At 35.2% G+C, this 121,752-nt stretch overlaps 3 protein-coding genes and 1 long non-coding RNA gene across 9 annotated transcripts; 1 reads left to right on the top strand and 3 right to left on the bottom strand.

Annotated features, from left to right (window-relative positions):
* Positions 1-6,005: 6,005 nt before the first annotated feature.
* Positions 6,006-14,779, bottom strand: LOC128244591 (uncharacterized). Its single transcript, XM_052962584.1, has 5 exons — positions 14,580-14,779; positions 9,098-9,500; positions 7,840-7,908; positions 7,488-7,599; positions 6,006-7,263 (listed from the first exon to the last, which is right to left on the bottom strand). Exons 2-5 carry the CDS (start codon positions 9,497-9,499, stop codon positions 6,269-6,271), a joined length of 1,578 nt encoding a protein of 525 aa, XP_052818544.1. The 5' UTR covers position 9,500; positions 14,580-14,779; the 3' UTR covers positions 6,006-6,268.
* A 12,545-nt stretch (positions 14,780-27,324) lies between these two features.
* LOC128242563 (uncharacterized) lies at positions 27,325-62,431 on the top strand. 2 transcript variants are annotated; one of them, XR_008262638.1, is made up of 7 exons: positions 27,325-27,439; positions 38,515-38,616; positions 42,403-42,993; positions 43,637-43,795; positions 48,444-48,594; positions 50,129-50,232; positions 62,315-62,431. It is a non-coding gene; the product is annotated as an uncharacterized LOC128242563 (long non-coding RNA). The 2 variants fall into 2 exon arrangements; XR_008262637.1 differs by lacking the exon at positions 62,315-62,431 and having other exon boundaries at positions 50,129-50,260.
* LOC128242562 (uncharacterized) lies at positions 48,074-56,999 on the bottom strand. The gene is made up of 4 exons (XM_052959755.1): positions 56,552-56,999; positions 55,574-55,637; positions 50,118-50,402; positions 48,074-48,687 (listed from the first exon to the last, which is right to left on the bottom strand). The coding sequence occupies exons 1-4, from the start codon at positions 56,870-56,872 to the stop codon at positions 48,419-48,421; spliced, it is 939 nt and encodes a 312-aa protein (XP_052815715.1). The 5' UTR covers positions 56,873-56,999; the 3' UTR covers positions 48,074-48,418.
* A 5,501-nt stretch (positions 62,432-67,932) lies between the features above and the next one.
* Positions 67,933-117,572, bottom strand: LOC128244786 (deleted in malignant brain tumors 1 protein-like). Of its 5 annotated transcripts, XM_052962861.1 has the most exons (37): positions 117,537-117,572; positions 113,317-113,431; positions 107,534-107,699; positions 106,369-106,535; positions 104,996-105,149; positions 103,424-103,611; positions 100,968-101,115; positions 100,499-100,665; positions 99,037-99,184; positions 98,507-98,670; positions 96,487-96,634; positions 95,942-96,105; positions 94,558-94,708; positions 94,106-94,275; positions 91,355-91,531; positions 90,428-90,604; positions 88,506-88,610; positions 88,051-88,142; positions 86,679-86,840; positions 86,281-86,355; positions 85,483-85,597; positions 84,430-84,573; positions 83,924-84,002; positions 83,598-83,712; positions 81,322-81,371; positions 81,062-81,173; positions 80,104-80,207; positions 79,359-79,461; positions 78,726-78,879; positions 76,233-76,300; positions 76,031-76,099; positions 75,783-75,868; positions 73,601-73,727; positions 72,724-72,765; positions 72,099-72,167; positions 70,950-71,087; positions 67,933-70,794 (listed from the first exon to the last, which is right to left on the bottom strand). In XM_052962861.1, the coding sequence occupies exons 2-37, from the start codon at positions 113,384-113,386 to the stop codon at positions 70,702-70,704; spliced, it is 4,461 nt and encodes a 1,486-aa protein (XP_052818821.1). In that variant the 5' UTR covers positions 113,387-113,431; positions 117,537-117,572; the 3' UTR covers positions 67,933-70,701. The 5 variants fall into 5 exon arrangements, 4 of the variants coding, with proteins under 4 accessions (XP_052818821.1, XP_052818824.1, XP_052818823.1 ...); XM_052962864.1 differs by lacking the exon at positions 117,537-117,572 and having other exon boundaries at positions 73,628-73,727; positions 113,317-113,529; XM_052962863.1 differs by lacking the exon at positions 117,537-117,572 and having other exon boundaries at positions 83,604-83,712; positions 113,317-113,529.
* Between the last annotated feature and the right edge of the window lie 4,180 nt (positions 117,573-121,752).

The raw sequence follows: 121,752 nt of genomic DNA, 5'->3' as shown, positions 1-121,752 counted from the left end.
TTTATATATGTCGTTCTCGGATGACCCTGACTGGGGCCTTTTTGACCTAATTATTTTTTAGAGCTATAGCATTTTAGACAGTTTTGAAAACAATATTTAATGTTGTCTTTTGATGACCTAGATTGTGACCTTTTGACACACATTTAAATTTGAAGCTTCAGCCATGAAATTAAGACCATTTATTCGAAATCAAAAATCAAAATTGTGCTTGGATAACGTTGTCCTTTCGACATACTTTCCTATTTTTAAGCTACTTCAATAAAAGTTTTTAGGACAGTTTTCAAAACAAAAAGCAATGTTGTGCTTTGATGACATAGAATATGATTTTTTGACATACATTCTATTTTTGAAGCAACAGCAAAGAAATTTAGACCATAACTTTTAAAACAAATATCAATATTGTACTTGGATAACCTTGATAATTACCGTTTGACCATCTTTTCTATTCTAAGGTACTGCAACGAAAGTTCAGTAAGTTTTTCAAAACAATTATCAATGTTGTCCTCAGATCTCCTTTACTGTGACCTTTTGACCCTCTTTCATATGTTTACAGATTGAACAAAATATACTGCTTTAAGAATAATTATAAATGTTGTGTTTTGCTAACCATGATTGTGACATTTTCACTTACTTTTTTATTTTTGTGGCCTCTGCAATAAAATGTTGCTATGTTTGGAAAACAATTCATCATTGTTGTTCTCGGGTTACTTTAAAGGGACTGTACACCCGATTGGCACCAATTATGTTTTTCCTGTAACGCAACTCAGGACAATTATTTAATAGAATGTATTAAGCTTTGAATCATAATTATAGAGAAAGGACCAAAAAAAAAAATAACAGTCCAGTGTTGTATCCACTGTGCTACGAAGGCTTACTCCAAACGGGTGGTATATTGAAGCTATATACCTTGGAAGACATACCCAGTAATATTTTTAATGGAAAAATACGAAATCACTGCTTAGCTAAAATAAATTGTAAACTATGTGGTACTTCAGTTAGTAAGATTCAATGCATTGTACATTTTAATACCAAGTTTATGTCAGTTTTCGAAAATTGTTTTTCTTGCAAATTGATCATCTTGTGCACAGCTTCAACTAAGGCCTACGTTTTTAATTTTGAGTACAACATTGAACTTTGGACCATGTGTACTGTTTTTTTTAAAAAAAACATCTGTTAATGTTATGCTTCATTCATCTTGATTGTGTCCTTTTGGCGTATTTGTTATGCAACTGGAATGAAATTTTGACCATGATGTAGTTCTGCAAACAAACATTAACGATGGTATTGCCAGGTGACCTTTTCATCAACTTTTCAAAGCTACAGCATTAAGATGAATAATTATGTTTGGAAAATAAATATCCAGATAGATATTTGGTTTGAAGCATTGTCTAACTGTCCTCACCTAAGAGTGTTCAAATTATGCTCCTATATTAAAGGTTAGGTTCCGATGATTTCTGTGTTTATAAGAGAAAGGACTTAGTTCTATACTTGCAGCAGACCGAACAATGTCACCGTGCATCAGCACTTTCAGTGCTTTGATTATCTTTGTCGTGAAAGTCGCTCATCCGTACATTATGCGCGACTAAGAAACAACTGTAGTGATTTAAATTCCGATTTGTTTTACAACCACGTTGGAGACTCGCCGCTATGTACACTTTGTAAAGTAAACGAAGATGTTGAACATTTCTCTTTCCGTTTTACACTTTTCACAGAACAACGATTACATATTTTTAGAAACACAAGACAATTCCACCCATTAAGCAGAGCTAAATTGGTTGACAGCGTTTCCGGAAATCAGAATGTCTTTTTCTTCAGAAAAGTTCAATGTTTCATCAAAATACTCATCGTTTTCAGTAACAAAATCAGTAGTAGTTAGGAGCTGACTTCTATATATCCCTCTTCTTTCAATAATTCTTTACTATTTTGCTGTAAAAACATCTTTGCTTGGTAACTTATTTGAGTGGCTGATCCGTGGTTTAGTAGGAAAACACTTGACTGTCGATCAGGGGTCGCAGGTTAGATTCCCCGCCGCACTACTAAATAAATACTTATCGTCTTCAAGGAGGGACGTTAAATAAGCGTATCGTGTGACAGTGCTATACACGTGTGCACGTTAAAGAATCAGGGTAGCTCTAACAAGGGTCACACTCTTCATGTGCACTATGCTTCAAAACCCTAATATGACAATCTTATCGGAGCTCCCACGAATTGGCCTTGCCCTAGTGCGAGTATAAATAAACACACACCACTTAATTTAATTATAAGAGAGCGCGGTAACTGATGTTGGCATAATTCGTGGCCTAATCCCTTTGCACGTTTGATAAAACATTGAATATTTCAAAAGATAAATAAACCTGTTTACGTTGTATTGATTATTACATTGTATATTCATGCAATAAAATATAATTAAATTAAGTGCAGCGCGTCATCGGCGGAAATCGATCGACGATATAGTGGATGGTGTTGAATAAGACATGGAAATGGATGTAACATATTGACAAAGAACGTGTGAATGAAAAAAAAACATTGCGTAAGCTGGTTGCCCCGTATTGTGTCGGAAGAAAATGTGAAAACACGGATAGAAGCATCTGAGAAATTTCTACAGTGATGAAGAAAGGAAGGTGGTCAATTCTAAATGTCGTATCATTACCACGGATGAAAACTAGGTGAAGTTTTTGGCGCCGCACTGAAGTGCGCGCTTATTATGGAATGGGAATTTATTTTAGTTACTGGTGGGAACGGTTTTTAATTTGATTGACAGTTGGGTTTTATTGTTATTTTATTATGATTAAAAATGCAAATAGATGGCGATTGCATGGGTGTTAAAAATGCTTTTTATGGTTGAATAGATTGTCTTCAATTAATCTTCAAAACATTATTATTTTGGAAGAACGACAAATAAGTTTAATAATTGTTCCCGATTCGTTTACGTTTTCCGATTGGTAACCTGTAATCATGTGCCGGAAATGTAAAATGTGAGGACCGGTAATTGTTTGAATGGGAATAATTATGTTTTATTTTGTTTTGTTTGTTTACTGCATTGATAAAGCATAAGGTAAGCTATTTTCTTTAATTTAATCGATATCGGAATAAAATGTTCACCTAACTTTTTTTGTTAATGTGTTGAAAGTGACATTAGTAAAATTGCATTACGATTGTCCCCAAGTTGTTTTATTCTTAGAACACTACACAGTGCGCACAAAACGATTGGTCGAGTAAGCCAAGTGATAGATGTTTTCGCGGGAACTTCCTAAATCTTACGCTTTCATTTATTCAGTTTAAATAATAACGGCTTTTAAGGATTATTGTTTTCATATAGATTTCCTGTTATATATTTGTCACTATTTATGTTTGCAACTTTCAGACGAAATGATAATGTTTATTAAAATACTTCAAAATTTGTTAAATTGTTATTCCATATCACCCCTTCATGATGAATCCCCAATATTAAAAGAGGAAACTTATTCTTCCCTTCAAGTTGAAATTCCAGCATGCTGACGTGCCCCCCCCCCCCTCCCCATGATAAGAGCTGCAGTGTACAAGAACAAAATCTCAAAACTCTATTAAAGCGAACTGCAGAGTTATTCCCTTTGTATTTTTTCCTGTCCGGAGCATAACTAGAAAACTACTTTTTGGAATTTCATTAAACATCATTCAATGGTAAAGCACAACAACTGGGAAGTGCAGTGCACAATGACTATATCTGTATTTCAGCTAATAACAGAATAATTGCCATTTGCCACTTTTTCTTGACCAGAGCATTTCTTTAAAACTACTTTTGGTATTGCAATAAAACTTGTATATGGATAGGTGGCAATGACAAAAAGTACAGTGCACAAGCACCCTAATTCTGGCATGTTCATTAATGTACCAATCCTAATGAAATTTCAACTTGAAACTCTTTAATGCTTTAGCTTATGTTGTTAAGCAGAATACTACAAATATTTTGAGAATTTCATGGATGCGGTTCGATGCACCATAATATGCGTGTTGGCCTTGACTATTCCTTGTTTTTCAACATTATTATAACAATTGCCTTTACTATTAAACGGCGCCCTTTGATGCTTTGCATCAATGGTCTTTCTTGTATGACCCTGAAACAAATATTGCGTCTATGGTATGGAAAAGACGATCTTCGCTTCCTTCCTACAAAGCAAGTAGATCAAAATCATCAAAAAGCATAATGTACATTTTCTTCATGGACAAGCAGGAGATGCTCCTGCAACATGCAGGACCTAACGGCAATGCATTTAATAATAGTAATAATTTTTAATTGCTTCCAGCATTTCATGTAGCAATATGATTTGGGTTCATATTCAGTTGGAAGTTAACATATGTTCGTGACAGTTTATTCCGTGCAGATACATCTCAAGAGCGCAATAAAAAAGAAACGTTCGGACTGCGATATTGAAAAATTGATCTTCCATCAGGACAATGCTCATGCATATCAGACTGAAGACACATTACTTACAATAGACTTATTGTGGCATATACTGCAACATACGCCTTATAGTCCCGAACTTGCGCCTATGAACTTTTATGTATTTCCGAGATTAAAGGTCGACCTACGAGGTCGCTGAATTGAATCTGAAGCTACGCAGCTACAAAAAAGGGTGATAGGCAGACATTTCCAACAAGCGGGTATATCGACACAGATATTTAATTGAGTTTTGAGGGCATTTTTGACAACATTGACTAGCATACACGCTCGCGTAATTCTGAATGTGAAAATTTACAGTACAATCATTTCCGAAGTAAGTGATCCGTACGATCTGAGTTATGTTTAGTTGCTATGTAAAAGTGAATGTTTTATGTGTAATGGATATTTAAATATGTACAGTCTTAAATAAACAGTACAAAGGCAGTCATGGTACGTTTTGCATTACGTATTTGGTCTTTGTTAATCTTGATTATGCTCATATTTGTAGAACTAAACTAATTGCAAATATGATATCGAAATAAATATTATTTAAACCAAAGGCAGTCATGGTACGTTTTGACTGCACCTCGTTCTATGAACCCTTTATAAAGGTCATTTTGAATAGCACAGTTGATTGTCGGACGAATTTTGTTTGCTTTCTAAAAACCTTAAGAGGAGAAGTAAAATGGTCATGTCAGTACAATATACAGACAGGTATAATTGTGTAAGTCTATTTGCATTACCGATATTTGCGTTTCCATGTGGCATGTAGTATCGCACATTTCGTACACTGTTTTTTAATGTGACAATGACGTACAAATGTATGAATACATGTGCCGAACCAACATATAATCCGTCTTTTGATTCATTGATTCACAGAATGAATACTGTATAATAGTTACATTTCATTATAAACAATAGTTAAAATAAGAGTGTAAATAAATTCAAGTTAATTGGTAAGTGAATTCTAGTTTAGATTTTTAATTCAGCATGAAGGAACCAGAATTATTCCCGTTTTAGCAAAGAAAACACAGCATCTTTTTTGAGGCCGAAAACCAGTTCAGGGGCTTTTAAAATAGTAAACGATCACCTATGCTATCCAATGTCCATTTATCTAGACAATTCATACTATACACGATGATGTTTATCAAAACTCTATCTTTAACGTTCGGGAAGTAATTTAACAAAATATTCTGACATTTCAAGACATTGTCCCAGGAATTAAAAGATTGGTTTTTATTTTTTCTAAAATAATACGTAATACACTTTCGTCACCGCGACAACATAAAGCCACATAATGATTCAAACTCACATCATAACTATTCCAAACGGTTTTTAACGGCTAAAAACTCCGTTTTAAAATGATTTAGTACAGTAATTGCCAAAAGGTCATTTAAAATCTTTATAACCTCCATTGTCCATTGCATTTCCCTACATGGTATGAGTTCTTCATCGTATTTATCTAGTGATTTTTTTAAAACTTTTTGTGTGAATGGGACCAGGGCTATGAAAATAGCGAATTGTGATTTTACCATAATATATTTCAAACAAAGAAACAGATATACAAGCGACAGGTGTATGTTTATTCTTTGCTAAAAACACTTTGGGTACTCGTTTGTATAAACATTTCTTAAGCAAATAATTTAAGAGTAACTAAAAACAAGAGAGTTTCTAATAACAACATAACCCTAAACATTGTGTTACATTGAAAGTCTACTAAATCATTAATACATGTGTCTGGCTTTCATTGCTTTTAAACTGTATTCTGAAGCTTCTTTGTAAACAAGTGTATGAAATCAGACTAAGCTGGTTTCCTAACTATCAGTTTATTGTTCCAGTTGGGTCATTCTACATAGCACACACATAAGCCAGTCCATTATAAACGATGTTACGTATACACCTTCCATTGATAAATGGTCTCAAATCGGTGCAAGGTATACGTGTCCACAGAAAATTTGTTCTAAAATAGAACACGGAAATAAAATTTCTAAAAACGCAAAGTGCCCTGTCCATTTTACGTCCAATGTTTGTGAAATATGTATACGTTTCGTGATTGTAAATTGGATCGAAATTTGGGCCGGCATGGCAGTTTTCAACATAAACCTTATCATCGCAGATCTCGTTGAAGCCAACCGTATCATTATTACCATCACCATCAAATTTGATAGAATGAATTTCGTCTTCATCGGTTAAAACAAAGTAGCATTTCATACTAATCTCATTACAACAGCTGTCGTGAAATCCATATTCATATTCATTACAATCACTCTCCGTCCAAATGTTATAATAATATTCGTCCTCATCGTATTTGTCATAGTAGTTTTCCTCATAATAATCATCAACACAGTTCTCATTGAAGTAATCCATATCTTCAATACAATCAATATCCAACCCATTGTCATAATAATATTCGTCCTCATCGTATTTGTCATAGTAGTTTTCCTCATAATACTCATCAACACAGTTCTCATTGAAGTAATCCATATCTTCAATACAATCAATATCCATCCAATTGTCATCATGATATTCGTCCTCATCGTATTCGTCATTGTAGTTTTCGACATAATATTCATCAACACAGTTCTCATTGACGTAATCCATATCGTCAATACCATCAATATCCATCCAATTGTCATCATGATATTCGTCCTCATCATATTCGTCATTGTAGTTTTCCTCATAATAATCATCAACACAGTTCTCATTGAAGTAATCCATATCGTCAATACAATCAATATCCATCCGCCTATTACAATGATTTCCGTCCTCATCATATTCGTCATTGTAGTTTTCCTCATTAAACTCTTCATCGCAACCCTCATTGAAGAACCAAATAGTTTTCTCTTTAAAAAAGAAAATAGTCGTTTTTTTATCAAAACTTCAATATATATGCTTACATGTAAAATATAAAGATTGTCGAATATTTTTTCTTTGATATTATTCGTCAAGCTGACAAAATCTCCACGCAGTAGATATTGGCGAATAAGGAAATATGTTTAAATAAGTTTTGTTTAATACGTCCTTTTAACTTTTACATCGTGTATTAAGTTGCTTAAAACCATTATACCTCGGAGGCTTTTCATTTCGGGCGGCACCAGGCCGAGATTCTTTTTCACCAGGACGTCGATGTCAGCTTTCACGTTGTTCAGCCCACATGACTGGCCAATTATTACCATTGACTGATATGTACATAATAGCATGAAAATTTGATAGATGCATTATTAACTTCAACAGTATATTACACAATTGAAAGTTACCGTATGATCGCTTCGAATATTAGTAGTGCTATATTAACTTACTAAACGTTAATAGCAACTTAAGAATGGTGATCAAGACCATGTGATTAAAAAAAATGTCCCACAATAAAAAAAGACTGACAAATAATACTGAGCATGACAAGGAGTATTTACAAAACTTACATTTTCAAGCAAACTCCAGTTACCATCGAACTCTTTTTTGTCAAGATAAGCAACATACTTATGCTGCATCTGAAACATTAAATCACGAAAATGCGCATGTTAAAACAATTTTGGCGAACTTTCAGTGGTGCAGATATATACATACAATGCAATTAAACATAATCCAATTCAACTACAATACATAATGTAAGTATAAGCAAAAAATCAAAGTACATCCAACGATTCAATGAACAGTTAGTTATAGCACAGTTAAACACCGCCCACTAGCATTGGCCTAACAATATCCTGATTTCTAGAATCGCTAAGGTAAAAGTATTAGGTAATCCCGATGGACCAGGAAATAAAGTACTCAACTATCATGTTCGTTATAAAAGTTAATTCGGTAACAACTAAAACTATTCATTTTTATAGCATTTTAAATAATATTGTGAAGCATAACATTATAATTTCGGTATAAACACCGTATTATTGCATAAAATGTGTGTTTTTGGTCCGTTATCGTGGTGTGTTAAAACGCAAAAGCCCGGTCGTTATCGCTAGAAAACGTGCATTATTCAGTAAACTCACGTGCCGTTAATGACCGGCTTTTTGTTTTACATAAGCGCTTTCAGGGCTCGCATCATAACAATGGCAGCTGAGCGTACTGGTTTCTGACCGAAAGTGGGTCAATGATGCCAACTTTTGCACAAAAACAAATGTTAGCTTATATAGCTGTATGCAAATATCAACAATTTAAAATAAACCGCATCTAACTTACATATTTTCTTCTGAGTTTTCTTTTCCTAGCAAGCTGATGTGTGTTTACTAGATAGTATTTTTGTTTTTACTATTTGTTTGCTTTAAAAGCACTAAATTTAGTCCAAAACGTTCAACTCCCCCGATCTTTAGTTATTTCTGTCGATTTTATTCAGAACAAACGACTTATATGGATTACATAACGTCGTATGCAATGAACAAAGAAATTTGAAAAAAAGTTCTCTGATGCTAAAGATGCTGTACATTTTATCAAGAACATGATTACAATTTTTTCAGGCTTAAATAAGTTGTCAAAACAAATAAAGGTTAGAGTAGGACTATATCGGTAATTAATCGATTACCCAATCGATTTCCCAATAATGCCCTTTAAATGGTTTACAACCCTCGTGCTACACACTCGGGCTGGTCATCTTGCGGGCCTTTGCAGATGGTAACGACCTAAAAAGGTGTATTAACCCTATATTGGTTTAAACGTATTTAAAGTACTTAGTCCATAGAATACCTTGTTTCGAAGATTCCTTATTCGTACGATGTTTGCAATGTCTGGATGCATATTGTTAAATATTTTGTTGTTATCGCTTTCTTTCCAAATAGGATGTTTTGGATGCAAGTTGCAGATGTGTCTGAGCAGAACAATCAGCAGACTAACGTCAAACTTTTTTGAGTCTGGATTAGAATTAAGCAGACAGTGTTGGTGCTTTGAAATTATACCATCTTTCTGTAATTTATCGATCGCGCGTTTGTAGTTTCTCAGTTCATTGAGCAGATTGTTCGGGTGTACGATAGAGTCGAACTTGGCTCTAAGGACGTCGCCAGCCTTCATAACAAGAAGGTGGAGGCGCAGGTAGTGCTGCTCATTCTGGGTGGTCTCGTCAACCGACTTCGGCGTCACTGCAGTCGCCATCCTGAAACATAGCAATCTGGTCACTGTATCATTTTATTTGTGAAATATAACACAAACAAAACAGATCCCTCGGTAAATTTACATTTACATAATTATCCTTCATACAACTATTTCGAATTTGGCAATGGTTTATGATAGGGCTTTTTTCAACTACATACCAACGCTGCTGGTGATAATAACATAACAGCAAACCTATGCAATATGACCTATGTTAATGACAAACATAGCAAATGCTAAAGCAAACAGATGCACAAGTAAACAAACACAGTTAATATAGTTATTACAATATTGGTTTGAGGTACGTTACCGTGCGACAACCGAACACATCATTTGGCGAGGAGTCGGTTTTAAACCCTGACACTGATCCCGCCATTTATCAATACAAACAAAAAGAACTATCTTCAACGCAGACTACACAAATTCGGAAGTGACTACTCTGTGTTACAGTGTTTTATATTTATTAACACATGCCAGTGAATCAATACATTATAATCATTTGCTTCTTTTCCTTCTTTGTTGGTAACATGCTGGATCTACTTGATCTACATTTTTGTTTACATTTTCACCGCATTGATCATACACCTACGCAATCGGAACTCCTCGGCTAGTATCAAGATATGGCCTCGGATATAATACGGGTCGTAAGAAAATAGTCCATCATGGCCGACCAAGAAGATGTTCAAACAACCAAGAGATATGTTAGTCCAAAGACAGAATGAGGAGCGAACTTTTACCACTTATTTGTGTGTAAGTGCTATTTTTTATACTTATTGTATTTTAATAAAATATAAAAATAGTTTTAAAAGAGCCCTAATGAGAAACTAATTGGAAATGTCATTAATTCTTAGTGGGTGGGGTAAAGTCTTCTTTCATTTGACAGATTCTAATATAGTAAATAACAATTTTGAAGCTCCAGTGATCAGTGGCAAAAAATAAGAAAACTAATACTCTATTTGATTTTTTTTTTAATAACAAATAAGTCTGAATCTGACTTTACTTAGATCGATAATTGGTTCGACTTTCTTTCTCAGTGTATTTATCTCATACATTTCATATCATTAACTTTAATTTTAATTATTATAATTAAAATTTACATTCTTTTAACCAAGGATGTATGGTTTAAATGTCCGTGAGTGTTGGTATCGAACAACTTAATGTAATGGCACAATTGAATGCCTCGGCCTGCTCACTAATATAGTTCTCTAAATAAATTTGATCTTCATTCTATTGGTTTAACAAAATGAGTTTGAATGCATAAACCAGCACACATTTCTTTCAAGACTAAATTCTATGATATCCACCAGTGGTGGTGATGCAGAAACATTGAAAAATGCTGACATTTTTACTGTGCCAATGAAATGCAGACATTTAAATTTTAATCTTATTGTCATTTTCAGAGAAGAGTATGGTACCAGGGGTACAGCTGACTCTGATTCCCGGCTTCTTCTAATGAAAAAAAGGCAGATGAGGTAATGGTTGTGCTATTTTCGAAATTCGGACAATAATTTAACAGTCAAGTATCCTATTGGTTTAAGCCCAAAAGTACCTGCATGTTTGTACAATTAACCAACAAGGATTGACAGTATTAAAATATCAACATTGTTACAATTTATCTACAATTTGTAGATAAATTAAAACATGATAACAATTTCATTTCATATTTTTTTAATTTACCAGTAGTCCAGAGCTAAGAGCTGCTCTCTCACAGATTGACAGTTCTTCTTGGTCATTCTTCAAAAGCCCAAAGGAGTAATTAAATTAAATTTACACATATAATTATATGGCTTAAAGCAATAGCAAAAAAATATTTTCCAAACAATTGAAATCTGTTCTATTATGTGTGACCTTATATGACTAGTTGGAGGAATTTTTACCAAATTTTCAAACTTATATATGAAAGACTGTGATCTGATATTATGTCAGCAGTCTAATATCACTGGTTTCCATACATTTGCACAATAATTGCCAATTGGCTCGTTTAAAGGTAAAAATAAAAAAGGTGTCAGAACAGTAAAACTGTGAGGATGCAGCTTTAAATTGGTGTTGCACTTAATGTTTTGTGAATACTTTTCTGTTGTTGTACCGGCTTTTAAAATAATTGATCTGAAAATAAAATTCCTATTATTGTTGTATTTTCTGTTTTCTATTTCAGCCACTGGAATCCGAATGTAATCAAAAATGCCATTGTATGAGGATTGACCTGCAATGCATGGAAATCATCTAACACAACTGCAACGCCTACCTTGGAAAAATGAGTGCAAGATGGAAACAAAGCATTCAGTGGAACATCTTGTCATCTCGAATATTTGATGACTTACATACTGATGTGAAGTTGAAGATAAAAGTCATCTGTTGGTCCGTGATTATTAAATAAATCCGAACATATATTTTAAAAGGGTAATATGGTAAAGGATATATCTACGCTTTAAGTGGTTTTCCTATATTATGGAGGGAAGATAACTACAAAAACAGAAACAGCTCGCATCGGCAGACCAAATAAAATATTTTGTTCAGTTCAATTTTTAAGACTTCAGAAAATCCGTTAATAGGGCACATCCTTGCAAATGCCATATTGTAAACTGGGCTCTTTAAAAAGTGAAAAGGTGAAAGTGGTCTAGAGGATAAGCCTCAAATTCAAGGTTGTGAGTTCAAGACCTCCAAGATACTTTCTCTTGACCTCAGGAAAAGGATGTCCATACTTGTTTCTACTTAGGCAACAGACTTAAGAGTGATCTTGTAAGCTTCCATAGCAATCTGATAAGGCATAAAATAAGATACTAGCTGACTTGCAAACAGTTTTTCCATTTGTTTTGATTTATTTTTCAGTCTGTTGGAATGTTTATTAGAAGTGATGCGCATTGCTTACTGCAAGCACAATTTATTTTCTTTATTAAGTTAAATTTAACGAACACGTAACATGACTTGTGATTTTACAGATGCATGTTTATTTCGTTGATTGTATGAGTTTATTTTCTCAAATGATGTAATAAAAGTTATTCTGAATGACTGTCCTTTTTTGTTTGAAGAAAATGTGTTGAGGTTTTGGCATAGCATAGTGTCATCATCATCATCATCATCATCATTGTTGTGAACAAATAAAACATTCAAAACAATGTAATTAAAACCAAACTGTCAAGCCAAGTACTCAAAGAGGCACAAGGATATTGCTAAAGAGACCAGTAATACATTTAGACAAATAAAATGCAAAGAAAGATCTATAATTCTGACACATGGTAATGCTTTAAATAGTCCTCTCATTGTGTGTTTATGGTTAAAGTGGAGACATACAGTATTTTTTATAACGAAGACTTAAATTTGTATGGCAACTTAAAGCCATATATGGGGATTAAACGCCAGAAATATTGTGAAGTCTCCCAAAAGACTCAATGCACTTAAAAGGGCTTGGCACAGAAATGAAAGTAAAAATGGGAGCAAAACCTAATTTATCATTAATTTTACATTGGATTGCATACAGATGGCTCTGTTATTACTTGACTAATATTAAATATAAAATTAAGAGACATGTTGATCCAAACTGTAATTATTCTTGTTTGCATTTTATGGAGTTGGACATAAAAAGAGTCATTTGGTGAAGAGTGATCTAAAGGCTAATTATTCAAAATAGATTAAGTATTATTGAAAAAAATCTGGTATACATTGCTGAAAAGCTTAGTAACCTGGCTAAATATTTGTTTAAGGCTTTTATTTACAAAAAAAATAAATCAGTTGAGTATCTTATCAGTTACTCTTTTGGTGTTGTTGTTTTTAATAAAAAATGACAATTTACTCAAAGATATTGAGACTAATAATTATAGATTAAGACAAATATAATGTGTAAGGAAACTTGTAATGAATGGGTTTATCCACAGCTTAGGAGGTAATGTGAAGCATGATCTGCCTTGAACAAATACAATTTTAAGACAAGTTCTGTCAACTTAGTGCACCAGTCAATTGTAACCCCCCCCCCCACCCCAGGTCCGGGCGAATACTGTGGTTAACCCGGGGAAATGGGCCGTGTTTTTACCTATCAGGTGGCCCTGCAGTACTGGGTGAATGCGGTGGTTTTATCTTCGCTTAAAATATAGAGGGGAATGGACCTTACCTAGAGTCCCTGGGTGTGGGGGCATTTGGCAGGGATTTTGCCATTGGATCGTCCGCGCAGGGTGGGGATTTTAGCCGGGGTTGGCTGTATTGAAAGTCAAAGTCCCCACTATTCCCCAGACCGGGGGGGGGCGTGGTTACAATTGTCTGGTGCATATCCACATGAACGTTGTACTGGTACTCTAACAATTGAACTTACTGCGTGGATAGTCACCGCCCCACCCCAACCCCACAGAACTGTTTACACAAAAAAAATCTGCAGCCCAAACCCAACAATGCTGAAGGAAAGGCATGCATAGATTTCAGCTGGTAAAGCTGACTGGGTGCCAAGCTCACACCCATCCTACCACAACCCACAAAACTCTGCACAATGCAATCAATGATTTTACAGAATAGTAATGTTGTTTTAATGGCAAGGCATGGTGTGAAAAATAACTTTCTGTGTGCTCACGATTTTTCTAGAGGAAATAGAGTGCTTCAACTATAAGGAAACATCTAAATATTCATAAAACGAACATTCTTTGAGGTTACAATAAATATTTTCTCTTAAACAAGCACATTTAATTTAACACAATCCATTTCCTTGTTGTTACAATGGGCCTTCTTTACGCGGATTGAAAACGGTGTTAATCGCCGGCAGCCGCATCGCACTTTCGTATATCCTTACTACTATTTACGAGGTCTATCTCGAAGCTTGCCGGAGATGGCCGATTGCCTTGCGTACTTTTATCGAATACATATAGTGGTTACGTTCAATCATTTTCATTTTTCTTGCAATAAAAAAACGTAACTTTTTCTAATATTGTTTAATTTTAGGTACACAAGTTGAAATTTCATCCCATATATGATGTTGTTGGTCGTATTACACTAGAAATGAGTGTTATTTCGCGTGCGAATCGGTGGATTCACTACAGAATATATATAAAAATTCACGGGGAAATAGTTCTACCCTTTTGAGGACATAAGAAAAAGTACAAACCTGAGTTATTTCCGTTGCGGTGTGGTAAACTTTAATGTCTTCCTATTGCATTTAATGAACTTTGTTTAAATATTTCTTATAAAAGGTAGTGCATCCTGTTTAATATAAATATATTTACTATAGTGTAGTGACAAACCGAGAGCGAAACTAAGCTTTAAAATGAATTATGTAATTCATATAAACCACTTCGACTTCCTCAATGTCTAAACGTAATCGATTTGAGATTTTCGGAAATTCCAACTTTCGTTTTACTGATGGAAGGAGACAACTTCAGCATTGAAGTCTAAACTGAACCGTAATGATCTCCCCTCATACTATACCAAAAGGTCCACTTTGTTCTTCTACGTAAATGATTAATAAGCACTGCTTATACTTCCTTTCATTAAAAAGAAATCAAATAAAATAGCCGATTAAAGGTTGATAAACAAACCTAGTGTTTTACATAGTAAATAATATATACTCTGCTGTTTGTGGAGTTTTGTGCTGTTGTTCCATTTTTCTAGTTTGTGAATTTTTGTGTTTGTGTTCTATGTCTTTGGCGTTTACCCAGTGCCATTAAACGATGTTAATGTTTAAACGTTTGGTTACTGAGCTTGTTTCTGTAGTTTTTCACATAATAATTTATTTTTAATATTCCGCCGACCTGTGAATGTTTAACAAAAATACCTCTATTTGTCGCGAACTTATTAATATATATCTATGCATCCGTATTTCCGCCGACGATGTATTTTTCGGTCTTTTCACCATGTTTAAAATGGAACTCCTTAAATCAAATGTTAATACTTATGAATTGTAAAGAAAATGGCGGTCTATAATGAGGGAAAGTCAATTTGCGCCTGCGCAATAGTTAAATGGAAATCTTTCCTGTTTCGAAGGAGCGAACACAAGCGTGATTTCCTCATGTTCATGTTGATGTCACAATTTATATCTATATAACCAATCGTCTTGTTTTATTTGATCACAAAGTCACGTGAAATTTATACGTGACCCGTTCCCGAAAGAAAAGAGAAAATAATCGGCCCGAATATAGTAAATTTTAAACTACATGTATATAAATAAGCACTTATGTCTACGTCTGTGTCTAGACTAGGAGGTCATAAATGAGTGCAATAAATATTGATGCCAGTAATCAAATGCGGTGTTAAATGTATTCAATGATTCAAATTGCATAATATGTAGAAAAGCACTATCATTTGTGAAAAAAATGATCAAATTTCGAAAAGTCACGTTCATCTGTCACAGTCTTTGCCTTAATCTAGATGTACTTTCGTTTTGGTTAAAAGCCGTAAACGCCCTTTGAATGGTTATTATTGAGCATTAGTTTGTATTTAACATGAACTGAAGAGTCATTGAAATGTTAGAAGTTACGACGGGTGTTCAAAATGATTGAATATTGCCCACTTAATTCGGTACAGTTGAAATAGGGTTCATATGAGTGTATATATTCCCTTTAAATAACGAATTATTGTAATAAGAGTACAATAAGTAATAATATCATTGATGCTGTTGTAGTAATTCTTGTCATTTTTTTCAATTATATTAGTTCATGATACTATGAAATATCGCATTGCCTTGACGGGCCTTTGCAGTAATAAAAACGTATATGTATATATTTACAACGAGTTTCACTTGTTCGTTCCTCTTAAAATAATTTAAAATGGTCACTACTCGAACTCACACATGGGTATTGTCACTGGTAACATATTTACTATGCGATATTTCAATACATTGAAATAATTTGAGGTATGTGTGAGGTATGGTGATAGCAACAGTTCTTTCTCAAACAATCAAAGGGCGTAATCCCACAACAAATAAATGCAAAATTACAAAATTAATTTTGTCACAGGAAGCCTGTGAATATCGAACCTGTTTTCGAGTTAGAGCCAATGTTTATGATTTGCAAGACAATGCCAAGGCTATGCCGATACCATGCCGTTTTTGGAAATAAACAACAAAATACTTACTGATTATATATGAATCTACTATAGATATTAAGGTGACATAATGTCAAGTCAATTCAGTTAATTTAATAAAAATATTAAGATGTATAATTTTGATATTTAGTTAGGTTGACACCTTACCTTTTTATAACAAGTATTGGTATTGAAAGTAGTAACAACACATACACAATATCATTTGGACATTGATCCGTGCAAGTGCCCAATTAGGGCTCCTTTCCCGTGAATTTCCATATCTTATTAAGATACCTTTTATACAGAGACCACAGACTAGGAATATCGTACGGTACGATTCAATCTCCTCTGATCACATATCTGACAATTATACTACCAGTTGTAACAATCCTGCTGCCAGCTTTAAGCAGTAGCATCCTTCAGCACTTTCAGTGTTTTGATTAATCACGGATTTTTGTTGTGTAGTAAGTACACCGACCTCAGGATTCAGTACAGACTGTACCCCGGTTTCATAGGCAACATGGTTATTGTGTACGTATAATACCAAAGTGACGTCGGTTGGAGACCATTCATAAGAGCGGGGCATGGAGCCCGTGTGTATCTGAACTGATTGCAATTCTTGCGCGTTACCGATCGACGAAAGTTTGATCAAAATAAAAATCATGATTACCAAAATAAGGAACACTAGATATTCACGCCGTAAGCCTTCCAAACAAGTACATGTAAACACATGTAAGTGTTTCAATATATATATAAGATGCTCTTTAAAAATACAGTCACGCATTTTATTTGGTAACCCAAACAATACTAACATCGACATAGCTTTGCCCTGTAAGCTCTTCTAATATTTCGTTTTCGATCTTTTAGTGGGGTGGGAATGGGACACATTCATTGAAGTCAGACACGTTTGTACTAATAAGTATATAATGCATTAGTAGTACATTTTGTAAAATAATTAAAGTTCAAGTTTAATACATATCATATGCATGTACTATTATTGTCTTATGTAGACATTATAGTAAAAACAGAATACTTCAAACGTCATTACGAAATTATGCATTATTTGAGTTATTTTGTAAGATGTTTTCTAGTATTGTAACGACCTCGCATAGGTTGGGTTAATTAAAATCTAAGTCCCGTATAACGTTTAGCGATTTATCTTTTGTAACAACCTTAAACAATTGGCTGAACGTATTAAATAACAGCTCATGTAATTACAACTTGAAATCATATCACGAAATTATAAGCAGGCGTCCGCACTTATTTGTAAACAACTTATTCGTGCACAGCCAGTGTTAAACTATATTGAAATACACTGCTTTAATATTTACTTCTACTATATAGATAGGCAACAATTCAACAATAGCGAATAAACATTCGCTTCCATACTATAGAACTGGCAGTCTCCCTTTAATAATCTTTACTGCAGTATATAATATACTGTATAAAATAAATCTTCATAAAAAAATCATTCAACTGTTTTATCAAATTGTCTTTAAAAGAATTCTCTTAATTCCATATACAGTTATTTAAATGAGTTGCTGTTTTATTGTTAGAAATAAAGTATTTCGTTATTTACTGTTTTTCCTTTAAAAGTTTTGAATATTTTTTGCAATGACTGCCCAACGTGACCTCTCTCTACGAAAGTTAAAGCAAGAATGCCATTTCCCAGCAAATTCCAGGTACTTGGCCATAAACTGGCCGAAAATGGGCCGAAAATTTGCCGGGTCGTTTTCTGGCCTGTGTCAAAACAGAGCTGCCCATTTTCGGCCAACAAACGGCCAAAAAAACGGCCAACTCTCGACTTGACACTTGGCCGTCGGCCAATAAACGGCCAAAAAACGGCCAACCCCGCTGCAGCAGAAACAGCGGCGGCCATATTGGATTTATATGAAAAACAAATATAAAATTCTATAATTAAAATAAGTACTTCATCACTAACCGAATTAACTAGCTTTCTTGACATCACAGATGCTATTTGAATAAAGGAGAATACACCGGATGTTACGTAAAACCGAGGATAAAAATGGCTAACACATGTTTTGATTTCAACACGGCAAGAAAAATGTCTTTTAACTGCCGAAATCAGTGCAAGTATGTTCTCATAAAATAACAACTTCACTCCTCTAATGATTACGCATCATACTGCGACATAAATAAGTAAGTAGAATTGAATTTAGTAATGAATTTCTATAAACAATGTGATTTCGAGGCATCCCTGTCAGACCAAAATATCTTGCTATTAAAATACGCAGAAAATTGGAAGTATGTGTGAATAATCAAAAATGCACAAGGTTATGCATTAAGTTGCTATGTTCACTGTAGCCAAATGAATGAAATTTTGCAAAGCATATTGATCATAAACAAGGATACCACGGTGCGGACGCCTACATTGGTAAGTGAACTAGTAAACAGAATACATGTACATTCATAATTAAAACTATTGTCATATGGGGTCGTTTCAGTATTAGTTCCGTTGTGCACTATATCCATGCATTGGAATAAATAATGCACCAGTCAATTGTACCCCCACGACCCCCCGGTCCGGGAGTATACCGGGGAAAGTCGGGGGAATGGCCGGTGTTTTAACCTTCTAGGGGGCCCCGCAGTGCCGGATGAATGTGGTGGTTTTGTCTTCACGCCACATAAAGCGGGGAATGGGCCTTACCTAGGGTTTCTGGGGTTTGGGGGCATTTGACGGGGGGTTCACCAGCAGTTCGTCCCCACAGGGCGGGGATTTTGCCCGGGCTGGGCTGGACCGAATGTCAAAATCCCCGCTATTCCCCGGACAGTGGGGGGTGGGGGGTGGGGGTGGCATGGTTACAATTGACTGGTGCATTATTTATTCCAATGCAGTGCACAAGTCAGGGGTCTTTTATGATATGTTTATCAAATTCTATAGATATTGTTGTTAACATTATGATACAAATATACTATTTCATAGTTAAGTTCATTTATTTATTTATGATAAGTACATCAAACTCTAGGTACAGATGCTATTTATGTAATACAATTATACTTGTTTGTAGTTTACTTGTTCGCTATATGTATGTGTACACGTAAGCCATTATATTTGATGAATTTTATCACGGGTCATGTTGGCCTATTTCAAATATATATTGTGTGATATATTTCCTTGAATAAACGTTCTTCTTCTTCTTTATATAAACCTTTGTCTTAATTAATAAATTAATAATGGCGAAAGATTCAGAGTGAGGGGTGAAAGTTCGTGTGTTTTCATAATGGGGACATGATGTCAAAATCAGTTCGTTTCATAAGTGATTCTAGATTCCCGCATTAATTGCGCTCAAGTATATTAATGCATGTGTACGAGTATAACAATTTCCTGCAGAAGCCATTGATACAACCATGGGTGTCAATTCCTTACGTTTTTAATTATCTATGACCGACTTATTGTATCAAAACGTTTTGCCCATGATTGAATTACCCACTCAAAAAAGCAGTTTGCCTTAAAGCTGAACTTACACATATTGAACGTTTTGACAACTTATTTATTTTTTGTCTTGAAATGAGCCATTTTTGCGAAAATCCATGGAAACAAGTTATATAAGACTGCTGACAAAAAAAATAGTCGCAGATTTTTGAATTTAAGTTCAAAAATTGATGTTTTATGCAGTTTTCTTAAACCGTTAGTAACGGTTTAAGCCATAAAACAGTAATTTTAACACTGATACAATAAGCTTGTTAACTTGGTTATCAGTGTAAAACTGGTCATATCACAGGTTTTATGAATTATTGTTGAAACGGCGTGCCATACATTTAAACTGCTTTGTTGTTGCTCATTGTATTAAAATGTCGAGTCTTTTGTCTGTCCCTTTAAGCGGATTTCGTTTGAGTGTAATGTTACAAACTGTTTGACCAAAAGCAATGCGTGATATGAAATAAGAAAACTCCTTGATGTCTCTGCTCCCGGATAAGAATAAAGATAATAAAGCAGGAGCTAAGCGTAACACAAACAAACACCTGAAACGTTAAACTAATTTGAACTAATGTGCATCGATTTTAAAACGATTACCACGAAAATGGTCCGTGAAAAAATATGACGAACACATGTTTTTCAGTATGTTTGGGTGTTATGGGGGAGAGCTATGCGTTTCCATAGCTTTCACATCGCTGAAGATAGGGTTAGTGTTTATTTCAGGTTCTTTAAATTCGAAAAAACACACGATTTTATCTGATACAAAAGGTATATAAGTGGGTTTAACCTTCTATCCCCCTGCATACCAAAAACTCCTTCATTTTCTCTCGTATTCTGCATATAACAATAACTGTATTCTGTAAGTCTAATTTTTTACCAAATCATGCCAAATCTTTAGTTTCGGTGTATCATGTGTCATGTTTACTCCATAAAAATCGTTAAGTGCAACTCTGGATTGTGCCTTTTAAAACCATACGTTGAGATATAATATGTACTTAGATACCGATACCATATCTAGACTATGTGCATGTCTTAACTCGTCTAAAGAATTGATTCAATGTATTATACTATAAGTTTCTAGTTGCATGCCTGTTATTTCTATAAAGAAAAAAAAACGTATTCATATTCGTGTTATCAGATGAAGGAAGTCAGTCCTGTGTATCGTCTTATATAATGATCAGTATTCTTGTTTCACCGTCAACAGCCCTCGTCCTTGTAATATGGGGCATCCTTGTGTCGATTTATTTTGCAAAGTAGGTAAATTTAAAAGAGTTCAAGTATTCTGGAAAAGTTAAAAAACATGATTATGTCGATGATGATCTCCTAATATTTCGGTTAATTCCGGTATATTATCATTTATAAAAAGCTGACTTCAAATCGTGATTGTATAAATGTCAATCTATACAGTAAAATCGGAAAAACATATTTATATAAAACAACTGACAGCATCTTTTCAGACTAAGAATAGCCAAAGTGTTCTTTCGAGTGTATCCTAATAACCATTTACTAATAAATAGTTCGGTGCATGAGGTTGTGGCGCACGTCCCGAAGTTGCGTCCCCTGTTTCACCAAATCCTGGACCTGACCCTGATTTATACATAGTAACTGCGTAAATGCAATGTTTGTACAAAAACAAGGTTATTTATTACTGGTTTCATGGACAGATATCTAATGCAAATTGGTTACTGTAAAAGCGCTAAAGGTTAGTAATTTGGCAAAACTGTTTTGTGTGTGGATTGCATCGAATGCTTTTTATTCCTCGATGGCTGTTCTCATGGCTGGTTAGGGGTCTTTCAATGCATGTAGAGATCAAGACTATACTAAAGTTTGTATTGTCTAAAGCTAGTGGGCAAAGGAGCTATATATTTGGCATGTAATATTATGTCGCTAGTTGAATTTGTTTAAAGAGCCCATGTTTTCAGGGACGGCAAATGGGCTGCAGAAATGATTTGGCAATAGATGGGACGTGCTACTCATGGTAGGCAAAAGGCCTCGTAGCAATATCGTGACCGGGTCAATAGTTGTGACTATCAATACTCATAAGTGATAGTCAACAGTTTCGTTTGGTTTCTGGCTTGGTTCATTATTGGCAGAATCGTGATTTAGCAGACTCGCGCGCTCTTAACTCGGGTATTTTTATTTCTAAGCAAAATATTGCATATGTTACAATATGATGAAGATGTACTAAGACACTTCCCCATTTGTTTCATAACAGGTTTATGAAATCGTCTAGATTCATCCTTATAATAGATTACCCCAGCGCATATGTATACAAATAGTAATTTAAATAACTATTAAGATTAATTACAATTTTACGAGACCCATGTATGGCATACACTAAAAAGCTGGGTATAGACGAAACTTTGTTATTATTACAGATGTTTATCTTTTATTTATATGTTTGTACCTAGTGCCTCATAAGAAAGGAGATATATATTTGTCAAATGTCGAATTTGTTTAGAAGCTGTTTAAATATTAATAAAATGACACTTCACAAAAACATAATTATGCACGAAAAAAAATGGCTTTCAGGGAACGCTATTTTAGGAAACACCGTTTCTGCGTAACCATCCCATCACAGCTTTGACCGATATTTTCAATTCTATGTATCAGCGTACGTGGAATGTTATTTAATATAATATATAATATTTATAGATAATGCGGTTACCTTGTCAACATGTTAATGTATGACACAATGGAATGTTTAACTGCAATACGATATCAAACAGCTTCATACAATTTAAAAAGAATTAAATTGGTTGATTCATGTTTATGATACAGTTTCAAACACTCTGTCTGACAATTATTTTTAATATCAGTTTATTTTGCTTTACTTCTTGTCTTAATTTCTCTTCAATCGTTTATTCCATACCTTGTAAGCTTATATGCGATATGACAGTTAGTACGATGATGAAAACACGACAGCACGATGCTGAAAACGCGATAGTACGATGATGAAAACACGTCAGTACGATGATGAAAACGCGAAAGATTAATTTTATTCAGTGCATTAATATTTATGAACGTTAAGTATTAAAGCATTCTTGATCGAACCAGTCAGCTTTTTTACATACGCCTTCATCAACAAAGGGCTTATCGGTTACAGTGGTAGTTTTTCAAAACACAGGCTCTGCTACAGAATTATTGACATCTGTATATTGTCTTATACACTCATTAACAGCAACACGACTATCAAACGTTAGATAATTTACAATATAGTTGAAAACGGGCAATTTTGCAATATATTTTTGTAATATTGCGTCGAAAAGTGTCAAAACGTGCACCATTTCATTGAATACTAGCTTTGACATATTCGTGATAATTATATAATAGATCATGTCCAATAGGTATGCTAAAATAAATCGGGACATGATCTGGCCATTCGTTAAATAAACCAATGGTAAAATTCTGAGCCAAATTATAATCATTTAAGCAAAATAAACACGAGGACCTATTATGGCAATAGATTCCGACATTTTAATATATTTGTATGCGTACGGAACTATTCATGACTGTAGTTTAACCGTTGTTCATTAAAGTAGCTACAGACAAGTGGAACCGATCTCCCAAATCTCTTTCGTCACATGAAGTACAATATCATTATTCATAAGGAATTATTCAAGCGACCTATTACATTTGGAAATTTTACGTTTATAGTTTACAAAATGATACGGCTTGTTTTTAGGGGATCAATATAAAGTAAGGCTCATAATGCACCAGTCAATTGTAACCACGCCCCCAGGGGGTGCATTATTGGTGCATTATACATCTTCCTTTTTATTCGTTAGTCTAGTCTGAACCTAGGTTGGTCAGTGCGGAATTTACTATTAGTTTGTTTATAAATACTAGTGTTATCATTGTTTCCGTACGGCTGGAGACTACTTCTACAGTGTGTACACCACGTGATAAATTGCGTCATAAATGCTACGATTGAAGGCAATAATTTGCAATGAATGAACCCTTTAAACAAATATTACTTTACTATGTTTTCACCATTTAAAATGAAACAAAGCGCAGTTAATGCCGCTTATGGAGCCCCGTCATTTACTGGTTATTGAAATTATTGTTGCATCCCGATTATAATGTAAATTAACGATTGAGACCAAACTATTTATATCTTGCAGACTGTTTGTATCAATATGAGTAACGAGCCCCATTTTTTTTTATCATTTTCGATGAGATAGGCAGCTAAAATTGACTTGGGTAGCCACAGTTTAATGTTATGCGAAGTAATTTGTGCCCGTCAGAAAAAAGTCTGTCAACAACACAAATTTTCGAAGGTATTTTAAACAAAGTTTTATAGTCTATAACCGAAGCGTCCCGAAATGTGAATTGACCTATGTTTTTTTGTTATCTTCTATTTAAGATGGTGTAAGTCAATATTGTTATGTTCAGGGTTATGTAAAGAGAGAGTACACACAATACGTGTTGAACTATTCTTTATTCTATTACAACTGCCAGGATGTTATGGTTTGGGCGTGGTTATCTGTAAGGATCTGGGCATGCACACACTGTACAATGTGATCATGTGTATACATGTATAACAATTTTTTTTTACAAATATCTTATACGTTTCGGTCTATCAGATTAACGCCTTTGTCTCGTGATACTCTACTGATATTTAAGTTTGCTTGCTCATGGTTAACAGTATTTATCATCATCCAATCCCAAAACACTGGGATCAACAGTAATTCGTTTAAGTTCGAGATGTGGCGAATGCATTCTCCGTCCCCCAATTCAAATGATCATAATTGTTTCGCATCATGCTAATTCTTCAAAAATCAACAGTTCCTCATGGTTAAATAGAGTGACGATTCTGGGGAAATAAAGATAGACCCTTTAACAACATGGTTATTTTTAAACTCTGATTTTATTCACAAAACATATCTGCTTCAGTGGCAATATTTTCGCTAAAAGGTGTGATTTTTTTATTAATAAAAATCCCGATTCTTCCAGATTTACGGAGATATGTTTTTGTTTGCTATGCTGATTATAAAAACGTATAACCTGTGACATCAATCACATTATATTAATCAAGTTTACCTTCTGAGCTTCATAAACTATCAAAGTAAATCGTATCAACAAATAAATAAACATGACGTGGTCTGTCAGTTAAACTAACTGGTCGATATCCGACTGACCAATTAGCGTCCAGATTAGGCGGGGCTTATCAGTCGCCGTTGCTATCCGCCATGACCTCCGACAAACTGCACTTATCAACAGTAATGTTATTACGCTGTTTTCAATATATTTTACACAGTAAATGATTATCATAACTGAGAGATAATAAAGACAGTTAAGGATATCCGAAATACTGACATTTTCCCTTAACGCTGCTCAAATTATGAATTGTTTTGCATTTGTTTGATAACAAGGCCCTGTCAGTAGACTATTTCAACCCTTCAAATGTCTTTATGTAACCGTACATAATATACGTATATTTTCTGTTAGTCTTAAAACAAGAAATATCATACTAATTCTAAGGTATGATAATGACGATATCTTGCGATTTTTCTTTATTTTGAAATTGTCTCCTTCTTGTGCGTAAAGTTTTAAATTCGAAGCATATACACTTGCTTTTAAGCTTGCTTGAACATATAAGTGAAAAAGACAACTTAGTTGATTTGAGTTACATTTTTTATTAAATTCATTGAGAGAAGTAATAAGGTAGTTATATCAATTATAATATTCATTACACTTGTATAAAACAGGAGATTCGTATTAGAGAAAGGAAGAAAAACAGCGAAATCCATTGAGTTTTGACAATGGATCAAAACAAACGTCGTTTTTTGCTGACTTTCGTAAAGGAAATTAAGACATGTTTTGTTTCCCTATTTTGGAGTTTTAAATTAGAGACTGTTATTCTTCTGTAAAAGTCATGCGATGATAATTAGAAATAAATTATTTTAAAGTTTAGAAATTATTTCTACCTAATTCATACATTGCATACACTAAATAACAATATTGAACTTATTTAATGCGGCGTTCACACAGTGCCGATTATGGCTCCCGTTTGAGATCAGACAGCGCTACGACATGAAAAGCGAAAAAGTCGGATTACTATCCTCAATGATCTGGAATGTCCTATCATTGTCTGAACGCAGTCGTATATGTTCGTAACAGAGTCCTACGGATCGGGAATGGTCCGGAGAGGTCGGCCAAGCACTCCCGACAGTTAGGTGCGTCGGGAAACTCAGCCGATTTTGTCTAGTCGGATTACAATCGTGACTATGTCGTGACAGATTCTGCTGTATCGGATCAAAATCGTCTGGTCAGTGTCCTGTGGAACGGGCATGATCTGGAGAAATTTTGCATTGCCGTTTCTATCACGTGAAACGGTTTTCTAACGGATGTCTTCCGTTAGCGTCGGTTCATTGTCTGGTCACTGTCTGATCTCTGTCGTATCGCATTCGGGAGAATCGGGACGCTGTCGGGACAGATTCGGTCGTTTTTTACCATGACAAAGATACAAATCGGATCAGAATCGGATTGAGAACGGGATAATCGGGACGAATTCTGCTGGAAACGGTTGGATCGGGACGCCTCCTGAACAATATCTGATTGTTGTCGTGATTAAATAAATGTTTTTACGAATTTTAATAAAAGTTTGAATTTCCAGCCACGAATCACAGGATCTTGATCAGATTTTTGACACATTTTAATCGGGAATGGTCCTATCAAGGACGGCAGTAAAAATCCTGAATGTGTGACTTAGGCTTAATGTTATACTTGCTTTTATTGCTATGTTTAACCATGCTCCATATATATTTTTTTAAATCTGATTGTCAAGTATAACTTTTGTAAAATTATCGTCTGATTCTGCGTACTTTGTCGGACGCCCTTACAAAGAGGTCAAGTGAAACTGTAAGTCAAGTCAAGAAGACGTAGCCTTATTACTATCGGCGTGGTGTCACTTATTAATAGATTAGGTGTTGTTTTACGACAGAAAACCAATCCATAGTTTACCATTTAACACTAGCCCTTGTTTTTACCTAAGCACGGCTTTCCATAAGAGGTGTAGGCGGCTGTCCAAAGATATAATACTTATGAACATATATATCGACGTTAGTATAGAAAGAAAACAGCTTCAGATAATCCTACCAAAAACCTTTCCTTTCGATTGAGATGTACAAGCGGACAAAGAATATCGTCTACCTTATAAAAACTGTTGAAATGAGTTGATGTCAACGTTTTTTTGTAATTTTGCTGTATAAGAGATTATTTAGAAATTTAAGTCTGCAATGATACTAACACTATAACAGAGCGTGATCTGCATCTGTGTCAAGGACGTGGCCTGTTTGCATATAAGATGACGTAAACATCCTTTATATCGTCTTTCGAAACGAGGTTTTTCAACGAGCCATGCAATCTACCGCTTACTATTTAACTTGCCCGGGTATATTTGTCTCTGATCTGCGGAGGCTACCATGATAGCTGGCTGGTACGTTAGACAATCGGTGCTTTAATGTGTGTACTGCTGGAATAAGCGGAAAATTTCATAATTTAAAGTAAGTTTATAGTTTCTTTTGGGTTCTTTTAATGAAAGCGATAAACTCGAAAACAAAATAATATGCAGACACATACACAAATGGTACTGCTGTTGAGAAAATTTTAGATAACTAACTTTATTTTCACAAAAACTAACCCCGGGTTTTGTAGGTATTTTAGACTATGTTGACCACAGGTGCTCGTCCCATTGCCTCGATACAGTAATATATATATATATATATGTCATTTGAGAAAATATTCTACAATTTTTACATGAAAAAGGTTAGTATAAATATATAAATAAATATTCACTGTCTTGACCAAAATAAAGAAAAAAAAATAAAAATTAAAACAATATATTACTGTATCCAGGCAATGTGACGAGCACCTGTAATGTTGACAGTTTGCTAACACGATTCACGGAATTACAAAATCGCAGTCTTGCTTTTATCTTACGTGATCGTGCGAAAGAAATGAAACAGTCGTTAATTAAGCACAACGTATTAGTTAGATGACATGAAGTAAATTATTAATGAATAAGAATGGGCGGAGTGAGCGCCATCTAACTAAATTAGAAAACAACCACATTGGCTGCTACATTGACAACGCAAAATCGCAAAAGGTTCGCCTGAGTACTTTGGAGTATGCATAGGTATGCCCAGGCGTTCTGGTATGTACATAGGTATGGCCGAGGTTTCTTGAGTATGGATAGGTACACCTGGGTACTTTTGAGTATGTAATCGTACACTCGAGCATTCTAAAGTATTCATTGGTACGCCCGGGTGTTTTGGTGTATACAAAGCTACTCACGGGCGTTCAGGAGTATGCAAAATACGCCCCGGCGTTCTGGAGTATGCATTAGTACGCCCGGGTGTTCTGATGTATGCATAGGTGCACCCATACCTTCTGTAGCATGCATATGTACGCCCAGGAACTCTGTAATATGCATATGTACGCCCATGCACTCTAAAGAATGCATAGGTACACCCGGGCGATCTGTAGTATGCATAGGTAAGCCCGGGCGATCTAGAGTATGCATAGGTACGCCCGGGCGATCTGGAGTATGAATAGGTACGCTCCGGTGATCTGGAGTATGCACAGGTACGCCCGGGAACTCTGGAGTGTGCATAGTTACGCCCGGATACTCTAGTGTATGCAAAGGTACGCCCGGGCTTTCTGGAGTGTGCATAGTTACGCCCGGATACTCTAGTGTATGCAAAGGTACGCCCGGGCTTTGTGGAGTGTGCATAGTTACGCCCGGATACTCTGGTGTATGCATAGGTACGCCCGGGCGTATTGGAGTGTGCATAAGTACGTCCGCGAAATCTGGAGTATGCATAGGAATCCGACTGTTCTGTTGTATTCATAGGTACACCCGACCATTCTGTAGTATGCAAAGGTACGCCCGATCGTTCTGTAGTATGCATAGGTACGCCCGATCGTTCTGTAGTATGCATAGGTACGCCCGATCGTTCTGTAGTATGCATAGGTACGCCCGATCGTTCTGTAGTATGCATAGGTACGCCCGATCGTTCTGTAGTATGCATAGGTACGCCCGATCGTTCTGTAGTATACATAGGTACGCCCGACCGTTCTGTAGTATGCATAGGTACGCCCGATCGTTCTGTAGTATACATAGGTACGCCCGACCGTTCTGTTGTATGCATAGGTACGCCCGATCGTTCTGTAGTATGCATAGGTACGCCCGGGCACTCTGGTGTATGCATAGTAACGCCTGTGCAACCTGGAGTAAGCCTCGGTACGCTCGGATACTCTGGAGTATGCCTAATTTTGCCCGGGCACTCTAGTGTATGCATAGGTACGCCCGGGAACTATGGAGTGTGCATAGTTACGCCCGGATACTCTAGTGTATGCAAAGGTACGCCCGGGCTTTCTGGAGTGTGCATAGTTACGCCCGGATACTCTGGAGCATGCAAAGGTACTCCCGGACACTCTGGAGTAGGCATAGTTATCCCCGGGCAATCTGGAGTATGCATAGTTACGCCTGGTTACTCTGGAGTATGCATAGGTACTCCCGGACACTCTGGAGTATACATGGGTATGCCCGGGCGTCACAGTGTATGCATAAAGACGCCTAGGCGTTCTGCAGTATGCATAAGTACACCCGGGCACTCTGGATTATGCATAGGTACGCCCGGACGTTCTTGAGTATGCATAGGTACGCCCGGGCGTTCTGGTGTATGCATAGGTACGCCCGGGCACTGTGGAGTATGCATTAGTATACCCGGGTACTCTGGAGTATGCATAGCTACACCCGGTCATTCTTGAGTATGCATAGGTACGCCCGGGCACTCTAGAGTGTGCATAGGTATGTCTGGGCACTCAAGAGTATGCATAGGTACGTCCGGGCACTCTAGAGTATGCATAGGTACGTCCGGGCACTCTAGAGTATGCATAGGTATGCCCGGGCACTCTAGAGTATGCATAGGTATGTCCGGGCACTCTAGAGTATGCATAGGTATGCCCGGGCACTCTAGAGTATGCATTGGTACGTCCGGGCACTTTAGAGTATGCATAGGCATGCCCGGGCACTCTGGAGTATGCATAGGTACGCCCGGACGTTCTTGAGTATGCATAGGTACGTCCGGGCACTCTGGATTATGCATAGGTACGCCCGGACGTTCTTGAGTATGCATAGGTACGCCCGGGCGTTCTGGAGTATGCATAGGTACGCCCGGGCACTGTGGAGTATGCATTAGTATACCCGGGTACTCTGGAGTATGCATAGCTACACCCGGTCATTCTTGAGAATGCATAGGTACGCCCGGGCACTCTAGAGTATGCATAGGTACGTCCGGGCACTCTAGAGTATGCATTGGTACGCCCGGGCACTCTAGAGTATGCATAGGTACGTCCGGGCACTCTAGAGTATGCATAGGTACGCCCGGGCACTCTAGAGTATGCATAGGTACGCCCGGGCACTCTAGAGTATGCATAGGTACGCCCGGGCACTCTAGAGTATGCATAGGTACGCCCGGGCACTCTAGAGTATGCATAGGTACGCCCGGGCACTCTAGAGTATGCATAGGTACGCCCGGGCACTCCAGAGTATGCATAGGTACGCCCGGGCACTCTAGAGTATGCATAGGTACGCCCGGGCACTCTAGAGTATGCATAGGTACGCCCGGGCACTCTAGAGTATGCATAGGTACGCCCGGGCACTCTAGAGTATGCATAGGTACGTCCGGGCACTCTAGAGTATGCATAGGTATGTCCGGGCACTCTAGAGTATGCATAGGTACGCCCGGGCACTCTAGAGTATGCATAGGTATGCCCGGGCACTCTAGAGTATGCATAGGTATGTCCGGGCACTCTAGAGTATGCATAGGTACGTCCGGGCACTCTAGAGTATGCATAGGTACGTCCGGGCACTCTAGAGTATGCATAGGTACGCCCGGGCACTCTAGAGTATGCATAGGTATGCCCGGGCACTCTAGAGTATGCATAGGTACGTCCGGGCACTCTAGAGTATGCATAGGTACGTCCGGGCACTCTAGAGTATGCATAGGTACGTCCGGGCACTCTAGAGTATGCATTGGTATGTCCGGGCACTCTAGAGTATGCATAGGTACGTCCGGGCACTCTAGAGTATGCATAGGTATGTCCGGGCACTCTAGAGTATGCATAGGTACGTCCGGGCACTCTAGAGTATGCATAGGTACGCCCGGGCACTCTAGAGTATGCATAGGTACGTCCGGGCACTCTAGAGTATGCATTGGTATGTCCGGGCACTCTAGAGTATGCCTTTGTATGCCCGGGCACTCTAGAGTATGCATAGGTACGTCCGGGCACTCTAGAGTATGCATAGGTATGCCCGGGCACTCTAGAGTATGCATAGGTATGTCCGGGCACTCTAGAGTATGCATTGGTATGTCCGGGCACTCTAGAGTATGCATAGGTATGTCCGGGCACTCTAGAGTATGCATAGGTATGTCCGGGCACTCTAGAGTATGCATAGGTACGTCCGGGCACTCTAGAGTATGCATAGGTATGTCCGGGCACTCTAGAGTATGCATAGGTACGTCCGGGCACTCTAGAGTATGCATAGGTATGCCCGGGCACTCTAGAGTATGCATAGGTATGTCCGGGCACTCTAGAGTATGCATAGGTATGCCCGGGCACTCTAGAGTATGCATTGGTACGTCCGGGCACTTTAGAGTATGCATAGGCATGCCCGGGCACTCTGGAGTATGCATAGGTACGCCCGGACGTTCTTGAGTATGCATAGGTACGTCCGGGCACTCTGGATTATGCATAGGTACGCCCGGACGTTCTTGAGTATGCATAGGTACGCCCGGGCGTTCTGGAGTATGCATAGGTACGCCCGGGCACTGTGGAGTATGCATTAGTATACCCGGGTACTCTGGAGTATGCATAGCTACACCCGGTCATTCTTGAGAATGCATAGGTACGCCCGGGCACTCTAGAGTATGCATAGGTACGTCCGGGCACTCTAGAGTATGCATTGGTACGCCCGGGCACTCTAGAGTATGCATAGGTACGTCCGGGCACTCTAGAGTATGCATAGGTACGCCCGGGCACTCTAGAGTATGCATAGGTACGCCCGGGCACTCTAGAGTATGCATAGGTACGCCCGGGCACTCTAGAGTATGCATAGGTACGCCCGGGCACTCTAGAGTATGCATAGGTACGCCCGGGCACTCTAGAGTATGCATAGGTACGCCCGGGCACTCTAGAGTATGCATAGGTACGCCCGGGCACTCTTGAGTATGCATAGGTACGCCCGGGCACTCTAGAGTATGCATAGGTACGCCCGGGCATTCTAGAGTATGCATAGGTACGCCCGGGCACTCAAGAGTATGCATAGGTACGCCCGGGCACTCTAGAGTATGCATAGGTATGTCCGGGCACTCTAGAGTATGCATAGGTATGTCCGGGCACTCTAGGTATGCATAGGTATGCCCAGGCACTCTAGAGTATGCATAGGTATGTCCGGGCACTCTAGAGTATGCATAGGTATGTCCGGGCACTCTAGAGTATGCATAGGTACGTCCAGGCACTCTAGAGTATGCATAGGTACGTCCGGGCACTCTAGAGTATGCATAGGTACGTCCGGGCACTCTAGAGTATGCATAGGTATGCCCGGGCACTCTAGAGTATGCATAGGTACGTCCGGGCACTCTAGAGTATGCATAGGTACGTCCGGGCACTCTAGAGTATGCATAGGTACGTCCGGGCACTCTAGAGTATGCATTGGTATGTCCGGGCACTCTAGAGTATGCATAGGTACGTCCGGGCACTCTAGAGTATGCATAGGTATGCCCGGGCACTCTAGAGTATGCATAGGTACGTCCGGGCACTCTAGAGTATGCATAGGTATGCCCGGGCACTCTAGAGTATGCATAGGTACGTCCGGGCACTCTAGAGTATGCATTGGTATGTCCGGGCACTCTAGAGTATGCATATGTATGCCCGGGCACTCTAGAGTATGCATAGGTACGTCCGGGCACTCTAGAGTATGCATAGGTATGCCCGGGCACTCTAGAGTATGCATAGGTATATCCGGGCACTCTAGAGTATGCATTGGTATGTCCGGGCACTCTAGAGTATGCATAGGTATGTCCGGGCACTCTAGAGTATGCATAGGTATGTCCGGGCACTCTAGAGTATGCATAGGTACGTCCGGGCACTCTAGAGTATGCATAGGTATGTCCGGGCACTCTAGAGTATGCATAGGTACGCCTGGGCACTCTAGAGTATGCATAGGTACGCCCGGGCACTCTAGAGTATGCATAGGTACGCCCGGGCACTCTAGAGTATGCATAGGTATGTCCGGGCACTCTAGAGTATGCATAGGTACGCCCGGGCACTCTAGAGTATGCATAGGTATGTCTGGGTACTCTAGAGTATGCATAGGTACGCCCGGGCACTCTAGAGTGTGCATAGGTATGTCCGGGCACTCTAGAGTATGCATAGGTATGTCCGGGCACTCTAGAGTATGCATAGGTACGCCCGGGCACTCTAGAGTGTGCATAGCTACGCCCGGGCGTTCTATAGTATACATTGGTAAGCCCGTACTACGCTAACGGTATAACGTTCTAACGTTCGCACGTGAATTCAATTTCCGTTTTAAAATCAAATTTGGCGACTGTGAATTCATTTATTCAACAACAACAATAACATTTTGTTTGCCTTTTTGGTTTACTCTCAAAAGTTTAATTTAATTTGATAGTGAATTAACTCATCGTAGTCAAGCCAGAATGAAATAAAAATGCACAACTAGATTGCAGCACAGGCGTATGACTCATTGTTTGTATCTATAAAATGTTGATTAATAATATCATTTTGGGTTAGTATAATGAAATAAACAATATACCTGAAAATATGTAATGCCAATATTACTTTATGATGTAAAAAAAGAAATAAGGCTTACTATGTACCTCAACTTACCGATATCACGATTGAGTCCAGTTGTTTTTCAAATTTATTAATCAGCATAGAAATAAGCCATTTTTTAGAAGGTGCCATGTAAAATGGAGTCAGTTCCCTTTAAAATGTTATGCGATGTGTTATGGTATAACTATATTATCTTAAGACAAACAAGCCAAAGTCAAAGTCCCATTCTTGTCTTGTTCTGTAGTCGGAAACTATGGAAGGGTATTTAAGTAAAAAATCAATTCATATAAATGAATTATTCTTGTACGTAAATTACATTAATATTATGGTAAATTTATATTCTATCATTACTGCTAACATGCGCATTCATACTATTGTTACGCACATTTAGAGATGTTACTACATCTTAGTTACAAATAGCTGCCATATATGATATTCATATAAATGTATTATTCTTGTATGTAAATTACATTTATATTATGGTAAATCTTTGTTCTATCATTACTGCTTACATGTGCATTCATACAAATGTTACGCACATTTAGAGATTTTACTACTTCTTAATTCCAAATTGCTGCCATATATTAGAAACTTGTTAATTTTAGATTTTATCTACAGACTGACAAATGTCTGCTGACTACTGCCTAATAACTGCTTGCGTGAATCTGAACGAATAGTTTATTTATAATTCAAATTAATAAGTTAAGGTTATGCTAAGCGAAAACATCCAGTACTATAACACAGCCAGCAAGCAGTAGACAACAAGCATTTGTATAAATCCGTGACGAAGCTAAATTCATATAAAGCTGGGGACCATTATCTTCGGTTGTTTCCGTGATTCGCAAGGTGCGCACCGGTGTTACCTGAAAAAATACCACGGCAAATTCCTACCGCGAGGAGCGTGTTCCCTCTGGTCGGCCCAGTTGTCTATCCTAAATTATGATCGGACCTGCTTGAGGCCATCAGAATTATTAATGTCGTTCATCTTTGTCGTGATATTTTTTTTTACTTTTATGTTATAAAAGGAAAGGCAATATTACTATATTATAGTATATTCCATACTTTTTTAGGAGTCTATCATGAACTATTTTAATGCAACGTTTATAAATACGTTGAAACTGTTGTCTATCACAGATTATTTAGCTTGACGAAATAGGCTATTGAGCAAACAGATTTTAGGCTTAAAAGTATCACCTTTATGAAACTGTTGTCCGCATCTCAATAATATGTACCTTTTAATACGAAGTTGTTAGTGTCTATCAAAGAAATATTTTAATTGATATTTATGTATGTCATACAAAAATAACCCTATCATATACCATTTCTTTTATGGACATTTGAAGGTACATATTAACAAAATCAATTGATATATTTTATTTTTTGCATCAAATATGTTCTTTGATAATATAAAGAAAAGTACATTGATCAAACAAGTGTAAGTGAGAAAGAAATAGAATTGGCTTCAATTGCCAATCAATAATTTCTGTTCACAGTCTGCAGTCTATCACAGATCAATGAGCAATTGCAATGACCAACAGTTAACACAAACTCTTCCGTGGGAGGCGGGATGGCACACCCGGCACATGCCCCATCACTAAAGTCTTCAAAGTTTGCATTCTATCTCAAAGGAGTGGAAATTAATAAACTACACCTTTCAAATGCCATCATGTGCAGGCGATGTGAACTCATAAAAACAACAAATTCAAACAGCGCAACCTCCTTTAATTATGTCCTCTTGATGTTTCTTCATCCGTATATAAACAACAGTTTCCACGTCTTCCAACAATTTCCAATACTGGTGAAAATGTATCCATCATCCGTGTGATATTTGTTGAAAACAAGAAAAGCATACATGCCATAAAACTGAGAACAAAGTTATTTTCTCCAGTCTTGTAGCAGAACGCAATCCTTGAACATGTGCAAGATATGCCATGAAGTCAATATCACCACTACTTGAAGGCCACCGGTGTGTTATGTTCACTTGTATGTCTTTCTGATGTCTTCACAAATTGCTTACGTCTAGCAGACCCTTGGGGGGAGGGGTACGCCCCTTAGGTATGTCCTCTCTTGGGGAGCGGAGTACACCCCTTAGGTATGCCCTTGGGGGGAGGGGTACGCCCCTTAGGTATGCCCTTTCTTGGGGAGCGGAGTACGCCCCTTAGGTATGCCCTCTCTAACGTCTATTCCTGAACTCTCCCCTGCTTTTAAGATAAACTTTCATAACCAGTATCACTTATTACCTTATTATTATAATAAAATTCATTAAACTTACCTTGAAGCCATATGATGGCAGATAAACAATGGTTAAAGTTAAATGAACAGTAATGTTCATTTCTATTTTTTTTATTGATAAGATTAATCCCAGTATGAAAGATTCATTTTATATTAGAAAATAAATATAATATATATTTTTAGGAAAGACAATTAAGAAAACCATGTTTTATGATAGACAATATTTTTTTATGTAAATGATAAATCAGAAAAAATATTCTTATTGTCTATCATGAAATATATATTTCTTATTGTCTATCATGAAAAATATTTCTTACTGTCTATCAAGAATTGTTTTTATTATTGCCTATCATGAAATATCTTTCTAACTGTCTATCATAAATATTATCATATTTTATGATAGACAATAAGATTTATTTTTTTAATATTTCTTATTGTCTATCATGAAAAATATTTCTTATGGTCTATCGTGAATTATTTTTATTATTGTCTATCATGAAATATTTTTCTGTCTATCATAAATTTTAATACATATGTTTAAATTAAATATTTCTTATTGTCTATCATGATTTTTTTTCTTACTGTCTATCAGGAATTATTTTCATTATTATCTATCATGAAATATTTTTCTTACTGTCTATCATAAATTTTAATAAATATATTTTATGATAGACAATACGAAAACAAATTATACATAATTACAGTCAAGCAAAAACCATGACTGACTGTAAGAAACTTACTACTTGTGTTTTCATGTAATTATAGGACAAATAAGAAAAATATAAATAATTCTTATTGTCTATCATAAATTTAAAAAACAACAACATATTTTACGAGAGATAATAAGAAAAAATCTGGATAAACAGATAAGGCCTGTAAATATGAAAATTTGTTCATGCTCAAGTCAATCGTATGATCAAACTTCAAAAGATTAAAACAGTAAAATGCTTAATGTTTTACTGATTTTCAATATTCCAACTCATTTTAGCTCAAGTTAGGCTCTTCCCATCTTTAATTTAGACAAGAGACATAGTGGTCCTACATCGCTCAACTTATTAAAGGGTTACAAAAGAACCATTGCAAATAATCTTTGTGAAATAGCCACCTCAGGACCGCTAAGACACACAAGGACATGCAAAGACACCTCAACTTTAAGGGAAAGCTACTTTAAAGCACTGTACTAGGTATTAAGCAGTTAAGAACTAAAAAAAAAATCACATAAAATCATTTTTACCGGTTAAAATCGTTTTTGTTTGTAAAAATTACAAAAATGTAGAAAGGGCTCAAAGTCTCAACCAAATGTTCCCCTTTGTCTTTACTGGTTTAGAATGTCTATTTCTATGTTATTAACCTTGCCGGATCAAGTAGAAATTGATCTTATTAACCCTTATTAACCCTACCCTGGCCCTAAATCCTAGTGGTTATTTAGGTTTGTCGTCAACCAATTAACTGTTAGTGTTTCTTATGAAACAGTACCTCTCATGGCACTCATAATATGCATGGACTATTTAACACTATTAAAACACGTTATTTAGATTTTGACAGACTAAAACATTATAATTGATGTCTTTCAGTACATATTTTAAAGCTTTGAAATAGATTACCCACTACTGTTAGTGTCTTTGTGTCCTAGCTTGTGTGTCTTGGCGGTATTTACCTTTTGTCTACCTTTTGTCGTCTAGGGAACTTCTTTAGCCCTAAAAGGCTAGTAAATCCCTTTAAACTGCTTCGTCTGTAAGTTCTCCGCCTTCGGTATGACTTAATATATTTCAGAAGTATCAAACCGTTTGTTTTTCCAAAGTTTATCAAGACCTGCCTTGAAGGCATTCACAGATGTGGTGTTCACTAATTCATGTGGCAAATTATTCCAAGTTGAAACTATACGATTGCTGAAAGAATTTTGACGTAATGATTTCCTTGCTTTAGGTTTAAATAATTTCAAATTGTGTCCTCTGGTACCACTATTGTCAGCAAAGGTGAAAAATGTTGTCATACTAATGTCATCAATATTGTGTACTATTCTAAACACTTGAATCATGTCGAATCTTTTCCTTCTAAAGTCTAAAGATGGGAGGTTTAATTTTCGTAGGCTATCGTTGTAAGTCAATCCCCTCAAATCCGGAATTAATCTAGTTGCTCTTCTCTGAGCGTTTTCAATCATCTGTTTATACTTCTTTGTTATTGGGAAATATATCAGGTTTCCATAATCCAGATGCGATCTGACCAGTGATTTGTATAAGGTCAGGAATAGAGTATTGTCAATATGAGTAAACTTTCTTCTTATTAATCCAATAATCACCTGTTGGCTTTGTTCAAAGTATTGCTGATATGCTTTTCAAAACTCAAACTTTCAGTAAAAAGTACTCCTAAATCCTTCTCAGAGTCTTCCCTTTTAAGCTGTTGTATAATTTACCAATAATAGTTGAGCTAAATTTTGCCCCCTCCATTTGTGATTTCTTGGTTAGATATTTAATTATTTTTCCAGTAATGCATATATACCTGGTGATGATTGAACCCGTGACACTAGAAATCCTGCTCTCTACCGCTAACTGAGCTAGCTGGGGACCTCAGAGTAAACAGTGGCTCAGTAAGTAACGGCATGAATTTACATAATTTCAAAGTCCCACATTTTCACTATAGAAATTCCTCTGACCCTACACCAGCCACATAAAATATCAAAAATCGTAAAAAGAGCTGGTTTAGGGGCAGAGTAGGCTCAGATTAGGTAAGGGGGGCCAGTCTTGCAAGTTAGACGTGGGTTCAAATCATTGTCCTACACTAGGTATATCTCCATAAAAGTACAATTTACGTCTAAACAGAACTTTATACCGATCGGTTAGTGCAAAACTAAAATTGATTATAAGATTTGCACTGACCAGACAATGTCGATTTCCCTTGAACACTGTAGAACGATTTTGCTTCTTCAGATTTTTAAATTTATATAGAAACTGTGAGATAAATAGTCATTGTTCCAGTTTGCGATGAGTCATTTAACGTGTACAACCCAATTTGTAAAACATTAAAACTTTCGCACAAGTTGCAAGTAAAACATTAAAACTTTCTCACAAGTTGCAAGTCCAATGTATCCGGATTGACGTATCCGAATTGCATGCTTGCGGTCGACAAATATAAACTTCTATTTGGACAAATATATACTCCTGATTAAGACGTAGGAATGTTGCGGCTTGTTTAATGTAATTTTTCAATGTACAATGTATGTTTATTGATATTTACCTCATACGACGTGTATATAATATGTGTTGTTTTGTTATCGTCGTTGTTCATCGTATTATCTGGGGCTGTATGAATCGATAATGTTTATCCATGCACCGTCTCGTCACGGAAAATCCCGAAGTTATGAAGATGCTTGACAGAGTGACCTCCCGTTTATAGCAATTTGCGCTAGAATTTTGTTTTTTTACAATGCACAATGCTTTGTGCGTTATGAGTGCTTATATTGCAAAAATCAGAACATTGAATTTGTGTATTTCTAATTGATATAAGGTAGAAGTGCAATTTTAACATTAGAATCTACATGTTGAAGGAAAGTTTGATTATGCTGCATGCAGAAGTAATGAAGCAACACAATGAACTCGCTCAATTACATGCACGAATAAGACGGTTATTATTTACACGCAATAGCATGCATAAACATCTTGGTAATAATAATAGAATGTCGATTTACCATTTGAGACTATGCAGTTGTCACTAGTATGAATACACATGTCACTAGTATGAATACACATGTTAGCAGTCATGATAGAATATAAATTTACCATAATATTAATGTAATTTACATACAAGAATAATGCATGTACATGAATTGATTTTTTACTTAAATACCCTTCCATAGAAACTGTACAGCAATCCAATCTTCAATGTGTTCCGTGTAAACAGCACTATACACTAAAATAGTTCAGTGATTTATGCTTCTGTGTATAGATCATACAATATCACAAATTGACAAACGCATGATATTAATCAACATTTTAGACACAAACAATGAGTATGACGCCGGTGGATTGCAGGCAACGTAAAAAGAATACTTAAAACTTACAAAATAAGAAAACAACAACATATGTATTAAAGAGGTAAATACACGGCGTTGCCGGCCCGTTGTGTAAAAAAATGGTATAAAGGGCTTGAGGTCAACAGGGGCTGCTCCAGGATTTGTCGTTAGAGGGGAAGTAACACGAAGGGGCGTAATGTTTTGACGTGCGCCCCTCCGTCTGCAATAGGTGCTAACTTGGATGCAAACCCGCTTTTTTTATGAAAACAAAACGTTTTAACACCGATTTATTACTATAATTGTACACTCATTTGCGTCATACCAAGATACACTTTATAAATTCTATGCTGCTGGGGGGGATTAAAAATCCGTGTTATTTCGTGTGAAAATTGGACAATTGATTTTAGAATATATTGGTAATTTATTTAGTGGTCTCTGACCTACAATGTCTACGGATATATAAGCCCAAGTCAATCGGAACATCTCGGCCAGTATCCAAAAGGTATATTTCAAAGCTTGCCGGAGATCGCCGAGTTGCTACGATTGACGCTCATGGTCTTAACGTTTTTATTTTTTTGCAGAATTTAACCTACATACATTTTACACGCTACCACTAGCAGATTCAGGGGGTGGGGGGCGCAACCGCCCCCCTCAACTCCCCCCCCAACACTTTAAACCAAATGCATTTCGTTTCTGGGTGAGGGGCGCAAGTATAAAGGGTGCGCCCCTAAGTTACGCCCCCTCTAACGTCGACTCATGGGTCCGCCTCTGGCGACTTCTTTTTTTCTAACACCATCGCATTAATTATTTTAACATGTCATGTCAAAAAGTATAGAGAGAGATTCTTTATTTCCTCTGATATGAAGGGACTTGACACATGATAATCAGAACATAATACGAAAGAAACATATAGAACAAAACTTTTCGTAAATTTTATACAACAAACACATATATTGTAGGTAAGAAGGATAACTATAAATAATACTGTATGATAGCAATGCATTTATACATATACTGAAAAATAGTGAATGAAACATAGTTCTTTAATTTGATTTACATTATCTGGTGATACATGAAACTATAGACCGTAGGCCTGCATGTCGAGCCTGCGACCCCTGGGTTGACAGTAAAGTGTGTTACCACTAGACCACGGATCAGGACCGATTTAATATACAGGGTGACAGCTGGATGTTTTATCAGCAAAAAAGATCAGAACGTTTTGCATAGTTTTATATTGAGAAACAAATAAGCGTTCGAAATTATATTTTTGCCCAATGGGATGACAGTATGTTTAAAATCTGCAGTACATTTATTTAGGAAAATTATTGACTTTAATCTTTTAAATTGTTGGATTTAAATAGGGGCTGGACAAGTAGACAAAAGTATCTCGAATACTAAGCTGATTTAAGGGTAATGTCAGTATGTATTTACCAAAATAATGAGCTATGCGACTGCATCTCATTAAATTGATTATTTTGGTTAACACCATAATAACACCATCCGAATATCATTTTATTCATTGTTCGACAAAATTGTGGTTACCATGACAACATAAATAGTGAAAATGCTATTTAAACCCGATCTTTACATAACTAAAAAGTGTCTAGAAACTTGATATGTCGAAAGCGCCAGACAATAATGTGGTTGCCATGACAACATAAAGATTCAATTTACTACACTTGATAAGGGTCCTATTATAACAGCAAATGTTATCCAAATATTATAAAAGCTGCTTTGTATAGCATCTATAATTATTTGGCAGTGAATATACCAATCTCTTAACTGGATCTTTGCCCTGTATAATGAAGTATTAAAACTTGGTTCATATAATGTAATATGTGGATAGAGGGCAATAGGGATATTATGCAGGCCAATAATATTTTTAATGTCGTGAAAAATGTGGCTGATATTTCAACATTTTTTTAAAGCTGCACTTTCACAGATTGAACGTTTTGACAACTTTAAAAAACAATTGTCTTGGAACGAGCCAATTTATATGAAAATGAATGGAAACCAGTGATATACGACTGCTGACATCGCAGATTTTAATAGTTTAGTTAAATAAATTGATGTTTTACGCGTTTATTCTTAAACCGTTAGTAACTCTTTAAGCCATAAAACATCAATTTTCGACGGAAATATGAAAATCTGCGATCTGATCTTTTGTCAGCAGTCTTATATCACTAGTTTGCAGATATTTACGACAAAAATTGGCTCATTCCAAGACAATAATAAATAAGTTGCCAAAACAGTAAATTTGTGAGAGTGCAGCTCTAATTTATGTTAGTAATTTTAAATTGTATAAGAATCCGAAGGGGACTTTTGTTATGTAAGTTATACTCAGTGACTTGTTTCTTTTACCAGGTATTGAATACAATCGAATGGCAAAACAATGACCTCTTATCGGGATTTGTTGAGGGAAAAGGAAGCCCAGAACTGGGTCAAGGCCGCCCTCGCCCTCAACATCACCAAGGGGGGGGGGGGGTTACAAAGTTTTGTGGAGGACGTGCTGACATGCGTACATCAGGACATCTATAACAACGTTAGAACATCCAGGGGTCTTCCTACCCGGGCAACATGTGCACATTGTTTCACCGAGAACGTGTTAAAGTGCTCCACTCCTAAGATATGCACAAGTAAAAAAACTGCAAATTTCATAACGGCCCTTCAAAACAGTGTGTTCCTTGTCCAAATGGGATTTGTGAAGGCGTCCGTGATGAAATAGTTCAACATCACAGGTATTCAGGACCATCATGGAAGAACACGAACGCAGACAAATGGTGTACCATTCCCTGGGAGATAGGCAAGTGTTTCCTGCCTCCTGATGGCTACAAGACCTTGTCCTCCATCAAAGACAGTGACTTCAACGGAGTGATCAGCGTCATGATTAATTGCGAGGATTTCCAAACCAAGCTGTCGTTTAAAGTTGCGACACAGCCAAATTTTTTAACAGAGGTAAACATATTAATCATACTATTATCATATTATGCGATTCCGATGACTTTTTAAAGCTGCACTCTCACAGATTAACAGTTTTGAGTTTTATTTCATTTCTATCCCAGAATCAGCTGATTTGGGCATCAATGCATTCAATTCAGTCATATAAGATAACTCACAAAAGAACAGCCGAAAAACTCATTTTTCTAAAAGCGTTACTGTAAATAGCCATAACACATCAATTTTCGAACGAAAAAATATGAAAAAAAACGCGATCAGATCATTTGTCAGCAGTCTTATATCACTGGTTTCCAGACATTAACGCAAATATTGGCAAATTCCCAGATAAAACATAAAAACGTGGCTTAACGGTCAATCTGTGAGAGTTCTGCTTTAAAGTATGTTCATAATAAGTGTAGAATGTTTCAGTATTCACTTGAAGTTCATGTGTGTACTTCTTTAATACAATGACAACCATTGCAAAAACTCTATCTTATTCATTATTTTGTACATTCGTTACTCTTATCCAAACAACCAAGAAGTCTTAAAGTGCATATATAGTTACAACATATTGTATTAAAGTATTCGTTTCAATTTGTGCCATCTTCACCACAACCACAAGCTTTGTTTGTCAATACATATTTGAAACATTACATTTAAGGTTCGGGACATTGGTCGCCGCGTACCCACTTCAATGACCAGAAGTTCAATGACACGGAACTAGTTGACTTGCTGTTCAAGCTCCGCACCCTGCTGGAGGACAAGACTGATCTAGCAAACCGAACCGAGGCACAAGACGCCTGTGGAACAGCTTAAGAAGGTACGAGCTTACATGCTTTAAGACTAAACTGAGGTAGCAAACCGACCCGAGACACAACACGCCGTGGAACAGCTTAAGAAGGTACGAACTTGCATGCTTTATGACTAAACTTCAAGGTAGCAAACCGACCCGAGGCACAAGACGCTGTGGAACAGCTTAAGAAGGTACGAACTTGCATGTTGTATGACTTAACTTAAGTAGCATACCGACCCGAGGCACAAGACGCCCTGGAACAGCTTAAGAAGGTACGAACTTGCATGCTTTATGACTAAACTGAGGTAGCATACCGACCCAAGGCACAACACGCTGTGAAACAGCTTAAGAAGGTACGAACTTAACATGCTTTATGACTAAACTGAAGTAGCATACCGATCCAAGGCACAAAACGCCGTGTAACAGCTAAAGAAGGTACGAACTTGCATGCTTTACGACTAAACTGAGGTAGCATACCGACCCAAGGCACAACACGCCGTGGAACAGCTTAAGAAGGTACGAACTTGCGTACTTAATGACTAAACTGAGGACGGATACCGACCCAAGGCACAACACGCTGTGGAACAGCTTAAGAAGGTACGAACTTGCATGCTTTATGACTAAACTGAGGTAGCATACCGACCTAAGGCACAACACGCTGTGAAACAGCTTAAGAAGGTACGAACTTAACATGCTTTATGACTAAACTGAAGTAGCATACCGATCCAAGGCACAACACGCCGTGTAACAGCTTAAGAAGGTACGAACTTGCATGCTTTATGACTAAACTGAGGTAGCATACAGACCTAAGGCACAAGACGCCGTGGAACAGCTTAAGAAGGTACGAACTTGCATGCTTTATGACTAAACTGAGGTAGCATACCGACCCAAGGCACAACACGCTGTGGAACAGATAAGAAGGTACGAACTTGCATGCTTTATGACTAAACTGAGGTAGCATACCGACCCAAGGCACAACACGCTGTGAAACAGCTTAAAAAGGTACGAACTTGCATGCTTTATGACTAAACTGAGGTAGCATACCGACCTAAGGCACAAGACGCCGTTGAACGGCTTAAGAAGGTACGAACTTGCATGCTTTATAACTAAACTCTGGTAGCATACCGACCCAAGGCACAACACGCTGTGAAACAGCTCAAAAAGGTACGTACATTGTAGTTGATATTAATTATGCCATGAAGCTAACAACCCTCCATGTTTCAGGGCATTCGGAGCTCCTCGGTCATTTTATCGAAAACAACCTCGGATGTATATGGACGGTTAACATACTCAGAAATTGGTATGTTTAAGTCCGCTACAAGTAGATCGCGTAGTAATTTACTTTAGCAGTTAAACTTAATGACTTATAACTCTTGGAGTCTTAATTGTGTTTGCAATAATACAATTCACTGGCAATCAATTTAAACTTAGATCAATAAATAAACGCTTCAACAATACTTTAAATTAACGATATAATTAAAAAAATAACGAACTACTTCTACTGGTGTACCTGCATACATCCGAGGTTGTTTTCGAGAAAAAACACCGAGGAGTTCCGAATTGCTTTAGGGGTGATATTCAGTCAACAAAATTGTTCAAGTGACCGTGTTTACTCCATAAATGTTTATATAGATACAACATTTACAATATGTATGAACCCCTTCACCCGCATATACTCAACAAATATTGGAAATTATTGACTTTCAACAAGAACAAATTGGAAACACCTAATACACTAGGCTTCCATAATATTCATTGTTTAAATGATTCCCCTCTCTCGCCTTTGCGTAAGAAACGGCCCGACCTGAATAAATATATTGCTATAATTGTGATATTTTTGTATTTTGTACGATACAGCTTTGAAAAACCCACTTCCAACAACAATCAGCTTTATAATGTTGTGCTTGCTTAGTTCGGTCAACACTTACATCATTAGCGGTTCCAGGGGAGGGGGTGCGTATCCGACGCCCCTCCCCCTCCCTCTTCCTAAAATTGGCCAAGTTTACATTTTAATTGATATAGAAGATACAAAGTGATAATATAAGCCCAAAATGCACCGATTTGGACTAGACATTGTTATATTTTTCGAAGGGGACTACCCAAAAACGCATTCCAACGCTTAAATAAATATCGGTTATAAGGGAGGAAAAGCGCAAGTTAAAAGACTACGCCTTTAATTTACGACCCTTTTAACGTTAATTCCTTGACCCGACTCTGTTTATAACTATTATTCTGTAGTATATTACAGTTTGTGTTTGGTGTACAGCAATTATCCAGTCTGTTTTAATGTAATCATTATTACAACTTTGCCTGTGGTGATTAAACTTGAATAGGGTTTGGCTGGTCTTGTTCCGGAACGGCGACATCAGCCATACCTGCGTACGGTCAATAAAAGCAATTAGTTAACACCATGAAAAGACGATGGCTTTTGTGTTTAAAACAAACTGTATTTTTACTTCGTCTACTACATGCTTCGGAACTTTCATAATATACTAATGGCCAAAAGTCTTGTCCGGTCTACAAAAACTACAATATCCAAAAGTCTTGTCCGGTCTACAAAAACTACAATATCTGTTTTGTTTCATATCGCACACTCATAAATTTGGTATCGATGGAAAAATGGATATTAATATGCATTCAATGAAAAAAGAATTTTGGATTTTGAGCCAGTACTGCCGGTAGAGTAATGTGTTGAAAATTGGCATTGAGGATTTTCAAGGCACAAATAAAACCCATGCCGGACACGACCTTTGGCCATTAGTATACAATGAAAACTACAGGGACAAGCCCAGTAGTGAAATGAATATCCTAAACGATACTGAAGCCTAGCCGAGACTGTGAATAGACAGTCTAAGCAGGCTTAAGTGTAGTTTCGTCTTTATTCGTCTGAGTAAGTCTTGAAAACTTATAACCACAAAATATTCAAAATACACATATTTTGTCCATACATTTGTACAGGATATATCTCTATTCTGGAAAATAGAACCATTTGAAACTATCAATATACCAATAGACCCGTACAAAATTTGTCTGGGTCTCTGGGAAAATCAATCTGTGGTTAATCGTAAAAAGATGTTTTACATGTCAAAACACGCATCTAAAACCTCTGCCTCTCCTTTCATGGACCCTTAAGAGTGTTTGTGAGTTGTTGCGAGTCATTTACGAAAACCAGCGAGTTATTTACGGATGCTTGCGATTTACTACGAGTTGGCGATCCGTGAGGACTCGAAAGAAAAATCAGTGTAAGTGAAGGGTTGTGATCATTTGTCCGTTTCGAGCACTATGTCTTTGTTCCAATTGGTGTCTTATTAATGTGACACTTTTATTCAAAATCAAAAACAAACATATTTTTTGAGTAATAAACCTTTAACTACTTACTAAATAATGCATTTATAGAAAATATGAATTAATGATAACAAGATTGTAACCGTATATTTAATAGATGAATACGCAAAAATATTAAATGATTGATGAGTGCTAAAAGATTGACTGTGATCTAATATCGTCTCATAAGGTAGAAATACAGCATTTTCTGCACAATTCTTACAAATTAAACTCGGTATCCTCCAAAACAACCATTGTTTTCAATATTTATTCATTACATTTTGGTATAATAAAACAAATGTATTAATTTTTGAAAATCTTATTTTGGAGAAAGAGTGCATCTGTAACACTTTCATGTTTACAATTTTTGATTAAAATGGATTTATCCTCACGATAATCATTTTGATATATTTTTATATTTTAAATCAAGTTTGAATAAGTTATTTGGCGAAATCAAATAAGTTATTTAAGTTTGTTACTTTTATGAATTATTAATGAATCGGGCGCATGAGTGTGTTCGAGTCCGACTGATTGTTCAATACTGCATTCGAATTATATTTGTTCGTTTTACTTTCGCACTTACGAATTAACGGTCACTTCCTTGTACAATGCACGTGCACCACGCCCCTTTACCTGAATACCACACAGTTAGAACAAGTGACCATCTATATTTAGAAATCCTTTAGTTAAAAAGGGACACCGAGATTTATTTGTGTTGGTTTCAGCCAATACTTCAGCCCATACTTAGCAAAGCTCTTCTTAGGAATTTTGTGAAGTATACATTTTTTACGTTAGTATTTCCAATTTTTTTTTCAAGATATGCTGTTTAAGGCATATTGAACGTCAGACAAAGTGTGCAGGAACTATTTCGGAAATGCAAATGAATATTAAATGATCAATTGATCAGCAGACCTAGTTCCCTCGTTCAGAACTCGTGATTCTCTCAAATATAATTTATGAAAAGGCACCCGACCAAGGACACTCAACCGTGAATAGTTTAACATTTATTTAAAATTACTGTGACAAAAAATGAAATAAAACATTTCATGTATTTCATATACATGACCAAGGTCTTTATATCGAATCTCTTCCTACATATGTCATAAAAGGTCGACCGGTTCATCTTTAATCAGCGCAAATTGTATCGTACAGACAATCAAATGCGAGTCTTAATATTTTGTAATAAGGGAAGCATTGCTACTATTTCAACACTTCTGAGCAATGACCAATACTAAATTAATATAAAAAATGCTTATTACATTACATGTTAACTAGGTTTCACACGTGCCGCAGATGTATCAAAAATGATTTGTCTACAATATGACATTAAGCACAATTTCGCTGCCAATAGGTAAAGAATGGATCTGAAGACCAAGACCCCTCGTTGCCTATCTTGGTGACAGCACTCATGTAGCAGTCAAGTATAGAGTCATCATATTCCATCGAAACGCAGTCAACCGTATCAATACACTGCTGTTGACATGATGGCACGTTAAAGGCCGGTAAGTTGTAGTAGTTGTATACGCCAAGGTCTTTTCCAAACACGTAAAATCCAGTTGTCCCAGTAAACGTTGTGCCGTATCCATTCGGACAGCCTGTTCAAGAAATATTTGAGAAATGTCAACAAATTGTTTCTAGTTCTATTAGGTGAGCATTATATTTCGCAATGAAATATTGGTGTAAGTCTTTCAACATGTACGGTGTCATAACTTTGTCTCCATATCGCGTACGTATCCGGTAATGGACGAGCAGTACTAATATTAATATTTAAATTAGGCGGCCGCTATGTGCCACACAACATAACCCTAACCCTTACCCGAGTATAATAAATAATTATCCCTGCCTACGCCCCGCCTACTTCCGCAATTGGATGTCTTTAGACTTTCCGATCGATGAAGCTTTAGGGAGCATTTTGCAGTTCAATTATATTGTTGCAATTTGAAAAAACTGGAAAAACGCTTGCTTTTAGCAATAATTCTAATATTAATCTGTTTCTATGGACGTTAAGTTTGTACAAGTCAGCCATGTACAATTGGCTTCAAGTCGTAAAAGAGATTGAGGTTATCAGAAAACGCTCCTTAATCTATGTTTCTGACATTTTTGAGTTTAAAATGTCGCATTGAATTTAAGCTTGCCGCAGATACTTTCTGAAAGACCTAAAAGTACCACCACGGCTAAAGAAAACGGAAAGGAACATTTAACTCCAAGATCCCATGGCTCTCGAAACATATGGCAGACACCAGTACAGTTCATGGTGATAATGTGTCAAATGTGTCAGAGCAATTTCCCTTTAACTGTGAAAAAAATCGCTGCAGTCAAATACAGCCAGCAGTGTAAAGGGCACACTTCTCTAAGACAAGTAGATCTTGGCTCGCAATGAGAAGACAGGCTCTATATCAAATCATCACTGTGTACCAAGTTTTAGAGTGTTTTATCTCTAAACTTTTCATGAAGTTTGTTTCACAAAGTCCAATACCAAAAAGTGTCATATTCAAGGTCAAATAACTCTTACCAGAATATGCTCATGTTTAGGACAGATTCGCCAGGCATTACTTAACATCATGATTTTAGTATGTACCTTATATCAGAGCAATACCTCGCAAACTGTGGAAGAAGCTCTACAGTCATTTACAGCTCAATGTGCAAAACTCATAGTCAAGGTCATGCAACTCTTAGCCGAAAGCGCCGTGGCGCACGAAAAACACGCCGCGCATTACTTCATAATTATCATTGTGATATCATGGAAAGCATTAGAGTGATACCACTTGAGTTCGTTTCATATGCTTTTGGAACAGACCACCCTACCAACCTTTCGACCTACCGTAATGACTCCAATAACCCACCTTCAAGCTTCTTTTAAGATTATATTAATATTTCAGATAATGCAATGATACTTACTTTACATTTATTTAAGGTTTTACTTGCAACTCATATCTATTTATTAAAATTGTTATTTACAGAATATTGACATTTACGAGCGTACCAGAAAATGCCATTTAATTACTACACACACTTAAAATCTTACTTGTTACGCAGCTCTTGGTGTCAGCATGGTAGCTGTAGCCAGCAACACACTCACACACGACCCCATTCCTGCAGTCGGAGTTGCTAGCTGTACAATCGGCATTCACCAGGCAAATGTATGTAACATCTCCCGGTCCGGGTGGCCCCAGTGCTGTCATACCCGAAGTTGTAGGTGCAGTTGTAGTAGTTGTGGTCGTAGAAGGAGAGAGTGTCGTGCTAGTAGTCGATGTAGTCGCAACAGCCGTGGTTATTTCAGGTATGGTTGTAGTTGTTGTGGTAGGGAAATCTGTATGTGAAAATATTTAAAAAAGAATCATGACAGTATGGACTATTAGATAGGACAAAAAAATTCGGCGGGTTATGCTAGAAGGTGCCAAAATCTTCTACATTTTAATGTCGCGTAGTGAGTTCTGGCGTTATATGCGTTATAATGTTTCAGACGCACAATTCGGATTTCGTAAGGGAAAGTTTTCTGTTGATGCAATATTTATACTTATGTCAATAGTGCAAAAGTACTTAAATGAAAACAAACGTTTGTATGTTATATTTGTTGATATGATGAAATGTTTTCTATTGATAGAAATGCCTTATGGCTAAAAATGTATAAATTTGGTATCCAAGGCAAAGTACTTAGACTTGTTCGTTGATGTACGAGAAAGTAAAATTATGTTTCAGATCATGCTCCAATTATTCTGAATGTCATAATTGTGCTGTTGGCTTACGCCACGAGGAGATAATGTTGCCTCTTTTATTTTCTATCTTTTTTGAAGATCTTGAGTTGCATTTACAAAATGATATTGATTCAGGTTTGAAACTCGATGATATGGTATTTGTTTTCTTACTGTTTGCAGATGGTATGGCCATTGTAAGAAAAACGCGTACCGAAATATTGAATCATTTAGACACTTTGTTTTGTAGTACATGGGGACTTATAGTTAACACTTGAAATAAGTAAAATTATGTTTTTTTCGTAAGGACGGTGGATTATTAACCACATAACATTGGAACTACGATGGGCACCTCATTGACGTTGTCAATAATTACCTTGGAACTAAATTATATTACACAAGGACCTTTTCATTTAACCAAGAACACCTAATTGGTAAAGCTTTAAAGGCCATGAATGTCTTATTATGTAAATGACAAGAGTATGACCTCACTTTAAGAACGCGATGTTCATTGTTTGACGCTTTGTTTTGTCTGTTTTAAATTATGCTTGTGAAATTTTGGGAAATTCTCAATCAAATGAAACAGAGCTGATACACTTATATATGTTTAAGAGATTGTTTAGGGTTAGGCAAATACATGGAATGCTTGTATCTATGGTGAAGTAGGAAGATGTCCTCTTTATATACATATAGGTATATAAAAAATATACAATATTGGTTTAAAGCAGTTTAAGCTGATAATACAATCCTAAAAACTATATATGAGAAAGCTTTGTCGGATTGTTATAGCGGTAAAAGAAAGTGGATGTAAAATATTACATCGTTTCGTTGAATATCACTGTCTATGAATCATAAAACTGGAATGCATAAACGATATATATGTATTTTTGTTCGCACATATTATGAATGGGACTACTATTATGACCCTTAGTACACACAAAAAAAACGCAGTTTATTTTGAACATATTTTTTTGTCATGAAAATGTATCGAAACACATACTATACATATATGAAAACCTGTGAAAGAAAAGAACTGGCTATTATAAACGTTCGAGTTAGCATATATAGCCGAATATTATAAACTTTGTATAAAGTGTCCGCACACAAATACAACATGAAGGCAGATATCAAGAGCTTAGTTTGTACAAAACAAGCAGGGCCTATATTGACTGATGAATCTAAAGGTGGACTTAATACAATACAACTGAGACAAATTTATTCATTTTAAATAGATTTCAAACTAGCGAGTTTATAGATTTCCAAGAAAATATTATATGTACTATGTGTAAGCTGAGCCCAAAATGTTTGATATTTTTAAATTTATAAATTGTTTTACGATGTAGATCAATTTTTATTTACATATTTATGCATTTTTTGTTCCTTATGTATCGAGTATATTCTTAAGATGATTTTTTTAAACATTGACAATTTCACTTTAGATATTTATTTACTGTGCAGCTTTTGGTGTATTTTATACTCTAAAGCATCCACGCTATGATCACTGTTGCCTATCGTATATACTTTTTAGTTATGATTTTCTTAAAAGCGAGAATTTAGATTTTGCCCATATTGTTTGTTTGAACATATATATGTCATTGAAGACGAATTCCACTTGTTCATGATTTTTCCGTTGTATGCAAACTTGAGAAATGAATATTTCAAATCTAACTGGATTTTGTCTTTTCCCACGCAATCAGTTTTCTACAACATTATGTCAAAAGTGTCAAAAAATAGTATTGTACTGATTTCAAAATGTATTCACAACGCTTTTATAACAGGATATGCATCTTATTCTTATACCGGAAAGTTATGAATGCAATATTGATGTGCAAGCATGTTGATTCTTTGCATTTTGAAACATTGTTTAAAACAGTTTTCAAGAATATTATTGATATATCATTGCTTTAAAATATGTCTTGTTCATTATTGTATTATATCTATGTTGTTAAAAATATATGTATGAATAACTGTATTATGGGCCGGAGGCCTTAGATTACAATAAACTGTATGTTATGTTATTGTATATACTTTTCAGTTATGCTTTTCTTAAAATTCGTGTAGATTTTGTGTAAACTGTAGCGTGCTTTTTAGTTATGCTTTTCTTAAAATTCGTGTAGAGTTTGTGTAAACTGTAGCGTGCTTTTTAGTTATGCTTTTCTTAAAATTCGTGTAGATTTGGTGTAAATTGTAGCGTGCTTTTTAGTTATGCTTTTCTTAAAATTCGTGTAGATTTTGTGTAAACTGTAGCGTGCTTTTTAGTTATGCTTTTCTTAAAATTCGTGTAGATTTTGTGTAAACTGTAGCGTGCTTTTTAGTTATGCTTTTCTTAAAATTCGTGTAGATTTTGTGTAAACTGTAGCGTGCTTTTTAGTTTCAAGAGTTTCAAGAGTTTATTGGCGATTCGGCATGTTTGCCTTTGGCCATTTACAAACTGTCTAATTATGGCCAAGACACAAAAGCATATTGATTTATAAAGCAAATATGTGATAACATTACATATATATTCACAAAAGCAATATCCTAATAATATATACGAAAATATAACCAATAGAAGCAGCTAAACTTCTAGCTTTTCTTGTCTTAATTTCATAGCACTATATATAAACTTAGCTAAGTTTTGTAAAAATAAATCCCTCTTTACTGACATCAAATATTTAAATTAAGCCATATTTGGCCAATTAAATTTAATATGATATTTTTTTCTAAGATCTGAATAGGCTGTACAACAAAGTAGAAAATGGTATTCAGACTCCACAGTGTCATGTGAACAGAGTTTACATTTTCTGTTTTCTCTGTTAATATTCGTATATCGACCAGTCTCTATTTCCAGTGAATGAGATGACAGTCTAAATCTTGATAATTCTTTTCGGTGTTTATCATTTTTGACACACGTTAAATATTCTTCAAATAAAAATTCTTTTTTAAGTCTACAATAGTATTCCATTTTTGGTTCGGATGTTAAGTTATCATACCACGTTTGAATATATTGATCCCGTACTCTTTGGGTTAACAAAGGAGAATAATTGTAATCTGTATTAAAATCAACTAACAAATTACCATAACCCATTCTGTTTAACAAATCAGACATAGCTGAGTGCCATATATTTTTACTAGCAGGACGTATGTTATTATAATGATAAATATTGGATTGTTTTGTTAACACAAGGTGCATTAATGAATTCGGATTCATATTAATTTTTATCCAATATTTTAATGCCGTTTCTTTACAAACAACTGACAATGGAAACCGTCCTAGATCGCCTAAAACGGCGGCATTGGATGTCTGTTGTTTAACACCAAGAATATGTTTGCAGAACTTTAAATGGAGTTTATCTAGCTCGCTATGATCATATGCTCCCCAAATCTCCGATCCATATAAAATAATTGGTACAATTAGAGCATCAAACAACGATAGTTTAGTTTTAATATCTAGTGTTAATCTACTAAAGACAGATAGTAGATGGTTGTATGCCTTTAAAGCCTGTTCATTCAGCATTTTTACAGCATTATTCATATTCCCAGTATAAGAAAAGTTAATACCTAAGTAACAAAAGTTATCCACCACTTCAACAATTTCGTCATTAATTGTCCATCTAAAATTACACTGGCTTTTCCTGCTTTCAAACACACATATTTTAGTTTTTTTAATGTTGATTTTTAAACCCCAGTTACATGAATACATGTACAGAGAATTTAGCTGATGCTGTAAACTTACAGGATCAGTGGTAAATAATGCGATATCATCCGCAAACAACAGCATAAAAATAGATAGTGTGTCAATGTCTGACTCAGTTAAATTGTGAATGTCAACAGAGTCTTTAACATCATTGATAAACAAAATAAATAAAAGGGGTGATAATGGCTCCCCTTGTTTAACACCAAATGATATATCAAACATATCAGAGTAGGACATATTACTAGCATCCTTAATACAAGCCTTAACACTTCTATATATAGATTTTATCATATTTATCATCTTGGAGCTAACTCCCGATTCTACTAATTTTACCCACAATGCATCATGGATAACAAATTAGTTATGCTTTTCTTAAAATTCGTGTAGATTTTGTGTAAACTGTAGAGTGCTTTTTAGTTATGCTTTTCTTAAAATTCGTGTAGATTTTGTGTAAACTGTAGCGTGCTTTTTAGTTATGCTTTTCTTCAAATTCGTGTAGATTTTGTGTAAACTGTAGCGTGTTCGCCGAATGTGCATTACCAGATGGCGAGGGAAAATAAGCGACCCCCCCCCCCCCCCTTATTTTCTTTTATTTCTCCCTTTTACAGTGAATAACTGTTGTATTACAAATAAAATGGACATATTTTCCGAAGATCTTTTAGTTAAATTTAACATATATATCAAAAGATATATCAATATTTCTTATGATGAAGTGACTGTTAAATTGTTAAAGATACCCTCTTACTCCCAAATAAGATGTACCACAATAAATACATTTTTTTAACCGAAAAGGATGAATAAATATCGAAAACAATGTTTTTTATGAAGGAAACCGTGTTTACTTTGAAAGAAAGGGGTGAAGAAAACACCATTTTTATACCTTAAGAGACTTAAGTTTATCACTGTAAATATTTTAGGACTCACTAGTCATTTGATAGTGGTGCGTTGTCAGCTATTAAATACACAATTACAACATTGTTATCAGAAATTAATATTTTCACTAAATGCATTATTTAATTAGTAGTTAAAGATTTATCACTCAAAATTTATGTTTGTTATATATGTTTATGTATTAATTTAAAAAAAAAGTATCACTTTATATGGTGTACTCACAACATTTCGGCGAGCAGTGTCCGATGGTGAGACAATTTTCGTGGTTCCTGAACGTATCGGCCATCTGAAAAAAGGGCTTACTTTAACAAGAGCATCACGAAGGAATACCGAAACTAGTTTGTTTTTGTTTTATTTTCTCAGTATACTGATGGGCATATCAATATCAAAGCAAGAACGATCTTTCGTATAAATGATTGTACTTGCTTTTATGGGTCAACAATACAATGTGTTCGACACGAAGGACAACGATCATTTGGACACAAAGGCTATTAAATTTCTCTACTTTGTCAACAAGTAGCTCTAAAGAATTTGCTCCGCTTAAGGACCTCGCTTAAGTTGCCGCAGTTATTTTTTGTGACATTAAATGAAAATAATGTGTGTATTCATCGTCGGCAACCACGGTACTTTCTTTCGTTATACTTCATACATACCGTGAGACAGTTGTCTGACAAAATCTCGTTTTAATGAATATGCATGCGGCACGAGAGACAACTCTTCTTCCAATGCGTATGCATGTTACACTCAAATATTGTTCAATAACGTTAAAGTTTCAGTAGCCTCCGTGTCCGTTTGGCCTTGACTACTGCCAAATATTGTTGTACTGAGAAAGCGGACCCGGTTCAACCACGGCAATCGCCAGAATATTTTTCAACCGTAAAGCATCTGGTACTTTGCGGAACCAATGAAACTGCCTCATTAATTATTAATGATTACGGGATTTTCGTGGCCAAATTTGGCCACGGTACACAATGAAGCTTAGCGTAGTGTATATCGTGGGTATCAGACGATGATGCGTAATATGCACCAAAATACACCAATTTAGCCTTTTCAAGGGTAGAAGCCCCTCACCCCGATATTACATGTAAACGTTATATTGCCGGTATTGGGTGAGAAGGGCGCACATTGAGTTACGCACCAAAGTAACACACCATACAACGCCAAATTTTGGAACTACACCTGCATACGTAGTATCCCTACCGGTATCATGTCCCCAACTTCTACGTCATAATACCGGAACCCAGGTCGGGCCTCCAGCCCTTCACTTCCCTCGCAGACGAACGTCGCGTGAAGTTCGCATCGGTTCTCGCCAAAATTGAATGACGTACAATTATGTCGTCTGCAACCTTCCATGCATTTTAATCGGCTGACACCCGTTGATACAATGAAGGGTGTGCCTGAAATGCCCTTATCCGAAAGGGGAATGCTGCGTGCGACTCCATACTGAGTGGTTTGCGATTTCGTTAGACGTAACAATAAAATTGCACAAACAAGTATACAATTTGCTTTTTCGTTAGTCATATTCAGAGCCTGTTTCAGAATAAATCCTGCGAACTGTCTGAGTTTAGTTTAAAAAAAATAGATTGGAGTATTTTGCTACTCATAATCTTTCCTCGTTATGATGAATTATTCCATGTTGATTCAATTTATTGTCACTTTTAATTACATTCCATAAGGGTCTATAGAAGGAAGATAATCAGTGTTATATACAATGAATGTTCTTCACTCTTGGGAATTATTAAGAGATTACCAAGCTTTCATAACAATATCCTTTCTCACCTCACTGTTTTGGCATTTATTTTGAACATGGTTAGGTAATCGACCCCTTACTGAAATCATAATTTGTTTAAAATACGCATATCCCTAGTAAAGAGGAATATCACATCTGCATCATAAATGATTATACATTTTGCAAATTACGTAAATCATTTAACGAAGTTATCCAAGCCAATAAATTTGAGTAATGCATTTCTCGCCGCTTTTCCTGTTACTGAATTGTACTTTACTTGTTCTGAATAAAAAGTTCCATGCCGCTAGTTTTGCCACAGAACCTATTTATTCAATTTCCGTAACATCATAATATTGTTGTTCAGCTATTGAAATAAGAGTAACGGGTAGTCGCATATCCCAGATAAATGTAACGTGTTTATTGTTGATTAGAAATTAATCAATGTTAGGCAAATTGGCAACTCAACTCAACTCACCTCAAGCCTGTTATAAAAAAATCCTAACAAATTGAAAATAACTCAAGCACCGGACCTACGGGAACATGAATCGTCACAAAAAAGCCTAAACAACGGGCCACACCCACTCACAAGCAGGCATCTCAGCCACATGCGACTGGATATCGAAATACCGATAACTCCAGCATGAACGCGCTGGCGTTGATGTACTTTAGGTTTGGTTTTGGATATAATGACCTGTTATAGTTTTCACATACTGTGCCAACTTATTTAGAATAGCAAACGTAAATCATATATTAAGACGGTGATCAACTGAGAAAAACAAGACGCCTATTTCGTATACGAATCAAAATATGTTTAAGGTATTTGACCTCAAACATTTAATACGAACCATGTCTTCGAAAAGGCATCTACCTTGGTCAGCCGAGAGTGTTTGTAATGTGTTAATCAGAATGGTACGGAACTAATCGATGTCAGGCAAGGTAGCAATGACCTGTTTCAGTTTTCACAAATTGTGCCAATAAGTCCCGACTTATTCTGCGTATCATATCGACGTGTTGTCGTCTTCCTCAGCACTATTAACTTGTTCCCTACAAGTATTAGAAAAAAAACTCCACATAAATGTATAAATAATGTTATATTAAATGCCAAACTGAAAAGATAAATCTGCATGAGACAGGATTCATACATGATATATGCAACACAAATCCAAAGTTTGTACATTCAAAGTCAGAGAAAATTTGACAATAATGAGAACGATGTTTATTTTATCCCGTCTGAGTGTCGAATGATCGATTCAATACAAATGGTCCCCGAGGAAACCTTATTTACGCACGAACAGCCAAACCAGTTCTAATTCTATACCGCAGATGTAAAAATGCACTTATTTTGCATACAATGCGTACATCGTATTTGAGGCGATGCACTTTTGTATTTATTTGATTTTTGAAATCGCCATTTCTTAAATGTTTAAACTCAGGAGAAGGGACTTACATCACATTATCGACTGAGAAAAACAATGCGACTATTTGTAAACGATTCAAAATTGCAAATAATACCAATGAAATTTGGCGTTATGCATTACGAACAAATTGAAACCATTGTCTTCGACAAGGCATGAGCATCTCCCTTGATCAGCCCTTAGACTTGGAATACGTTTGAAAAATGACAGGATTTTCTTAGTTTGTTTATGAACAATTTTTTACTTGTATACATATTTTCCACGTTTTTCTTTACGAATGGGAAAATCTGCCTCGAGGGCACGTGAGAAAGCCGTTATCGAGCATGCCCGAGGGTGAATTTTTCCGATTCAGAAAAACAATATGTTTGATACTTTTTCTTGCACTCCTTGACTTGACTTTCAAATTTAAATTTCACCGAAACATACGCCCATCGATTTTTATCTACACAATGACACCTGTAATGAAAATCACAATTCAAATTGCTCCAAAGACCTTGACATTTTCACAATGTGAATAATTTTGTTCTGTTACTCAAACAATTATCAATTTCATTTTGCTATTTGTAACGTCTTCAATTAAACTGTCTTGACGTAAGAATAAAAATATTTTCAATCGGCGCATTGTTGCGTGTGACTAATCTACCATAGAGCTTGAAGATCGATTTTACCAGAGCTAGTCACATTATCGGAAACTCTTCTCTGAAATGCAAGTAAAAACTATTTAAACCAATACGGTGTCCATCTGTGGATTAGTATCCGTAATTGAATATCAGGGGGGTTTTTAATTGCGCGAATGGAAAAACACTCCAGTGCTTTAATTTAACACCAGCAGTGCATCGGAAAGAAATCCTATTACCGTGATTAATACGTTTTAATGTGACCGTATCGAACAATCGATGTCCCATTCAGTTCGGAAGATCGGAGGTAAGTGCAATGTTCTTTGGTATGTTTACCGGGTATATACATTTGCAAGCGATTGCCCCCCAACGAACGTATAATTATATGGTTCGATTATATTCTTGTTTCAAGGTCTTATTATTATCAACGCCCAATGAGTATATAATTTAAGGATTTATATTGAATTACAAAAGCATACGGACAATCAGGCGGAACAAATCAAACTTTTTTCGAACTGAAAGCAGAAAATGCATTTTTACTAATTACTTTGGAACTGTATTTAAAATTAATTATACACATAATGAAACCACTTACCAAAGATTGGTCTCCCAAATTATTTTACCAGTGAAATAAAAATGATATTTCACTATTTGAAATAGTGAAATAACATTTTGATATTTTTCTCTGTACTGTTTTGATTTTAGAGCGCTCTCAATTCCAAGAAACAACAACATCATACATAGGGCTAGGATACAATTTCAACGACGTCATTTCCGGAATGACGTAACGTTCGCATACGATTTGAAGCGCTTTTCGGAAGAAAACAACTATTTATGTTTAGGCATATAATACAAAGAAAACCTGTGTTTTTTTTCAGTGCAATATCGCAAAATATTTTTTACCTCTTGAACACCGAGGAATAAATATTTCAATCGTTGCCGCTCGCGAAATATTGCTTTTGTTGCTCACAAGGTAAAATATATTACGGTCTTACACTGATACACGTCATTATCCTCTATATATTTTTCTACGGTCTTATGTGCACGTTAATTCGTCAATTCAAATCAGAAAAGCTTTTAAACGTGGAACAGCCACCAACAATTTACTATTCATGTAACAACTATTCCGCAAGTCACGGCCAATGTTCAAAATCAAGATCAAAAGCGTGTTTGCAAGCAATCGCCATATGTTCAATGGATTTAATTCATGTTGATATTAAAGAATAAAGTGTTAGATGTTCAGAACTGCACCGGTGAAAATATTGTTGTAAGTGAGATGTTGTCATTCACCACAGAAATGGAATTAACTGTCGTTGAATGCTGCACTTTTTCAGCATTCGCGTGTGGGGTATGTGGACATGTTGATTTTCTGGCCGATTTTCATTGTAGTTACGCCACCCCCCTGATAATAAAGAGAAAACACTGGACCAGTGGCTATGACTGTGCTTTGAAAGTTTGTTATGTATTATGTATTATTAATTAGTATTAGAAGTAGTAGTAGTAGTATAAGTAGTAGTAGTAGTAGTAGTAGCAGTGGCAGTAGCAGTAGCAGTAGCAGTAGCAGTAGTAGTAGTAGTAGTAGTAGTAGTAGTAGTAGCAGTAGCAGTAGCAGTAGCAGTAGCAGTAGTAATAGTAGTAGTAGTAGTAGTAGTAGTAGTAGCTCTAGTAGTAGTAGTAGTAGTAGTAGTAGTAGTAGTAGTAGTAGTAGTAGTAGTAGTAGTAGTAGTAGTAGTAGTAGTAGTAGTAGTAGTAGTAGTAGTAGTAGTAGTAGTAGTAGTAGTAGTAGTAGTAGTAGTAGTAGTAGTAGTAGTAGTAGTAGTAGTAGTAGTAGTAGTAGTAGTAGTAGTAGTAGTAGTAGTAGTAGTAGTAGTAGTAGTAGTAGTAGTAGTAGTAGTAGTAGTAGTAGTAGTAGTAGTAGTAGTAGTAGTAGTAGTAGTAGTAGTAGTAGTAGTAGTAGTAGTAGTAGTAGTAGTAGTAGTAGTAGTAGTAGTAGTAGTAGTAGTAGTAGTAGTAGTAGTAGTAGTAGTAGTAGTAGTAGTAGTAGTAGTAGTAGTAGTAGTAGTAGTAGTAGTAGTAGTAGTAGTAGTAGTAGTAGTAGTAGTAGTAGTAGTAGTAGTAGTAGTAGTAGTAGTAGTAGTAGTAGTAGTAGTAGTAGTAGTAGTAGTAGTAGTAGTAGTAGTAGTAGTAGTAGTAGTAGTAGTAGTAGTAGTAGTAGTAGTAGTAGTAGTAGTAGTAGTAGTAGTAGTAGTAGTAGTAGTAGTAGTAGTAGTAGTAGTAGTAGTAGTAGTAGTAGTAGTAGTAGTAGTAGTAGTAGTAGTAGTAGTAGTAGTAGTAGTAGTAGTAGTAGTAGTAGTAGTAGTAGTAGTAGTAGTAGTAGTAGTAGTAGTAGTAGTAGTAGTAGTAGTAGTAGTAGTAGTAGTAGTAGTAGTAGTAGTAGTAGTAGTAGTAGTAGTAGTAGTAGTAGTAGTAGTAGTAGTAGTAGTAGTAGTAGTAGTAGTAGTAGTAGTAGTAGTAGTAGTAGTAGTAGTAGTAGTAGTAGTAGTAGTAGTAGTAGTAGTAGTAGTAGTAGTAGTAGTAGTAGTAGTAGTAGTAGTAGTAGTAGTAGTAGTAGTAGTAGTAGTAGTAGTAGTAGTAGTAGTAGTAGTAGTAGTAGTAGTAGTAGTAGTAGTAGTAGTAGTAGTAGTAGTAGTAGTAGTAGTAGTAGTAGTAGTAGTAGTAGTAGTAGTAGTAGTAGTAGTAGTAGTATACCGCACATGAATAATACACTTTTTTAAGATTAAAACCTTCATAATTCGAGCTTAAAGATCCAGTGCCGCTTAGTTTCAAATAACTAGAGATTTCTCAAATAATTTCTGATAAAGTCCCGAGGTCCACACGATACTAGATTAAAAAGGAACGTATGTGGAATAGTAACGAAATCCCTAACTTGACCACTGACTCACTATATGCAAATGAGGTAGATAAGTGGGAGAAGCATAGCGTTTCGCCAACAGTATTTGAGCATTTGCCGGACTTGTTGTAGGTTTTAGACTGAATCAATAATTCCGGTTACTCATGTTGGTTAACCATGGTTATCAACAATTGAAATGTTATTTGTTACCAACCGAAAATCAACGTAGGGTCAACTCGCATGACTTGTATATTGCTCTTCTCAATTTCTATTTTATTTATTTAATTCTAAAATTAACTTCTCTCTATACAGATATTGATCCCTGTGATAAAGCGTTCTTTATCACCATCGATTCAGGTAGTGTTAAAGATTATGAAATTAATTTTATTGTCGGTTAAAAAAACACACCCTACTACCCTGCTTATTTACGGAACATGAGCTGTACGCTAAATACACAAACATTTGCATGAAACGCATTTTATAATTATTGTTTGATGTTAATAGTTGCTCTCTTGTGTTGTGTTGTTCGAGTATTTCAGTTATGTCATTACCATACTGCTACTGAATGACGCAAAACCGGGAAAGAGGGCGCAACATTACAGAAAGTTCAATGTGCCTAACCACCATTAGAAGTCGCCAGACGAATACACCGGAGAATCCTAGTCCTGTGAGGCTCTCATAGACTATATGAACGAATGTGATTTTGTGTCTTCTAAGCAGAATAGGCAATTCTCATTATATCTTACTCTTGTGCAAAGATTTGTGTACGTTGACCAATACGACAATCCCCCGTTGTACTGTATTTGTAAGCGTTCGACAATACCTACTTATCCAAATTTAAAGAACATTTATCAATAACTTTTAAAATGCTTTTAATTAACTCGACTTATCGTCTGCTTCTGTGCACTTGTTGGAGGGCTTTATTTTGGGCCACGTGACTTTGTATGCGTAGTCTTTTCTCTAATGGCGTGGTGTTTATTACCATTTAATTGATTGCAAAACTATATAGGATCACCAGTCATCACAATTTAATTTGCCTTTCAATAGAACTACCAGGGAACTATCTTATGTGGTGATACGACCAAATTTCGATAGGTCAACAATCACGACCATGTGTTACACGCATACGCTTTTGTTTTTCCCTTGTTTATAAATTTTAGGATGATCGGGATAAACAATTGAAACCTCGTGAGCAGGTATTTCTTTGCATCAAGACGGGTCTAGTATTGCTGTCCACGTGCACACCTGGCCACATTGTTTTAATTGTTTCGCGAGATTTATATTGTTTCGGTACAAGAATGGGGTCATTTGGCGATACCATGAGCAGATACCTTACCTTAATTTTATTGTGATACATGTTTTTTATTGCATTTTTTTAATGAAAAAAAATAATTTGAGCATTTGAGTCAGCAAAATGAATACATGTCTTTATTGAAACTCAACAGAAGAAAACAAAACAATTTATGAAATTACGAATTACCTACAAAGCGAAAGAAATTAATTGACCTTGTTAGATTAAACTCGATCAAAATCAGTCAATCGATGAATTTCTTTCCTTACACTTAACAGTTAATCGTTTATAAAAATGTTTAGTAGTTATACTACTCGCTCAGTTATACTACACGCTCAAACAGCGTGAAGTAATGATTTAAGCATCACCAATTTAATTTTGTGTCCATCGGATTATGGCCGAGAAAAATGATAGCGAGTGAGGAAAATACCAAAGATAGAAAAACAAAACCAATTTTTCTATTTTGTTTAAAAAGGGTAGTAGGCGAAGGCGAAACCATTACTTCACATAATTTTTATATCAATATATATAATCATTAACTATTTTAACTTAATACTCCATTGATTGAAGTTTGAAGAAATACACCGCGGAGTGTAATCATATTATCAATATTTAAGTATATTCCGCAAGTTATATGTAATAAGAAAATATAAAATAAAAAGAATATTCCTCTCATAGTTACTATTCTCAAAACTCGCAAGACATATTTAAGAGGTTTCGAAGTACTATTTGTACTTTTATATGTAGCTACCCGTACACGTGGAAGTTGCAGATGACATTTAACGGCGTTCACCTGAAGGAGTAGTATTAAATGCTTTCATCGTGATTTTGTAGCTCTTGCAGGGGCCTACTCATACCAGTAATCCTGTATGACGTGGATTTCACATTTAAAATTGTCCTAGATTCCACCTGCACGCGTTAAACTTCCACAAAGTGCACATTCCTGGATGACGTAGATAACAAATACACTATTGTCCTTGATACCGTTTGCACGTAGTAAACTTCTACAAAGTACACACGCCTGGATGACGTAGAAAACATACTCGCAATTGTCCTTGATACCGTTTGCACGTAGTAAACTTATACAAAGTACACATACCTTGATGACGTAGCACTGAACAAGCAGTCCACACTTACTCGTACCCGTACAAGAAGCGTTTCGCAACCTCTCTAGTATGCAATTATGTTTGCGGTGTTTCAGTCAGATATCGAACTCGTATATCAGCCCTTCTGAAAGATGCAAAGACCTATTCATCTTTCTGTGTAGAAAGACCTTGTAATCAGTCGATATGAAATACACATATTCTTCTAAAGCATAAATCTTAGCGTCTATAGTTTATATATATTTTACTGGTTTCAGTGTACATAACATTTCTCATCGCACCCGGCGACCGGCCCCCCCACCACCCACCCACCCTAAATTCCTCCAAGTTCAATTTTTATTTCAATATCGGAGAAAAAAGTAATAAAATACGCCCTTAATATCATTTTGAACTTGAAAATGTTACAAACCTTTTTGAGGAGCACCCCCCAACCACTGCCAACACTTTAAACCAAATAAATTTCAGTTCTGAGGGAGGGTCGCAAGACAAAAGGTTACGCCCCTAAATTGCGCCCCCTCTAACGTTCAAAACTATATGAATATAAGATAAAAAAGACACTTAGATATAAATACTGAGGGAGGTATTACATAACAAGTGTGTGATAGGATATATTAGTATCCTCGTTGTTAAATAAATCTCAAACTCCGCGCAGTGTTACTTCCCTTGCAGTACAGTAATCACTGCCTTCACAAATATCACGTGATGATAGAAACGGCACGTGATTGCAATTTACAAAATGGACGGAACACCTTTAAAAGAAATTCCAGCAACATGTTTCATTTGTTTAGGAAATAAACGATTTTATTCCATAAAAGGAAAAAATGCAAAACGTTCGATACATGTCTGAATAGCTAACAACACATCCATGTTGATATTGTAATTTGTAAATCCTACTTTCAATTTGAAAAAAGACCGAACATTTCCGAATGTTTTTTTTAATTGTTATTTTTTTATAAAACATATTATGCCTATCAACTGGCGTAAAGTAATTATTTAAGAAAGGATATAAGAATAAATATATATGATTAAAAAAAATGCCATTAAAAGTTTTCATCCAATTTTGGATGAAAATCTTGTGGTGGCAGTGTTACTGTACTGTTTACAAAGGGAAGTAACCCTGCGCGGAGTTTGAATAAATCTAGGTAGCCTAAGTTGGACCCTATGTTGGCACATTGAGAAAAAAAAAACAGAAAGTAAACACATCACCATACTTTATCCAACTCGAACGTATGGTATTTTCAGATGCAATCATCAAACTAAATGTAATAGATAGAGGATATTTGTTTATTTCAGTGTAAGATCGTATTTTATTTCATGAGTGTCATAGAAAAACATCTTTTCTAAATGTAGTTTTTCTATGAGCACGAGTGAAATTAAATCCGTTTCTTTAATGCTTATTTTCGGAGTTTTATTAGTTTTTTTTATTTATTTCTGAATTACCCCCTTTTTTGAAAAGGGTGGTTTATACGCCGCTACCCGTGGGGCGCCCCTCATGCATAATTATAGCTGTCAACTTTTCTATTTTCGGTTTGCTGAGAAATACTTCTCTGCTATTCATTCTTATAGCTTATTATTCGCGCGTTTTTTAGTGCAAAGCTTTCGTGAACAGTAAACAATGAAGTTTTATAAGTGCACATATCTTCCAAAAAATAATGAAAACGCTTTTATTTTAAGTTGAGCATGAATACATAACCAAATTACTACGCCGCTATTTAATAAATGAAAATTTGGAAGGTCAAATGTGTTAGCAAAACAAATGCGGACACTCATTGGATTTTAAATATTCTTCTTAGTTTAAGACTGCATGTGTTTCATAGTAAATTAATATATAGTCATCTTACTGTTAGAGACCAGTCTGTTTCGCTTGAAAACAGGTTTGTTTTCCAGATAAAGAGTGAATGCCACGCTAGTTTGTTGACAAATTTTGAGGTGTGTGTGGGGTAAAAAATATCGGATTATCTGTAAATTGTTGTGTGAATTTTCCAGGAAGCTCATTTTACGTACTACAAACAGTTCAAAATACATTTGAACGATGATATAAAATTATATTTATGTTCGAATAGTTATTTTTGTCTGTAATGTGTTTGATATGAAAGCAAATGTTCGAACATTCCGCTTCAAAGATCAGGAAAATGTTTGAAAAACGGGATAACCGGTAATAAACGGTAAGTTGTTTTTTTCCAAATATATATTTATTTAAATTTATAAAACATTTATTTAATTTTTAAACATTTTTTTTTTTAAATTAATATTTTCACTGTTGTTATTTCACTGTTTAAACCCCATATTTATCGTAAAGCATGAAAGAAAACTCCTTAATTTCTCGAGTTAAGTCGTAAATTGAAATTATCTTTGTGTCATATTTTCGGAATTTTGCTACATATGTGAGTGAAATGTATTGAAATCAGTAATGAAAAAGGTACACAAAGTTGAGGAAATGAAAACAAATCGACTTGTTCCATTAGTGTCGTTCAGTTTAGATTCAAGATTTTTGAAGCTACGACTAAAATTGTATCCTCTCTTATTAAAATAAAGTAATTAATTTGTTTGCTTGTCATATTTCTCATATTTAGCTCAATCATAGCATTGTATGCGACAGTGTGCTCATGATGAGCCATTGTGCTTATCTGTAGTTATGCGTTATTCATCGGCAATATTTATCTGGACAGCATCCACATGTTCCTGCCCAACCTATATTGGTCTTTGTCAGAACGTAAATCGTCCGAAAATAGTTTACGGAGTCAACTATGAGAACAATATTGTAACACACGGTGACATCAGAGATCACACGTTTGAACAAATGTGTATGGAACTTCGTTAGATTTCTTGCTTTAGGTCTAGATCAAAGCCAATCATGGATCAACCTAGTAAATCTTGGCCGCATAGACAAAACATTTGAAAGAAGTTCGCCGAGAACGCTTTATAGAAACCTCCTATACAAAGAAGCGCTACAATAAAGCTCATCATAATTTTCTGTGGTGAGATTTTTTTCTATTGGTCAACATGTTATCTTTGTAGCAGGAAGCACTTTTTAAAAGTTGATCATTGATTTTCTGTGTCCTCCGAATAAGCACTCTATCTACACAACTCACCCGAGGTTAACACTCTTAAGGCTTCATGAAACTTTGTCATACTATTCTCTAGTACGAAATATGAGACTAGGTTAAATTTCATTATTGGTACGATTGGGTCATAAAGTAGGTAACTAGGTGATATAAATTTATTACTTACTCTAAAAGGACATATTTTCTCTTTTGTTCTTGATTAAAGACTACGAGGAATAGTAATTAGGTGCAAAAGGCATATATTTTTACCATTGCGTTTAGCTGTCAACAATAGTTGTCTGTCTCTGTGACACACAAAATACATGATTAATCTTATTTTATCTTCGAACGAAAGAAGATCTGTTTGAAATATCTTTCAAAATCTCATCTCTGTAATAAGAATGCTTCCATGGAAATTTTCACAAATTGTATATATCCACTTAACAGTGTGGATATGTTATTTACATGACAACGCAGAGGATCAACAAACTATGAAAAATATATAATTTTATTCTGATTATTTCATAATTGTTTCTAACATGATGTGCATAATTTACATTTATATCTGCTACATTGTCTATGCAAAGGAGAGCTGTAATGTGTTTCTTAAAATGGAAATAAATGAAGTGTTGTTAAGTTATTAACTGATATGTAAAACTTTAATAGAACATGTAATAATATCAAACATTCATTAAGTATAAAAGACTATAATACTAAAAAAAGACAAAAGTATGGTGATATCACACTATACAAGTTTATCTTATTTATTGCTTGTAAGTTTTTCTAAGAAAAAACATCAGTAACATGTCGGCATGCAAACAACTTACGGAATCCTACCCTGAAATAAGCTGTTCTCCGATAGCTCCATAATGTAACAAGTTTATAGCCTGGTGAGCCTGGTGAGCCTAATACATCGCCAATTATTTGCAATAATTAACTTGTAGCATTTCTATCTCTGAATTTTATTTTATTAGAAAAAAATTAACTAGGCAAAATTTCTTAGTTCTTTACATATCTACTAAGTAACAAGTACATGTTTAAGATATATATGTTTAATGCTTGTTATAGCTCCCAAAAATTGTGATGTACACTCGTTGAGCGCGCACGAGTACAAGTTTTTAAAATGTCAACTTCCTTACTGTAGACCAAATACATTGGATGAAAAGGCAAAGAAATTTTACAAGAACAAATATTACCAATGAGGTTTGAAAGTGCAATTTCACATACTTATAAAAATGTTATCAGTAAATTTTAGTACCAACTATTGTTTTTTAAGTCATACAGGAAAAGCAATTTTAGCGACATTTATGAACGTTCATTTTTTTTTATCATTTTAGACAAATTTCCTTTGCAGCTTTTATACGGGCTCTTTTCTACTCAGATCATAATGTTTCTTGAAAAATAATGATGTGTACAATGCCATATAAATCAGAATCTTAAAGGTAACGGATTCCAAACATTCATCTGCATGTTGCACTTATGATCGAAATAAAGTTTGCAATATGTGTTACAGAAATAATACGGCAAAACTTGGAATGTTCATGGATTTGAGAAAATAATGATAAAATCAATGGATGCGTTAAAACTTTGAGATTTTATATAGATCAGTGGGCATTACCCAGTATACATAGCTCAGTTAGCGTTACCAAATATATATATAGCTCAGTGGGCGTTACCCAGTATATATAGCTCAGTGCGCGTTACCCAATATATATATAGCTCAGTGGGCGTTACCCAGTATATATAGCTCAGTGGGCGTTACCCAATATTCATAGCTCAGTTGGCGTTACCAAATATATATATATATATATATAAATTGGCAGTTGGCATTACCTAATATATATATATATATATATATATATATAACTCAGTGGGCGTTGCCCAATATATATAACTCAGTTGGCGTTGTCCAATATAAATAACTCAGTGGGCGTTACCTAATATACATAGCTCAATGGGTGTTACCAAATATTTATAGCTCAGTGGGCGTTACCAAATATATAATAGCTCAGTGGGCGTTACCCAATATATAATAGCTCAGTGGGCGTTACCCATTATATGTAGCTAAGTGGGCGTTACCTTATACACATAGCTATAATGATATTATAAATTGTCATCTAGAGTACAAGAATCGCTGCAAAATACACATGTTAATCAGTTATGGTTACAAAGGCATCAGGCCCCATATTCTCGAACAACATTTCCATATAACAATATCACGGTAAGACCCTTATATTTGATTTGATATTTTTTTTAATATTTTAAAACCAGTTTTCATACATTTAAATGAAGTTGTATTAAGCTTAAGCCAGAAACATGTTACTTCGAGAAATTGGAGCTAGTTAGTACTTAATAATACTAACAAAATAATGTCATATTCGCAGAAAACCAAGACAATACTATTATCTAAATAAACAGCAATACTTGTGACATAAATCACCACCAATTTTTGTACATTCTGTCAGTTTTGCACCAAATAATAAATGCAATTGGAATTGTATGGCATTAAACAGTTGCTAATATATTTCTAGACACGAAAACAATAATGGTAATTAAGCAATACAAATGAAATAACTTAAAGTGACACTCTTATTCAAAATCAATTCACACACAATGTATAACAAACATACATTTTGAGTGATAAAGCTATAACTACTTACTAAATAATGCTTTTATGGAAAATATTAATATTAATTACTGATAACAAGATTTCAACCGTGTATTTAATAAAATAAAATATTTACTGTTATCTACTATCGTCTCATAAGATAGAAATATCGTATTTTCTGCACATTTATTTCAAATTGAACTCGGTATCCTTCATAAGAACCATTGTTTTCGACATTTATTCATCCCTTTTAGTATATCAACACCATTGTATTATTTGTGGGTAAGAGTGAATCTTTAAGCCGTCCTTGTTACGATCTAACAAACATATAAAAGGTAAAAATATAAGGTAAAACTTGAATTAACTGTATTGATTTTGTTTCTGCAAATTCAGAATCATTCTGTTCTCGACCCTTTTCGCCTGTGTTATTACTATTCAGTATTAGATTTATTTGATGTATCATGTATCACGGATATAATTTTCTTTTTAATCCTTCCAATAGTTCACTGTCCTATGCGAATTCGTTTGAATTATCTCCATTCGTGACATCTTGATCTGCATTTGTGGAAGTTACCTAAATATATTTTCCGATTGTAACCTATGTTGGTATAACGGGATTGCAGTCGTTTGAAAACTCCGTCACTTCCGACTTGCTATGATATTTGAAAGATTGATTTTGTGTGCTGCAATCTTAGTTTTCGGTCGGTATGGGCTCCTTGTTTGTTTCTTTCGCGTTTATGCAGCAACTGAGTAAGAAGAATAATGCATTCCATGTGTAAATTAAATAATGTTAGTATGAATTAAACAAAGCTGTTGTTCAAAAACTGTTTTTGATTATGAAATAATACATGGCTAATTATATTAATATGCCATGTTAAATGAATATACTCTGGGAAATTACCGTCAATTCTACTCTGACTTCTTCCGGTTTAACTGACGTCGTCTTTTCTTTCGCTTCAGATCGTTCGAGCGTTCCCGTTTCCGACATGTACGTTCCTGTTGTATTGTCTCTGGAACGGTCTTGCACGCCCGTTCTTTTCTTTAAATAATGAAAGCGAGCAAGTGTATACGTAAAGTAATGGAGCGAACAAGTGCATATGTAAAGTAATGGAAACGAACAATTAAACAGTTATTAAGACAGTTGAAGCGAACAATTACATATGTTAAATAATGAAAGCGAATAATGTAACATGTAGTAAGACAATAAAAGCGAACAATAACATATGTTAAATAATGAAAGCGAATAATGTAACATGAAGTAAGACGATAAAAGCGAACAATAACATATGTTAAATAATGAAAGCGAATAATGTAACATGTAGTAAGACAATAAAAGCGAACAATTACATATGTCAAATAATGAAAGCGAATAATGTAACATGTAGTAAGACAATAAAAGCGAACAATAACATATGTTAAATAATGAAAGCGAATAATTAAACATGTAGTAAGACAATAAAAGCGAGCAATTACATATGTAAAATAATGGAAGCGAATAATTAAACATGTAGTAAGACAATAAAATTTGTAAAGCATTTGAAGCGAACAATTTATTATGTGAAACAATTGCAGATATAGATACTGTTAAATGTATAAGACCCAAAATTAGGATCCAGAGCAGTAAATATTCTAAATCTAAGGTATACACTATTCAATGGCGTGAATTTTAGGATGATTGTCCCATATTATTTTGGTATTATTTGGATGAGTTTTGTTTGCAGAAAACTAATATTGTTTTCCAAAAGTTATATAACAAAAGATTTTGCTAATAAACAAATTTAATTGGCTTTGAAAAATCAATAAATGATAAGGAAATATGTCATTAACCCACGAATTCAGTTGAAGTAAAAACTGTAATAACATTTTTAGATATACGTTCGGTCATTTATATTACATATTAGTAATCGGCAAATGATACCAGCATTATATGAGGTCATCAGACATCCAAATATGACATTAAGGTTAATGAGGGTGTCAGAGAATTAAATTATTTGTGGGTCGGATTCCTTTAACTTACTTGAAAAAAAGGGACTACAATATACAAACTTACTTTGCGTTCATCGTTGAATTCTTCCAGTGTTCGCCTTCGTTCTCTTGAGCGTTGAATCGCCCGTTTCAGCTATAGATTAAAATGTTGTAAGAAGTATACGTCATATCGAAATATTCAGCATCAAAGGAGACGAAAGTAAAATTGACCTGGCTACATTAAAGAGACTCGTTCAACTTTTGTTCATATTGATTTATTTTGCTTAGATTTGTGAGAAATAAACAACAGCATAACAACCAACAATAAATGGTAAATACTTTTTGAACAGAACTTTGTAAATGCATTCCTAAGTCTTACGATGTTCAAGAGCGTTACAACGGGTTCTTTGCGTAAAAGAGCAATTCCTGTCCCAGTTTAAAGTTATTATTAACAGTAGAAAAAAATAAATAAGCTTTTTGATCGAATTTGTATTTGTTTGCAATTTGTTTCACTCATTGACAATGACATACTTGTCATTGGCACCAAATTGAGTTCTGCTTTAAGCGATGCAGTCTGTAAGTTTTTTCCAAAACCAACACAACTTTCGTAACAGAGTTGTATTTTCCTAATTTCAATTAAAATGCTAGACCGTCAATATCAAATGAAAAAACAACAAACAAAAACATATAAGACCTTAAATTACATATACCTGTTTATTCAGAAGACAGTGGAATATGAAAATGAACACACCCTGAAACAAATGACAAAGATGAATCTGAAAGCATCAGGTCTTAGACAGTACAAACAAGAGCAGACATAGGCAGACATAGGCTGCCATATCCCCGCCAAATTATGAGCAGTATCAACTTCCCCTTACGACCAAGGATAAGATTGAAAATTAACAAAGGGCAATGACTATAAAAATGCACAGAGTTATTGTTTCTGTGCACTGCACTTCTCCTCAATGAGATTTATCTGTCAATGAGTTTGAAGTCAATATCTTAAAGACTTTTCAAGTTTGGCTCCGGACAAAAAAGTATATAAATTAACAAAGGGCAATAACTAAAACATACTGCACCCAGAGTAATGGTTTCTGTGCAATGCCCATCTCCTTGATGAGACCTATCTGTATATAAAGTTTGAAATCGATACCTTAAAGACTTTTTAGTTATGCTCCGGACAAAAGAAAAATATGCAAATTAACAAAGGGCAAAAACTAAAAACATATGGCACCGAGAGTTATGCTTTCTATGCAATGCATTATCCTCAATGAGTTCTATCTGTTCTTGAATTTTGAAGTCAAATCCTTAAAGACTGCCCAAGTTATGATCCGGACAAGATTGCCCGGACACACGCACACGCATACACACACACGCCTACCATTACTATATCCCCATTCGCCTTTCGGAGGCGGATAGCAAACAATATATATAATCCAACGCTATAATATATCATAATTATCTTTAACCGAGTATAATGAAAGAAAATTGGACTGGACTTGTTGGAAATTCAACTGTACTTCTACAATACTTAGTATAAACAGACAAATAAAACAAAAGCAAAACTACAATTACCAACAAACTAACCTGTGACGCGTTAAAAATACAAAACACAATTTGAAACCACTGAGTTTTTTTGTTCACAGCAAAGAAACCAAAGACCCAGCCGATGCCCATCATTGGTAACAGCACTGACAGTGCCGTAATCGTCATTCTGAAAGGAGGGTTCAAACATGGTTCGGTTTAAACATATAACATCTCATGACAAAAGCAAACACTTACATATATTTCAAAACAAATGATTAGGAATTTGATTTTAAGGTAGACATTCATAAATATCGTTTTCTTCTGACATAAATAAATATGAATTTGATTTAAACCTATAAGCTTATAAAGATCATCTTCAAATGTTAATATTGTTTATGGTTTCGTCCCTGTTTAAAAAGCAATGCTATAACACTGAGGCTGCGCTTACCCCAATATCATTAAAAGGGTGTAATGTGTAAGTGTAGCTAAGCATACAAGTCAGAAATCTCATTTTCTCATTGCGTGTATCGGTAGGATAACCTACTCTCGCATTTAGTTTGAACACTGTCTGGTGATTGTGTCATCACTGTTCATCTCGTACGTGTCTACTAATACCTCTATGATGTAGACCACAAATGTGTTCTGGACAAAAGCTTATAGTTTTTAAAACATGTACACACGAAGAAAAGGTGTGCACACGTCGCAACCTCTCTTATAACAAGAGGACCAACTTGGCCATATATCGTTCACCTGATTAGAATTAGCCACACGTCAGTGGTAATTAAGGATGTTTCTGCTCACCAAGGAAGTAAGTAATTGACAAGTAATTTGATAGTTGATTAGTAGGTTGGTCCTTGTAAAGGAAAATCAATATTTTTTTCTAGGCTTGTCAGCTGATTGTTCCCAGGGATAAAGGATGTGATGACAATGGAGGGCGACTGTTGCTATGGCAGTCAATGTTTGCTAAGGAAGTCATTGGAGTATATTAATGTAGGTAGTTGCTTTCAAAGAAAGTGGTTGCTAAGGTAGACAACGGTTGCTTAGGAAGTCATTAGTTGCAAAAGGACGTCATTTGTTATTATGGATGAATGTAGTTGTTAAGGAAGCCATTGGTTGCTAAGGAGGTCATTGTTTGCTAAGGAAGCAAGTGGTTACTGAAGAGGCCATTGCTCGCTAAGAAAGAAAGTGGTTGCTGAAGAAGTCATTGGTTGCTAATGCAGCTATTGCTTACCTATAAAGTAAGGGGGTGCTGAGTTTTTTTTCTGGTTGTGAAGATGGTAATTTGTTCCAAAGGAAATAATTGGTTACTAAAGGAAGTAATCGGTTGCTAAGAATGAAGGGAGTTGTAACGGTTGTCATTTGTAGCGAAGGAAGTCATTTTATGGCTAAGAATGTCATAAATAAAAACCTATTTGTTTGTTAAAGATGTAGGACGTTATATTAAGTAAGTGGTTGTTTGTGTCATACGGTGTTACTTTACATTCAATCAAAATATTTCAAAAGTATTGTATCGTATTTTGTTTAACTACCAGCTTTCTCAAATTCTACTCCGCCCCGTAAATTAACGGTATAATTACCTATATATGTAGCGTAGCAGAGTTGTTAGATATCCAATGGTATTGTTTGTTAACCTTAAACTTGTACGTCAGTGTTTCATATTAACCAATCAACTTTTATCTACTTTCATTTTTCAAGTCAACAATTTAACCCGATAAATCCATTTAATATGCAGATAGTTGTTTATATTACTGCAGGTTATTTATTAAACTCCATTATTATGTGTAGATCGATTGTATTATAGGTTTTTAAATGTCACAAGATGTTTACATGGTTTCAATGTATTTTATTTTAACGACCGCATCATTGTTTACCTTGTCTGACATTGTGTTCAAGTATTTCTACCTGTTCCATATTATAAACGTTATTATTTATACATTTTTGTAGATGCTATATATGCTATATGTCCAGTAAACGTCGTAAGCGATTGAAACGGAATATTCCGTGTTCATTCTGTTTCCAGAATCTACCACCCATTTGACGCCAGAGGAGTACCGTTGACATTTATGCCTGGGAAGTAATTGGTTTCTAAATAAGTGGTTTCTTGGGAAGTCATCAGTTGGTAAGGATGTCATTTATTGCTAAGAAAAAAAGAGGTTGCTACGGAAATCATTGGTTAGTAAAATGTATAGCCGACTGCCATAAGTGATTTAGTACAAGGACAAGGAAACTTCAAATGCATTACTTAATTCTGTCAAGAGTTTCTTTGTTCTTTGCGGCCTGCGTGTTGCATATCTTTACCAATACAACCAATATGATTATACCATTGACCTGCAATAATACAATAAATATATTGCTTGAAATGACAGAAATTGTATTTAGCTACATGCCCACCAGCTCTTATCAATTGTTCCAAATTTGTACATGATGATTGCAAATACAAATTACAATAATAAACGATGGTCTAGAACATTGAATAGAACACGCTATTACCAAGATAACAAAGGCAGCTGGTCCCGCAAATGTCCAAAACATCCAGTGATCAACATCCAGCCAACAACTGCAACATTTTGATGAATATCATACACATGCCACATTTTTTTTTACATCGTATTAAAATAGACAAAAATGTGTCACGAATAGGACGATGGTTCATGACAATGGTTATAGACTACATAAATCATTCTTCGTAAGTTGCTTTCGTGCCATATCCCTCAAGCTTGGAAATGCTGGCAGCAGTAAGCACGACAGCTATTGGTGGCCCTAACAAACATACAAAAGAAACCCACGATGTGTTTACAATATATACTGGATAGATATATAAATCAAACCCCCGTTACACTGAAAGAACATGTTTTTCCGCACATTACCCGGCAACGTACGGTTAAGAACACTCGTGCAGTGTCGTTCAGATATCGATAACAGTCGAAGGAATGTCACCAATTCGCACATTGGGACACTCTAAATGTATTTTACAATAACTTTCAACAAAAAATGTTAAAGAACTATTCGATATCCGTAAATTTATCAATCATATCTTGAATACAAATAGAAACCATTCATTTGTGCCTTATCAACCATCATCCATACAACTTTACTCCTCATAGTGTTTATGTAAATTGGAATTGCTTACTTTGGACGTTGTTTATTTGTTCGTGAATTTATGTACTTGTATTATGGGCTGGTGGCCTTTTCTACTACATGTAATAACAAAAATTGGAATTGAAATTGAGTTTGATCGTATCGTACGTTCACACGTATATTTGTAATTTTAAGCAGTATTTATTTCGAAAACTACTGACGTTATCGGTCTTGAAAAACACATCGTGCTTTCCATAATCGCCGCGAAAAGCCAATAGTTGCCTGTGGATAGTTTGGTCAACCAGTCTGAGAGCACGGTATGAGTACGACTTAGTAAGACGTAGCAGGAGTTAAAGCGAAAAGTTGCGACATGAGTACAGTATGAGCACTGCTTAGAACGATACATGGCCAGTAATGTACAAGTTTATGCGATAAATTACGACTTAAGCACGGAATGAGCACGATTCAGTACAATGCATGACGAGTCATGTACGAGTTAAAGCCATATGTTGCGATATGAGCAAGGTACGAGTACGATTTAGCATGATGCATGACGAGTTATGTACCAGTGTGTTTAATTTTGATTTGCAAACAACGCTTTCAATAATTGCCGTGAAAAGCCACGATTTGCCTGTGGACAGTTTGATTAACCAGTTTGAGAGCACAATATGAGTACGACTTGGAAAGACGCATGGCGAGTAATGTACGAGTTAACGCAATAAGTTGCGACTTGAGTACGGTATGAGCAAGTCTTAGAACGATACATGGCCAGATATGTACAATTTTATCCCATAAATTGCGAATGTAGCAAAGCATGAGTACGATTTAGTACAATGAATGACGAGACATGTACGAGTAAAAGCCATATGATGCGACATGGGCAAGGTATGAGTACGAATTAGTACGATGCATGACGAGTTATATTCCAGCAAAATCGTTGCGACATGAGTACGGTATGGGTTAAATATGTGAATCTGATATTTGTAATACTGCAGTTCAAGTAGTTTTCGTTTGTTTTTGAAGTTCTTGGTTTCTGAAAACAAGTTAAAACAAGCTCGTTGTTGTTGTGTAAAACACCTTCCTTTCTATTATTCTGATAATCATACTGTTTATCTACATTTGACAGGTTCTTACTTAAGTAAAGCTTCCCTGCTTGTCAATGTAGTTTCCGTTGTTTTATTAAAACAATTCAATTCCCTCTAACGGTTATTGCAAAACAATCCAGAATGATCCAGTCTAATAACCGAAGAACACGCGCGCAGTGTTGTGCAGATGTCAAATACACTCGAAGAACACTCCAAATATCCCTGTTTCTATTACCTTTCAAATTCGACATAAACCATATTTTGTTTCTTTTTAATGTGCTGTAACCCTCAAGTTCGAGATAGCTATTGGTAGCACCATTTTTTGAATGTATTTTGTACTGCTATAAGTTTGAGTTTGTACTATATGATGCGATAAGTTGCACTCGTACAATCTCGCAGAGTTGATGAAAACACTTGTAGAACACTAGTTCAGTGTCGCATAGATGTCGAAAACACTCGAAGAACAAACGTGCAGTGCAGTTCAAACGTCAAATACACTCGAGGAACTGTTGTTTCGTGTCACATAAATGTCGAATGCACTCGAATAACACTTGTTCAGTGTCGTACATTTGTCAAATTAGCTCGAAGAAAAGTCAGAGTTGATCGGTAATCAATTCGTACAGTAAGTCTCAATAAGTTACATGTTGTCTGCTTGTTGGAATAATTTGACTAAAATTATGAAATCGCCGCAAATCGTCAAACCTCGTAGCAGTGCAAAAGAGTTCTAACTAACGCAATAAAAACATGTCACAATGTATAGTTAAGTAAATGTTATAGCTAGAAGATCACATATGTTTCAAACAAATTTTAAACATTATTGTTTATTTTCTTCGGTAGGCCTTATCCGCTATAGTTGTCAAGTGTTTAGAAGTTTTGAATACACAAGAAGAAGCAATCTGGATGGATATCTTTTTAACGAATTTTTCAAAACGCGTTAGCATTAGAAGACAGGATAACGTTTATTTAAATGGAAAATGATTGTTTGTCTTTAAAAGAAGCAAATGAATGGAAATCTATTTTACCAAAAGCCAAGAAGAAGAACACGACAAGTTTGTTTTTGCCACTCTTGAAGACAACGGCGACGGCAACATACACGTTGAGCCCGACGGAAAGCATGGTGAAGAAGACGGTCAGGAACACAACGTGCAGGGAAACGGCGATCCAACGACAAACGGTCTGTGGTAATAATAATGAAGGAGAGATTGGTAACAGTTTTATCAATGATAATACACATGTTTTGTTTTTATAGTAAGTGCATCCACAACCTCAGTTCGAATGTTATTTAAATCACCACGATAGTGGGGGACGTTACCATTTTGTACAATGTTGCCAAGAGACAAACGTTAAATAAAAAGCGTGCAGTATATGTAAATAACATTGTTATTTACCCGCGTGTAGGGTTACTAAGTGGTTAAGCTCCGCCTGCTTGATTCCGTAACGATGTTGGAGTAAATCAATATACACAATCAAAGGAAACACTCTCGAACATGGTATGAAAATAAATGTTGGGGATGGCCAGGGAAAAAGTAGTTCTATGGTGCTTTAAAATAGTGCGTATTTTGGTTGAATGTCACTGCATGCCGAATGGGTCGAGCCCGATGACGAAGTTAAAAAGTGGAAAATGTCCATGGCATTGTATACAAATGAACTATTACCTGGTTTTCTGTTTGTCCGATGCCGGCGAGAAAGAGAATGTTGGCCAGTAGCAACACAACACACAGACACATGGTGAGAGACTCCCGTTCACTGCGCAGTATCCTGTGGTAGGATACATAAGGTATAGATCGGTTTGGTGCGAAATAACCATAATTATATTACATTTCTACCAATTGTAATAACATTTGTTTAAAATAATATCACCAAAAATCATTGTTTTATATTATGTGGTTCAAGTTTAAGCTATGCTTTCGCTCACAAATTAATAATTTAATCTTATAATGTTTGAACACAATCAATATGCTGATAAGCCTCCTGTACAATATCGCGATTTGAATGAAAAGAATAAGTACATATTTGAATTGAATTAACAATTATTACTGAAAGTGACACTCTTATTCAAAATCAATACATACACAATTATAACAAAAATAAATTTTGAGTAATAAACCTTTAACTACTTAATAAATAATGCATTTATGGAAACTATTAATAACTGATAACAAAAATGTAACCGTGTATTCTGCACTTTTTGTTCAAATTAAGTTTGGCATCCTTCATAAGAACCATTGTTTTTTTTTTACATTTATTAATCCATTTTGACATATTAAAACAATTGTATAAATTGTGGTAAATCTTAATTGGGACTAATAGTGCAACAAACGTTTATTATTAACCTTAGCATCATATCGCGATGTATATGATACAACAAGTTGATATTGAAAATACTGTAACTGATATTACTTCCAGTAGAAGGCATGCAAGGCGATGGTCACGATGAGGGCCAGGATTGAGAGACCGCTACCAATGTACGTGATGACCATTGAAATCTTCTGCACCAACTCACTCTGCAACGTAATGTTTTACCAGACCTATTAATTTCATGGGCGATTCCAGGATTGAGGTCAATGTGGCGCTGCGTCAGATTAACTTTTGGGGAGCTTCTCAGGACGTGCGTCCGCTGCGTCCGGAATCGAAAAATGTATTGACGCAAAACATGGCATGGGGTTTGTTGGTTCATCTCCAAGACAAATTATGGATATTGCTACTCAAACCATGCAAACTTATCCAATGACTTTCAGCTTTTAAGCCATTTCTTATTTAATTCTTCTTCTAGTTCAGTAGTATTTTTAGCAAAAACTGGTATAACGTTTTCAGATAACTCTCGGCTATTTTTTTAAACCCACTTCAAATTATTATTTCAAATCAAATTGAAATAAGACAACCAAGACATAACAAAATATTGTCATTATTATCAAAGGATTTATCAATATGTTCCCCGTTTTAATGATTTGTTGAAAGATAATATATTGTTATAAAGACGTAAATCTTAACTTTTGGGGCATTACATGGCTGATAAGAAAACATTCTCCACAATAGTTCTATTGAGGTTCATGTACGGAAAAATTCAGACTTTGCTGCCGAGAATTTGCGATTGTAGTATGGGTTGGTGGGCTTTGCGACTTATGGGACATAATCTAATTCCCGTTATTGGTATTTCAAATCCCCCGTTTTTATGGCCAGTTTGCATTAATTTATTTGCATAAATCATGAGCCCATTTACACTTCTAACATGTGTTTTGTCATCATGCCGTTTAACTCATCGCAAACATTTTACACTTATATGATAAATAGTTGAATAGTTCATAAATAAGTAAATTGAATAATGAATCGAAATATTCTCAAATATAATATATCTCACTTTAGATTTGTATGGGCTTATCAACAAAGCGAAGTTGGTGAGGTGATTACACGCACACTGGACCTGGCTGGCGTTCGAAGACACCACGTGACAACCAGATGTTGACCATATTCTGTAAGTTTTCATGTATACAGCTAATAATTATAATATACACGAACAGTTAAAATTTATTGTAAGCACAGTGATTTTATAAACCATATCCAGAGAGAAAGAAAGAAATGGCATGTCCATAAGAAAGTAAACAAACACATGCTACTCACTTAGTTGTGATGTTCCAAAACGCGCAGAATTTGCTGTAATTCGACAAGCTCTTAAAACAGAAAAATGATATTGCTTATGATTGTAAATAAAATTAGAACAGATAATATTCGGATTTACAACCAGTATTAGTTTCTCTGCCTTTTCGTTGAACTATTGAGTTTTATCAGTGAAATAACAAAATAATTTGATATTTTCACTGCAAACTAAGGAGATAAAATATCAACTTTAAGACCGATTATCTCACTTTCGAAACAGAAAATGATAATAAAAATCAGAATTTGATATTGAATAAGAATACATATGTTAAAATAAAGAGAATGTTTTTGAAAATAAACATGAACCAATGATCCATTATGTAAATGGGTATACTAATTTTTAAATGTTTTCATGAAGCTGCATACAAAACCATTACAGACGAACACCACATCTATTTAACTTGTCAGACTGAAAAATTAACACAACAATTAATTGAAAAATAAACTAAAATGCCATCTTAAACACGTCAAATGTCAACAACGAAACGTTCTTTTCATTCTTAATTCCAAACACGAACCATCTACAACCGAATAAGACAAATCTAGGACAGTGATTTATTAATTGAAAACCCATATGTATCATATACTTTCCGTAGGTTTATAGAGTTCATCAGTGAAACAAAATTGATATTTTACTGTTTCAAACACTGAATATATTAATTTGATTTTGTTCTGTTCAAACTTTTTAACTTTCAAATATTTCGTTTGGTAAATGGCGACCAACGTTAGTTCGTAAATGCATTCATGAGCTGTTCAAATTGTATCGTTATGTGCATTAAGTGTATCGTATTAATTGAATCACAAATGATTAAATAAAAGTTTATTGATGAATGTTTATGAAATGTTTGCACTTAAACACGAGTACATAATACAATTTTTGGAGAACTATCATATCTCCATAAGCTGGCGGAGGAGTGACAGTCTACGTCGTCAGCGATCAAGACACTACGTGAGGGGCGTTTCAAGGGTAGGAGGATAGAAAAGGAGTATGCACAAATGTGTTATTTAGAAAAAATAAATTAAAATATCAATTATACATCTCCTAAAATAAGCATAAAAAATAAACAGGAAAGTTGTTGATTTCAGTGTAAGTCGTATTTTATTTCTTTTGTGATTATAGAAATATACTCTATCGCATGTGTTTGTTGACAAAAACAATGAATCAAAGCATGATAATGCAATATCAGACCATGACCTACTTTCCATCTCTATATGTTAGCTATATGAACTCGCTGAACATGCTGGATCTATTTGTTCTACCATCTATTTACATTATCACCACATTGGATATACGCCGTTATATTTTCATCCCAACTTCCATTCCTTAAATATTTACACCCCAACTTCCATTCCTTAAATATTTACACCCCAACTTCCATTCCTTAAATATTTACACCCCAACTTCCATTCCTTAAATATTTACACCTCAACTTCCATTCCTTAAACATTTACACCCCAACTTCCATTCCTTAAATATTCACACCCCAACTTCCATTTCTCAAATGAACTGCCTTTCGGCAATTGCGTTTATCAATCGATGAACGCAAGATCTTCGGATATGTTCGGATCGTAATTCATTGCATATAACAATACACATGCACATAAAAACTATTGATCTTGTTATTGTTTGTATTGTGTCAGCAGATCCCGTAAAATATAAATCAACATTTATAAAAGTGTAAATTTATTATATTTTAAATGTATTGTTGCAAGAAGTGTTTCAATTTTACGTTTTAAAGTGATTTCAAGTGGTTGATTATTTCCGCGTTATTGTGACGTCATTTGAAATAATGTTTCCGGTTACAGTCGGGTCGTTCTATTTACAGAATGGGTAAGAACGGATTACTGAAAGGTTTTCTTAAATGAAATAAAGTATGTTTTAAACAACTGTTGAATGAAATAATGAACTATTGGTGTAAATATAAGGAATGAATTGCGGGGTTGATGTAATAATCGGGGATATGAACGCAATTGGGTTGGTCAAAGTACGCGTGGAGTCCTTCGGACTCCACACACATTGACCAACCCAATTGTGTTCATACCCCGATAATGACATCAAGCCCGCAATTCATTCCTTAATTGTCGTCTTGTCGATCTTTCACCCGCGTCATAACGCCAGAACAGAAAATAGACAAAATACCAAACGTCGCGCGGTTGATAGAACGATTCGATTTTTCGTCATTGCATCCACGGCAATACTACAAAATGAAAAGACAAATCTTCCACCGAATAGAACTAACAGTTACCTGGAATGTTTGGAAGTTGAGCTGGATTTCGGGGTCTAGCTTTACAGGTGCCCTTGGGAGCAAATGCAAGGACAACACTTGAGAGCCGATGGTGATTTTTGTGCCGTTTCTGAAACAGGACATAGACATCCTAGTGCACTTACAATATAATTACGTACGCACTTATATAACAAATCAACTGTTAAGATATTATGGTAGCTTGTTTAGTTAGCTAAAGACAATGTCATAATTGTTGTTTTTTTTCCTTCATCACGCCTGTGTACCAAATGTCATCCAAGAAAGGAGATGGATTGAAGGTATAAAATTTTAATGTAACTTACTCTGCTTGGTGCAGCTGAATGTGAATAGCTCTTGAAAGGTTCTTGTAAATCAAGCCAACAAACGCGGAAACGTTCCCACCTGTTACGTGAAAATGTTTATTTCGTTCATACCTGACATACCATCGCTTATTTTTACCAGTTTGGTATTCTCATTTTGTCGCAATAGCCAAAACAAAAAAATATGGTAAATAGAGCATCATCAAATCCCAAAATCATACACGCAAGTATTTATAACTTTTACAAACGGAGTAAAACATGTTCTCTAATTATTCATGAAGTTACGCATGTATTATCATCTTTCTACAGCACCTTTAAGTACAGATACATATGCGAAAATGCAACCCAAACTTTGTTTCTTAAAGTTAGAAATGTATTTCGTAAGCTTTTACGTTGGATTGACAAATGTTACGCTTCCAAATCGAAAGGTAAAAATGAAAAAGTAGATAATTTTCTGTATTATTCAACTGTCATTTGCAATCAATTTCATCCCCTGGAACTGAGTATACCTCTGAGCGCCTTCATGCTAATATTGACGAAAGTTGATGATTCAGTCTGCCACTCGTCCCCGAGGGCGTTCCGACTCTTGCTGCTTGGAAATTGTAGCGGGGGGCTGTTCTCATCAGTAGTATTCACCCTCGAGTATGTCAAAACTACAAAACATGTAGCCAAAATGCGTTTAAATATCGAGGGGTTAAAGCGAAGAGGCATTAAAAAGAGTGAAATTGAATATTTTCACTTTAACCCTTCATGTTTGCATTTGAATCAAATATATGTGTAAAAAAACTATATATTTGGCCAAAAGTAATTGAATATTTGCAAAATTAAATAACCGTTAAAATCATTTTTTGTATCAAACGTTAATTTACTGCGTGTACCATTACTTCGTTCAGAATTTTATGTACCAGAAAGGGTTTTGAAAGATAGCATTCGGGTTTCCTCGGACATTTTTATCGAAACAAAACTCGGATGTATATGGACGGTTTACAATTTCAGAAATCGGTTCTTTTTAAGTCCGCTGCAAGTAGTTCGCGTAGTTATTTAATGTAGTAGTTAAACTTAATGACTTAACTCTTGAGAATCTTAATTATGTTTGTAATAATACAGTTCACTAGCAATCATTTTAAACTTAGATCAACACATACAAGCTTAAACATTTAATTTAATTAATGATATAATTCAAATATTTACGAACTGCTTCTACTGATGTACCGGCATACATCCGAGGTTGTTTTCGATAAAAATGGCCGAGGAGTTCCGAATGGTAAGATAGTTGTGCAAAAATGGATAATATTTGTGGAAAATTAGACATGTTAGCAAATGTCATTAAGTATATGTGCAAAAAAAGGACATATTTCAAATGATGAATAAGATGTATGTGCAAATGACACCATGCACGTGTATGCAAAAGGAAGTAAGACAAGCGATCAAATGGGATGTCCTATTACATTTATAATATTACGCTGTTTGCAAATGAACGTAGATAAACAAGCCTGTAAAATGTAAGTAAGGCCGTAAGTGAAACTTGTTTAAATTAGGACTCAATTGATGGATAGACGCACCAATGTATGGTTTTGTGACGGTGAGCTGGGTGACGTTGGATGACGCGAGGGAGTTGGAGAGGCGTACAGCAAAATCGTCCATCACTGACAGCAGCGAGTCTGCACCTGTGTTGTTCTGAGAACAAGGTACATATGGAGTTCATTCCGAGTTTGCCATAAAGGATTTTAGTTGAATTTCGAATCTTATTTTTACACAATAGTTTTTGATTGGTTCGTTATATGTCCATTTTAATCAGAAGCTGATACAAATTGCTTTTGAATTTGTTTGCTGAGTTGAAATGAATACGTGTGCCCTGTTTTATTGGACAAAAGGATTTGGCCCTAGTAGGCCTCAAACCTTCTGGACTTCTGGAGGGGCTCGAAGCAACAACCCTTAAAGGGGCTTGAACCTACGACCCTCATGGGGCTTAAACCAATGCCCTCTGGTGGGGCTCGAACCTTTGGTGATGCTTGAACCTACGACCTCTTTGATGGCCCGAACCTACGAACTATGGTTTGGCTCGAACGCACGACCTCTACTGGAGCTCGAACGTACGACCTCTACTGGAGCTCGAACCTACGACCTCTGGTTGAGCTAAAACCTACGTTATTTTGTCGGGCTCGAACCTCTTTGGTTAGAGGCGGTCAAATAATCACTTTATCAATCTCAGCGCGAATTGGGAATCATATTTTTTAAGAAGTGGCAATCGAGGCTAAAGGTCAATTTAACACATGAGTTGAACTTAAGTGGTAATCAAGATATGTATATCTTTTAATGTAAAGTGTATGCATTCGTGGCTATACATTCGGTTTCCTTACGTTCTGTATGCGGCTTTGCCACTGCTCTCCGTTCAATTTGTCGTCAATGAGAAAGCTTGCCGTCTCCAAAAAGTCCTTAAATATGATAAGACAAATGTACAATTATCATGCAATATCGACTTGTTCATACCTGGAATTATACGTCATATCTGAATATTGATTTTCTCATGAATATTTTCTGCAACGGTTGGTAGTATTACCTCGCTTTTTTATTATAACGACATCCTCCATATACGACGTCATATCAAGAGTAACAAAGAAAATGTTTCTGACGTCATTAAATAAAGAAGAAATTATGACAATGATTTTATTTCACACCTCTTTATGGCAAACAAATCAAACGGTGCGCAAAATGTGACATGAACAGTATGATATTACTATTACAACGCGACACTCACCTCGATGCTGTCCTTGGTGAACGTGGAGTTTTCAGAAACGACAGCCTCCAGTATGAATTGTGTCTGTAGCAAATCCCCGATAAAAAACGTGTGGCTCCTATCCGCTACGTCGGACGTCAACACAGCTAGAACCGCGGCCCCGTCTATATTACCGTTAGTCAGCTGTATTATGATTAAACATGGATCATTGTTGTACAAGGTCAAATTACCTGTACTAGACCCACCAATCTGCATTTTATTAAAGATTTTGTTTTGCATTTGGTTCTTAAAAAACAAGAGGTGTAACAGGAATGTGACAAATGCCCCCGAAAGGCCCCCTTGGACAAAAATCAATTAGGATTTGAGCCGTAGTTGGCAGTAGCCATGGATATGAAACGCATTTCCATGATGACCTACCCTACATTTCCAATAAGTCTGAAAATATTGATTTGTAACATTTTTAAGAGCAAAGTATGTACATGTAAATGATAAAACATTGCAAGTTGACGCAGGTGTCTCTAGGGCTACGAATTCTTCAGTTATTGTTCGTAAACAGGTTTCATCTTACATGTGTCAACACAACCTTAACACGTATCATCTGCTGGTTATTACTAAACTGCCTACCACGTTTGAGGACTCTTGGCCTAAGCGTTCTTCAGTTATTGATCGAAAACGAATGATCAGTTTGAGGTCACCATGACCTTTGGTCTACTGACCTCAATTAAATAGGATTCATCTGCTGGTAATTACAAACCTGCCTTCCAAGTTTGAGGTCTCTTGGTATATGCGTTCCTGAGTCATTTATCGAAAACGAAAAATCAGCTCAAGGTCACTATGACCTTTGATCCACTGACCTCAAAATTAAAAGGGTTCACCTGCTGGTTATTACAAACCAAACTGCCAAGATTGATGTCTCTGGACATTAGCGTTCCTCAGTTATTGATCGGAAACAGATTTTCAGCTCGAGGTGACCATGACCTATTTACTTTAAAATCAAGGTTTCATCTGTTGGTTATTATCAACCTCCCTCCTAAGTTTGAGGTCTTAGTGATTGATCAAAAACTGTTGGTACTGACGGATAGACGGACGGACGGAAGGACGGACGGACGGGCAGACGATCCGATTACTATATGCCGCCCTTCGGGGGCATAACAACCCATCAAGTTGGCAGACAAATCTTACTTGTCTTTGTTTGTATATATCCGTTGTGAATACTTGGTAGCAATGGATTACTATACCTAAAGCATAATTTCAATTTAAAGGTTGAATGCGCACATGCAAAACACTAGTGTTCTACAAGTACAGAGTTTATAAACACACGTGCCGAAGCGTAAATTTCATGATCTTTTATTCCGCTGGGATCACTTAATTCTTTAAACCAAATTTTGCCGACCTGTTTCGTGAGATCATTGAGGATGACCAGTGTGCAGTCATAGTAGGGCAAGAGAAACACTCCGTCTTTCCTGCAGTATCGCGTCACTAACCCTGTGGATTATGCATGTACGTAAATCTTACATGTATAAAAAAACTATTGTCATGCCAAATGTGTTAATTAAATTCTTATTGTTAAAATCATAGTCATAATTACAATTACATAGGCATGCTAAAAAAACAGCCAAATATTTAGATTGTCGTCAAATATATTCCTTTTAAATACTCAAAACTCTTCAAAAGGAAAATAATACATAATTTATCCAAAAACAAAAATAGTATAATTAACTAAGTTGAAAAATAACATTTATTAAATTTGATCTGTACTCAATCATGTTGTTGCACGTTATGCTATTAAATCCGTGCCTTACATTACCTAACCATGCGTGGGAGAGATGAAGGAGAAGCGATACTTACCTGTGTATCCATGTGGACAGTCAAGGTTGAGCTTGGTATCGCCCTCCGTGTAGTTCCAGAACGTTCCATCGTCATCCACATCCTCCTTGCAGAATTTATTCGGCACTTGAACAAAATCCAACAGGCTGTGTTTTAATTCATTAAGTCGATCATTTGCAACGAATTCAATATCCTCATGCGAAGTTATTTTCGTATAAAATGCATTTGATGATACCATTAAAAACATTGAATTAAATTGTTCGAGAGCATTGGTTAGTAAACGTAGCTTCCATTTTCCCTCAGTTGTTCAGCATTTCTGTGCCTTGATTCTTATGGATTAATGTAACGCTGCGATTTGACAGGATGAAACAAGACCAATATGTATCACCGGCCCGGACGCGGGATTTATATTAAGCCAGTTGTATGTTTTTGTAAGAATATCTCTAAATAGACTCGTTAACATCTGATTGATCTGGGTCAAAAAATAAAAATAATGACACGCTGACAAGGTCACAGCTTATCAAAGAACAACAAAATGATACTGAGATTACAGCCTCGTATGAAAGGTCTAAGATGAAACTTCAAAGGTCCCAGCTGCAAAGCTCCCTGTTGGTTACTATAAAAACGAGATTTTGATGAGAAAATTGCAATCATGTAATAAACCCGTTGAAGAGAAGACTAAAATTCATCGAATTCTGGTCCCCAAGTGATTTTGTTCTTGTTACTGTAACATGTTTAGGTTTATTATGGGGGAGAGAAAGTCAAACCTATAGATGCAAAGGTCCAAGCTGTCTTTTGTCTTTAGATGTAAAATACATCAGATGCGATCTCGTGGTACGGTGGTTATTCACAGTCTGAAACAACTGTCCAGTAAATGAAGAACCTTTGACAAATTTGCTTAAGAAAAGATAAAAGTTCGTTTGGAATGATAACTGTCATAAATCATAATGCTTTTAATAGACTGAAAGCCATACCTAGTACCCATGTTATCTATGAATATTATGATCATGTCATTTGATATAATATTTATGTTAAATGCATGCGCTATGCTCATCCTCAATATTACTTTCTATCACATGCATTTTTAAAATGAAAATTATATTGCATACAACTTTGGGTTTTTTTAGAAGAGGGACATTGTTACATGTATATGAATTTCAAATTTCGTCTTTATTGTTCGATAGTTAGTTGACAAAGATTATCAAAGTAAATTATCTTTTCCCCTATGAAATTTTTAGAATGTATATGTATTTCGTAGGTTTTGTAAAGAATGTTCTAGACTTTCAAATTTATTCCATGTATAGACGCTTTAAAATAAACAAAACTGTAATTGAATTTGAGAGAAAGCTGTTCAGGATGTTTATTTAATGTTCAGGAATAACTTTACTTGGTAAATTAGGGCACACTTCTCTGATCTTGGGGTTTTGGTGTGACACTCAGTTTCACAGTGGTAGAACATTTCTAAATTCTTGAAGTCTAAAATCTTGGATTTAATTAAATTGCTCTCCGAGGATTATATTTCAACATTTTGTGGGACTTATTCTGAAAGTGTTGTTCGAAGTAAATAGTTATCATATAGTGTGTTTAAAGTTTCATGTGAATTCAATTCTATGGACATAAAAATATGATGTAAACCTATGGACTTTAGATATTATTCTTTATTGTAGGTATTTCGTTTTTAACATTAATTATTAGCAATCATTTTTGTTTAACTGCATAACATTCGTTTTTGTGTAAGTTTGTTGCTGGTATCGCACTCTTTGTTTTGTTTGGGGGTCTTGACATATTTAAGTATTTAAAAATTGTTTCCAACTAATGGGTATTGTTGTCCATTTGAAAGGTATGATATCAATACTTCTATTGCTAGTTAAGATTAAGAATGTGGAAAGGGTTTCCATAAACCAGTAGCCGAATATGTAGTAATACTAATATAACCCACACACCTCGAGTACAAGAAGGAGAAGAACCATCCAATTGGCCGTCAGCTTGACATCTTCTTACTAAATTGCCATCCGTATGGCCGTGGCCCTTTGCACATGTGTACGTGACGGCCGTGTTGTAAACAATCGTTGCGCCCATATCTTTTGAAGTGTCTACAACGTTTGGTACAGAGCAGGTCCCTGTGATAACGAATATATAACAACAATAGAACTTGGTGTTAAAGTGTTAAAGAAACATGCTAAATATGAGTCGCTGATTCCAGGGTCGGTGTTTATTAATTGAAATATGTATCAACATAAGTAATATATTTAGGTAAACACAACTAACGCTATATATAAAGTGAATGTCAATAATCATTGAAGAGCTTGTCATGGTGCTATATTGTCATCATAATCTATGGTAATATATTGACTTTATTACAGGCTACATTATGTAGAATCACATTCAAAAGAAACATTACCTTATCAGTATGTTACGTATTTGTAATTTGTCTCAAAATTCAATATAACTTCTGAATAACACACTTATTTGAATGACTTCGGAAACCGCTCGAGTGTTTCCGCCGCCAAAACTTTTAGCTATTAATTTTACACGCCCTCAGGCACCAGACCATCAATCGCAATGTTTAAATCTAGAGTGTAGGTTAACCATAATAGAGCAATCTATGGATGGATGGATGTGGATTGATGGATGGATGTATGGTTGGTTGGATGGATGGCAAATATGCTTCGAGAATGTCGAGTGTACGTAAATAACATGTTAGTATAAGACAAAGCAATCTAAATCGGATATTTATGTTTTCAAATCGGTGATTGTTTATGTTGACATTCAAACCTGAAAGTAGTATTTTGTGCATGCAAAAACGATTAGAATGTGAAAATGGTTTCCACAAACCAGTAGCCGAATATGTAAACTTATTACCCACAAACCTCGAGTACAATTTGGGGAAGAACCATCCAATTGCCCGTCAGCTTGACATTTTCTTACTAAATTGCCATCCGTATGATTGTGGCCACTTGCACAAGTGTATGTAACGGAGGTGTTGTAAACAATTGTTGCCCCCAAATCTTTAGAAGCGTCTTCTTCTTCCGGTACAGAGCAGGTAACTATGAAAACACATTTAAAACAAACAATAACACTTCAATTGTGACTTTGTACTTGCACTATAAATACTTCATGTGACCAGAAAGCCTCAAATGAAATATAATTAAGCTAACTATTGTTCAATTTGTATTGCGTGTTTCATGTTTTACAGGTAAAGTGTGCACCGTCGTATGTACAGATAAGAATGCTAAATACTTTTTCGTGATGCAATTACTTGTTGAAAAACGTGAACAATTGGAGATTCTGAAAATTCCTTACTCTACGTAAAAGGTAAATGTCAATACTTATTGTACAGTTTACCATGGTGAAAATATGTTACTCTATTGAGATGTATTGATTTTATATAAATAATGTTGTATCCAGTTGATGTTATGCGTGGTGTAAATATACAGAAAAAAAACACTCTAATATCGGATGACATCGGAACCTGTTCTGGGGTTTCAGCTGTTCTTCGCCGAATGGTTTAATTATTAATCAAACATGTAATTGGAACGGGTCTATTAATCAAATTCTTGTATTATTGGGTTTAGGCTACCATAGTACGCTGGAAACGTTTCATATACACCACGATGCAAGGTTCAGACAAATTTCCATGTGGCTGCCGGTCTAAAATTACTACTTCTAGTACTACTACTACTACTACTACCTACTACTACCTACTACTACCTACTACTTCTAATACTACTACTACCACTACTACTACCTACTACTACTACTACTACTACTACTACTACCACCACTACCACCACTACCACCACCACTACCTACTACTACTACTACTACTACTACTACTACTACTACTACTACTACTACTACTACTGCTACTACTACCACTACCTACTACCTACTACTACTACTACTACCCTTACTACTACTACTACTGCTAATGATAATGATAATGATAATGCTAATGCTGCTACTACTACAACTTCTACTATGGCCGACTAGGGCAAAAAATAGGGATATTGAGAGTTGTTATTGATCAATCTAAAATGATACAGATATTTGATGCCAAACTGATTGAATGTTCACGATATCTGTTCTAAAGAATCTCTTCGCTGTTCAGATTTAGGTTATGCCGTCGAAATAGTAATAAACTAGACACGCTGCAATGCGAGTGAAATCAGCGCAATGAGAAGGTTTGAACGAGTGATTGATATGCATACAGATAAACAAATATAACGTTATATGCTTCCTTATGTTCAGACTAGAGTTTTGTAAGCGAAACGCCTTCAATGTCGAGCCCGCTGCTGAATATAGATGGCGAAACAGTTCTCTGGAAGGTTGTTGCATTATTAACAAACAGCTTTGATGATATGAAACTAATGACGTCGATGCTGTAGAAGATAGAATGTAACACTGGTCCGGATAGACCAATAAAATAGGTAAGCCTAACCTAAGTTATTTACCTTGATTTCTAATGTTTGTACAGCATAATCTGGGATAAGTAAAACAACTTCCTGATATTAAAAGTATTCTTAACATACCAATATACTTTTCATTTCGGTAAGCACATTCCATTGCATTGACTGTGATATTTAAAACGAAACTAAGTCATAAAATTACAAAGTATATTGACTTCTAAATTGTTTGATGCTGCATGTGTAAAACATCATTTTTTTAAACATCCAAAATCAATCATAATTTATGTCTTAATACAGTTGCAAATGATGTTAAAGGGTTTGAGGCAGATAAGTTGTTTTAAAAAAGAAATCCTAACAGATGAGGGTTTTTTTTATTATGAATGATCATCATACCTAAATGTGTTAAAATTATCTTAGAAATTTCGCTAATCAATATTTTGGGGCTTACGAAAAAGGGATTAATAAATAGTATGTAGTAGAACATGATTTCATAGTCAAATCGAGGTTCCGATCAAGATTGTATTCAAATGGGTTAAAGTGCTCTTATCTTTCTTTTTTATACTAATTATAAGAAAACAGATATTTTTCGCCCATCGCCCGTTTCGTTGTTTTTTTTTAAACTGACGAAATTGTAATTTTCGTTGCTCGCTCTTTCCAATTTCTTTTGGCAATAAATATAAAAAAATAAATTTGGTTTGGCCTAATTGTTTATTGTTATAAGCTGATAATTAACTGTATCATTTTAGGCCATTAAAAGGGGTTTGATTTTCCGTTAAATACGGAGTTGGTAATAACCGTAAATGCTTATATTAATTTAATAATAATGATGATAATTAATTAACTGTTCAACAAAGCGTAGATTATGAACGGTCAAGCAAAGCAAATGAACGTAATGCAATAAAAAATACGCACCTTTAAACCATCATTTAAAAAACATACAGATGAAATTTAAGAAAAATATTTCTACACATAAGTGTTTTGTACGCGTTTAAAACATATCATGTATAGCCGCACGGCGCACGATTACGCTGTATTACGTCAATACCTTTACCGTAATACCACTTTGTCTCGAAATACTCTCCATGATATGCAATGCAAACGTCGGACTTATTTTCAACACAAGTACGGCACTGCTTATAATCTATTTTCGCTGTGAACTCGCTCATATGACTCGTGACAAACCGAATAAAGCTAACTTGATGATTAACTTACCATTGCATGTAACCCCGACATCATCATCATGTCCGCAGTTATGATGGTTCCATGCATTGAACATACACGCGTCAATCACAGCCTCTTCTCCTTGACAAGTGGCATCATCCAGCCAAATCGGGTCACTACCTGCACCGAAATAGGCACCCGAACGTACTGCCATATTGTCACTGGAATTGAATTTTAAAGGACTTTCGTAACTTAGTCATTACAAATGCTGAAAGCATAAAGACTCCAACTTGATTCCGAAACCTGTATTGAAATCAATGACGGTATCACGTTTACTTCGTCCATTGTTTATCCCAGGCTGGACTTGGAATTTTCTCCGTAAATGAAAGAATAAAGTCAAGATTTCTTTTTTACAAAGCAGCAACAAGAAATGTTTGATCATGAAATACATCAACACAATCAGTTTGCTTTAATTTATTTACTGATTTAGCAAAATAACTTACGTAGCATATCCCAGTTGTCGACAAACGACTTTGGCAAAGTTTATGTCTGTTCCATCACCACAGACCGTACCCCACATTCCATTGTGAAATACTTCAACACGACCCTCTGACTGCGTTGTGCCGTTCCGTAGTCTAATAGCACTTGGTGTACCTAAGCAAGGAGCAAATACATTTTGAAATTAAATTGTAACATGGCTTTGAAACTGTGCACATTCTGTTGAGAAGAACTTCCTCATGCTTCTCCGGATAGTGTCATAGTGTCAGCCGAATAGGTATAATTGAGATTGTGCCGCAAGACATAAAAAAAACATTCGATCCCAACATTGCTGTGACAAACTGCATATTCTAGTATGACTCGCTACATGTGTGCCTAAAGGAAATGTATATTAACTAAACACGCCACAATGCGACGAAAGCCAGGTTTTCTTCGCGATCACATAGAACGAGATTGTTAGTCATTCAAGTAGACTAGGGTAACTCTATGTCCTATATGCATCTTTATTTTTAAAATTAGAAGTTTGTTAAATTAAATACCAAAGTGTTTTTATGTATCTGGAACTTATAATGTTTTATTGGCAGTTAGCTTTTATTAGGAATGTAAGTGGTATCAATATGATGGTTTTGTATAATGGGGATGACAATCAAGCGAAAAACAAGAAAATCTTACAAATAACCCTAAAAATGTAATTATGACATTTTATCTGCTTTCATGGGTCTGACATTGTGAATTTGTGTGCCATCCTCCAATGTAGGGCCAAGGTACACCCAGGAGAAGTTAAAATACAAAGATTTAAGACAAAAGACACTTAAATATGATCTAGTAGACCATCTAGATTTTCGGAATCACTAAATGGGTTCAAACTTTCAAATATAAGTTTTAAATAAGATCTTATGAAAGTAAACTTTCATTTTATTTAATTTTAGCGGCCACCATGGACGACGTATTGAGCTTGATATGGTCTTAATGCTTCAATACTATAGTAACAATAAGACTACAATGATTTCTCACCAAATTCAAAGCCTATGCACAAATTTGAAAAAAAACCTTGTCATTTGGTAATTCTGATGGCCATCATAACGAATTTGTCAATTATACCTAATAATTCTTGAGGATAATCTTAATTTTAAAATGGTCATAAATTTTTCTTAAGTATTTACTATTCAAGGCTTGCATAGCTTTATGCAACGTTCGCATTCCCTTTTTTTTGCTTGTTTCCATATAGTATGGATATTCATTCTGGATTCTACCTGCTGTTTTGTATCTAAATGTTCAATTATGTATGTACACTTTGTATGTGATTGATGCATGTGTTATATTATTGTGATATGCATTGTTGATGCTGCACTTTTAGAAAATATAGAAGTAAAAGGTAATATCCAATACATGTTACTCCGACATCATAATTATGGCTGTAGTTGTGCGGTCCCCATGGTATGAACATACAATCGTCTATCACAGCTTCTTCGCCTTGACAAGTTGCATTGTAAGACAAAATGGGACCACTACCTGCACCAAAATAGGCACCCGTACGTACAGTCACATTATCACTGAAAATGAACACGTTTTGATAAGTACATATTTCTTATTATTGACCCTTTCCACTCATGATATATGCAACAGGTTAAGAAATCTTGTTTTTGATATTAAAAAAGGAAAATTTTGTATGCCAATTATTACAAAAGCTATATCAAGCATAAAGACGCCCACATGATTCTGATTCGTGGATTTAAATGAATGCTGGTGGGCCTTTTCACTTTGTCAATTGTGTAACCCAGAATGTCAATCAATTTGTATGGTTTTGCATGAATAATTGATTACAGCCAGGACAAATATTTACAGAAAAGCAAAGAAATGTAAAAATAATGTGACCAAGAAATACTTAAAACTGTTCTTTTTTCATGATTTGCTTATGTAGCAAAATAACTTACGTATCATATCCCAACTGTCGACACACGACATTGGCAAAGTTTATGTCGGTACCATGATCACAGACCGTAGCCCACCTTCCATTGTGAACTACTTCCACACGACCCTCTGACTGCGTTGTGCCATTACGTAGTCTAATAGAACCCGTACCTAAGGACGAACATTATATTGTAAAAAACTTCGCATGAATCTGCAATCGCGGTGTGCTGTTAGGTAGTTAAGAAGTACTGGTGACGATTCGGCCATAAAAATGAAACGTTTAAATTCATTTCTTACAAGGATATGAAAAATTGCACATTCTGATATATTTAAAAAGAATTCAACGAAAGCCAGGCTTTCAATTTTTTGTGAAAAGATTGAAAGAGTGATGGAATGGCATACAAATTGACAAGGGCAACGCTATGCCTTATATGTTTTCCTATGTTAAGGCTAGAACTTTGTCGAAACATCAACAATTTCCACCAAAAGAAATCAACCTACAAGGAACTTTGACTGTCGAACCACCAAGGTTGTCCGTCAAAAGAAGCCAAACAAAAAAGTACTTTGACCAATGAAAGTAAATGTGATATTGACAGTTGATCTACAGACATGGACCCAGCACTTAATACACAGACATCATGTGGTGAGCATTTTTGTCAAGTATGTTTTATAAAAACCTTATCCGTGGACGTGTTACAGCCCGGACATACCAAAATTAAGGTATTTTGGCCAATACCTCTAATGTGGTATTAACCTTTGAACCACTGATATCGGTCTTGCACGCGACATGCCGGCTTCTCGATGTTAGTCCTTTTTATAAAAGTTCCCCCTTGCAAGGCCAAGGTTACACGTATGCCTTAACATGTAAATATTAAAATTCAATTTGAGAAAGGCGATGAAAGTTCTGCAAAACATTTTTTTTAAATAACTAGATACGCAAAAATGCGCCGAAAGCTAGGTTTTGAATATTCGCGAAAAGATAAAACGTTTGATGGATAGGCATTCACATGGAAAGGGTAACTCTATACTCTAAATGCCTCCCTATGTTAAGAGCAGAGCTTTGGTGAAACGCCTCAAATCTCGACGAATCATTGAATGCAAATGAATAAACAGTTCTTTGAAAGTTTTATAAATTATATTTCAAAGAGTGTTTGAGCATATGGAACTCATATCGTTTTATTGGCGTTGTGCTTTGACTATGAGTGTTTGTGATGGTAACTAGTTGGTTATGCATAACGGGGATGTCAAACAAGTAAAATACTAAATATCTTACCAATGACAATTATAGAGTGACCTTGATCTTTCATCTACTTACATGGATATTACATGGTGAACCTTAAATGTGACATTGACCATCAACCTACTGACATGGGTCTTATACGCGACACGCCAGCTTCTTGTGGAGAACATTTGTGTAAAGCATGCAGACATGTTACAGCAAGGACAACCCAAAACACAAGATTTTTTTACCGATCACTCTTTAGTTTGGTATTGATATTTGGACTACTGACATCGGTCCGGCGTCTTGTGGTGAATATGCGTTCTTTTAAAAAACACATCCCTTTGCTTGGCATAGTTACTACCCTGACGCAACACAAATTGTTGACAAACACCCTCCCTCGAACATGCCCCATAATAATAACCTAGCTTTTCCTTTAGAGTTTGTTATTATCTTCTTCGATAAAAAATACTGTGAAAATGGCATTATTTCAAAAAAAAATAAAAATGTCATGATATTATCTTAAATCCTTCATCGACAAATGAATATTTTGTTGTTTAATTTTATTTTCAAATGTTAATAAATCTTTCTTAAGTATATGCTATTTAAAGCGTACATTGTTATATGAAACATTCGCATTCCCTTTTTATTTATTTTTTATTTAATATTGATATACATTCTCAAATACACTTACTTGTTCATGTTTAAATATTTAATTATGTTTGCACACACATGTTGTATTGACGTACGTACTATACTACTATATCATGCATGTTTCATTTTAACCCTTCAGAAACAGAGAAGTAAAAGGTGATATCCCATACATGTAACTCCGACATCTTCATAATGTCTGCAGTTGTGATGGCCCCATGGGTTAAACAAACACGCGTCGATCGCATCCTCATCTCCTTGACAAATAACGTCGTCCATCCAAATCCGGTTACTACCTGCACCGTAAGCGGCATGCGTAAGTACTGCCACATTGTCACTGGATATGAAGAAGTGTGGATAAATACATAGTTCTATTCAAGAACGGCATGTGTTCTGATCATGAAAATTTCCACTCATGATGTATGCAGCTGATTAAGAGACCTTGTTTTTGATGTTAAACATAAACACTCTTGGATCTCAATCAAGACACCCATTTGATTTCGATTCCTGGATTGAAATTAATGCTGGCATCGTTTTTACTTTGGTAATTGTGCATACTGCATATAGATGTGATATGGATTGTTTGTTCATGAATGAGTGATTAATGCCAAGATTTTTGATAAACAAAACGGGTATGAAGCAAAACATGTGTGACGAAGAAATACAAAAAAGAATAGTTCATTTATTTAGCAAAATAACTTACTAAACATATCCGAGCTGTCGACATACGACCTTGGCCAAGTTTATGTTTACACCGTCATCACAGACCGTACCCCATATTCCATGGTGAAATACTTCCAAACGACCGTCCAATTGGGTTGTACCGTTACGTAGTCTAATAGCACTAGGACCTAAGAAGAAAAATACGTTTTGGTATTCAATTCAAACGTGGCTTTTAAAATGTTAACTTTCCGTTGAAAAAAATGAGATCTGTCGAAGTGTGACCTTGACCATTGATCTATTTACCTGACGTTGGCTTGCACTAGACACATCGGCTTCTCGGGATGAATATATGTGCCATGTAATTTTTAAATCCCTTAATCCGTGGACATGTAACAACCAGGACAAACCAAAACATAAAACATTTGACCAATGGCTCTTTAATGTGGAACGACCATTAACATACTGCCAACAGCTTTGCACGCGGCATTACGGTTTTTCGTGGTGATTGTTTGTTACTTTAAATTCATGTTACAGCTTGGACCAAGAATAATTATTACCAACAACAGCCCCCAATATACACTTATTAAAAAACCTAGATGTTCCTTCAGAATTTGTAATTATTGACTTGTTTGTCAACGTTAGAAAACCCCCCACATTATTTCAAACAACTGCCCAATGGTACAATCAATACGGTTAAAGTTCAATATTTGTTCCAATATTCTAGTATATAATGTTTATTTTTGAAACAAAAATATTTCCTTATGATATTCTATTAAGATGTTAGTAAATAATGATCGGATATGTTTTAAGTAATTTATTTATTCAACTGCATATCAGAAGTGATATCTTTTTGAAATCACTAAATATTTCGAAAATATCAAAAAGGAGTCAAAAACTATTGTTTATATTGTAGAAAACACGCTTATTGAAAAGTAAACATTCATTTTGTAAAATTTTGCTGCCATCTTTGACGCATTATTGAGCTAAGTATGGTCAAAATGCTTAATAATTACATTAAAGAATAGTATGTTCAATGTTAACAAAAAATGCTAAGATTATTCCAGAGCAAATATCAAAGTCAATGCACTAATTTGAAAGAAACTCATCATTTTGGTATATTTTGGTGGCCATCATTATATATACATACTTTAAATAACTAAAATTGCTAGGTTATTTATAATATATTTATTAAATCATACTTTCAAAATTTTGCTTTCACTTTCGTCAATTTTTCATGTTTTATATGGGATTGTTTTTTTTTGGATAGGCTTGATGATTCTTAAGTATATACCACTTATGGCTCGCATTGTTTGATGAAACATTCGCACTCCCTTCCCTTTAATATAGATATGCAGTCTCGATTGTACTTTCTGTTTGTTTCTTAATGTTTAACTATGTATTTACACCTTGTTTGTTTTATTGATGAATGTACAATGATATTTTATGATTCATTTTTTTCCATTGAACACTTCAGAAATGGAGATATAAAAGGAGATACAAACTACATATAACTCCGACATTTGCATCATGTTGGCATTTGTGCTGTCCCCATTGATTGAACATACACTCGACAACCGCATCCTCGTCTCCTTGACATGTAACATCTTCTAGCCAAATCGGGTCACTACCTGCACCGAAAAATTCACCTGTACGTATCGTCAAATTGTCACTGGAATTAAAGAAATTTTGATGAACACAGTTTTACTCTAGAAATGCATTTTTTTGTTTATTGACACTTTCCACTAATGTAATATGCAATTGAATAGGATAATTATATTCTATTTAAATAATGAAACTTCTGTAATTCAATCATTACAAATGCTGAAAGGGTAAAGGGTCAATTGTGTAATCCAGACTGCCAATTAAATTGGGTTTTTTGCATTAGTGAGTGATTTGAGTCAAGAACGATGTTAACAAAACAGCCTTTAAACAAAAACAATGTTTCAAACAATACAAAACAAATTAACTTACGTAGCATATCCGAGCTGTCGACACACGACCTTTGAAAAGTTTGTGTCTGTACCATCAGCACAGACCGTTCCCCACGTTCCATTGTGAAATACTTCCACACGACCCTCTGATCGCCTTGTGCCGTTACGTAGTCTAATAGCACTTGGACCTATAGAAGAGGAAAACACATGTTAAATTCGATTTTAACATGCCTTTTTAAAATGATAACATTCTGTTGTAGAAGAAACATGCATGTGACCCTTCGCGTGCTATTAGATAGTTTAAAAGGACTGCTGACGAAAGTGCCTGAATAATTGAAATATCAACATTCAATTTTATCAAGGCTATGACAAAATGCACATTCTAATAGAACTCGCAACGATTGTGCGAAATGATTAACATATTAACTAGACACACAACAATGCGACGAAAGCCGGGTTTTCAATGTTCACGATAATATTGAACGAGTGATGGAAATGCGTACAAATGGAAAATATTAACTCTATGACCTTAATGTTTTGAGGGCTTTATCAAAACGCCACCAATCCGACTCAAAATGTAGTTTATATTGCATTGTGCTGACTAGGAATATAAGTGGTGGAAACTTGATTGCTATGCATAACGGGGATGTCAAACAAAAAAATATAAGACAATTGTACCAATGACCCTTGAAAGTCTGACCTTAACTATTTAACTACTTACAAGGGTATTTCAGGTTCATTAGTTTTTCCAACCCTAATGCATGGCTAAATTACAGACCGAAGAAGCAAAAATACAAGGACTTGTGACCAATGACCTTTTATGTGGCATTGACCATTGACATACTAATAACTCGAAACGCCACCTTCTTTTTGAAAATTTGTGCCAAGCAATTTAAAAATCCCCTACTCCGTGGACATGTTACAGCCTTGAAAAGCCAAAATACAAGAAATGTTGACCAATGAGTGTTAATAGTGATATTGATGTGTGACCTTCAACCTACTCACATCCGTCCTGCACACGACATGCCGGCTCCTAGTTGTGGATATTTGCCATTCCTAAAACCCCTCTGCACTGTCAAGTTACAGCTAGGACACAACTTATTGCCAAACACCCACCAAACCGGCCACCCAGCAACATGCCCAAAGTTTATTACTATATAGTTTACGCATATTGAGTCATATTTTACTTTTCACTCAACATTGTGAAAATGCAATTATTTCATATAATTTCAGAACTATCCAAAAGTTCAGTCAATACGGTGAGGTTTTCATTTATATTCTAACACACTAGTATATAACGGCCATCTTTTACACATTGTTGGCTTATAAGATTCAATGCAGCTTTTAGTAAATAGTAATGGAATATGTTTTTAATGAATTCATCTATTTAAATGCATTTTAGAAATTATACATTTCAAAAATCACTACATAAGTCCAAAATATCAAATAGAAATATCAAACTGGTTCTTATACCATACAAAATGTACCTATAAATTTCGCAATCTATAATGGACGCCTTATTGGGCTTGGTATGATCAAAATTCTTTACAGTTAACTTACTTAATGCATGCTTATCCAAGTTTAACAGTAAGACTACGATAATTTTTGACCAAATGTTAAAACCAATGCACATAAGTCAACATTTTGGAGGCCATCATAACGACTAGATACATGCAGTAACTATGATTACTTGCTCATGGTATTATCTTAAATCCTACCAACCAAAACCTTGCTTTCGCTTGCGTCAATTGCTTTATGTTTTACTAGTATATTAGATTATTTTGATTTTCGGATGGCCAAAAATACTTCAAGTTTTTACTATCTAAGTATTGTTTTGTTATATGTATCGTTCGCACTTTCTTTAATTATTTTTCACTTTATATTGATGTAATATAAGTTCACGATTGTACTTGTTGTTTTGTATCTTAATGCTTCATTAAGGGATCAATTGCGTGATTGAGCCATTATCGGTGTAAGCACGCAGTTTGACTGTTTAAGGTGTGTGGAGTCCGAAGGATCCCATGCAGACTTTTGCAGACCCACTGCGTTCATATCCCCGATAATGTCATCAATCACCCAATTCATTACTTATATTTACACCAAAAAGTCGTTATTAATTACCAGAATTATTAAAAAAAATAGCAAATTTCATTTCAGAAAACCTTAAATACATTACACAAATAATAAAGTAACACTTTTCAACATGTTGATTAAGGTTTTTCGTGGCCTGCTGACATAAAACAAACAAAATCATGATAAACAATATTCTTTAAATACGCGATTATTCGCGATCCGAACATATCCAAAGATGTTAAGTTCATCGGAAAATATTCACAATTGCAGAAAGGCCATTGAATGAAGGAATGGAAGTTGAGTTATTAATATGTGTGTATGAACTCTTTGTTTGTTTGTTTGATTGATGTATATACTATGCTATTTTATCATGCGTTTTATTGTTCTTTTCAGTAATAAGAAATAAAAGGTAATATCTAATACATATAACTCCGATATCTTTATTATGCTCGCAGGTGTTCTGTCCCCATGGTTTCAAAGTACACTCGTTGATCGAAGCCTCGTCTCCTTCACAGAAAATATCGTCCAACCAAATCTGGCCCGTACCTGCACCGAAATAGATTGCAGCGTAATGGACTGTACCGTAATAGCCACGTAGATCCATCAAGTCACTGGAATTAAGGAGGTTTTTGCTAAATACATATTTATATTCTAAAATGCAAACTGCACATGTACAATCGATGGTTCCTGAGACATGTCAGAAGGGTTGGTAGGTCGGTTTAGTCTTCTTGTTTTAGTAACATGTCCTTTATCTCTTTCATCTGCATGTATTTTCAACAAGTTCTTGCTGGCGATGTTGTATTATAAACACTGTTTTCATGTAGCTTAAGGCTTTTGCTCACGCTCTGTTTCATCCTTTTCATCTTCCTTTGTAACATAGCTGCCGGTGCGTGGGTTTTGCACAATTTCCCACGTATTAAACCCAGTAATGGAACTCCCTTAATGCAAATGACCCCGGGGTTTAGGTAAGAAAGCTTGTCACATAAACTCTTCCCATGAAATCTTAAACAGCTGACCAATGATGATTGATGCTAAAACATTAACTGGTTTACACGGGAAATAACATTAAGTGTTCAAGACTAAATTGTATGTTTCTGCCTTTTACTTCAGAGTGTTTTAGATTTCTTCTGGACCATTAGGTGACAAACTTTTGTCCAGAAATCAGACGCTAACAACTTTAAAAAAATGACACATATACAAATATCTTACAATTTATGCAAGATTTTACTATTATTAGCGTATCTAAATTACTAATCATTACCTACACGTATGTTTAATACCAGATCAAGAATATTTTTATGGTATTAAATGTAAGGCTACTTCATCAAAACAACCTCATCCTCTTAAGCTGAAAGCTGCTTTAAGAGTTTAAGGGTAAACATCATCCACGGACGTTACCACCAATGTTCAGACGGTTGACGTGATGCTTGTAGGTTGATTAAAATTGTGAAACAAATGTACAAATGTCCAATTTGGGGATATGATCCCATGTCATGTGAAGTTTCCATATGGACATTTTTGAAACTACCTAAAATACATAAAGCCGTTATGAAGGCTGCCATACTGGTTTGTTCAGTTCAACGAAAAAATCTCCGGTAGATTTGTACTCACCGCTTTCGTACCACTCAAATTCGTATCCATGGTTCGTATCTTTTCGGAACATTCCTAATTACGAAAGAAAAATGGTCGGCGGTTTAAATTTAGGGTCGGTCGGGCCTCCGGAACCATACATTTTATTTTGATTGGTCTAATTTGTTTTGTTTTTTTATATTTAAAAGGGACTTTTGTTACTCAATCATTACAAATATTTAAAGCGTAAAGACACCCACTTTTTCCCCAATCTCTGGATTTACATTTATGATGATGCCAATTTATTGTTGGACCTTGCATGAATGGGTGATAAAAGCAAATTAAATGTTTACAACGCAGTAAAAAGAAAAACTTTACAAAACCATTTTTGTCTGCATCATTTAGTTATTTAGCGAAATATCTTACGTATCATATCCCAGCTGTCGACACACAACAATGGCAAAGTTACTGGTTATTGAATTACAGACCGTCCCCCACGTTCCATTGTAAAATACTTCCACCCGACCCTCGGATTTCGTTGTACCGTTACGTAGTCGTACAGGATTTGCGACAACTGAACCTAAGGAATGAAAACATACATTTTGAAATTTAAGTCTAACGCGGCTTTGAAAAAGTACACATTCTGTTGTGAAGCTCTACCGCGTGGCACTTGGTTGTCGAGAAGGACTGGTGGTGCCTGAAGAAATGAAACATTAAAATTCAATTTTAACAAGGGTCATTCTGATATGACTCGCAACAATCGTGCCTTAAGTAAAACATATTCACTTGAAATGCCACAATGCGATGAACGTAAGGTTTTTGAATTTGCATGATCGGATTGAACAGTTGATGGATAGGCATACAAAGGGCAAGGATGACACGATGCCCTATATCCTTCCATGAATTCCCTGTGTCGAAAAGCCACCAATGTTGATTCCGCCGCTGAATAGAAATCATGAAACCGTTTGGTAAAAGATTGTTGAGTTAAATATCAAAGTAAATTAATAATGTATATGGAACATACACTGTCTTATTGGCATTCAGCTTTGAATAGGAATGTAAGTAGTGGCAATTTGATGGCTTTGTATAACGTGGATGTATAACAAGTGACATACAAGACAATTTTACCAATAACACTTTAAGTGTGACCTGGACTATTGACCTACTTACATGGGTCTTACATGGTAAACATGTGTATCATCACCAAATGCATGGGCTGGAGAAACCAAAATACAAGGAAATTTGACCAATGACATCAAATGTGACCTTGACGTTCGGCCTACTGACATGTTTCTTTCACGCGACACGCCAAACTCTTTTGGTGAACATATTACAGCCAGGACAAGCCTAAACACAAGGATTTGCACTCTTGTTGAATGCCAACAATACGACTACTATTATATCTGACCAAAAGTCAAAGCCAATACACACATTTTAAAGGAATTCATTATTTGAGAACACTTTAGAGTCCATCATTACGACTAAATATATTCAGTAACTAAGACTACTAGTTCATAATATTATCCAAATATCTTGCTAACGCTTTCGTACATATTTCTTGTTTAATGTAAGATTATTTGATTTACGAATGTTTATAAATTATCCTTTAATAATTATTATTCTAGGCTCACATGCATATTTTCCTTTTAATATCGATTGTGCTTGCTGTTTTTCTAACAATTATTTAATGTTGTTTGTAAACTTTGTAAGTTTGATTGGTGTATGTACTACACTATCATATAATGCATTTTTTCTATCATACCCTTTAGAAATGGAATATAAAAGATGATATATAATACATGTAACTCCAATATCCTCATGATGTCCGCAGTAGTGATATCCCCATGGTTTCCAGAACATACACGCGTCGATCACGCTCTCATTTCCTTGGCAAGTAAAACCTTCGAGCCAAATCTGGTCACTACCAGGACCGAAAAAGGCAGCCCCACGTACTGCCACATTGTCACTGGATATGAAAAGTATTGATAAATACATTTTGTGATACAAGAAATGTATTATTTCTGATTGTTAATCCTATTTCACTCATGATACATGTAGCTGATAACTTGTTTTAGAAATGGAACTTGTATTTCAATGACTACAACTGCTGAACTGCTTTAAGACACCCTCTTGATTCCGGAATTAAAACTGTTGGTGTTCCTTTCACTTTGTTTAATTGTGTAACATCGACTACCAATATATCTTTTGATAAATAATTAATTTAAAGGCCTAGTTAAAGCCTTCTATAAGTACCCCCTCCCCCCACCGGAAAATAAATAGTGTATAGCACACAACTTCTGTGTATTGATCTTTTTCTTTATTGCCTTGTGCCGTCTATCAGATCTCCGATCTGAGTGTCCAGCTGTGCAGTTCTCGAGGATTTATTATATAAATGGACAATACATCTTGTGTTTTAGTTGGTGTTTTTCAAATAATAATAATATTATTATAACAATGCCTTAGAATAAGAATAAGAGTAATGTTATATAAAATAGCCCATTAATATGACCATGATGCTTCACAATTTGGAAACACCAATGGTGACCATGCATTTAAAGTGGATTTAAATATATAAGTTATAAAATTATTCAAAAACTTATCCCTCTTATTTGTTTATTTTTTTTTATTTCCAATCGGTTTAATTAATTAGTACAAAAGCTATGCATATTGTCCATATGTATTAAAGAGACAATGAGATTATCTACTTTAAAAGTGTCAACGCTAAATGGCCCTTAGCCAATAAAGAAATACGCAGGAAATTGGACCCGACTGACAGAATGCAAAAAAAGGAGATGCACAGCAGGGGAATAGCATGACAAGCATTCCTTAAACTAGGCCTTTAAGCGAACCAGAATGTTGACAGAAAGCAAAACAAAAAGCCGGATATATATTGACCATCAACTACTTTAACACAATCAATCGTGTATTTTTATGCACTTATTTAGCGAAATCTAAATAACTTACGTGTTATATCCGAGCTGTCGACACACGACCTTGGCAAAGTTTCTGTTTGCATAACTAGCATAACTAGCACAGACCGTACCCCATGTTCCATTGTAAAACACTTCCACACGACCCTCTGATTGCGTTACGCCGTTAACTAGTCTTATTGGAGTTGTGACATTTGAATCTAAGGAAGGAAAACATCAAGTTGGAAATTTGATTCTTACGCTGCATTTAATATTTTAATAACCTGTTGAAAAAACACATGACCCATCGCATGCCGTTAGCCAGGGGCTTTAAACTTGTACCCATATTGTCCGTAAAATGGAAATATTAAAAAAAAACTCAATTCTAGCATGATTATGACAAGTTGCACTGTCTATTAGGACTTGCATCCACTGTGCTTAAAGGAAAACATATTAACCAGACCTTCTGCAATGCGACCAGGTTTTCAATTTTCGCGATGATTAGAATAAGGCAAATTGAGCTAGTGGTGGATAGATATGCAATGGTGACTGTATGCAGTATATGATTCACTGTATTTATACTAATGTTTGTCGTAACGCCAAATATGCCAAATCCGCCGCTAAATGGATATGATAAAACATTTCCGTGAAAGGTTTTTTTAAAATAAATATTGCAGTATTTATATGAATAATCTGAATCACTGCGCGCATGTCCATGACAACCACGAATTATCGCATATCCATACGCAGTTATTTTCACTAAGCACAAAAGAGTTCCAGCAAAGAAAAATACATTTTTACTTAATTTTGTTTAACTGAGGTGGGAGAAAAAGCATCTACCATAACCGCTCGTGTAAGATAGGTTCATCCCGACTCTTGCGCAGGGTGTTTTGCGGAAAATCGGTAAACCTCGTTTCCGCAAAACACCCTACCCTCGGGTCGAAATGAACCTATCTTACACACTCGTCCATGGAAGATACTTATAATCTGAGCCTTAAAAGTGTATGGATTGTTAAAATGAACTTTTTTTGGCAAATCCAACAAACAGTCAAGAAGCTATTGGTGTTTTAGTTTTCATCACCATTCATGAATATGAATGTGGTGGGCGTTGCTTCACCATTTTTTTTCCTTTAAATATCAAACTTGTTTGCAACGTAAAGTACACTGTTTTATTGTTTTTGGAATGTTTTTATTACAATAAAAACCAATGTTAAGAAAAGACGAGGTATTGATATGATGTATATTTATTATTATTCCGTTAATCTTTATAGTTGATTTATGTTTTTGCCATATTTATGTTGTTAATGGCCAAAGGCTATTTTATGCCGGTCTGCCAATAAACTTTGAAACTTGAAACTTGATATGGTAAGATAATTTTAATTGATGCCTTTTAATTAGAGAGGCTATTACGCGTAACCACTTGAATCGTTATAACTCCGTCTAATTTTAGTAGATTTCCGAAATTCTTTCAATAATAAATTCATTTAGTTAATAGTTTCATTTTAAAGAACCTTTAGATCCTAAGCTTGCCATCTCTTATTTAGTATTCAAAACAATATCATTAAGATGATTTCTGAAAAACAATCAAAGCAAATGGCAAGTGTATATGAGATTTAACATTTTCGAACATATGGCAAGCACCTACACGTCAGTTTAAATATAAATGGTTACTAATATTTTAATAATATGCAACATCACATTGTTCTTATTTTTAAAACTTAAGGGTTGATAAACAAACTTAATTCAAGGTTCATGCTCATATATGAATTAATATTGTACATTTAAATCAATTTTGGAATCTTTAATAGCTCAAGTTCCCCTAGTAGTCGGGAGATATTGTGAAAAAAATGTGCACATTGAGTTATAATTTTGAAACTTGATACACTTGCAGAAAATATGAATATGATTGATAAAGGCCCAGGACCAACTCTGGATTCATCCAATATGGCCGCCAAATTCAAGATGGCGGCCATTACCATAACTATGTTAATAGTTGTGACATTTACTGTGACCTTAATTAATGCCTTGTTTAATGATATTTAATAATATTAAGATGTTGGAAGTGACCTATTTCAAATTTCATACAATTATTCCTCCAAAACAAGATTTATATTGCCCTGGCAACAACAATTTCACTGAAAAAGATTAAATTATCGATTTTAAGGGCCAAGAACCCTATATTTTCATCAGTTGATGCTTATTGCAAAGCATTTAATGTGTTGCAGTATTGCAGGAGTTTTGAACTTAATTACGTGTAACTTATGCTCCATGATGACCAAGAAATCTAAAATGGCAATAATGAAGGCCGCCATAAATATATAATTGAATATTTTCTATCTCTAAATATGTCACACATTTAAATAAATAGAGACGTGTATTTTCATGTATATTGATCATGTTCCAAATGTACCTTAAATTAACATGTTGCATTGACTACCTCAAAGTCAAGGCCATTACAAGGTCAAAGTATGTAAATGCCATAAAATGTGTAAAATTTCAGTATAATTTTCAGCTTATTTTTTATGGAATCTTTGACATAATTAAGGGCAGTATGGTAGCTAAAATGTGGTCAATTTTGCACTAAGTAGGTTAAAATAGAGCTTCACATGCGTTTGTTTGGCTCTGAATTTGCTTTATTTTTGTAATATGAAAATGGTAGATAACTGGACTGGCATAAGTTTAGACCCCCAGAAGTGTGTTTCTCTCTGAATATGCTTGACTGTAGCCACAAACGGAATTGTCAAATCCTAGAAGGGTTCGTGTAGAAGTCTTTTGTGGTTAAGCCGATTGTTATGCTGCTTGTGTGTTTGCTTGACACATGATGGATTTAAATAAAGCTGTATTTGTGATTTTTTGAAAACTGAGTTGAATGTTGAAGAGCTCTACTGTAATATGTTTGACACTAGATAAACTTCATTGCCGTCAGTGCACTGAAATGACTTGATTTCTTTACACTGAATGGTCTCAAGTATCACAAAATTATTGTCAATTGGGCACTTAACAGAGCTTCATACAGCCCCGTTATTCTCTGTTTTGCACAAAAGGTTTTTTGAATACACAGTGAACTTGAGATAAGTCTATATGTGGTGACTGTATGGCAGATATGGGTTTATGGTAGCCATAATGAGGTTGGCCTAACTTTTGAAAAAACCCGTCGGGGGTTTGTTTGAGAACGAGTCGGCTTGACTGTAACCACAATTAGGATACAGAGGGCTGCCGAAGACCTATTGTGTCTTCAAAAGACAATTTGAAATTGCGCCCTAATTGGGTTTGAGGAATTCAGTGGACTTATAGAACATGTTTTTTTTCTCTCTTAATACTGTTTCGACCTGGGAAAAAATGTCAGTTGGGTTATTTGGTACTAGAATATTAACACATTTTGGAAAAACACTATATGGACTAAAAGGTGATACATCCGGCTTAATGGGCTTATTTTATATATAAGTTGCTTACTACTGGATGCGCTAAATCAGGAACATCGTATGGTTGCCTTTACTTTTAATATGAGAAAAGATATGAAATATAATTAAAACTATTTTGTGATTTTATTTTTGTTATGACTTTTTCAAATAAAACGAAGTAATAAGTAATAGCGCTGTCGATATTGGTCATATTTAGATTTTGACATTCAAATGATTTTGACCTTGATTTTGATATGCGATATTAAGTTGCAGTATTTTAAGAGTAATGAAAAATGTATACCTGTCAGAAACATTTAAACTGCACGTATTCACATTGTTTTCATTATTTTAAAAAAGATTCTGAAATAGGAGTGTTATAGCCTTTATAATTTAACGTATTTGAAATTTTAGCATTCCAATTTGATAGAATGTGAGTCTCAAAGAAATTCCAAAAAGATAAATAAACATAAAACGAAGAAAAACATATTGAAATAAAATATGCCCAAATGCATGAAAAATACAGAAACAAGTCCAGTAGAAAAGGAAATAAAATAAATCACGACCCCATCCCCTACGTGTATAATACTGACCCCCATATAATTGTGAACTGGAGATATAAAAATGACCTCCCTAAAAATAAGGCTTGAAGACATATAAATGAAATGGGACCAATGCTCACAGACGTATGCATTGAATCGATGAATTATAGTGTGCATGTTAGGAGTATGTTAATGAATAATGAGCACGGATGTTTTATCAATAAATTATATCAGATATTGTATATATGTGAAACGACATTTCACACAATAAAGTAATTAAAAAGAAAACATACAAATAAGAACAACAGACAAACCGTGAATACTCTGTTTTGAGGGTTATAATTACACTATCAATCAGTGTGCCCATACCAATAAATGATTATGGTTTAAAGTGACTCATTCACATTTTTTGTCAGACATTCAAATAACAAAACCTATTCTTGTGAATTGTGAACAAAATGCTTGTAACAACTATAAAAACTTATCAAGATTTGAAATTAGAGCTCTAATATCAATAAATATCTACAAATGTGACAGCCGATGTTTTATTTTTCTAGGACGTTAGAAACTCTATTGAAAAATGAATAATTTTTAGGCTTCATTTACCAGGTTCTATTTAAATGATTGTCTGCCAGATGCTGTTTGGTGGTTGTTCATTAAAATTAAGAAAAATACATTAAATCCATTTGAACAGAATTGAAAAAAAATATTAGTTTCCAGCTAAAAATACTGCAATCCTTATAATGCCATTGTTTAAAACATTGATGTTATCAGGTTTTTAAAAATCTCATAAGAATATTAGCCGTGCGTATTTCTTCGATCAAAAACATGGTAGCATGTAGGTCTTTTTTTTCTTTTTTTAGACCCTGTGGTAAAGGATAACCCGTGAAAGTACAAGCACTTATTTCCAACGAGGTCCGTTTTTGTTTTTGCTGAAGGGAAAGCATGCGGAAGAGACAGCGGTGGAATACAAGGAAGTCCGGGTGCGATACCCTAGCTCTTTCTCGAAGAGACCCCTTGGTTCTTTTATGTGTTCGGTGTAAAGCATCGATACACGGGTTACAACTTTCCTGGGTTAAACCAGTACTGAGTACACCAATTTTCCAAGCACTACCCATTAAATGTCGAGCGCCAGGCATGGGAGCTACTTGTGCCAACTTTTAACGTCTTTCGGTATGACGCGGCCCACGACCTCCCGCTCCGTAGGCGGACGCCTTAACCAATTGGCCACATATATGATATATTATAACAATGCTCAAAAAGCAAACAAAACAGTCTATGCCGCTTGAAGAGCACCGCCTTCGTTTTATAACCGGAGTTTGATTAGCTGATTAGATTCCTCAAACCTTCTTCCAAACAAATATTTGACAGTGCTCTATCGGGCGGTGGTTTTGTGAAAAGGTTTGTCGAATTGTTTTCAGAAACTAAACTCTCAATCAAACCCTGGTAAAATACCGAAGTTAGGGCTTTGTAAGTGGTGTAGACTGCACTCTGTTTCATTTAAAATGGTGATGAAATAGTAAAATTATCTATGTTTAATGTCTTCATTCAAAGCAAATCATTGCCTTTCGACGTAGCATTTATGACGCAACTTATCACATGGTTTACACACACTGGTACTGGCAAAGCACTCTGTCTTTTACCCAAGAAACAACATGGAATAGCTGCCCTAATCATGTTAAACATGTTTAATGCGTCATAATGGAATTACTGTATACTCTAAATGCCTTTCTCAGATAAGTAATTGCATCATAGTCTAATTTTCATACAATTTTTTTAGTTTCGATTATCGATATAAAGTGTGCATTGTACTATATGTTTTATTCATTGATACTACAAAATAAATACTTTTCTATGAAATAAAAATTTAGAAAAGAAAAGTAAATGAATACTCTTACCTTGACAGTTTGTGCACGTAATAAAAATAATCCCTATCACCAAAAGCTTCCAAAAAGGGCCAGTTTCCATGGTGAAAAAATATTCAACGTTTGTATGTAGCAGTGTCACACTAGTCTGAAGTAGAATCTCATATATAATGGATCTAAAAAATATTTCAGATATACTTTCTTGTATGCCAAAGATTTGTAAATTAGACAATTATGTTTACTCAAGCTCTGTGCGTTCTGTATGTATGCGATTAATTCTATTCTAAAGCAAAACTAAATGAAGAAAATATGGTATTACCATTATGTTACATTCAAAGGCTTTGAGACATTTAATATTTCGTGAATATGAGGCCAGGCCTTTTTTACGATGAAATGCTTAAAATATGTACTTTTCATATTTTAGTTTCGTGTATTCCTCATTTACATTACCCATTTTTCTGAATAATTATATTGAACAACTCATTTTGTTATAGGACCAAATTAATAAGGACAAGTAAAAATGCATTTATCTCGAAATTCTTTATTTTGATTAAAACCTCTTCCGATGCTTAAACGACGATTATGAAAACAGAAGTTTTTGTTGACAATATTTTTGCGATTATACTGAAAACGAGTGCGGTCATTATGGTGCAGACTGGTCCTATTCATTTGAACACGGTTTCATGGTGCATGCTGGTCCTAATCATTAGAACACGGTATAAATGGTGAACACTGGTCCTACACATTAGAACACGGTATAAATGGTGAACACTGGTCCTACACATTAGAACACGGTATAAATGGTGAACACTGGTCCTACACATTAGAACACGGTATAAATGGTGAAGACTGGTCCTACACATTAGAACACGGTATAAATGGTGAAGACTGGTCCAAAACATAAGAACACGGTTTTCATGGTGAAGACTGGTCCTAAACATAAGAACATGGTATAAATGGTGAAGACTGGTCATAATCATTCGAACACGGTATTGATGGTGAAGACTGGTCCTAAACATTAGAACACGGTATAAATGGTGAAGACTGGTCATAATCATTAGAACACGGTATTAATGGTGAAGACTGGTCCTAATCATATGAACACGGTATTCATGGTAAAGACTGATCTTTATCATTAGAACACGGTTTTTATGGCGAAGACTGGTCGTAACCATTAGAACACGGTATTCAAGGTAAAGAGAAAATAGATACACAAGCAGGCATGCATGTGTTGCATCTTATTTTCGAATAAAATTTACAATATATGAACATTATTGAGGTAAAATCAACTGCAAATTTTACATAAATAAAGCGATGATATTATCATCATTTTCAACAACAAAATGATTTTTTGACAATGTTTATTTTTAATGAACCACTATACAAGGATATAGTTCATTTGGCCTATATCTTGCGGGTTATTGATACTCCTTCATAATTGCCTTCATGGTAAGGAACTACCGGGTACGATTATAATCTATCCTGCATTTTTCTGAAATATCATTTTAAATTAGTAATACGCACTTTTTAAAAGATTGTTCACGTTTAAAAGTATCTTGTTATACACTTGATTCTCATGAATACAATATGTACGATGTGGCTGTTCATTATTTGAATAGAGCATATCTTAGGATTAGACTTGTTTATTTAATTGTGAAACATGTTAATTGAACATTATAATAATCACTTTCATTAGTAACATGTTTAACGTGCACACATATACAAACTGCAATAACTTTTTCCATTTGATATTTTCGCTCATTAGTAATATAAGTATCTATCATGTGTTTCCGGTACGGATAGAAAAATCCGACCCGAGGGCAAGCCTCGTTGCCGACCATGCAGCGTACCCGAGGGTCGGATTTTTCGATCCGGACCGGAAAAACAAGATTGATAATTTTTCTTACATATCTAAAATTACCAATTTGTGGAAAAAGCGCAGTAATTTTAAATCACTATTCTACGTCCAATAGTTCCTCTGAAAATCGCGTTTTTACGATTATTTATTTTCAATTTTAATTAAAAGTCTTGCATATCATATATGTGATTGCGCTCTATTGAAATGGCATAATATACTTTTCATAAACCATACAATAAAAGAAATAAGAAGTGGCGCGTTGTTGCGCGTGATTCATCTTACATGGCGGTGAAGACGGGTTTTTCCAGCACTGGTCACATGACCGGAAACACACATCCGGTGTGCAAGAAATAGCATTCGAAACCCGATATTAAAGGTAACCAATATACACAAATGTGACATTTGGATGCATGGTGACCCCATGTTAGTTTGGTATGATTTAAAAGGATTTTGCGTGTAGAAAAAGAAAACACAAACAGTATACATTTAATCATATTGACAAACACACAAGTCTGCGAAGAAATAGTTAAATCCTCCAGTAAATTTACATTCTACTGACCGTTCCAAGGCGGTACCTAGTATATGTAGTGTGTTGTTTGAGGAGTTATGTGTTGTTGTTCTATGTTTCTGGTTTGTGATTGTTTGTTTGTGTGTGCTATGTCATTGGCGTTGACCCTGTGTCGTTAAACAGGGTTTATGTTTACACTTTCGACTACTGGACTTGTTTCTGTATTTTTTTTATATAAATATTCATGGCCTTAGTTGCAAAATAAGTCAGTTCATGTCCAATTTCAGTTGAAATAAGAGCAAATATACTAATAGTAATAACTTTACTGTTATGTATTTTCAGTCATTTATATACGTATAAGAAACCATCCACCGTACATATAATATATATAATGTTTGTTAGTCGTAAAAAGGAAGTATCCTTACTACAACATGGAAACAATTTGAGTGTATAATATTGACGATATTTTGGGGATTTTTATATTTCGAAATTTGGCTCCTTCTTGTGCGTAAAGGGTAAACCCCGACGCATATGAATTTACTTTTAAGATGGGTTAGACTTTGCTTTAGGAAAGCAATATAAACACACTTTACAATACTTTTACTTACAAATGTTTCAAATTTAGACTAAAGACTGAATATAAGGTCACTAAAGTATATATATGTAGAGTATTCATTTTTTAGTCTGTATGAAGGAAGTAAATTAAGGTTTATACGAAATATTAATTATTGATTAATGGTTATGTAGTGTATACTGTTTTATGCTGCTTGGAGAATAGCTTTGCATTCTATTGTATGTAGATATTAAAATATGAAAATAAATATAAGTCTAAGTATATCATTAAAAAATATTAATACCGAAAAGAATATAAAAATCGAAAAACATTTAATTTGGACAAATATCTAAAAGAAATTCGATGTTTTTGTATATTTTTGAAAGGTAATTAATACCTAATTTGTATCCGTAAATACGATCTGCCATTCAAACAATTTTTCATTCATCAAACTATTTCATTCATGTGACTGCAGTAAACCCACGCATTAATCGAGGAACAAATACTCGCTACTGGTCGTGTGATTTGTAAACTAAACTAATCGCTCGCTATTAAAGTGACACTCTTATTTAAAATCAATACATACTCATGAATATCAAACATAAATTTTGACTGATCAACATTAAACTACTTTACTAAATAAAGCATTTAATAGTAGAAAATATTAACTTCTGATAACAACTTTTTAACTGTGAATTTAAAAGCAGAAAGTGCAAAAATATTAAATGACTGGTGAATGCTAAAATGTTTACTGTGGTCTATTATAGTCTCATAAGGTAGAAATACTGTGTTTTATGCTCATTTCTTTCAAATAAGACTCAATTTCATTCATAAGAACCATTGTTTTTGACATTTATTCATCTTTTTAATGAATAATAAAACAATATTTTTATTTGATGTAAATCTTACTTGGGAGTAAGAGCGCAATTTTATTTATTATGTAATAGGTACAGTACGAGATTTCCTTCATAAGTGTCCTCTTACAGACGTAAGAATCCGTTTCACTAAATTCGGACAAAATTGTTGTTCGTCCTAGCGAAACGGCTTCTTATGTCTGTAAGAGGACGCTTTTGATGAAAACTGTATCTATTACTAGTATAATTTAAAGTCCAATATCGCTTATATTATCGAAATCAAACATCCCAACCTCACCCGGCAATATTTTGCCATTACATGCATATTTCTGCATATTTCTGATAAACTTAATATGAACTAATAATTACCCTGCATAAAATAGTTTCCTCTATATTGTCTTTGGGAATTCTTGTGATATCTTTAAATTGTAATAGTAATTACATGCAAATAATTAATAAAAAGTTATTTGAAATACTCACTTCTCTGCATTTATCATCGTCGGCAACCTCGGTACTTTCCTCCGTTACACTTCATGCATACCGTTGGACAATTGACTGACAAAATCTCGTTTTAATAAATATGCATGAGGCAGGAGAGACAACTCTTCTTCCAATGAATTTGCATGTTACACTAAAATATTGTTCAATAACTGTACAGACTCAGTAAACTCCGTGGCCGTGTGGTCTTGACTATTGTCAAATATTGTTGTACTGAGAAGGCGGACGCGGTTCAACCACGGCAATCGCCAGAATAGTTTTTAACGGTAATGCATCTGGTACTTTGCGGAACCAATGAAACTGCCTCATTAAGTATTCATGATTACGAGATTTTCCTAGCTAAATTGCCCACGGTACACAACGAAGCATAGCGTAGTGTGTATCGGCGGTATCCGACGATGTGCATTTATGTGAAACTGGATGCCTGGTGATCCCATATTAGTTTGGCAACATTTCAGAGGGTTTTATGTGCAGAAATATACAACACAAAAATACACCTAAAATCATAAATTATATCCCACAAGCCTCTATGGCCTTACAGATTGCAATATAAGTAATTTCACGTCCAATTCCAGTTGAAATAAAGGGCAAATATATAACTGTAATAACTTCACTGTTCTGTTTTTCAGTCATTTATATACGTATAATAAATCACCAACCAAACATCGTATTATATATATAATGTTTGTCAGTCTTATAATGGGAATCATTATTAATGGAACAAGGAATCAATTCGAGTGTAAAATTTTTACGATATTTTGTGACTTTTATATTTCGATATTTGTCGTATTCTAGATTGTTAAGGATTAAACACGACATATATAAATTTACTTTCAAGATACCAGATAGTCTAGATGAAGTAATAGGGAAATCAATAACAACTCACTTTACAATATTTTCAATAACAAATGTTGTAAATTAAGACTAAATACTGAATATTAGGTCATAAAAGTATGTATATGTAGAGTAATTTTCTCCTACATGAAGGACGAGAAGACAAATTAATACGATATGTATTGATTATTGGTTATGACTATGATCATTTGTAACTAATACTGTTTTATGCTGCTTGGAGAATAAGCTTGCATTCCAATTTATTTTTTTCATAAATTGCAAAGAAATATTTGTATATTAAGTATAAAATTCATTAAAATTGTATAAAAAAGAAGCCATTCTATATAAAGTAATAAAGAAAAGAGCGAAAAACAGTTTTGATATTATTTCTTAAAATAATTTGATATTTTTGTATACTTTTGAAAGGTAAATTGATACCTATTATGTATCTGCTATTAAAAAAATTCGTCATTCATTAAAATATTCCCATTTATGGTTCAGCAGTAAACCCACGCATACATTGAGGAACATATACAATATTCACAGGTGGTTGGTTAGATGATTAGTATTTCATGTATTAACACGCATACTATTTAAAACTACTGTATCCGCTAACTTATAATCAACATGCGTTTTCAGAGGGATTTTTCAAAGAAAAAATACGGGTAATAGGATCGCGAAATCAGTGCGGCGGCCAATCAGGCGGATATCGTTAAAATTCTGTTTTTAAACTTTATTCTCTGTCATAATAGGAAAATTGGTCAGAAACAAATCTTTGAAAGTTTTCTGGAACACTTATAATTATGGGTCCCCTCAGGACAAAAAATAGGTCGCTATGTCAAATTTTAGAAAAAGAAATTGCTTTCATTAATTCAATAAACTTTATCCAGTTGTTTGAAAACTTAGTCAGAATTATTTTCTGTCTTGAAAAAGTATTAATAAGGGTCATCTCATGTCAAAAACAAGGTCAGGAGGTCAAATCTTTGGGGAGAAGAAGCTCGTCAGGAATTCAATAGTTTCTATCCAGTTATTATGAAACTTGGTCAGAATACCTGTTTGCATGTTGACTTGAAAGAGTATGAATACGGGTCACCCCATCTACAAACCTAGGTCAGTTTGAAAAAAATAGGAATCAAAACCTTGTCATAAGTTCAATAGATTTTATCCAACTTCAAATCTTAGGGAAAAATCCCCGTTATAAATTCAACATTTCTTATCCATTCGTTATGAAACTTGGTAAGAATAATTGTCTTCATGTTGTCTTGAACATTTTTAAATATGGGTCCCATCAGGTCAAAATATAGGACACCATGTCAAATTTTAGACCAAAGAATTCCCCTTCATAAATTCAATAGCATGTTTATTAAAGTGTTAAGAAACTTAGTCAGAATAGTTTTCTGCATGTTGCCTTAAATAAGTATAAATATGGATCACCTCAGGTCAAAACCTAGGTCAGTAGGTCAAATCTTAGGGGAGAATAAGCCCTATATTAAATAGTTTGTTTCCAATTATTATGATACTTAGTCAGAATACGTGTTTGCATGTTGTCTTGAACAATTATGTCAATGGATCAACACATCTCAAACATTACATCAATAGGTCAAATCTTAGGAAAGAAATCCTCGTCATGAATCCAAAAGGTTTCATCCAACTGTTATGAACTTTTTGGCGTGAATAATTATCTGCATGGTGTCTTGAACAAAATATGAATATGTGTCACCTTTATGTCCCAAACTAGGTCACTAGGTAAAATCTTAGAAAAAAATCCTTTATACCAACTTAAATGATACTTGCAAGTCTTTCCCGGCGTATATTTAAATTTTTGTTTGTGTACGTTATTTATGTGGAAGTGATAACAAATCGACCTTCTGCCATTTGTAGGGTTTATCATACGCTTTCCAGTGATATATATATATATATATATATATATATATATTTTCTATTGAAATAAAATTGATATATCACTGTTTCAAACAGTAATAATATCAATTTGATGTGCACAAAAAGTGCAACATATTAGAATCTACACTGAAACAAACGATTATCATCTATATATACAAATTAAAGATAATTTAACCTACTTCTAAGCTCCTTTAGTTAAACGGACTCGATATTTTTCTGTTCAACTAAAACTTAACTGTGTGATTTTAACAGGAAGCCCTTTTGTTTATTGCTCTTCTTCGGTCTTTCCAAATAACACTCTGCCTACACAACTCGCCCGTGTGTAACACCTTATTGGTACTCTTTTGTGGCTTCATGAAACTTAGTCATGTTTGTCTCGAGTTGATATAAAGAACTAAGTTAAGCTTAATTATGGGTCGTAATCGGTCAAAATGTGAGTATCTCGTTGATATACAATTAATGCTGACACTATAGAGGCCACATTTGCTGCCTAATCTTCATTTATGCAAAATATCCATGTTTGTCTCGAGTTGATATAAAGAACTAAGTTAAGCTTAATTATGGCTCGTAATCTTTCAAAAAGTGAGTATCTCGTTGATATACAATTGTTGCTGACACTATAGAGGCCATATTTACTGCCTAATCTTCATTTATGCAAAATATCCATGTTTGTCTCGAGTATGATATAAGAACTAGGTTAATTATGGGTCGTAATCTTCAAAAAAGTGAGTATCTCGTTGATATACAATTGTTGCTGACACTATAGAGGCCATATTTACTGCCTAATCTTCATTTATGCAAAATATCCATGTTTGTCTCGAGTATGATATAAGAACTAGGTTAATTATGGGTCGTAATCTTCCAAAAAGTGAGTATCTCGTTGATATACAATTGTTGCTGACACTATAGAGGCCATATTACTGCCAAATCTTCATTTATGCAAATATTCAAGAGCTGTGGGCATACATTGTATTTGTAAAGATGAACAAGCTCGGAGGTATTATATCCATGGCTGTTTAAATCAATAAAATCTTTAATATACCTGATATTGATTTTTTGATTATTTTTCTAAAATGATGCGCATACTATACATTTAAATCTACGACCTCGTCACAACCCCTATTGTTTATTAATTAAAATGACAGTGAATCAATTGATTTTACGTAACGATATGCACAATGTTCAGCTATTTTTGGAGCATATGCTCTTACCTTCTATCAAATGTATTGTTGTTGTTTTGTAAGTGGTCTATTGCTCCTCCTTGCAAAAAGTGTCTTGATTTCACAAATGAAAGAACGACCTCGGCACGTTTATTGTGATAACCAGTTGGGGGAAGTTCGATATGATCTTACTTTCTTCGTAGCTTTCTATACATGAAGTGGGTTTTCCGAATGTCAATTGGACGTATGTGTGGAGCAAGGTTTCCATGTTGAGTAAAAGGTGTCACTAAAGAATCCACTAC

Source organism: Mya arenaria, chromosome 8 (genome assembly GCF_026914265.1).
Source record: "Mya arenaria isolate MELC-2E11 chromosome 8, ASM2691426v1".
Lineage (NCBI taxonomy): Eukaryota > Metazoa > Mollusca > Bivalvia > Myida > Myidae > Mya > Mya arenaria.
The sequence above is the reverse complement of the archived record's forward strand: the minus strand, read 5'-3'. Positions and strand labels throughout refer to the sequence as shown.

Coding starts and splice junctions, on each gene's coding strand:
- LOC128244591 (XM_052962584.1), bottom strand. CDS start 9,499: ATGGCGACTGCAGTGACGCCGAAGTCGGTTGACGAGACCACCCAGAAT. Junction 7,600..7,839: donor ACTGGAGTTTGCTTGAAAAT/GTAAGTTTTGTA, acceptor TGTACATATCAG/TCAATGGTAATAATTGGCCA. Junction 7,264..7,487: donor CGAAATGAAAAGCCTCCGAG/GTATAATGGTTT, acceptor TCTTTTTTAAAG/AGAAAACTATTTGGTTCTTC.
- LOC128242562 (XM_052959755.1), bottom strand. CDS start 56,872: ATGACTAACGAAAAAGCAAATTGTATACTTGTTTGTGCAATTTTATTG. Junction 50,403..55,573: donor ACACTGCTCGCCGAAATGTT/GTGAGTACACCA, acceptor TTTCACATACAG/ATTTCCCTACCACAACAACT. Junction 48,688..50,117: donor CACCAAGAGCTGCGTAACAA/GTAAGATTTTAA, acceptor TTTCTTGAACAG/GCTGTCCGAATGGATACGGC.
- LOC128244786 (XM_052962861.1), bottom strand. CDS start 113,386: ATGGAAACTGGCCCTTTTTGGAAGCTTTTGGTGATAGGGATTATTTTT. Junction 105,150..106,368: donor TGAGGATATTGGAGTTACAT/GTATTATATATC, acceptor TTCATTCCTTAG/GTTCAGTTGTCGCAAATCCT. Junction 86,356..86,678: donor TCACCAAGGACAGCATCGAG/GTGAGTGTCGCG, acceptor ATCATATTTAAG/GACTTTTTGGAGACGGCAAG.